This window comes from Diadema antillarum, unplaced genomic scaffold (assembly GCF_040938485.1).
Source record: "Diadema antillarum isolate AM-2024a unplaced genomic scaffold, OU_Dant_1.0 seq00000532_RagTag, whole genome shotgun sequence".
Classification (NCBI taxonomy): domain Eukaryota; kingdom Metazoa; phylum Echinodermata; class Echinoidea; order Diadematoida; family Diadematidae; genus Diadema; species Diadema antillarum.
Genome location: NW_027271483.1, coordinates 1157686 through 1280196, shown reverse-complemented (window position 1 = coordinate 1280196; position 122511 = coordinate 1157686). Strand labels below are relative to the sequence as shown.

General features: G+C 39.7%; 3 protein-coding genes across 3 annotated transcripts; 2 read left to right on the top strand and 1 right to left on the bottom strand.

Annotated features, from left to right (window-relative positions):
* Window positions 1-1345: 1345 nt before the first annotated feature.
* On the top strand, window positions 1346-16309 carry LOC139734551 (uncharacterized). The gene is made up of 17 exons (XM_071645325.1): window positions 1346-1394; window positions 2032-2128; window positions 2644-2785; window positions 3364-3475; window positions 4066-4154; window positions 4749-4928; window positions 5723-5799; window positions 6426-6555; window positions 7398-7448; window positions 8266-8425; window positions 8951-9127; window positions 9820-9899; window positions 11206-11428; window positions 11915-12011; window positions 12777-12960; window positions 13949-14027; window positions 14793-16309. Exons 1-17 carry the CDS (start codon window positions 1346-1348, stop codon window positions 16307-16309), a joined length of 3444 nt encoding a protein of 1147 aa, XP_071501426.1.
* Window positions 16310-24788: 8479 nt separating this feature from the next.
* On the top strand, window positions 24789-95251 carry LOC139734550 (uncharacterized). Its single transcript, XM_071645324.1, has 44 exons — window positions 24789-25323; window positions 30556-30668; window positions 31673-31740; window positions 32396-32628; window positions 32773-32847; window positions 33496-33732; window positions 34833-35072; window positions 35881-36120; window positions 37044-37280; window positions 37687-37923; window positions 39865-40092; window positions 40748-40984; window positions 41541-41777; window positions 42258-42497; window positions 43971-44207; window positions 45721-45957; window positions 46759-46998; window positions 47997-48233; window positions 49211-49333; window positions 50105-50300; window positions 51815-52092; window positions 52812-52951; window positions 53314-53491; window positions 54071-54306; window positions 56463-56577; window positions 57660-58019; window positions 58818-58946; window positions 59710-59844; window positions 61188-61307; window positions 62074-62421; window positions 63098-63213; window positions 64336-64397; window positions 66057-66235; window positions 66714-66767; window positions 67229-67585; window positions 69590-69706; window positions 69977-70351; window positions 71133-71228; window positions 71811-71918; window positions 72921-73280; window positions 73886-74075; window positions 79102-79361; window positions 80092-80231; window positions 95090-95251. Exons 1-44 carry the CDS (start codon window positions 24789-24791, stop codon window positions 95249-95251), a joined length of 9042 nt encoding a protein of 3013 aa, XP_071501425.1.
* Window positions 95252-108041: 12790 nt separating this feature from the next.
* Window positions 108042-113703, bottom strand: LOC139734549 (uncharacterized). Its single transcript, XM_071645323.1, has 3 exons — window positions 112984-113703; window positions 110434-110484; window positions 108042-108137 (listed from the first exon to the last, which is right to left on the bottom strand). Exons 1-3 carry the CDS (start codon window positions 113701-113703, stop codon window positions 108042-108044), a joined length of 867 nt encoding a protein of 288 aa, XP_071501424.1.
* Window positions 113704-122511: the final 8808 nt, after the last annotated feature.

The following is a 122511-nucleotide window of genomic DNA, read 5'->3' as shown; positions in this document are numbered from 1 at the left end:
GAAATTCAGCAATCTGGTGAAAACTTTGGGCGAAATATTTGGACAGTTTATCATAAAAAGAGCAAGACAATTTTCCACATCACAAAAATTATTGGAGGGGGAGCAAAATGATTTCCGATGTTTTTAATTTTTATTGGTGGTAAGTCTGCTTCCTTCAGCTTGACACTTCAACCTTGAAGATTCTTGGAGAACTTGCCTCACAGTTGAACGGTTCAAGCTGGGCCAGGTATCTTGTAGAACATCACAAGACGACGGAGATGTTCACGTCGCTGTTTTAGTGGCAGCGATGATACATTTGATATATTCCAGTATCGAGATATATAATTATGAAAAGCAAAATATTCGCGTGTTTTGTAGTTTCGTGTGGTTTTTTCCGCTGATTTCTGGTGGTGCGAAATTTTCACACCGCGCGCGACGTACGACAGTGGTTATGAATATTTATGAAATACAGTTGTACGTCAAACGTAACGTACCGGATTCACGCACCAAAAATCCTTCCAAGCGCGCGACGCACGAATTGTGAGATTACTGACATCAGTGACAATTTTTTTTGGGATTGTGACTTTCTTGTGGAACAATATTATTTATTTGAAGCATGCAGTAGGTCATACCAAAATTCGGATAAGAGGAAGTCAGAGGTGCAGACTGTCAGCATACATCAATCGTTCGATGGAATTTTCTTAAGGTAAACAAGATGAGCTTTTTCGAAGAGTTATTTAGATTGGTCCCATTCACTTGAATCTGTGTAATGCAAGTAATTGGGTTGGTTCTTGCTGCAATCCCAATGTGAGATTATCATTTAGGCCTAGACTCTAGACCTAGATCTAAATATTCATGATATGAGATCCAGGCGGCGGCTCGTAGTTCTACTGGAATTACACTTGTGTACAGTGATAGGGCTGTGTATGGTTAAATATCAGTGAATATGACTGGATATTGATGATTATTGTACTCACTACTCGTATTAAAAGTTGTAAACATGGCGAACTTTTATTTATTTTTTTTTTTTTTTGGGGGGGGGGAGGGGGCTTGGGCTTGGCCGTGGGGTATTATTATTACTTTCATATTCTTCTTTTTTTTTTCAAAATCAATTGTCAATAAATTATGCCTTGATTTGTACTCATTTCATTTATCCTTCAGGCTCGGCTCATAGTTAAAAGCCTTGCTTGCAAGTTCAAATCTGAGAGATCATTGTGCATTTTGAAGGATTCCCAGCATACAGTACAGTATGTTCTTTTTTTTTAGACGTCTAACAGTTCGCTTGTAATACAATGTCACAACTGCCAACAGGTGATACTACTGCAGATGGACTGTCTTAGCCCCTGACAGAGAAAACAAAGTCAAGATGGGGACAAACGAGGAATTCACATCGGGGGAGAAAGAGGAGTACACAAGTAGGAAGTAACTGTATTAAATTTTTCCTGCCTTTAAAATGTTGTTTGCTTCATATTGCATTGGTAATTCAGATCAGATCAAAAAGTTTGTCTAATTGGCTTTATGTTTTATACCACCGAGTAATACTTCAATCTGACAGTAGCATGTGCAATGTTTTTTAAATTAAATGCTATTCCCAAACCAGAATGTGAGACCGGGTTGTCATTTTGCTTGACAGAGAAATGAGACAAAGGGAAAGTAAAAGAAAGACAAAAATTTGCAGCTATAACACTGAATTGTACTCCTTGTGTTTTCATCAAATGAGAAATAATGCTGTCATGAATTTACATTCACCAGAGGAGACTCTTGTATCCAGTTATATTCACTTCACTTTCAATCAAGGAACTCATTGAAATAATTTGTCAAAATTTCAGTCAGTTTGACTAAGCATCTCAAAGCTTTAACAAAAATACTAGGGGTCTGTGGCTAATCAGGGTATCTCCCACAGGTGCCTCGAGTATAATCATATCATTCTCTCCTTTACCTTTTTTTACAAGTACTGCATGAGCATTACCTGGGAATTTGATGCCTATTGTTTTTCTTTTTCCAGCCATATATGTCGTGTTCTTATTGTCGTTGGGTTTCCATCCTTTGCAGCCATATTTGAGAGTTACATCAGGGAGCAGCATCGAGGCGATCTAGAAGGCATTCTCCTCAAGGAGGATGACTGTGAGCATTACAGTGTGGAGATAGAGTGAGTAAATCATGACAGAGCTTCATTTAGGATGGTTGAAATACTAGACTGAAAATTCACATGATACCACATCCAAGTCAGACACTTGCATATGATTTAGTTGTGATGTTTCAAGTTCAGACATCTTTCTCAGACATGGATAGGCAGACAATCGGATAACGAGCCGCCATCTTCTTATCCAATTCAGTGGTTCACTGTATCCTGTCATTTTACTGTAATTTTCAGTGATTACCAACCTCACCTTGAAAAAAAAACCACCCATTGGTAGGAGATTGACAGTTCCTAATGAAAACTTGCTCTCCTACAGTGCATGACAAGCTAAGACATATTGATGATATACACATCACAACTGGAATTAATTACTAAGTTGCATAGACTGAGCAATGCAATGAAGAAATCACAGTCCACCGTGCACCACAGATGTTGTACTGCATTGATACTCTTCTGTTAGTCAAATAAAACGGTATTAATCATAATAATGTGGTGGCTGGCCTATCTTCCTTTTTTTTGTATAGTGCGATGACCCTTTTTGAGACCAACATGGAGGTGAGTGACCACATCTTGAGCAGCCCCCTGATGACACTGCCCCTTCTGGACATTGCCTTGTCCAGAGTAGCCATGGAGGTGTACAGGAACCACCCAGACAAGCATAACATGGTAGGAGTCTGTGCATTTGGTTGTCTGTGTCCAGATGTTGGCTTAAGGTTGCATAATCTTGATTCATGCTGAAAAGTAAAAGAAAATAAGAAAGAACAGAAAGCATGACAGAAGCACTTGAAGGTGGTGAATCTTCCTTCCTGCTGGCACAAAGGGATTATCTTAACTTCAAGTTGTGGTTACTCTTTGATATATTTGAGAAGGATTGAAAACTAAAGAAAAGATTCATGATATATCAGATACCATGTAGTAGCTTTTATTCAAGACTGTGTGATGATTTGCAAACAGGCTATAACTGCTTTAGGATTACATCCAACTTCCTGCTAGCATATTAAATGGGAGTAAATCATTGATTTTAAAAGTCTAAAGTCATTACAAAATCATAATCCATCAATATCTCTGCTTTTCCTGTAACTGCAATGAATAGAAAGCTTAAAAGGAGTTTTTTCCTGTTACGTTGTTTCATTCATTTATAGCTCTGATGAAGCACTGTTTTGCCTCTTTATTGAGAGGTATTTTTGTAAAATAGTGTGTACGATGTATCTGATTATGCTTCTTACCGGGTCTGTGGATTACAGAGCATGAAGACAAACATCCATGGCAGACTCATTGGCCTACCAGCCTGCCCGGAGCTGGTGCGTGAGCAGCTTCCTCGGAACACAGACATCGGACGCTTCCTGTCTGTGTCAGGTGGGCATGATGTTCGTCTATCATCCCTTTTTTATCACTTTTTGTCTCTTTTTGGTCCACTAGTGTATAGAGTACTAGTAAAGGCAGGACATTTGTTCTGTAAGTTTTTAGTAGCGTGATCAATGTGAGGTCGTTACCCATTTCATTTTGGCCAGATTTGATGAGAGCCAAACGTCAACACCCCATTCTAGATTTCACTACTTTTGTAACATATGTAGAAAATATGTGACACAATTTGCTCAAAATTAGTTGGCCTAGAAGTTGTGGCAGAGCAATGACTCAGCTTGTTATGAGATAACCCTCCCCCTTCCCTGTACTCTTATGAAGATTAATCACACATTGCTCAAGGATGAACGTTGACAGAAAACTTGACACGTTGGTTTAGAAGTCCACTGTTTTAAAGGTAGCATACAATATGAAGCATTTTCACAGAACTGCATCGGCTGAGGAGAGAAAAAATACAGAAAACTATACGGGTAAAAAAAAATGAGGGGATTGAAAAGAAGAGAGGCAAGCAGAAGACTGCACTGCCATCACGCCAATATCCAAATCTTTAAAGGTTTTGATATGATTAATTTTCCTCTAACCAGGAACAGTGATACGGACCACCCTAGTGAAGATGCTCGAGTTTGAGAAAGACTTCATGTGTTCCAGGTGCAAGCATGTCTTCTCCCAGCAGGTAAGATTGCAGTTCAAGTCTTCATCCTCCCACATGACTGAGGTTATTTTCTTCTTTGTCATGAAAGGGAAACTGCAGTCTGTGTTTATGTTAACTTTAAATAAGAATATCGAAGTCTAACAAATGAAACGTAGCACCTCTTCAAAAAAACGTAAATGAAATGATAACAAAGTTCTCTAAATTTTGTAAGTTTGACCCATATTTTTTTTCCAAAACTATACTTGCAAGCAGGGCTATTTCCTGATGCCCTGTAAGATGCTTTGATATTAGACTTTTAAAGAGTTATTAAAAGGGGATTTTGTTTAATCTAAATTTTGCCTAGATTTTCACTTAGCTGTCATTTTTAGTTTACTGTTTTTATATGAGGTGACATTTATTATTGGTTCTTGTTTTGGTTTTGTTTACAATATTTTTCTTAATCCATCCTTGCCCTATATGCACTACTGATCCTGAGTAAAGTGTCACAGAAGTTTTCATTCTCATGATTCAGTGTTCAACTGTCAGAATGAGTGCCTTATTTATTTAATGATTAACTGTAACATAGCCAATTAAATCACCCTCACATACCTTTTGATTTCTGGCTTTTGCTGACAGGCTAGTGTTGAGAAGTACTACAGCGAGTGCAAACCCGAGCGCTGTCCCAATCCCGAGGGCTGTGGCTCAACAAAGTTTGCCTGCCTCTCTGGAGTGGATGCCAGTGGGGCCCCCTCTAGCTGCAGGGACTACCAGGAGATCAAAATCCAGGAACAGGTTCACAAACTCACCATGGGAACCGTATCCTTGATCCAAAGAAAAATTATTTTGTTACCTGTGTTTGTGAGGATAAGTACACCTTGTATCTTCAAATTTGTGATCGAGAACCACAGTCATGTAATGAAAAGGAAGTATTCTCACTTTTCAGTAGAAATGGTTATGGTGTCTACTTAGGGACAGTATACAAAGCAGTTGTGTTACAGGAGACAATATTTGGGGAAGTTGCCAATTTCATGGATGAACAATTGTCAACTCATGGACTTTGTAAAATATGCCCTGTTTAACAGTAAACTGTGAGCCATGTTTGAATGTATCCACATTTTGCTTGCAGAGGTGAAGCAGCAATAATGCAAAATGAAAGCAAGTTCTTGAGATGAGATGGCAGCTGTTCTGCTGTTCTGCTGTTTCCAGAGCTGTGAATCAGCTGTATCATATACTATATCCCACATCATCTCTTGCTTGAGGAGCTGTTGTGGCTCACTGGTTAATACCACAGACCATCAATCTTGAGGTCCCTGGTTCAAATCCCCTTGCAGCAACATGCTACGCCCCTAGATACGGCTCTTTGTCCTCATTGCCTAGTCCTTTGGGGGAGGGGAGGGATTACCTTGCTCACAAGCATGTGTTACTTCCTTAATGGCCTCATGAAACAAATCATTATTCAAAATTGACTGAAATTGAATTGAGTGTGATATTACAGAACAGAACAGAAGAAGAGCAACTAATCCTGGCTGGATAGGACCCATGTTAATCTCTAGTTGCAATAATTATAGTTTGGCAGCCTTTAATCCTTGACTGTGACCTTTGACCTGTAGATCCCAAGGTCAATGTGGGTCATTCTGGAGGATGACTTGGTGGATTCCTGTAAAGCTGGTGACGACATCACTGTGACGTGAGTTTGAGCACATTTCTCCTATTTGTTTCAATTTATCTTTGCCTTTTGGTGTTGAAAGAAGTCAAGGGAAGAATGCTGTTGTGTGTCAGTGTGTGTTAGGCTGTGTCTGAGTATAATTTATGTTCAATGTATACACATTCATATTCGCTTGTTCATTATCTGCTGTGTGTGGCAGCAATAGATGGTGGAAATGTTGACAACAGTTTTCCTTTTTAACAAAGTTTTCTAAAAATATGCCTTGTCATGATTACATTTATTAATCTTTCTAAAAGTTATATTTGTCTTGTCCAGAGTTTACTGGAAGGATTGTCTTATGAAAAAAAGCAAGATAGCTATTCCCAATGCACTCTAGCAGGTGCACTGCAAAAACTTTTCCTTACATTGGATTCTGTTCAGAGCTAGTGGGCAAAGTTGCAGACACCACAGACCTAGCTTGTCCTAAAATTTAAATTCTTTAATATCATTAATGAAAAACTGATCTGAAATTGAAATGAAACTACAGCCATAGGTGCTTGTTAGGAAAGTATGCTGTCTTCAGGTAGCAAACACTGCACAACTGACTTAACAAATCAGGATTTTGTACATCCCTTGCTACTTCCCTTTTTTTTTTCTTCATACCCCAGAGGGACGGTGATGCGACGCTGGCAGTCGGTCTACGTGGACTCCAAGTGTGAGATTGACATGGCGCTGCGAGCCAATCACATCCAGGTCAAGAATGAACAGAGGGGGGTTCTGACCATCACCGAGGAAATGGTCAGCAAGTCCTTTTGACCCATCAACTTCAGCTTAAATTCAAATTGAGCTATTGACCTGTTGAAGGCCAGTCCCAAGTATACTCATGCAGGTGTCTGTGAAAATGTATGTTAAAGCAAATTTAGGTTGTCTTCAACAGGTTAACGTTCCAAGTTTGATGATTTTGTTTGTTTGTTTGTTTGTTTGCTTGTTTTGATTTATTGCTGTTAATTTCAGTTTGTTCACTTTGAATCCAATACCTGTTGCCTTTTGAAAGCATTTATTGGTGTTTGGCAGAAATTCTACTAGATCTATATACTGTATACGCCATATATTTCGCGAGCCTAAATTTTCGCGAATCAGGAATTCCCCATGATTTCGCTAGTGGTTAAATTCGCAATCGTGGAGTCCTGTACTGAACAGAGAAATGTACACGCATACGTCACATCCACATCGGGATCAGAGTCAATATTTTCGCGTGTTTTTAATTTCGCGAATAGCACCTGACTCGCGAAATTTGCGAAAATAAAAACCTCGCGAAATAATCGGCGTATACAGTATCTGTATCATCACCAGGACAGTATACAGATCTAGTTAAATACATGGATATGTATTTCTTTGGGATAATATGGTGAGCCATGCAACTTCCTTTCTCCTGTTGAATGCACTGCTTTGCAATAAATGAGATTTTTGTTGCATAATCCGCTTTGCTACCCAGCTTCCATGCTTTAGTTGTTGCTGTTGAGCAAGTCGTGGTCAAACATTTTGCTTCTCAAAGACAATTGATGTTTTGGAGGTATGCCTGCAAATTAAGCATTGGCAGTTATCTCATTTGTAGTACCCACTGCTTTCCATCTTTATAGAGACAAGAATTTGAAGCATTCTGGGACAAGCATCGTTTCAAGCCACTGACAGTGAGTGAACTTCATCTACCTTATATAGTATAATAATGGCATTGATCTTCCGCTCTATCATCTACCCAAAAAGCCCGGCCTAGTCAGGGTTAAGAGAGTGTCTGTTACGACACAGAATGTTGTTAGTCCACTCTGTGTATGAATGTTTCCAATGAGTCAAACACCTGTATGACAGTGGTCAGGTTTGTCTTGGGTGCTTGTACAGGGTGAGGTAGGCTTATTTGTATTATTCTTATTCAGTTTGTGTGATTGAGTTTTGCAATTACGCGTAGAGTATGACAGCATATCCACTATATTGTACGTGTACAATTTACCCAGTGTTATCATGTTTGGGATGAATTCACTCTAGACGCATTACTTCTTTATCATTCCTCCCCATTTCCAGCATTTTCACAAATTCATGATTTTTCAAATTCATGAAATTCTTCTGTCGAGATGTTGCAATTCAGTTGCAATTCATGATTTTGTTTTAACCTTCCCTTTATTTGCATACCTATAAATTTTGTTTGATGTACTTTCTAATGATAATATGTATACTTATTTTATATAGAAATTCATATTTATATGATTCTGTTGGCGATGAAAAATGAATGAATGAATGAATGAATGAATGAATGATGAATGAATGAATGAATGAATGAATGAATGAACGAATGAATGATGAATGAATGAATGAATGAATGAATGAATGAATGAATGAATGAATGAATGAATGATGAATAAATGAATGAATGAAAGAAAGAAACAAGCCTAGACGGTACTATGAAACTGTTAAAGATTAGCAATTGAGAGTCCGCTACCGCCTTTTCCTCACCAGGGTCGTAACACCATCCTAGCCAGCCTGTGCCCACAGGTGTATGGACTCTACGTGGTCAAGTTGGCAGTTGCTATGGTGTTGGCAGGGGGCGTGGCCAGGGAGGACCAATCAGGGACCAGGACCAGGGGGGAGTCCCACCTGCTGTTGGTGGGAGACCCAGGTGAGACGACATCATTACTTCCGCCAAAGAGGTTATCGTTACGCTGGCGTTGGTTTGCTTGTCTGTTTGTTTTTCTGTCTGTTTGCAAAATAACTGAAAAATTTGAATGGATTTTGATGAAATTCATGAAAAAAAGTTAGTAATTGAAAAACAAACAAACTTATTGTTAGAGAATCTGGCTGTGCTTTTCTCCTTTTTTTTTTTTTTTTTTTTGCTGAGAACATTGATTATGTTATGCCAATGGACTTGGTTTGGGTTGGACCATGATTACTGGAACATTTTAAAACCTTGTAAGCACAAAAGATCTGATCTGTTTGATAATAAGTGTGTGGGACTTTTGCCATTACTTTTGGTTGGCAGAAAATGACATTTCTGTGATGTAGTTACCGCAGTTTTGGTTGTAAAGCAATTCTCTTGTCTATGCTGTGCCAACAGATAGATTTTATAAACTTGTTTACCGTGTTATAGTTGAGAAAAGCAAGGTTTTATATTTACATGCTTTATTGAAAAAAAAATCAATTATAGGCACAGGGAAGTCCCAATTTCTGAAGTATGCAGCCAAGGTGGTCCCCCGGTCAGTCTTGACCACAGGCATAGGGTCAACCAGCGCTGGCTTGACGGTCACTGCTGTCAGAGACTCCGGAGAGTGGACGTTGGAGGCAGGAGCCTTGGTGCTGGCCGATGGTGGACTGTGCTGCATCGGTCAGTGAGGAAGTGACCAAACCCTATATTGGTCAGAGTGATGGGGGGGGGGGAGGCCATGGGGGTAGAGTTGCTGTAATTATTTTACCATGCTTCAACCAAAGATTACATTATGTATACACACTCTATGGTTAAAATGTCAGCTCAGCAACTACAGGACTGGTACCTTTGCTTTGTGCATGGGAGCATACATTGAAGTTATTCGTGCATGGGTCCCAAGTTTAGCTCAGGCAACCGTTATTGTGAAGCAGCAAAAAAAAAAAATGAACATATTTGAAATGTCCATTTCTCTTTTGTGATGGCATAAAGCATGTTATTCTTTCCATTAGTATAAAAGAGTAATACATATGACACAATAGTAAGTGACAGTGAGATATTTTATCAAATGTCATTTACAAAGCAAAATATGTCACCACATGGGTTATCACTTTAAGCCACAATGAGCACAATATCACTTGAAACCACCACATGTTGTGATCAAGGGCTAAAGCCTTTACTAATTATGTGCAGCCAATTCCCACTGAAATGAAAACCATTTTGCTCTGAAATAAGAAGTAGAATGTTTGATGTGAAATTAATCAGCTGTCCTTTTAATAAATTGTCATTCTCATATTTCAGCTGTGCAGTCATGCAGCTGCACAAACAGTCGTGATTTATTTTGTCAAATATCTTTTCGTTTTCCTTCCCTGCAGATGAGTTTAACAGTATAAGAGAGCATGACAGAGGAAGTATACATGAAGCCATGGAGCAGCAGACAATCAGTGTTGCCAAGGTAACAGCCCATCCCACCCTTTCGGATCCTTCCTCCGTAATAGAATCATTGCCAACCTTCGGAGTCACTCTCTGAAGTTCGACAACACTGTTGTCAATACTGAGCTGTATTGTGGAGGTAAAGTGCTGTGTAGATGATATGCACTTTAAAGGACAAGTTCACCTTCATAAACATAAGGATTGAGAAAATGCAACAATATTAGTAGAATACATCAGTGAAAGTTTCAGGAAAATTGGACAATCGATGCAAAAGTTATGAATTTTTTAAATTTTTGTGTTGGAACCGCTGGATGAGGAGACTACTACAGCTTGTGAGTCATATGCGTACAACAGTATAAAGAAAATATAAAAGAAAATTCAACATATTTTCACTTTTTTCGCATAATAAAAGAGCAATTGACTTGCCTCTTTCTAAAGGCAAGGGGAATAATATTACCCATAACATTTATTGGTAACGAGTCAGGGGAATGTGTACTTTTTTCAAAAGATGAAATTCTCTTTATATTTTCCTTATATTGTTGTACGCATGTGACATCTAAGTTATTCATACACTGCAGTAGTCTTCTCATCCAGCGGGTACTGCAAAAAAAACTTCAAAAATGCATAACTTTTGAACGGATTGTCTGATTTTCCTCAAACTTTCAATGATGTGTTCTACTAATATTGCTACATTCTCTCAATCCTTATGTTTATGAAGGTGAACTTGTCCTTTAATGACATTGGTGCAACAATGAAATGTCAAGGGTCAACCACTCACTGTGAGGAAACCACTTCATTATTACCCTGGAAAACCAGAAACATTTGCAGCATGAAACTTTCGCGAATTGTTGACGATGAAAAAAATTACCAATATACTACATGTGCTAGTCATAAAGGGATTTGTTGAACGCACAGTGCTGGTCGATATAAAACACATAACAAAACTGAATGCGAACTACCAGTACGAATACTTGTATGGTGCACTGCATTGCACTGGTACTGGCATGCAATGCACTGTGTAGACAAAAACTTTTGTGTGCATTTTACTTTCGCGAATCTTGGCTCCTGTCCTCGCAAATTCACAAAGGTTTTATGCATACGAAAATTCCTTGTATTTTAACTCGGTGAAAAGATGATGAATTTGACTACACGTATTTGCAAACCTGGCATATTAAGGTGAATGTTAATGTTAATAAATTTTTCTGTGTTCTCACCCCTTCACCCCCTCAATCCCTCCCTCCAACCCTTTCACCTCCTTCCCCTCTCATGATCACCTCCTCACTCCTCTCAACCATCCACCTCCTCCAACTTGGCCCTCCATGCTAAAGGCTGGTCTCGTGTGCAAGCTCAACACCCGCACCACCATCCTGGCAGCCACCAATCCCAAGGGCAAGTACGACCCCGACCAGTCCATCAGCGTCAACATCGCCCTCGCCAGTCCGCTCCTGAGCCGCTTCGACATCGTCCTGGTGCTGCTGGATTCGCAGAATGAGGAGTGGGACCGCGTCGTGTCTTCCTACATCTTGGAAGGGTGCGCCCCAGGACCACAGGGTACAAAGCTGCACCTCTCTTTATCTCACTCTGTTGTTGCTGTTGTTTTTTTTTGTGTGTGTGGTTTCCTTGGTTTTATATGTCATTTTGTTCTGTAGAAGGGGTGTAAGAGGTTATGGGGTTGGGATTTGGAGGGAAATGTTAACTAAAGAGGCTGTAGAGTGTAGCACTTTTAAAAGCCAGAAAGACGTAATGATGCAATCTGCAATAATTGATGGTTGAAGCATACACCAGTGGCCAAGTATGCATGGCTCACATATTGTATTTGATGGCACCAGAATACCAGAGAGCTGTTTAGTGCAAAAAAGACTGTATGTGATGTGCCCCTCAGAATGCTAATCATTTAAATGTTTTGAATGTCTCCAGTGTGTATTGGTTTCTCACCTTCACTGCATCAAACCACAACAATAACAAAAACCGTATGTATCACAAAGTTTACAAAGTAATGTCTTTTTGGGCGTGGCTTTCTTCCCTTCACTGCATCAGGAGCCCCGCCCGATGAGCTGTGGAGCATCGAGAAGATGCAGACTTACCTGAGCATCATCAAGACCATCGACCCCGTCATGACCCCCCAGGCCAACATGTGAGTGAAGCCCTGGCTCTTGTGGTGTCATTTTGTTACTCAGACTCTCTCTGCATGTGCACTTTGAAAACACACTTCACCACATTTGCTGCAAGACATGGCAGAACAGCTGATGAATTCTTTACCCGTTGAGGACGAGGCCCCGATAATACTCGGGCAGGTGTCTATGGGAAATGCGTTTTGTGGCAAAATCAAATTGTCCTCAACGGGTTAATTAGGCCCACCCCCCCCCCCCCCATATCCCCTCTGTGTCTAAGACCTGTCTGCTCTTTATCTATTACATTTTGTTTTCTGTGAGCTTTCCAGCCATCTTTAAACTGCCACAGGAGAGCAAGGGTTAACTTGTAGATGCCATCCTTATACTTGGACTCTGATACGCTTTGTTGTGTTCCATTTCGATATCGGATAGTAATAATAACAATAGTAATGACAGTATTCTACTTAACTTTTATTTGGCACATTCTAATCTGAAAGACACTCTGTGCATTTAACAAATCTACCTAACCATCAGGAAAAAAAAAACTCTGAAAGAATTTTCACATTGCAAATTTACAAAATGAGCTCATTGGTGTAGACTCCCACGTGTGTTGTGTTTATATGCATGACTTTACACATGAATCTAAAAACCTATTTACGTGTGAAAGTCTCAATGAATTATGAATGCAAATGTTAACTGTATTTATATTGCATCTTGTAATAATTCAATCAGATACCATATTGCCACAACATTCACATTCCATAATCCTTTACTGATGCGTCCAATAGGGTTCTGAGCCGGTACTACCAGGCCCAGCGGCGGGCGGACCTGAGGAACGCGGCCCGGACCACGATCCGCCTGCTGGAGAGCTTGGTGCGGCTGGCCCAGGCCCATGCCCGCCTTATGTGCCAGTCGGAGGTCAGAGTTCAGGACGCCGTGGTGGCGGTCAGTGTCGTGGAGTCCTCCATGCAGGTGAGTTGCTAGGAGACAGAAAGATGGAAGAATTATCTCGTCTGCCAGCCTTTTCCTCTTGCTCTTGATTACACCATTAACCTGTTGAGGATGAGTGGCGAGTATACTCGGGCAGGCGTCTATGGGAAATGCGTGTTGCAGCAAAATCAGTCCATCCTCAACGGGTTAAATAAAGACTTCATCCTGATATTATGTTGGTTTTTATGAATAGAGAAAAAATCATAGAATAAGATCTGTGAAATTTGGGGGGAAAAAATCAGAAACACAAAGAAAGTGAAATTTTACACAAAGTATCACTATTATGACATCTTTTCAAAAGAGGAATCTGCCCAACAATGTTAAGAACGGTAATATTTATCATTGTTATAATTATGATTGCTGTCATCATAATCACCGTCATTTTCAGCGTTGTAATTGTCACCATCATCATCACCATCATCAAGCAAATCTTCAGATAATCCCATTCAACTGGCCCATCTGTTGTATAGCACCCAGCATTGCCATGAATCAATCTTACGACAGGGTCAAGAGGAACGTAATATTTGGTGAAACAGTTTCTCTGAGGGTGCATGCATTTGGATGCTTGAACCTGAAATCTTGATTATTTCAATCCAGCATATTAGTAGGAGAACTATCACATTTTTGGCAGTGTATATATATTAAAAAAAAAAAAACAGAGTAAAGGGTAGCTTCATGTTTCATGTCAGGACAGCCTTTTGAGGTTCTGTGGAATGGTCAGTATGCAATTATCTAGATTTATATTAGAAAAAGAAAATAATCTTTGTATACCAATCTCTAAGATATTTACCAAAGACTTTACTGATGCCTGTTTGTAGTACCTATAAATGTAGTCTCCAGATGAAAATGTAGATAAATCTAGAAACTTTCCATTGCATTGATATATTTCAAGTTTGATATCCTTCTAATGCTCCTCTGAATTGTCTGTGATAACGATGCATCCTGGCCGTGGCCTTTGACCCATTTGTAGGGGGCAGCTCTGCTTGGAGGGGTCAACGCACTTCACACCTCCTTCCCCGAGGATCCAGAGGATGAGTACAAAAAGCAAGGTGAGTGGGAAAGGAAATGAAACCTTTGACCTGTAGATCAAAGAGATTAGCTATGTTCTTGTGTGTTGTCAGTGGTCAAAAGGTTCGGCAGTTGACACAATGATACTGACATTTGTGGGGTTTTTTTTCTACATAGCTATTAAATACAAGTGTGGAAAAGAAGGTGGTGTGGCAATGTTTTACATATTATCTATCTTTTGGTTTATCATTGTCATGTCTACACATTAAGAGGAAAGTTATTCACAAATTAAAATATTGTGGAGAAAAGTAAAATGCTTTCGAATGCATTAACAAATAGAGCATTATTGTGTTGGAAGTGCTGTCATATCAAAGTTATACTGGCTACCAGGACCAATCAAGAAGAGTTGAATCGGACATTACAATCTACATTGTCCACACATCAATATTCTAACAAATTTCAATATCTTTTTTTTCATGTGTAGAGGTTGGATTCATTGGTGACATATGTGGCATGTGCTATTTTGAACAAGTCTGATTGTGTGTAGGGCTGGAAGATACAGTGCATTTCTGTTTAAATGAACAGATTTTGCAATATTTAGGATACAACAAAGTAAGGTCCCAAAATTATCATCTATAGATCTTTATTCATCATTTGTTTGGCTGTGACAAAATTTTGATACAAATGAAAAAAAGTTGCCGCTCCAAAGGACTTTGTCATTACAGAAGTCGCCTGTAGTAAGGACAAAAAGAAGAGTACACACACAAACAAACAGCTTTGGTATTCATCTCTTCATCTTTCTCCAGCATCCCTCATCCTGAGTCATCTCGGGCTGGAGCATCTTCTCCTGGAGGAGCAGGATCACCTGGATCACCTTGCCAAGGAGCGGCAGTCTTCTGAAGAGGAGGAGGAGCGGAGGAGGAGGGGCGAGGATCCTGCCGACCAGACGATGGACCCTTTCGACGACACGCAGGGACCCGCAAACGACGGACCGCGGGCAGTCAATCCCAGGAGTTCCCCAGATGATGATGGATGTTTGATGGTGGTGCCGGATTCACAAGTCAGCCTAGAGGAATGCGGAGACCATACCCCAGAGGAGCACTTGGGGAAGTCTGATCAGGTCGCAGTGAATGAAGGAACGGTTGAAAGAGAAGACTCTGAGCATGATTTGGGAGGGGCAGAGAATGAAACAGGGTTTGGAGATGGATTGCAGGGTGACTGCAGCTATCCCAAGCAGCACAGAACAGTCAATAATACTCTTGCAGCAGTGGTAGGAAATCATTGTAAAACCAATAAGCAGCAAACATCCATTAATGCAGCAAATAGGAATGCTGTACAAACTGATGATGAAGATGATGATGGGGATGTTGTCATGGCATCCGTATCCAGTCAGGGAAGCAGTGTTGGTAGTAGGAATCATACAGCACGCAAACCAAGCCCACAGGTTGTGAAAGATGTAGCACAGACTGAGATGAAAAACTCAGGAAATGGAAGGAAATCTAATGCAGTGAACAAGATAAATGGCAAGATGGTATCTTCTATGCCAAATGGAGATGAAGGACAAGATTGTAGAAGCATAGGCAAGGACAAACTATTAGAAAGCAGGAACTTGGAAGGTGAAACTGATGTGTCTCAGCAGAAGGAGAACCCAGGAGAAAGTGGGAGGAGTTCATCACTACTGGAGAGCTTTCGCAAGCAGTGTGGCAGGTTTGGTTGGAAGCGCCAGGCAGGTGGAAAAAAGCTACCTTCGAAATTCTCAGCAAGCGACTCAGATGGTGCCGAAAATGCACCTCTTCTGGGAGGAGCAAACCGAGTGCCTGAAGAACCCCGAACACTGGATGTAGAGGGCAAGAGTGGGCGTAAACGAACCCTAGAAAAGCCAGGTCAGGACACCACCTTTTCCAGAAAGAAGCAGAAAGTGGCATCATCCAAAGACAAAGATGAGGTCACGCCTCGGAGATCGTCATCAACGTCATCATCATCATCGTTGTCATCTTCGTCCACATCTTCCTCATCGCTGTCTGGTGGTAGAAGACCCGCCCTGTCAACACTGAAGAAGCTCCAAGGTTTCACATTTTCTCCGCCCCCTCCCAAAGAGAACGATGGCCCGCCCCTTACAAATGGGGCTGCAAACAAAGTCAGCACCTCTCCAGCTGTGTCCCATGCGAAGCATGCAACATCAAAAGCAAGAGAAATGCCAGTGAGTGGAGCCAAAGCATCCAAGACGAATCCTAAAGCTGTCAAGGACGATTTTGATGGTTCCATCTTTACCACTGGCGATGACCTAGATGAGCTAGACTTTGATCTTGATGGATCACTGTGAGACAGAAACCGAAAGATATGTTTAAGAAAGAAAAATACATTTTGTATCATCAAAGAAAGCTTGAACCCTTTCTGTGGCAGGGTCTTTGGACATTGTGTACAATGCTACTGGGGGTTTCTGTGCCAACCAGCACTCAAAGTACACAAAATGGTTAAAGGGTTTCAACCCCTTTGTTATGAGTAAGTACACTGTGGTCTCACATCCCATACAATTTTATCACAGGTGACAGTACAGTGGAAACTCGTTATAACAAGGTCCTCGGGACCAGGACATTTTGTTTGTTATATCTGATATTTTGTTATATCAGTAGCAAATAAACATTACAAAACAAAGCAGATTGATGTCATTGGGACTGTAAAAAACAGTTTGTTGCATAAGTATCAGGTATTTCGTTAGATTAGATCTCCCTTTAACAAGTTTCCTCTGTATTAAACAAGATGGCGCTTGTCCAATCTTCAGTTAAACTGACTTTAAAGGGGCATTCCAGACAATATATAGAACTTTACATCAGGTAGAACATAAATCAATAGTGCCATTAACAGATTGTGAAACGTATTGGAGTCTTTGCGCAGGTAAACCAATGCTCTGAAAAACCAAAACATAATACATGTACACTGGACATGCATGTTGACATACAAGATTCATACATTCCAGTAATGTCGCAGAGTAATTTTATTACCATACCACTTGCTTCACAATTTATGCATGCTTTCTTCTTTTTATTTGTTCTGCTTCTTTTAGCACCCAGTCATGCATTCTTATGTGAAGTTGCTATCTCATCATCTGTGTTCACTGTGATTTCTTTAATGAATTTTGAGAACATTCTTTCTTATCCACCATCCCAATCAGTATGAATTTTGAAAATTTGTACCCATTATAACCAATTGATAGCTGTTCAAATGCAAAAGTGTAACAATCATCTGGATGTCTCCTTTAAGTTAATTGAGTAAATTTTCTGAAGTACAGTGGACTTCCATTATAACGAAGTCCTCGGGACCGGCAGTTTTCTTTCGTTATATATCGAAATTTCGTTATAACCGAACAAATAAACAGTAGAAATTCATAGAGTAGATAACGTTGCGGCCAGAATTTTTACTTTGTTGTAACCGGAATTTCATTATAACCGTGCTCGCTATAATGGGAGTGCACTGTACAGGACAGCTAAAGGACAGAAGGACAGTGTTCATGAAGCTCATTGTTGACACATGAGGTGCAAGAATCTTTTTTTTTTTAATGTATCAGAAGTGCAGTACATTTAGAAGTGGCATGGCTATACTTTACTATGAGACCTTTACAATTTGAAAATGTACAGGCAAAGTGACTGTTATGACGAAGTTGCTGGTTTTGCCAATTTTGCCTTTTTATGACCAATACCTTGTAAATGTAAAAAAATAAATAAAAAATGAAAGACCAGCTAAATACAGAAATGGAAAATTGGGATTACACATGTACTGATATCACCTCATCAAAAGTGGTACCGTGTAAACAAGTTCATTATAATTTGCTTTCCTAGTAACCATAGTGAAATGTCATAATATTAAGCAGGTCATATTTACCAAAATCCTGTTACAAAAAGGACATGTTGTTGGTCCAAACATTATGTATTTGTAGGTTTATTTGTTTGTTTGTTTGTTTGTATGTCTGTCTGTTTGTGTTTGATGTGTGTGTGTGTGTTTTTTAACTCAGAAATGAGAGGAAACCTAATATGACTGGTTTATTTTCATGGCCCCCAAGGTCATTGTAATACTGGGGTTACACTGTATTAATTACTGTAAAACATGATATATTCGCGGCATGAAATTTTCACGAATTGGAGCTGACAGCCCTTTTCGTGGCAAGAAATTTTCGCGAATTGCCACTGGTGTTCAATGCATGTAGTGTAGACAAAAACTTTCGCGTGCATTTTAATTTCGCGAATTTTGGCGCTCGCGAAATTCGCGAAATTAAAATGCACGCGAAAATTTCTCGTTTTACAGTAATCGTCATGTCAACCCAGTGTATCTACTGCTCAGTTACCTTGTAGTAAAGTCATAGTTTCTATCAGGTGGATATCGAGTGTCAGTTTTGTCAAATTTAGAAATAACCATGTGTAAACTACTGGTAAAGGTAAGCTTTTTGTACAGTGCAGCGTGTAGTATTTGCAGCATGTGTAGTATAAGTGTTAGCAGCCATTCATCATAAGGATGTAATATGCTGCATTCATATCAGTGCTTGTGCAATACCAAATCTACTCTAAATTCAAAGTTAGTAAAGTTTTGCATAAAACAGGAAGGAAATGGCTGTCTCTTGTGCTTTCTTGACTCCTATGTGTGGTCATGCATGTGTGTTTGTAGTGTGTGTTCATGCTTGTAATTGTTCATGAAGTGTGAGGCTGAAAATTGCATATTTTTACAAGTTAGCCTTTATTCTAATTAAAATGCATTGTATATAAAATGTTGTTTGATTTCTATCGATCTGAATGGATGTCTGTTAATCTTTTTAAACCATAGATGGAAACATGCTTTTATAGGCCTACATAACTTGAACCAAAATATAATCCCTCTTAATTGCAGCTAGGTGCATAGATACTGCTGCATGTATTGTTTGATCTTCATGGGGGCTTCTGATAGAAATTAAAAAAAAAAAATGTAATACGTTGTATATGTGTACCCCAGAGATGAAAGGAGCTCTAGTAATACAAATACATGTATACTGTAGTGCAGTATAGAATTATTGAAAAAGGTCATTGAAAGGAGAGACCAGGGAATGAATCTGCTGTTAATGTTATGGGCAATGATGGTAGTAATAGTGAGCGTTAAATCTGCGACGCGACCGCAAAAACGACGCTAAAAATGGGCCGGAAAAAAAAAATGTGTTCGCACATGCGCGAGACAGCTACACGTACAATGTATTTCCAGCATTGTCTAACCCCGGAGTATGCTTCGTCTTAAATAGTGTTCGCGTCGCAGATTTAAAGCTCACTAATTATTAAACAGTATAGGAGGGGAAGGGTGGAGACGAGAAGGAGATTTCGGAAAGGAAGAGAAAGAGAGAACTTTTTGAGAAATTCAACAGAGGTACTGTCAGCGGGTTAACATTTTGCCTTTCCGATGTAAAACTGAAATTACATTATTGTACTGTCTTTAGGGCTTTTTACACTTGTGTTTCTTAACCCCGGACTTTCTCTGACCCAGGACTATCGTTAGTCCCGTACCATTTTTTCAGCTTTTTACACTCGCCAATTAGTCCCGTACTATCTCTTGTCCGGGGCTAAGGAGAAAACTGACCTTTTTACACTCGTATTTCTTAGCCCCGGACTTTCCAAACCACATGAATATTCATAATTACGCTGTATACTGTACACGTACACGCACGCACCGGCAGCACTTGATTACCTCGTTTCTGATTGGTCAGTGAGGGTCGGACTTCGTCTCCGTCGCTTAGCCCAGGATTATTTTTTCGTTCTGTTTACACTCACTTGCTTGGCACCGCAATTGCGGTGCTAACCCCTGCTATTTTGCAGGGCCAGATAGTACCGTACTATCGGTGGGGCTAGCCCACTTTGGCAAAAACGAGTGTAAACAGAAAGTGGGCTAAGGATAGTCCCGTACCAACGGTGGGGCTAAGGCCCCCCTTAGCCCCACCGTTGGTCCGGGGCTAAGCAAAAATTTACAAGTGTAAAAAGCCCTTTTCACAGTAGAAGGACGACTCGTGTCAGTTCAAAGAAACATCATTAATTCCAATGTACGCAAGTTTTGAAATACATTGTACACGTAAATTCTTGATGGTAATCATGCTCGATCCATCATCTTAACTCGGGCAGCTGGGGACTATAGATACTTCGAGGATTCTTTCACACTTTGAGTCATAATTGTCCCAATTAAAAAGAGATCGTGCCTCTGATTGACCTCAATTGTTGGGACCACGTCTTCAACAAGGAATGCGTCGATATTTCACGTCTTACATCGTTGGCAGTGACAATTAATGATGAGACTTTACCAAACTGAGCGTAACCAGTCCACCATGACTGACTGACGGACGTCTTGGAAGTAAATTCAGAAGTGTGTCAAACAAGTCTCAAGTCTCTGTCCCTTTTTGTATCCGATTACGTAACATTGTATCTCAGCCCTCTTGGAGCGCTTGCGCGCTCCGGTGCACACGGCGTATTCGGCATAATGGGCCCAGCCCCCACTTCTATTATTGTTTACGGGCGTCGTATGTCCCTATTGTTCTGGAGCGATGTCTGTCTTACCCTTTCCCAAAGAAGCCTACATGCTCGAAGAATGATTAACAGGGTGCGATTATCGGGTGAGGAGGAAGTAAAAGCAGAGAGACTTCTGTATTTGCTGTCCTCGGCTCCACATACACTCTCTCTTCCGCCAAATATTTGCTTACATGAAGAAACCATGAAAGGGTGTATCTTCTTTGGACCGGCGGCGTGACGAACATAAATTGTGAAGAGAGTTGGACGCCAGGTATATATTCCAATGGCTAAACAGGTGAGAGCAAAACGGACATTACCTTTGCATGTGATGGTATTTCTTTTGTTGTCCTTGTTCAAGTAGCCTTGTGTCCTTCAAAGCCGAATATTCCTACATGCAGGCGAACTTGTGTATACGTCATGTACGTGTTGCATGATGATGTCGATACACATCACTATATAATTATCATGAGGTTGAACTATACCATAAAATACAACAGGGTGCATCAAGTTAAAATTCAGTTGCATGTTGTTTCATCAATTATTTACCTTGTCTGGATAATCATCTGCTCAATGATGGATCAAGTTGATATATTTTTATCTGGAGAAAAGAGTTTTCCTTGTCTCATTGTTCTTACGCAATAAAGATTTAATAACTGTTTAAAATATGTATTATTCTGCATTTATGTTTTTAAATGTTTCCATTTCTGTAATTTTGAAAACGTTTTGAGTCTCATGGTCCGTAGAAAGAGGGCACATGTATTAAACTTTAATTTTATCGTACTGTATAATGAATACACTTTATTGAAATAATATTGACGTGTTGTAGGCCTATGAATAACCGTGTACAGCACAATTGTAAGGGTAGAATCTATACTGTATAGACGAGGGCTGAAATACATAGCGAAGACGAAGAAGGAGAAATATAATTCATAATAATGATAATGATAATAATAATAATAATAATAATAATAATAATAATAATGATAATCATCATTATCATTATTTTATTATTATTGTTATTATTATTATTATTATTATCATTATTATTATTATTATTATCATCATCATTATCATTATTATTATTAGAAGAAGAAAAAGAAGAAGAAGAAGAATTAACGGACTCCCAAGATATGAGAAGATTTTTTTTTTGTTAAAGTGTTTCGCTGTTAAAGCGATTTGAAGGGAAAAAAAAACGGATATCGAGTAAACTAAAACATTGTCCAGTAAGCCTCATTTTAAACATACATTTGTACCTCGGATGTGGGCGTAAAGTTAAACACAACTTATTTGCCCTTAAAAGATTTTTGTTTATGATATTTTGATTAGCATCATTAGCATAATCTGGTTTAAAGATTCCTCCACGTGTCGTTAGCATGTAGCAAGTCCTTGGACAGATGCTATCACCTACAGTCCAACAATCAGATTTGGAACTGTAGGCCAATATAAAACTATTAACATCTTTTCGGAGTCGTCTTTTGAAATGTAAGGGAGACCAGGTCTAGTTCTTACACTGGTTAAGTTGTTGCATGAGCATTTTCTCAAAATCTGAACAAGAGACGGCGTTATAAGCTATAGCACATCAAGACATGATATATCCAACAGTGCGTGCGAAATCTGGTCATGCCCGATTATCCGTTTAAAAAAAAGCTTTTCAACCTCTCTGGGGTAATCTTGAAATATTCGTGTTTACAAACAAACAAACAAACAACAACAACATTCATTTTCTTTTAATGATTTTGCACTAACTTTGCAAGTGGTGGGGTATATTATGGGCTGGGGGGGGGGGGACATAAGGAAATCTTCACACGCTTTCAATGCAGGGAAGAGTAAACTTGTATACCCGCTTTGTTCATGATCGATGTTGTTAATGTGATCCACTCCATTTTCATCCATGTTTTAATATGTAGCATCCCATCAGAGTAAATACAAAATGCACAAGTTTGTAGCTACAGTCAGACAGACGCACACCCACAGACAGACAGACAGACAACACACACACACACATATATATATATATATATATATATACATATATATGTAGTATATGATATTATATATATATATATATATATATATATATATATATATATATATATATCAGATCTGCTTTTACCTGATTTATGCATAGTACTGTACTCTCTAAAGTGTGACAAAATACTTCATGTGCTGTCATAACTTCACCCAAACAGCGGGGGAGGTTGTTACAGATTCTTATGTTTATTGATTCCGTAAATACATTCTTTAAAGTGTTTGCTTGCTTGCTTCCTTACGGCTCTTTACAGTGTTTGCTTGGCTGCCAATTAGTGTATAATGAGTATTAACTCATCCGAATCGGTGGGAAAGTAAGTTTAGGGCCTCCTCTTTCCAATCAATATACAGGATGCAACTTAGTATCTCAAAAGAAAAACGAAAAAAAAAATACAAAGTAAAAAATAAAAATATAAAATAAAAAGTTTCTTTTTTGGTTTGTTTAATAGACCTCGAAATGCACACATTGAAACAACTACGCATGCTCTCCATTAATCTACATGAATTCATGCGATGGTTCTACATTACAAAAGACGAACTAAATAGATTGGTGTCGATATTCATCGTCCCGCATTGTTAGTGTAGGAGTATCAACTCATCCGAATCGGTGGGCAAATATTCCGAAAAGACGATGTTCTTGAATACGCCCCACACATTCGCTACATTATTGATATGATCCTCCGGACCGATCCAACCATTTGAAGACTAAACAAAAGTAACGTGGAATTTGATTGAACAGAATAACATTTCTTCATGCGTCCTTTGCCTGCCAAATATTGGTATCGTTATTCAGAAATGTATAATATGCGATTTATTGTAATACATACACTGAAACCTTGTGCATTTTAAAGGAGATTATACATGTTATACAGCATTAATTCCTTTCAATGTATTTCAAGCAACAGATTAATACCTTTCATTGATTATAACTCTCCCACAAGTGCTATCGGTCGCCTTTTTTTTTTCAATAAAATGCGTTTTATTTATTCTATTTATTACATTTTACCTTTACCAAAGGTATCATGATTACTCAGATATATATATATGTATATATATATTATATATGTATATATATATATATATATATATATATATATATATATATATATAATATAATATAAGTATGCGAATTGTAAAAATACACCGAAGCCGTTGTACCTCTTAAGGAATTAAAGATTATACAGCATTAATTCCTTTCAATTTATTTCAAGCAACAGATTAACACCTTTCGCTGATGATAACTTTTACACAAGTGCTTTCAGTCACCCTCCTTTTTTAATAAACAGTGTGGTGTTGTTGTTGTTTTTCTCTAGTGAAGGAAGAGTTTTATACCACAATTGTAAAGTGACTGGCTAGAACCATAGTTCCATGTCTGATTATGTGCTTATGTGACGTAATGATTTTGTGGTCAGCCGATGGTTTACTTTCCCGCGGAATGTGACCTCGTGGAATCTGTGTTGATTTGGAATAATCTTTTGTATGCGCGTGTGTGTGAGTAATGTACGCTATAGATTGCTGTAAAAGGCGAAAGAGGGATTTGTCCTAGAAGTACGTACATGGGTAGAATACCGTATTATTCAGTCCAAGAAACAAAAACACAGACATAACAACAACAACAACAAGGAGAACAACACTAAACAAAACCAGGTATAAGTAGCCTACATTATGTGTTAAGACGTCACAAAGACAGTCAACGTAACCACGAACTGGTGAGAGGATTAGAATCGGGTATGGAATACTAGTAGAATACAATGGACGATTTTTCGAATTCAAATAATACGGATAGTCCTTTTTCCTATTTACTGTGCTGACATTAACACTCCCTATGCTGTCTGCTAACAAGTAAGTGTGTATACTGCATGAGCTCCGTTTGTTTTTACGGGTTTTCGATACCGTTGTTATGACATGCCATCAGCAGAGTGTTTTTAGTGAATTTTGTATGTTATTGAGAACAGAGTATATGGGAATTTATCAAGGAAAGAAGATATAGGCCTAATGTGATAGGGATACTAGCTGGTGTGGTAATGGTGCACATGGTTGTCGCGATATAGCATTAACACTAAATCAGATGTGGTTGTATAATTTTTGGTGGCTGAAGTAGTAGCATAGGCCTAGTAATGCAGCAATAGTATAATGGCAGAAGTAAAATAAGTAGTAGTTGTGTCAATAGAAGTAGAAAATATAGTAGTACGTAGTGTATATAAATGTGACGCTTGTATTCTCTGTTCATGTAACAATCTGTCTCTGTGTATTATATTTTCTCAGAATATGCTACATTATTACGGAGACCCCACATCTGGTGGACCCGTCTTCTCCGTTCACAATGGATTTCATGCCACATCATTTTACCCCACTTCGCAGCGAGAGACGCGCAGGGCTCGCGAATTCGACGATCCGGTGTACCGTGCCAATTGGGAATTCGACAGGAAGAAAAATCGACATAGCAATAAGCAGCACGTAGTGAGGGCGGACCCCGCCGAACTGTTTGACAGACGCGGCGCCCGCGAAGGAGGGGATTGGAACGCACGCCATCAGTCACGGACGGCCGCGGCGCCAAAGAAGCGCCGGGCGCAGAGCGACGCACTGCCGGACGCGCCAGGCGGACCCCGAGCGGGCGTCGACGCCACCGACATGGGGCTCACGAGGAAAAAGGACCCCGTCCTAGACAGAAAATATAAAATCAAAGAGGATAAGGAAGAGAATAGGACTCGGAAATTGGCAATAAATGCAATTATAGCCCTGGTGGTTCTCTCATTATTGCTCATTATTGGAACGGGTATCTACCTCATTCTCATCTTCTTTGGTAAGTTGCTCTCTCTTTTCATCTCGGCATAAGGTAAAATAGCTCATTCGCATAAATTCAGCTTCACACATTCTTAAAATATTCTTTAACCAATACTGTTCACGACAAGAGAAGGCTAGAATACAGAGGATTTAAACAAACAAATAAATAAACAAACAAACAAACAAACAAACTTCTGTTCATCTGCCTCACATCGCTGGAAAACTTTAGTATGAAGTTAGTTTCTCTTGTTCGTTTGTTCATCACTATGTGATAATCATGTAACAAACCCAATTATTCATTTAAGATGCACTGAAGAAAGTTTGTGCACTACTTAATATCCTTTTGAACAATGTTGTTAACACAAAGCATGCAATCTCTCCCATAATTTATGAGTTGTACATATTTAAGTGATATATCGAGATGACGCAATTTGGTTTGCATAATTCATTACTTTGCTCTATTTTTATTCTTAACCCGTTGCCACTGAAATAAGGAATTATATCCTGTTGATGTAAATGTTACGTGAGGCCTCAGTTAAGTGTGACATGTATTATGATGCGTATATCAATATTAACCGTTCTTCGGTCGGAAAAAGTAATGTCACTATCTGTTCAACTGTAAGTTATACTATACCACTCCTTCAAGACGTGAATTCGATATCTCTGACAATTTCTTAGTAGTTCTTCTTTTCTCTGATAGCTAATGTAACGCATGTGGAGGTCGTCCAAATTCAGATAATTCTAAAGAACAAAACAAAACGAAACAAAACATAACAAAACAAAGCACACATACCCATGTGCCCTGCACTAAAGTATTAATCTGTACGAAAAGCAATTTATGCACTCTATATGTCAGTGTATGTGGAAAATCTTTTGCAATAATAATCGTGGGCAGCTAGGCGCAATAATATGAATTGAATTAGTAAAGCTACAGTATGATGGATCTTACTCTCAAGAGTAAAACTCTACATCATGAATCATCAGAATTGTAGAGAAAACTCGCATATCTCTGTATGGAATCAAAACATACAGCAGGACATATTCTAGAAAACTAGCAAGAGAGAAAAGGCGAATTTACTGAAGTGCACAAACAACAGGTTATTCAAATATTTATTATAGTTGAGGCTAGGATATTTCTGTCAATTTTCTTCAAAGCTTGTCTGTGTCTGTGTGTGCAATGTGTGTATTTATTTGAGTTCTATACATCTTTGTATACGTTTGCTCTCAAACATTTTATCAAAAGCCCTTTTGTGGTCATGATCCATACGCACACGGGTTTTATATTCCACTTCTGGAAGTAAGAAAATCTGAGGTTGGATGGTTCGTAGACTGGAAGCGACGATTTGTAAGATTTGTAAGATTTGTAAGATTTTATTGACTCTATCGACCCCCTCTCGGGGTATGAGAGTACAAACATATTTACAATATATGAATACAAAAATATAAGTGATAATGTACAGAATAACGTACATGTACATGTGAAAATAACAGATATAAATAAATATGCTTACAAAACAAGGCGTAAAGGACGTTTAACTACGCTACCACTACGTGTACAAACATTCACATCTACTTTACTTTCTACAAAACTACTGTCTTTCTTCTTTGGTATTGAAGAGAACTATTATCAGGTGTGTTTTTTTTAATCGTTGTTAACATGGGGTGCCTAGTATCCTCTTCTTGCAGGAACAGATAAAAAATGATTACTAAAATGAGCACTGCTGACGTAGGTTTTGAATTAAAACGCAAACAGCTCAATCGTATGGCCATTATTTTTGCCTTGTCTTGTTCACGCTGGACTTACCACACATATGATACACACAAACACATACACAATCATATACGCATTCCTGAAGAACTTGCAGAAACTGGACGTACTTACGGAATGCGGAATGTCCAAACCATAACAATGACGTCAGAGTTTCGGGGTCGAACAATTACTATTCAGGTCTCATCAAATGCGACCATCGGGTTACACCCAGACCTTCTACAAAACCTCGCTTTAAATGTTCGTCCTTTTGCCTCCGTGGTGTGTGATTTATGCACAATGGAAAGATACAGGAAAAAAAAAAAAAAACGTGGTCCGCTTTGTGCTTCACACAAAGTGGATCAAGCATGTCTGAAGAATTATGTTACTTGATAGCATAGTACGCCATCTTCAACAGAAACAATAAAGCTTTGAATGTTGTGGATCTGGAAAGAGACTATTTATGTGCGCATTTTACAGAGAAATGCATTGTGCCTTTTTCCCTATTATTGCGCTACATTTCATGGTTTGACGAACGATGTAGGCCTACATTTACAGAGAGGTTGAGGTTGAACTTTGTCTTACTAGTCAAACAAATTTAAATCAGAGCTGTTTTTGAACTTGCATTGTGATGTCGGTGAAAGTGTGGATCAAAGTTTTATTTTAATGATTTTAGGCCCTATACTTGGATCGCGTTAAGAAAAAAATATGTATAACCTGCGAGTCTCCCAATTACCTGATGACGAGTGGTAAGATCTACTGATAAAGTGAAACATGAATCATATAGATGTAATAATAACCGTTTAGGTACGTCATTTATGTTGTGCATAACTCTCTAACCCATGGAGAGCCAATGCTAGGTTTTGTATTCAGCATTTATTTTCGAAACGATCACCAAAATATCTATCGATCTGTTCTTTAACTAAAATTAGTCTGTTCAGCATCTTGACTCGATTCTGACATTCTTCGCGTTAGATCTTCGACAGTCGAAAAAAACGTGCGCTATCTTAGCATGCTGTATTTGATTTGTTGTTACGCTTTACATCCCAGTGATCCAATTACTTTCCCAACAAATTTCTTCGTTTACGTGTGACAATTGACAGCAATGTCTGTGACTCTAGGCCTGTTAAAAATCCGAAGTAATTTACTATACAGATGTAGCTTCGCGGCTGTCTATATTCCCACTTCCGAAGGCTACTTTAATAGTTTAAGGCTTAACCCTATCCTGGCCAGAAGCAATGTTGCAGTGTACTGTATTAGTGGACTCTAAGACTCATTGGTCGTGTTAAGGTTAATCAGATGATTAGAGAGTGTACCAGAGCGACAAATATACCGCTATCCCTCGATTCACTTGAGCACACACCACCAGGAAAGAAGGCGTTCGCTCATCGCAGTTTAAAGAGACACTTATACAATTTGGTCATGAGCTAACAGCAACCTGTTGCTGGTTATGAAATAGATGGAGGTGTTGTATAACAAGCCCTGGTGCGTATGTGTGTGCGTGTGTGTGTGTGGGGGGGGGGGGGGGGGTGGGGTTTCATTAGCTTGAATATAGGTACATGTACATTCAGGTGTTATTCGCAGCGATAACTACAAAGACTAATTTCACAAATAATATTTGAAAATCATATGGACACAGAGCATTGGAGCGGGTTTAGAACATAGGCAAAATAAATGATACCTATTATTTGTTTGTTTGTTTTTTGTTGTTTGTTTGTTTGTTTGTTTGTTTGCTTGCTTGTTTGAAAGGTGGAGGTTTATGGATATGAGGTTTAATGTAAGAACTTTAAACAGACCTCTTGCATGTTAGATTCCATCACTTATATCACTTGTATTCATTGATGCATGTTTTCCTTCTCCTTCATCTCACCCAGGACCATTTGCTGCCACAATCATACAATCGACAACTGGTATGTGTTTTACATTTTAATCCATCATGTCGCCTTTCTTTGAATATTTGTCCTGTACATCAATTTTTGTAAGGTAAATTTGACATAAAGAAAATAAAAGTTAAGTTTATAACATTAAAAAGTATGTTTGTATAAACACGTTTAGTTTGAGAAGATATTTGATTTTTGGCAACATCTCTGTCCCGCTGCGAAGGGCTCGTTTGCATTGGTGTTCGCAAAGCTTATACAAACACTCATTGATTGTCACTATTGAAGTTGATAACTTAATTGAGTGATATTACGTGACAAAGAATTATGTTGTTGATGTTGATTGTTTCATCTGCAGTTGTAATGCTATAGATTGCGAGGTAATAATGAGGATCGAAGTACGTATATCTTATATGTATTTGCATACAAGAATATAATTTTGTACGTACATACAGCGAGGTACGTGCTATCAACAAAGTCACGAAATGTATAGATACATAAAAACTTACCCAGATATACTGGGCGACTACATTGTATTGTTATGTCACAGTGTTGCACGACATAATGATTGCCTTTTGGTCTGTTTATTCAAAACAGTGCAACCGACGAACCAGGCGACTTTGGGAGCCAGCGCAATAGTGATTGGTGAGCGACAATGACGCGGCATGTTATTGTCAATGATTTAACTGTAGTGATGCATCAGCATTTCACTTTACCACTTTCCGTTTAATTCAACAATTACCAATAAATAAATGGCCTATAGAATGCACTGTGTCGAGTGTTGATCGTTGTATTCAATTTGGCGGCCTTCCTCTCGACATCGCGAAAACTGGTCCATGTAACTTGAATGAAAATGAGGATGAAAATCATTGATTCTGATGGTAGAATATATTCTGTTATAAATTTGATATTCATTAGTGTTCCTGACAAAATGGTAATGGCTTTGATTTGAAATTTGAAGTTACATTTGTGTGTGTGTGTGTGTGCGTGCGTTTTTTTATTTACCCACCCTGTATGATAAAAAGCCATTAAGTTTTCAAATGTTCAGTGATTAATCTCGCAACGTAGATTGTCGAAATACATATTTTCATACCGTTGAATTAGTAATGATCAATAAATGATATAATCATGTGATACATATCATTGCAGTTTTGATTCAACTATGAAAACAGAGTGCTAAATTGTTCTGATTTCAGATTCACACCTCTAAAGCTATGTTGTGAATTCAAAGTTTCGCACGTCGTTGGGCCCGTATAAAAGTAAAAATAACCAGAAGAAAATTATATCTGCAATAGAAATACTTATTTGGGGGAGATGCATGTACCTGATATACCTGTCAAGAAAATGGAGCATTCCGTGCCTTACATAATGTTAAATGCTTCTAGTATTGTGTGCAGCGAAATGAGTATGCTCTGGTGATTGAGAACACATAGAACAATATATATATATATATATATATATATATATATATATATATATATATATAAATATATATATATGTATATATATATATATTACTTTCGTGACCTTATATAAGGAAAGAAATCATGCATAAGGCAAGAAGAATTCCTTTAGAATGTTATTGACTGGAAGATTTTTTTTTTAAATCGTCATTTCTGCTCCACAGTTGGTGTAGAGTTGGATGCCGTTGTGCGTCTTTCCAATAGAGCGTTTATTCCTGCATACAATAACGACCTTTCGCCGCAGTATATGGAACTATCACAAAATTTTACAAATACGGTAAGTTGGTGTTCACAATTTTTGTGTCTTTTCTTGATTACGATCAAAGTTGTAATTTGGCAGTGGCTTGCAGCTATGATAACTATAAACACGATAAATGCCATTACATGACTGGTCGGATTTGCCGTTTGTCCATGATGAAACCATTAATGAAAACGTCGGGAACCATTTTTTTTCAAAAAAACAAAACCAAAAGGTCTTCAGCGCAAATCAAAGCCTTACCGCGCTAACACTTCAAGAGGGGGCGGGGGGGGGGGGGGGCAAAGTGGTGACAACTTATGTATTCCTTTATGGTTCAAAAAAGTGGGGAGGGGGACCTGAGCCCCACCGACCCTCTTTTGTATGTGTGGATTTGTGTGTGAATGAATAATCTAAATGCTAAATTTGCGAAAATCACCAGTATTTTCAGTTTGCATCAAGCAAATTATCGATCTTTTGATCTCATTGTCACACCTCCATTCCACCCACCCCTTTGTCATTCAATTTGAGTTGCAGCAGGAACGCAATTATATATGTCGTGAATATAAATGCTGCTTCAGGTCTTAGAGTATTCGGAAGCCATTTAGAATAATACAGAGTGAATATACATTGTACAATTAAATCATTTATGAAATTCGTAGTAATGTGAAGTTATTCATACAAGTCAGATTTTTTTTTTTTGCAGCCTTTTCACTTTTGCAATCGAGGCTGACTTGGATATATTCACCAACATCTTTAAACACACTGGTATTTGAAAGCTTGTGACATAAAGCGGAGTCCTTCCAAAAAATAAAAATGATTTCTGTTGCGGTTTAATTGATTTTTTTCCTCAGTGCCATTGAACTAGAGAAATTATAGAGAACTCCACATGTTGCTTCATCGATAATTGTTCTCAATTTGAAATTATTATTGATTTCTAAACAGTGAAATGTATCTCTTAATTCATGTTTCTCTTATTTGCTTTCAAAGGAGATTAGAATGTAAAAAAGTTATATATCATTTGTTCTCTCTCACTTTTCGTTCAGATGGATGCTGTGTTTTACAATAGCGATCTTCGCGATGTCTACAACGGAACTCTCGTTAATGGTTTCAGGTACAAACTACTTTGATTGATTAAACTTAAACTACTCACTGTGCATACGATATAAAGGAGGAATTCACCTCTAAACGCAACCCTGGTCTATTGATTCACTGAATGGAGAAATAGTAGTGGAGTACTAGTACATACTTGAGTATTGGCGAAAGTTTGAGGAGAATTGGACAGAATTTACAAGTTGTGAATGTTTAAAGTTCGGATGAAATCCATCATGTGCCGTCGTTGCCGGATAAAAAGGTTATATCATTTCATGATGTCACAGTAGAAAGCGAAACGATACAAAAGAATATTAAGACAATTCCAACTATTCTCACTATTCTAGCAAAATTTAAAAGCACCTGACATACCTACGTCAGAAAGCTGGGCGAGTAATACTACCCTTGTCAGTCAGTAAACATGACCAGCAACCTTCCATGGCGACGGTGCAGTTTTTATAATAGGTACAAACATAGAGAGAAAGAAACATATATATATATATATATATATCATAGATAGGAAGATGTATAGAAAGAAATATATGTAGATATATAGATAGATAAATAGATCTAGAGAAATAAATAGGTAGATAGATAATGAGATAGAGAGGGAGATATGTAGGCCTGCTGGTAATAGATATATAATACATAATCGACCAATAAACACATACTTTCAGAGCCGGCAGTGTCATCGTCAACTTCACCATCACGCTGATATCAGTGCCCACGCCACCAACCCCCAGCCCGGGAGCAACGGAGGCGATGACGACGGTCGGTTCGGCTGCAGACCGAATCAGGCAGGTGCAGGGCCAGGTGGAGATCGCCATCAAGGATATCATCCGCGTGGCCGACGATAACGGTGACCTCGACGATCTCGGCCTGGAGTCGACGACTTTGGAAGTCACTGATGGTGAATCTTGAGAGATCCGATATTTTCAATTCTCCCTTTATGATATTGCATTATGATTAAAAGATTGAATTAAGCAGAACGACATGTACATTTAGAGTATAGAGTTTATCTGATTTTTTTTTTCGTTCCTCTGATATTCTTTAGTTGGTGTGGATGTAACTGTTCTCACGACAACCTCCGCTCCTGCAACAACGTTACCGCAATCTACGACGCCACCGGGTAAGTAAAAGGTTAACATGGAGAGTGCCCTATGAGTGCATCTTTGTATCCGCCTAAAATCTTCAATAGAGGTTGTATTTGTATACTTGCGTATTTCTACTGTAAGAGTGCGTACATGTGGGTGTGGTGGTACTTTCACACTGTTTAACGTTGGCGTTGTCTGACATTCGACGGCGACGGCCATTTATCTTTCGACGAATCAGAGAGCGCCTTTGGAAAACTCACCGTGCCATGGCTCAGTGAAATTGCACGAGCCATTTGCAGTGTAATATCTCTGTGGATATAAAGTCCACGATCTCTCAATACTGAAGTTACGCTTCTGGTCCGCTGGTAGCCTCGTTGATCTCTTTCATGTCACGGAAGCTTAATCCTTTTTCCTGCTTCAAATGATGTTCAGTAGTCGAAAATTTCACCTTTTTTATGTGCATGGGAAATATTGCTCCAAACAATTACATATTGTATAGGCCTAGGTCCAATATGATATGCAAAAGTGTAAGTGTAAATGAAATGCGCCATGGTGGAAATCTACAACTTTATACCATTTTCGCTTGAGTCTTGGTGCAGGCTACAATCGACAAAGGAAGGGTATTAGTAATCTCCAACGAATTACTTCTAAGTATAATCGACCATCTCATTTCTGTCGCCAAGACACTGAACTTCCCACCATCACATGTCCGGATGATGTTACCGTGGAGACGGAGCCCGGCGAGGCTTTCGGGATCGCATCTTGGAATAACCCCACGGCCACGGACAATTCTGCACAGGTCACCGTCGAGACGGACTTTCTGCCCGGCGAGCTGCCCATCGGCACTCGGACAATCACCGCCACGGCCACCGATGCCGCGGGAAACACTGCTCAGTGTACCTTCTCGGTTACTGTTGTTGGTAAGTCGATTTTTCGCCATCGAGTATGGCAACACTAAAGGCATAGTTTTCCTTGTGTCGCGGTCATTAATACAGTTAGATGAATAGAGGTGTGACCCGTTAAAACTTTCCATGGTGACTATGGTAGACGGAGAATTCGACAGCAAAACCACGTGGCATAGTCTTTGTTAAAGACTGATAGGTGATAATAATAATAATAATAATAATAATAATAATAATAATAATAATAACAATAATAATAATGATAATAATAATAATAATGATGATGATAATAATAATAATTCACAACATTTATATAGCGCGTTATTACATAACATGTCTCTAAGCGCTATAGCATGGAAAAGGATAGGTGAGTTATGGGGAGAAAATGGGTATTCTTCTGCCATGAATCAGTTCAGAAAATAACTGATATAGAGATAGAGGGAGAGAAAGTAGGAGCAATCCCTGCTAGAATGAACACAGTGTCACATAGTTTGAAACACGATGTTAAACATAGTGTGAACACAGTTTGAACACAGTGTGTGTTTTTTTTTCATACCGCTAAATTCGACCTTTTAAACATTTTGTATGCACATTTTGAACTATAAATTCACAGCGGGAAACAGAACATTACTATGTGAACTCTCTGTGAAAAAAAAAATCACACCACAGTCTGAAATCATCTTCACATTGTTAAATTCGAGCGTTTTCACAAAGTCAACTATATGAACACATTGTGAACACACTGTGGGATACTGTGTTCTCTTAACTTTGCAGAATGGATGGGAGGATGCATCATCTTGGTAATCACTTCTGTTTGGTGTCACTTGTATGGGAAAAGAGGAAGCAATGATCAGCTTATAATCTGGAAATCATGAAAACAACTGCATTTACTTAGACTTATAAACAAAGGAACAAACCAACCGGCGGGGGGGGGGGGGGGTTATGTAGCTGATGTTAGGAAAACAATGATGCTGATGACCTTATGAATGAGTTAATTGGGCTGATCAAAAAGAGAAATGGAAGCTGAATAAATAAACAACAGCAAAATGAAGCCATGTTGGATCCCTGAAGGAACATTCCTAATATTTCATTCCGCCCTCGACCTTTATCAAAACTAGATGCCGAACCTCCGACGGCGATCTGCCCGAATGACGTCACATCAGGTACCGATGCCGGCAAGGACTTCGCTACCGTCTCCTGGACGAATCCGCAGGGCAGCGACAACTCGGGCTCCGTTGAGAGCATCTCCACGGACACGGCGGAGGGGCAGTTTGCCATCGGCAGTCACGTGATCACCGTGACAGTCGTGGACAGTGCGGGTCTTGAGGGGCAATGCACTTTTACTGTTACAGTGCAAGGTAAGGCAGTCTCATAACCCCGTTCCACAGTATTTTTTTTTTCTCATTGGACACTCGTGGGAAGCAAAGATTGTTGCTTCCGGCCACCCACCGAACTGTATCGGATCGCAGTCTGATGAATCCGATTTGGTTGGTCGACTATCAGGTGAGTGCCAGACATCTTGCCTCATCGGATCACTGCCCGACATGTCTGACACTGACCTGATAGTCGACTTACACAAGTCGGATCCATCGGACCTCGATCCGATACACCTCGGTGGGTGGTCGGAAGCAATAAACTTTGCTTTCGATGAGTAAACCGATTAGAGAAAATGTTTTTCTTTTTAACCATACGAAAATACATACTGAAACTTAATCGTGCTGCGAGGAGCCGTTTCGGCTTAAGCTTTCCAAGGTGCCGCTGTTTGTCCTGGTTTAAGGTAGGTTTATAAAAAAGCGCTTATTAACCAAGTACCTGTAATAATTGTCGAAGTTATTTGATCTCCGATTTTGAATTCAGTCAGGATTTTGTGACCTTCTTAACACTATATCTTCTATCATCAAATCCAATGCGTCGTTCAATAACTTGCATTTTTATGCCATATCATACCCGTTGTTTCTTTTCCATTGTAATCTATACATCGTATTGATTGTTATGCATTCTAATGAAAAGAAGTAAAAGTGAACTGGTAATATAACCAAAGAGCACCCGTGTTGTGTTTTTGTGAGTTTCTTTATCAATGTTTGGTAGCGAGCGTTTATCGGGGAAATAAGGCAAAAGAAAAAGTGTAGCAAATCTAAGATTGCCAACAACTCTCATCTGACATAGACGACGAAGCTCCGGTCTTGACGTGTCCGGACACCATCCAAGCGGACACGGATGCCGACGCCCCGACGTCGATCGTGACGTGGACGGTAACCGTGGACGATAACTCCGGCGAGACTCCGACCGTGACCTCCTTGCCTCCGTCGGGCGGAAGCTTCGCCATCGGCTCACACACCGTGTTCGCTAGTGCCACGGACTCCAGCGGGAACACGGGCCAATGCACTTTCAATGTTGAAGTTTCAGGTATGTAACATGGGATTAATTACGTCCGACTGTGATATTTTTTAATGTACACTAGACTGTAGCTCCACCAACTCATCCGTTGCATTGTTCCCAATACCTTTCATCCCCCCCCCCCCCCAAAAAAAAACTACCTTGCCCTTCTCCAGTGGTATATGATATTTTACGGAAAATCGAGTGATGATGTATTTAACACACTGTATCTGAAATGATGTGGTCAGGTATTGTCAGCCTCTGTCATAACGTGTGCCATGGAGTATTTTCGGCCTACGAATGTTTCTCATTATGCTAACTATTCCTACATGTGAAAGAAAAAAAAAGATATTATTCTGAGGGTTGAAGGTTCAGGTGCGAGTTTCTTCACTTTGTCTCCCTTTACAAATTATATTTGTTAAGATCGCAACTGCTGATCTGAAATTCCGAAATTTGACGGAATTTTTCGGAGCTTGGGTATTTGTTCCATGTTCATTGTGTCACTGCTGGCAACCAGGGACAGCCTGGTGGTAGTGTCGCTGCCCGGAAAGCAGTAGATGACAGGTTCAAGTACCACTGGTTCCTTTTTTCCGACATGTTTGTTAAATTACAGATCAGCAGTTGCGATCTTATCAAATTCAATTTGTAGAGGGAGACAAAGTGAAGAAACTCGTACCTATTCCTATATGACTTGCAATATGCTCTTTGTTTCCTGACCGAAACGTTGTCTACTGTGATTGATAATCAATCACTAGTGACTAAATAAATACGGAGCTGATTTGCTGTAACCTCATTATTTGCAAATGACGTAACTCACATTTTCGATGGCAGCGAGCGAATTGTTTGTTTGTTTGTTTGACGATCAAGTATTTATTTATGATGAGCCAGGAAGTTTTTTTCGGCAGTAATGTGATGTCGCCATGTTGTTACCTTGCTTGCTTCACCCATCACAGACGCACAGGCTCCTACCCTCTCCTGTCCGTCGGACATCACACAGCCGGCAGACCAGGGGGCAGTGACCACCACTGTCACCTGGTCCATTACGGCCACCGACAACTCCGGGGAATCCCCAACCATCACGTCATCCCACCAGCCCGGCCTCTACAGTCTGGGAAACATCAGCGTGGTCGCCACGGCAACGGACTCTGCTGGCAATGTGGCAACTTGCACTTTCGGCCTTCAGGTGACAGGTTAGTTTGCCTATACACACACAGGGTTGAATGTATGTATGATTGTGCTATCGTTTCACACTAAACACGCTGAAAAAAAAAGCTTTTTAACTTGTATCACAAAACCAACGACACTGACAAGCCCCCGCCACTGAGTACGTTGATATCGTTAACTTATCAATATATGATTCTCTAAGCTTTGTTAATAATTTAAAACTAGTTCATAGGACGGAATTACTTTTAGAAACCACTTCTTTAGTTTTCGTAAACTCCCTTGTGAGTGCATTCGTCATCACAAGATATTCATCAAGATATGGAATAAAAACACATTTTCCTTCTTCCACATGGACAGAATGGGATTGGCCTTTTACTAGTACTCAAAAGGAAATTGTGTTTTAATGATGAATGATAATGGAATCTTTGACAGACGAAGAAGCACCAACCATCACTTGCCCCGATGACATAGTGACAGAGGCAGACGCTGGTCAGCCGTCCACCATCGTCTCCTGGCTGGGACCGTTCGGCCAGGACAACTCCGGCCAAGTGACTGTCTCTTCGGACAACTCTCCCGGCCTGATGACCATCGGTGTCGTAACGGTCACTGGCACGGCGGTGGACGGGTCGGGCAACACTGCGCAGTGCTCGTTTACCATCACGGTTCAAGGTGAGATTAATGGGGGTTCTCACAAAACAAAACAGATGACATGACTAGTGTAAGCACTTAAATCTGTGTCTGTCTTGTTGATCTTGCTCATCATAGTATAATTAGGCACGACTGTCGAATGGAAAGATCGTGGCATAATGTATAAGATTATGATTTTCAAAAAAAGTTCTTGGGTTGGACTCTTGCGGAGTGCATTCGGCCTTGGGCAAGATGCACCCCTACCCTTCTGCAGATAAGTATTGGGTACGTGACGAAAAGCTTTTTAACCCTATTTTAACTGGGGGGGGGGTCAAATTGACCCCCCCCCTCGACATTTCGCGCCACGATTCCGCGACGCGAAAAGATGGCGCCGCGTCATTTCGTGACTATCTTCATTGAAGTCTCCCGCATATTTTGAGACCCAATTTGCGACGTCCGGGTACATCGTTCCGAAGTTAAGTAATAATTTGCATATGCATGTCAACCCAAAAACAGCTTAAATTCACGATATCGTGTGCAAATCCAATGCAAATTGTGGTGTGTTTTTTTTTTTTTTTGGTTAAATTAATATAAATTAGATTATTTTCACTTTTAATCATCAAAATTAATCAATTCTAATGTAGATCAGCTTGAAAAAGTGCCTGCAACAAAATTTGATCCAAAAAACAATGAAAAACAAAAGGTAAAAAAACGATAAAATACATAAGACATTTAAAAAACAATAAAAAACAAAGGAAATTGATTTTGATTGTGCTACATTTTTGCAAGGAAATTGTTTGATGTGTCTTAAGGAATTCTCAAACAAAAATTTAGCAATCCTTTAGTCTTTTTAATGGAGTTACAAGTGAAAATACAAATTTCCTGCATTAATTTACATAATGAATATACTAAAAATAGAAAATCAATATTTTTCTATTGTATGACCATTTAATATTATATTAAAGAGCACATTCATTCGTCAATGGGTCTTACTGGCTAATCAATTTGATTTGTGTTTTATATTTATTAGATTATATATGCTACAGAGTAAAAAGGTAACAGAGTATAAAGTACACGGCGTATAAAAGGTGACAGATATAGACAGGTAACAGATTATAGACAGGTATAATGCTATATGCAGGGCTTGAGCTTAATTAAAGTTGATTATGCTGGGGTTTTTTATGTTAGGATGGGGGTGGGGAGGGCGTTTTTGATTTGTTCGTGTGTAATTGTATAATAAGTAGTTTTATGCAGTAAATGATTTGTAAATGTAACTGGACCCTCCTGAAAAACAGTAAGCCATGATGGCAATATTTACTGAGTGAGGCTTATCCAGCCGCTTTCAACATTGTATTATTTTTATATTTGTATATGTTTGATTGATTGTGACGGGAATAAATAAACAAACAAACAGTCTTGTAGTTGACATCCGGTTCTATGTTCAGGCAAAATTTCGCGGCAATCGCGCAATCGTCGGCCGAGATCTGAAGAGGGGTCAAATTGACCCCCCCCCCCCCCGTAAAAACTTGGTCTCAAATAGCCCAGTTAAAAAAGGGTTAAGGTAGGGCCTTTTAGTAATAGCAACACTGAAGAGACTACATTAGTCAACAGGACCTTATTTTACTTTGACATTTTATGTCATAATGATAATGATGATGGTGAAAATCATATGTGGACGATGAACTATCATTATGATCAATGCAATCAGCATTATCACGATCATTATCACGATCGTCATTACATGCAAAATCTGTAAAGATCTTTGCCTACAAAATAGAATCGATGCGTTGCTTGCATATTTAACCCTTAACGTTTCTGCATTAATTTCTGGTTTGCTGGTCACAAACTATGGTCCTGTGTAGCCATTTGATTTCCATTAGACAAATATGAAAGTGTGTGTGGGGAGGGGAGATACGTGTGTGTAGGTATTTGAAGTTATAACATCTCACCCCAGAATGTTGACATTGGTACTCTCTTACACAGACTTGGAGGATCCAGAACTCCAGTGCCCGGATGACGTCACAGCAGTCTTGTCTTCAGACCCTGTTACCTGGGACGACCCACAAGCCACGGACAATTCGGGGTCCATTGATAGTCTCATCACCAGTCCCTCTGCTTCTGACCTGACCCTGGGAACTAACACCGTCACCGTAGTCGCCACGGATCCCTCGGGGAACTCGGCCGAGTGTCGCTTTAACGTGACATTGACAGGTTTGTGGCTAGGTTGCAATTGCTGAATCGATTAGTGTTATCAACATGTTGGCAATGCCCCGATTATCCAAGGAAGAAAATAATTACTATATCAACAGCCTTGTGTAAAGGAAGTAAGGCAAAATGTCAGTTTGATGTACTGATAGCAGAGAACATGAGAATGGTTAAACTACATACATTTTATCATGTGATTTAAATTCAAAAGGGAAAGACCATTCAACATACGACGTTATGTTATACTCATATAATCGGATCTAAGCAAGGATATATTCATGGTGAAGTATGATTATGAATCATAATGTGGCATGCACCGACAGGACAATACAGAACAGACCATACTCGAACGCACGGGACTTCGAGAGTCAAATTGGCCACTGTTTCTCGCTAAATTGTTGTAATCACCTCTCGTCTTCCGGACGGACACGTTTTCATGTACTCCTTTTGTTTTTGATATTCAATACACGTATATAGCTAGCGTCTTTAACAACATCACAGAACCTCGAGTTAATGTCAAATACAGTGGTGCAACATGCACAGATGTGTCTGCCCTTAAATGATATATGGATGATATTATTTCTTGCATGCGAACGTTTGTCGTTTTGATATGGATGCTTGACGCTTTCATGCCGGGTTTGTTCTGATTTTTTTTTTTCAGACGGAGAGGCTCCGAGTATCCAATGCCCCGAAAACGTGACGGTCACTGTTGCCGATGGTCAATCCACTGCCCCTGTAACATGGTCAGAGCCAGCAGCCACGGATAATTCCGGCCAAGTGACCATCTCCACTGACCTGCCACCTGGCACGTATCCGATCGGCCAGCAGACGGTCACCGCCACGGCCACGGACACGGAGGGTAACCAGGCAACGTGCACTTTTGAGGTCACAGTCATCGGTAAGTGTAAAATGTGTGCAATGCCGCCAGACAAAATAGTATGGTCAATTCATGCAGATGTTTTTGATTCATTACTCGGTTGTTGTGTTGGTGATTTTTTTTTCTACTACTTGTGATGACTTTCCATTGCCTCACTAACAGACTAATACGGTTGTACATGAGAGATAAAATGAGAACGAAACCCAAAGCGTAATTATGTGGATTGATAGAATGCAGCAATATTCGTAGAACACATAAGCAAAGTTTGAGGAAAATCTGACAATCCGCTTACAAGTAAGAATTACCGGTAACATTTAGTAGTAAAAGGTCGAGGGAATGTGTACCATTCAGTTAAAAAAAAACCCCGGAGAGAATAAAACCATAATGTGTCACTTACAGCTGACAACCTCATCATAGACTAAAGGCACCACAAGGAAATTAACGTCAACCAGAGGCACAATACTATACGCGTTAACTCCCAATGTATACTTCCTAGTCAGAACGAACGGTGACTTATGTCATACGGCTTAAAGGTGTGTACTTTGAGAGATTCCTGACTATGTTTACCTATTTTCAGATGCCGAGCTGCCAGTCATTACGTGCCCCGAGGACGTAGTCGTAACGGTCAGCGAAGGGCAGTCGTCGGCCAGTGCGTCGTGGACAGAGCCGACGGCGAGTGACAATTCTGGCCAAGTCACCGTCACCTCTGACATCTCACCCGGCGACTTCCCCATTGGTCAGCAAGTGGTCACCTATACTGCCGTTGATCCTTCGGGCAATATGGCGACGTGCTCCTTCGACGTCACAATACAGGGTGAGATTTGATTGGCTCTTCCCAACTTTTTTTTTTTGGATGGAATTCTTTATTCAAGATTGATCGGACAATAATTCATCTGTGCCTATAGCTTGCTTTACTTTTTGTGGCACTACATTTGTAATCCGTCAACATGATTCTTGCCTATTGTCGAATGTTTGATGTGCGAGCAGGTAAGATGTCGCCTCTCAGCAGTGAGAAATGACATCAAACCATTTAGGAAGCATTACTCGTTGCCATGGAGACTAGTCATGATTCCGTTGTCCAAATATTCAAGGTATTTTGAACACTCCATTTCAGAGTTAAGAGTGATTTATAGTAGGGAATGCATGATACAATGTCTCCTACTCAGATATATCATATAGGTTACGGAAAGCGTCGTTGATGATTTTAACCTGTGACCTCAATACGGCATTATCATGTACATCATACATACACGTAATATGCGTTTCTTGATTTACAATGTGATGAAACTCACAGACCTGGAGCCACCTTCTTTAGTGTGTCCACCAAACATCACTATCTCGGTCAGCTCTGACCAGTCCTCTGCAATGGTCACCTGGGATGACCCGACGGCCACAGACAACTCGGGAACGGTCAGCCAAGTGACCACAGACGAGCAGCCAGGCCTGTATGAGATTGGTCTTCACGTTGTCGTGGTAACCGCCGTAGATCCATCAGGAAACACTGCTACTTGCTCCTTTTTCATCGCTGTCGAAGGTGAGGAGAGTATATTGAGAATAAAAGAATAAATAAGCAAATGAATACATAGATAGATAGATAGATAGATATATAGATAGCGAGATAGATGAATAAATAAATAAACTTAATAAATTTTTTTTCAAATGATAGAATTTATTGATTTCTCGAAGCAACATAATTTTACAGAGGATAAATGATTTACAAAGTTATTACTTCAACACAAAAACATTTCTTTGATACAAACAATTTAAACACATATCTGTGTTTTTTATAATTTTTTTCAAATATTTAAATATCTTCTTACTAAAAAACATACTATAAAGGGTCGTACATGCGAGAATGCGAAAATAGGATAAAATAACTTTTGGCAGTCCGAAAGCCCGCCCAGGCCCGCCCGACATGGCGACGACGAGTGCACATTGAATAACTTCCACAGGACCATTGCAATTGACTACACACAGCCCCGACGCCGTACACAAGTGTAACACTTGAGCACAGCGACAGGGCCGCGCACAGCCACATTGCAATGTACAGCTAATAAAAGGAAATTCGTAAATACTAATAGGCCCCATGGACAGAAAATCTAGAAATTAGCAAACAACATTCACCCGCCGTCCCCACGCTCAGGCAGGCCCCCAGCGGACTTCCGGCAAGCCATTGGAACGCCAAGGATGCACCCTGCCCGAAAGTATGTACAGTGTATACATTTACATTACACACGCCACACCCAGGTAGGCTCCTAGAAAGCCACCGGGTTGCCACGAACATACCCTGCCCGAAAGCATGCATAAATTAACTTTTGAAAAAAAAAAAAAAAAAAAAAACTTAATAAATGAAATAAATGAATATTAAAGTACATACATGAATAAATTCTAAACAAAAACCTAAATGAATAAATAGATAAATTGGTTCATAAATGTGTAGATAAATAAATATATGTATATTCATGAAAATTGTTTTTTTCTATTAGGTTTTGCGTAACCACAATTGAGCACACATTTGTATTTAAAGCTCTAGCAAGAGTTTAGAAAGCTTGTCTAAGGCAAAAACGAAAAGTGTCGCGGGAAAAAAAAAAGAAAGATGCAAAAGTGAGAGGTAAACGCACGGAATTTTCTGCCAACTAATGCGGTAATTTGTGAAAACAGGTACCGGCACGGAGAGACAAAATATCAAATCACATGAAATCTATTAAAAAGACATTCTTGTAAAATTGTATAGTATCGTGACATCCAAGATAGAAAAACATACACAGCAATGGTAGTCAACCTTCAACAGCACACACGCGTGCCTAATTTACATATATAGTTTGGGGCAAAAAACAAACAAACAATCATTAACAACTCGAGATGTACGATCCAAATTTTCTTGCTTTCATATTCTCAAGCCCATGAATCCCATTGATTAGCGGTTATAGTTAGATGTTTACAGGGTAGATGAATGTGTATGATGTGTGTGCTTTTTCTTCATCATGGCTCGATCAATTTTTCACAGATTCTGGCCTACCTATGGTAACTTGCCCGGACGATATCGTCGTCGCGGTTGCAACGGGAGAATCAACGGCCGAGGTCACCTGGACGGACCCCTCGGCGACGGACAATTCCGGCCAGGCGACCGTCACGACTGACCGCTCACCGGGCACGTACGGCATCGGTCAGGTGACGGTGACCGCTACTGCCACGGACAGTGCAGGCAATCAGGGTACCTGTACATTCACCATTACAGTACAAGGTAAGACTTTAACTGATAGACAAATTTATTGCCCTACATCGACGTAGATAAGCACTGAGAATTGATCAGTGTTTTAGTAGTAGCCATGACAAAACATAATTATCATGGGCATACATACTGCGAGTAAGACTTGGGGAAAACTTTCGCTGTATGTGGGAGGGAAGTGCATGTGCAAGGTCAGATGCTACTGTGTAGTGTGTGTCGAGATTTTCTGTAGAAGTGCAATTGACATCAGACAAGCACAGAAATGAACATGAAGTGGGAGGTCCTGCTTCTAAATTTTACACGTGACCCTTAAATAGTCCAAAAGGAGCTGGATACCAATAGACCGCACAAAAGTGCTCATTTCAACTCTCTTTCCTACACATGCTCTGATTTTCTACTTTTTTTTCAAAGACACCTTTCACAGAGTGATAACAGGTTGAACACAACGTACATTTAAATATCAGCGCCAAGTGCGATCATGGTGATTTATGATCACAGGGCCTGGCGCAGGCGCCGGAGGTGAGGAGTGGGTTGGGGCGTGGTTAGGCATCCTTGATTCCCCATATAAAGGAAAAATATATTGAGCCCTTTGGTCGCCCCCCCCCCAACAACTCCCCTATACAAAACCTTTTCACATTTCTTTGCTGATCATAGGAGTGTAAGTAAAGAATTACATTTATGGTGGCAAAATGGTAAGTGATGTCCCGAACGGGTGCGATACTAACAGCTATTCAAATTACATGAGTAACGAAATGATTATCTGTTTTACAGATCAAGTTCAAGTTCATATTTATTCGTTTTCCACAATATACAAACATAAATCTCACTTTCTTAAGTGACAAAAACAATGCATACAATTGCACAGAGAAAACAATAATAGGAAAAAAAAACTAACAGTGGCGATACATTGCAATAGTTGCTAAGATAACGAAAGTGAAATAGTTTTCAATATATGCACTGTGTGAAAAAAAACGGATAACAAAGCAATGATCATGATAAAATAATTTCACAGATAGCGAAGCAATGATTATATCTCCTTTACAGATAACGAAGCAATAGTCTTATTTCTTTCACAGATAAGGAAGCAATAATTATATATCTCTTACAGATAACGAAGCAATGATTTGAAGAGTTTGTTCGCAAAAACCGATAAGTCCATATTTGCCAAATGGAGGTATTTGTGATTAAAGGTCAAGAAAAATAAAGAGAATAATAAGAAAATTGTAGCTTCTTTTGACCATAACTTCAAAAATGTACCTTTATATCTAGTGACAAATATATCGCTTAAAAGGTATTATTTTGTACTCTATGACAGAGACCGTACTTCAAAATCATCAAAAATGGACTTATCGGTTTTTGCGGACAAACTCTTCATTTTACCTCCTTTACAAATAACGAAGCAATAGTCACATTTCTTTCACAGATAAAGAAGCAGTAATTATATCTCTCTTACAGATAATGAAGCAGTGATTATATATCTTTTACAGATTTTACAGATAACGAAGCAATAATTATATCTCCTTTACAGATAACGAAGCACCCACTATATTCTGCCCGGACGATATCAACGTTGTTGTTGCGACCGGCGCGTCGACGGCGAACGTTTCCTGGTCCGAACCGACCGCCACGGACAATTCGGGCGAAGTGTCTGTCACCACTGACCTTTCACCCGGAACTTATTCCATCAGCCACCAGACTGTAACCGCCACGGCAACGGACTCCTCCGGGAACCAAGTTACTTGCAGCTTCGATGTAGCTGTTATAGGTGCGATAATCATTATTTTTAACAAGCTTTCTGTCGCTTGAGCACAGTTATCTATAGGCCTATATTTTTCATATACATATACATACCATGGGACTCAAGATAAGGTGTGACCTAATGGCCCGAGGTTAGTAAAAATTATGTCGGGCTACCTAATTTTGAAAAACGCTATCTTATCGTAGCCCGTGGGGCACTTAGGAGTCAACATAGATTGCTATGTTTCCGTTTGTTTCGGGGCTCCAAAGTTCTACATTTAAAGACTAAGTGGCCCCAACGGGCCACCAGCGACCAGATAAAAGAAAAGATAGTCTTGAGCCCAATTTTGTGTTTGTATTTTTTTTTTTAACAGACATGATAACTTTTTACATACACAATTGGTATAATGATAAACACCTGCTGTGTATACATGTTTGAAATTGAAGAATTAACTAATCAGAAAATAGAATTGATTTGAAGGAAAAAAAAAAGAAGCCCGGTCTCTGAATACAATTTTATTATTCGATAATGTATAAAGATATATTACACAAACTAACTAAACTAACATTACTCTCACACAATATGAAAATAGTTGAAAATAACTTTTTAAGTGAATTGTGTAAACATGTATGTATTGACAGTGATTGATGTATTGACGTCATAGAGGAGTATTGTCATGGCAAAGTTTGCGTAAAAGTGCCATTCGTCAGCGCACCGGGGTTCTATTGCGAGTATTTCACGTAGACAACATGCTCTGTACAACACTTTAATAAGTATCCCACTGTTGTCAAGACAATTAACATGAATTAATTCCACCTGTTCTCACAGATATGGAGCCGCCGGTGGTCAGATGTCCAGCAAACAGCACACGCGAACTCGGCCCCGGCGCCAGTGACGTCACAGTATCCTGGAGTGACCCCGTTGCCACGGACAACTCGGGGTCAATCTTCCAGATCAGCACCGACCCTGTATCCAATGTATTCACGGTGGGAACTCACACGGTCACAGTGACGGCCTACGATCCGTCCGGCAATCCATCCTCGTGTGTTTTCTACGTCACAGTCTATGGTGAGTTCACTCACACCCACCTCCTTTAAGTGCTGCTACTGATGTACGTGAGATGATCATGATAATGATTATGACAGTAACCATAGTGATGATGATAACAATGATGACAAATATAAAAGTTTGATTGAAAAAAATTGATAAAAAAAATTGTACGCGTTATATTCCTTAAAAATCAAAAGTAATGGTTATTATGTTCACTATTATTCATTAAAAGAGGCCCACACTCTACAAGCATTGTCTTTTAGTGGGTCCCTCCGTTTTTTTCACACAGTGCATATTGACAATTAGCCTATTTCACTTTCGTTACCCCAGCAACTATTGCAATGTATCGCTACTGTAAGTTTTCAGTTATTGTTGTTTTCTCTGTACAATTTGACATGCATTGTCTCTGTCACTCAAGAAAGTGCTATGAGATTTACGTTTATATATTGTTTTATTGTGGAAAAACGAAATAGAATTTGAACTTGAATTGAAAATTATTATCTTATCAATTACTGTCATCACTACTGCCAATATTGTTTTTAGTATTATCATCTTCACTGTAGGCATCATTATTTCTTATTGTAATATTGATATATATCACTTCAATTTAGTGTTTTCATTATTGTCTTCGTTACCATCGATACTATGATTTGGTAGCACTATTCTTCATGCGGCCGTTAGAGAGGATAACTATAGTTACATTCAGACGGCAAGCCCTAACCTCGAGGTTAAGCTCTTGCCCCCTAACTTCGATGTGTGTCCATACGACGAAGCTCAACCTCGAGGTTAGGAAACCTCGAGGTTAAACTCCTGCCCCTTTGAGTGCGTTGATTTTTGTGTCCACACGGTGGATCTAACTACGAGTGGGGTTAGTCGCTCTTAACATTGAGCTAACCTCGAGGTTAGCTAACTACGAGTGCGTCTACACGGTCCCTAACTACAAGCTTAACGAAACCTCGAGGTTAAGGCTTGTCGTCTGAACGTAACTAATGAAATTGTCCATCTCGTTCTCATAGCTGCCACGCCTCCCGAGGTCACGTGTCCAGACGTCATACTGCGGCAGTTGGAGGAGGGGAGAATTGTTGTCATGGTGACGTGGAGCGTGACAGCCTATGACAACCTTGACGGTCCGGTGGCGGTGTCGTCATCACTACATCAGGGGAATTTCCCGGTGGGGACGTACCTGGTCGTTCACACAGCGGTAGACGCGGCCGGCAATGTCGGCCAGTGTAGCACAACTATCATTGTCATCGGTTAGTACTTTACACGTGTACGTGTCTGTGTGAACCTTGGGTTATCATAGAGTGTCGAGCGAATGAGATGTAAAGGCATCTTAACCCTAATCCCACCGGGTTTTTTTGAGGGACTTGGAACCACGGGGGGGGGGGGGGGGGGGGGGCGTTTTGGGCCCCCTTCAGATCTGGGTCGTGGATCGCGCGATCCTCGTGAAAATTTGCACTGAGATAGAGGTCAATGTAATCTACAAAACTGTACAGTTAGATTTTTCAAATATTGATTAATGTTTTTTATATCAATTGATTTATGCTAATTTATGCAAAAAGATATATATATATTTTTGCTTATAAATAGAAAATAAAGCCCCAAGACTTTTAATTTGTGGTGAGCATACTCTTTTTAATTTTCTCAACAATAATATTGAATCAAAAATTCGGCTTCATAATTGTTTCTTATGTATTTATTATGTCTTTATTGTTTATTGGATTTCTTATCTATTTTTTGTTTTTTCCGTCAAAATTTGTAGCAGAAACTTTTTAAAGCATAATCAGGCTAAAATAAATCATTGCCAGCTGTTGAAAGTAAAAATATTTATTTTTATATGAATTCATTGCAAAAAAAAAACAAAACAATTTACATTGGATTTGTACACAAAGTCATGTTTTTGAGCAATTTATGTATATATGTATATATATATATATATATATATATATATATATATATATATATTACCGTCTTTTGCACATTCTGTAAAGGAGATATTGTCTGCTAATATATCCTGTGCTGAAATTTAAAAGCATATCAGTGGTGGCGTTGCCAGGCCCAGAATGTGTTTGTTAAAAAACAGGGTATTGCATAATAACACAAAGCAGAAAACATTTATACTACATCATTATGATTCCCTGGTTTCTTGTAAGCCTTTATACATTTTTATTTAGCATACGTCACGTGATCAAATCATTTGATTGTTCACACTGATGGTCTCTTTCCCCAGAAAACTGTGGATCGCTGTACTTTGCCTGTGACCAGGGCGTGTGTCTGCCCAACGAGTGGCTCTGTGACGGCGTACCGGACTGCACGGACGGGACGGACGAGGGGAACTGTACCAGCACTCCAGGTAAACGTGTTCAACCTTGCCTAGTCCTAGACAGTTGCACAGAGCTCGGTGCTTGATATGTTAATTAATATAGTCCCGTTTACAGCTGGTGGAAGATGTACGTCAGTGGCAGCGTGGTTGCATGGTGAATGTGGTTCCATGACAGTTGCCCCTGCGACAGTTGCTCCCATGAAATATCTACACGCTATTAAAAGACAAACATATACATTTTACCCACAAACAAAACCCTAACCCCACATCAAACTAAACCTAAAACCCTATCACAACCCTAACCCTAAGTCCTTGGAGAAAATTAGATCGGAGCAATTATCGCAGGAGCAGATGTCGTGTCACCTTTGTATGTATAATTAAAACGCTTGTGATAAAACATCAGTTCAATTTTCATTTCAAACTCCAGCGGCTAAATCTATGGCATAAATGATGAAATAAGGGATGCAACATCATCTTACGAACATGTCCGTTGGTTGGTGTGATTTCTTTTTACATGGAGAAAATGCAGTGTCTTTGTTCTTGAGGCGTATCATTAAGATCTGGCATGGAATCTCTTTAAGACTTCAAAAAGTACACGTCCCATCCATCAGTACTGTACCTCTCATGGCGTAACTTGCTTCTCCAGTCTGGATGTGAGATTTGAAATTATAATCAATTTGTATGATCACGAGAGGTTGTTAAGGGAGACGAACAACAAAATTTGTAAATGATCATGTAACCTGCACTGCATAAGATATGAGTATGATCTTTGATCTATCAATCCCAATTTTACACCAACAGCGGAGATAAATCCAGCCTCTTGTGGACTCACCCCTGCCATCACTCCGCGGATCGTGGGCGGGACCAGTGCGCTGACGGGGGCGTGGCCGTGGAGTGCCTCCCTATCTCTGCGGGTGTTCACCCTTCCCTTCTACCACTCCTGTGGGGCCTCTCTCATTTCCAGCCGCTGGGCCATCACGGCTGCCCACTGCCTCCGGTAAGGATTCTATCTAGACTGTGTGATTAACATCGTTGAGATGGACAGGCAGAGTTTCTTTAACATTACTAGATTACACTGTGGCATAGTGGATAAGACTCCCGACTCCCGATCGGAGGACCCGAGTTCGAATCCCGCCTAGTGCTTACGTCCTTGGACAAGATGTTTTTACCCACTATGTCCCTCTCGACCCAGGTGTATAAATGAGTACCTGGCAATGCTAGGGTGATAATAACAACAGTGGCAGCACTGAAGAGGCTACCCTGGGTAAATAAGACCTTATTTTATTATTATTATTATTATTATTATTATTATTATTATCATTATTGTTATTATTATTATTTATTTATTTATTATTATTATTATTATTATTATTATTATTATTATTATTATTTATTTATTTATTATTATTATTATTATTATTATTATTATTATTATTATTATCATCATCATCATTGTTATCATTATTATCCTTACAGTTATCCATTGTCTCTGAATAAGGCTCATGGAATGTTTACTCAAACTTCTGGATTATCAAATAAATTTCCCTTACATCGCTAACTAACTATCTTTCGTGTTTATGTAAATATTGAGGGGTGTAATAAGATGTAGAAATATCATATGTATAAGTGGTCAGCGTAAAAGCGAATGGTCAAAAAATGATGAGTGTTGGAAACAAAGGTCTTTACCTGATATATGTGGTTTTACAGCTGTGGGGAATAAGTTGGTTCAGTTTATTACACAAATGATTCAGAAGTTTATGCAAACGATGGAAAGACCTTTTCCCCATGGTTCTCTTGAACATCTTATCATGTTGAGTCAAGTAGCTTCTTATTCTCCCCTTAATATATCACTTACTACCGTTCAATGACTAATACTTGTTGGGCGACCAATATACAGATGATGCACAGGACAGAGTGGATCGGTGAGATTTGGATGCGCGAGTTTAACTTTGGAACTCTTTAAACCCATCCGCTGCGTTCGTTGGTTTTAGACTGCTCCAAAGTTAAACGAGAGCATCCAATTCTCATTGATTCACGAAATTGGACTGTGCATCATTTGTGCTATAAAATGGGCCCGTAAATTCTTGAAATTCAACCATTTTCCCAATTATGCCTCCAGTACACATACATCACTATACAAGACTTGAGCCATGGCCATGCATTCGGATTTTACCGGACGCATAGCTCAGAGTGGATCAGTAAAAATCATGACAATGCATGACAATTGACCAATCAGATTGCGGAGATTCTTAAGCCCAGTTTATAATGGCTATTCCTTGCTCAAGAAGAGATACTCCAGTATGAATTAAACACAAGTGTCTTTCATGGCGTGATGTCATAGCCATTCATTGCCTTGGAAACTGGTTCTAAACAATCTCACTTGACCATGTGTGCACCTGGTTCCAAGCCAAACTATGACAAAAAAAAAAGTTTGACGTTATCACTTAGGTACTGTGTTGTATTGTTGACAATACCCTAAACATTTCCGGGCACGTTCCATTGTCTGTGCAGACCAACGGCCGTAGGTCTCATAGCAGACCGACTCGTCCTCGGTGATAACCAACTGAACGGTCAGTCCCCCACGCGTCTCTCCGTCGACATCGAGAGCGTCTACGTCCACCCCGGCGCCAACTCCTTCACGCTGGACTTCGACTTGGCCCTCCTGCGGCTGGCCGAGCCCGTGGAATTCAACGACTTCGTCCGTCCGGTCTGCTTGGAAACCACGCGGGAGGAACTGAATGTCTACGACGAATGTGTCGCCGTGGGGTGGGGCCGAACGGGGACAAATGGTGAGTGCTGTTACCCCCTTTAGCTAGAAACCGGAACTATTTGATGCCCCCTTCTTCCGTTATGGAGCCCCATTAAGTGTTTCACATGGATTATTAACTCCGTGGACAATGCACGTATTCTATTTATATCAATTTATATTATTCATTCCTTTTTTTTATTTATTTAGTTCTTTTTGTATTATTGTTATTAAAATGCGGTAACGAAAGTTTCGATAAACCTTATCATCATCATTCGCCTTTCCCTAAATACCGGAATACTTGGATGCACGAATCTTATCATGGAGGGAAAAATATTGATGAACCATGTGTTTGTTTGTTTGTTCTTGGTTTTTTTTTTCTTACTGGAATGTCGTAAAAGGGAGGAGATAAGACAAGGTTAACGTAAAATGACTCGGTGATATTGATCCAGATAAAGATTAACCTTCGCTTTAGCGGGATAAAATGGATCAGTTTATCTATATTCACCGAAGGTATATCAATATTCCGTTTGGTGAGTATGTACATTAATCGTGTTATGCTGTGCATTGCATATGTTCGAGTACACCGTGAGGATTATCAAAAGAACATCTTGCCGAAATGGCCGATATTTGTAAACGTTTGATTTATAACTTTCTGGTGGGCAAATTCTTTCCTTGTAAACGGAAATATATGTTACTGTGACAAATGAACTACGATGCTAACACTGGCCTTGGTCTTCTTTCCCTTTTCTGCTCACACAGATGCAATATCTAATGATTTACTGGAGGCGACCTTTAACCTGACCGGCGTTGCCGATTGCAGGGAAGCCATCGGGGATCCTCTTGTCACGGACAACCAGATCTGTGCTTGGTACCAGGATGGGGGCGTCTCCATATGTGGGGTAAGCTCTAAGTATCGTGCAGAAGAGTCGCGCAGTGGATATGTAGAATGAATTCCAAGCGCTTCAAAAATTAGGTAAGATGAAATGAAATGACATGATCTATATATCTATGTCTCTATCTATATATCCATTAATCCATAATCCATCTATTTTATATATCTGTCAATCATATCATATCTTTGTTTCATTCTTCGTGTCTGTCTGTCTATGATAAATCTGTCTCTTGATGCATTGGATGTCTATAACTATACTCATAGAAGAGGATGTCCACAATGCAGTCGATATTGTGTGACATGTGCACGGTACTTCATTGACAGATGAGGTTTACAGACATAAGAGCGTACCTCCAATTTTACTCGCAGGGGGACTCGGGAAGCTCGCTGGTGTGCAAGGAGTACAGTGGGGCGTGGCGCATGGTGGGTGTTACCAGTGGCAACCTGGGCTGCGCTGATGCCAACAATCCCTCCGTCAACAACTACCCCAACATCTTCGCTCGCGTCTCCGTCTTCAAAGATTGGATCAACTCCGTCATTAGTGGAGGTGTGCTTTGCTTTGTATTGTTTTAGATTTACATTATGGTGTTTGGGTCCTTCTTTATGATTTTTTTTTAAAGGAATGAAACCGACATACCACCTGGTTCCGTGTAGTGGTGAAGTCTATACTCTCTTTATCTTTGTTCATCTTGATGTGGTCCGTGCTAATATATTTTCTTAAAATATCAAATGATATTAGTCTTTCCGTCTTTCGAGCGTAAGCCTTCAAATCGGTGCGTTCTTGGACTTAACCTGTAGCAAGCGTAGTTCTACAGTGCATAAGATTTATTGCCACTAAGTACACGCAGCCGATTACCAATTATCTTCTACCTCCAATTATTTGACCTACCAATAGGAAACCAACAGCAAAGTTTTCCTGTAGGTACATTGTCTATGTAATTACATCTGCTAATAGCCTGAAAGAATAATCCTTTGGAGGATTCTCTTGAATCATTAATTACCGGTGATTGTGATTTCTGCGATGGTGTGACGAGGTCATTTCACGCCACTCCATGTATTCTGCAAAGTTGTGACTGCATTGAAATAATATACAGCTATACCTTGTATTTTCCATGATTTCACGTAGACCCAGAGTACTCCTGCGAGCCCATCGAACTCACCCCTTGTGCCGGTGTCCTCCCTTACTCCGAGACCTACGTCACCTCCCAGATGCCCTCCTACGAGCTCTTCACCAGCACCCTTGAAAGGATAGGCAACACAACCTGCCACGCCCTTCTGCAACAGGTGGTCTGCGCGGCCATCCTGAAGGAATGCCTGCCGGGAGAAGAGGGGAGACTCCCCTGTCTGCAGCCGTGCCAGGAGGTATGGATTGGGTCATGGAAAGAGTGTTTGGGTGTTTAGAGAGAAGGCTGATTGTTAGTGAACCAATTTATTGTTGATGTCCAGGTTCGGGGTGTGGTCCTGAGAGGAGGGTAGACTCCCCTGTCGACAGCCGTGCCAGGAGGTATGGATTGAGCCGTGGAAAGAGTGTTTGGTGTTTAGGGAGAAGGCCAAATGTTAATGGGTCAATTGTTGGATGTCCAGGTTCGGGGGTGAAGGGGAATTACTTCAGGGCTTGGGTGTGGTCCGGAGAAGAGGGGAGACTGCCCTGTCAACAGCCGTGCCAAGAGGTATGGATTGGGCCATGGATGGAGTGTTTGGTGTTCAGGGAGAAGGCCAAATGTTAATGGGTCAATTGTTGGATGTCCAGGTTCGGGGGTGAAGGGGAATTACTTAAGGGCTTGGGTGTGGTCCTGAGAGGAGGGTAGACTCCCCTGTCAACAGCCGTGCCAAGAGGTATGGATAGTACCATGGAAAGAGTGTTTAGTCCTTAGGGAGAAAGCCAATTGTTGATGAACCAATTTGTTGTTGATGTCCAGGTTCGGGAATTAAGGGGAATTGTTTGAGGGCTTGGGTGTGGTCCTGAGAGGAGGGTAGACTTTCCTGCCGACGTATTCTGTACAAAGGATGTATGGGGGGGGGGGCGGGGGGCATGGAAGAGTGTTGAAGATGTAGTGTTTTGAGGATTAAGGTTATACATTGAGGGTGAAGTATTTTGGAAGCAATATAATGATAGCGGCTACTTATATACGGCACAGGTCTATCTCTCGGTACTCTTGGCGCTTCAATAAAATGCATATACATACATGAGAGAGCAGGGAAGAAAAATAAAACAAACAAATATGTGAGTTAAGAAAAGGTCTCGGAGGAAAACTTTAAAGATATACCAAGTCGTGGGCAGGAACAAATATCATAACAGAAGTCTTTGAAAGTGTAAGAGATCATATAACAAATAATATCTGCTTGGCCCGATCTAATTACCCTAATTCTTTCATTCTGAACAAACGAAAGATCAGTTATTATAAACTATGCACATTCTGTAATGGGAGTGTGACCATGTGTGGGTGTAGTGTGCGTGTGCGTGGTGTGTGTGTGTGTGTGTGTGTGTGCGTGTGTGCGTGTGTGCGTGCGTGCGTGCGTTTGTGTGCGTAATATCCGTAATATCAAACGAAATTGTACTTGCAGCAAACGTTGCACGCGACGACCGACATGTTCACATCTACTGTAGATGTAGTACCTGTTAAAGATTGGCGAGCTTTAGATCTGCGACGCGAACGCTAAGACGACGGTTGCGTTAGCGTTCTCCTCTATCCCTTCATGCGTTGTGCTGCAAAGTAGCTTTAAATAGATTTCGTGAAGACGCCAACCAGCCTATAAAAAGTAAAATAGCGCCCCCATTCGTCGTTTGTGGGGTGTGAAATTTCTCCTATTCAAAACAGCTAGCTGACTGTTACAATAGCATTGAGTAGCTCTCTGCGTCATGAAAATGAGCGGTCGCTAAAATAGCGCAGAATTGTCGTGAAATCTCAAACGACGCGAGATCGATTTGAATAAGCTGTCTTGCGCATGCAAAGAACAGTTTTCTTTTTTATTTCCTCTTAACGTTCGTGTCGCAGGTCTAAAGCTCCCTATTAAATCAGTTGTCTAAATATCGTTGCAAATCCCTTAGTGTATTCTACATATCAAGTACAACAGAAAACACTATCTTTTATAGAATTGGCTAATCAAAGCAGGCCTACCATGAGAAATGTTACGTTCAACCTCAGCATTGCTTTCGCAATCTACACTATTTTGTGCAGTAGGCACCCTACCTAGTTTGGCTCCCGGCCCCTCAATGAAATCACAATTATTTCCATACGCGAAATTCTCGGTCCTCTCTCTTACTCCTCATTGCGTAAAATTCGAAAGTCTATTTTATTGATTTCGATTGCATTGATATCTAGTTCTTTTTTTCTTGTCGTTTACCTTATTTGTTGTTTTTACAGTCATCCCCCATGAGAGAACGTGACAAATTGTTCTGCCCAAGAGCGAAAATAAGACCACAATTTCCCGCAATCATGAAATCATGTTCATCCAGTCGATAACTTGTATTCAACTCACCAGCATAATGTTGATACTATGTTTTGTTGCTGTTACAGGTGAAAACTGCTTGTGCTGACGAACTTAGTATCTATGGGAGTTTCCTTGATACAGTCTTGCCGTGTGAAACTTACCCGACTGGTCCCGACAATGAAACCCTTCTGTGTGAAAGAGGTACGTACATTGCATGACAGAACGAATTTAAGAGAGAATCATAGTTTTTGTTTATTTCTGTTGGCGTTTTCTTACTCAACTTGGTCTTTATCAGGCACCGAATGTGTATGCTTGTGTGTGTGGGTGGGTGTCATTTGCAAACTTTCTGACAATTACTACAAGTATCAATACTATTGTTACCATCATTTTATCATCGTAATTAGCATCATTTGTTTCCAATCATTTGCTGGCATCTATTTCAGTGAATACATAGTAGCATCTAAAATGTAAACATAAAGAAGATAAGGTTTCTCTTTAGAGAATATTTTGAATGTAAAATCATTGCTTAATCCGTAAGATTAACAGCCGCTATCAGCATGGTTGTCAGTGTTGCAATTTGATATTGTCATTTGGCTTTTAATTTAACTTGATTTGGAGTTTTGTTATAGTCTATTATTTGCCGTCGTGTCTCATTGCGTTCACCCCATTTTATCACGACGTGCAACATTCCTCATAATGCTGCGTTTACACCATGTTCCCCGGCAACCACGGTATAGCCACGTTTCAGACCACCGTGGACTTGAAACAACGCGGTGAGACGGGATAGGCAAACGTGACAGGCCGTGATTGCCGTGGATGCCTTGTCAGATTTTTAAACGGTCAAAAAAAAAATGCCACTGCAATCCCGGTGCTAATGAGGAATCTTGTATGCAGTGATAAAACAACAACAAAACGGGGCTGCACGTAGTAAGCCGTAACAAACTTAGCGGCTGTCCGTAGCGGGACGAGACTGAAAATACTGATAGTCTAGCCTGACCAGACGCCCTGAGAACAGCGTCTGATGGCTTTATGTTTACCAGGGCCAGGACTGGAACGAATAAGACTAGAATGCGAGGAGGGAATATGCAGAGGAATATCTCATCTACCCACGGCGCACTACGATTCGGGTAAATGGAGCTGCCGTAGCAGCCGGGAACATGGTGTAAACGCAGCTTTAAACATATCTATTATTTATAAATCATTCCTTGAACACCGAAATGTATTTTGCTGTCATGGCCTATGAATAGTATCAATGTTTATTGCCTAATCTTTGCTTGACACAGGAAGGGATTATTCTTGCGGCGAAGTCAATCTTGTCGTTAGTTCTGGCAGCCAAGTTGTCTTATCCAACCCGGTCTTTCCCGATTACGGCGTGGACACCCACGGCTGCACCTGGTTCGTGTCCGCTGCCGACCCCGCCGCCACCCTCGTCGTCAAATTCCGCGTCCTGAGCGTCGATGCCGTTGTCGGCACGCTCTTGATCGGAGCCGGCCACGACAGCACGAACCGGTCCACGCTCCTCCGCGAGGTGCGGACTGACCCCTCGGCCATAGAGACGGGGCAGCGTCTGATCTGGCTATCGTACGCCTCGCTTCTCGCCAGCCGGGGCTGGGAGCTGGAGCTGTGGGCCGTTGGCAGTAGCGGTAAATAAGAGCTCGTCAGTGACTAGGTTAAAGTAATGTGCTAGGAATCAAATATTTGCTGTTCGTAATATACTGATAAATTTGGAAGCAATATGGCTGGATACACATCAGTGTTTTCATGTAAATTGTGGAAAATCACAAAGTACCCATTTGTCATGTATTTCATTTCCCTTTGATACCTTTTTAAAGGTATTAAAAGGAAACCTAACCCGCTATACAAATATTTGACATGTAAATTGATCGACTACAGAGTGATTATGATAATACCTGCACAATGTCTACATCAATGTCAAGCAAATTACACACACGTAGCCGCGCCTGCTCTTTATTGCTTTTGCATTTACTCTTCAACGCAAAACTAATGGAAGTGAAATGATACTTACTTCTTTTTTTTTTTTGAAAAATGTCCAGTCTAGTAAAGCAATTTTTAAACCCTCTACGTAGTATCCATCTTCCATTCATCCATCTATTCAATCTATCCGGACATCAGTTTATCTGTTTATACATCTGTTATTTGTCTATATGTATCCATATTTTTATCTATCTATATCCTATCTGTCTGTCCCTCTCTCGCTCTGTCCATTCATCTATAAATCTAACTATCAATCAATCAATCAATCAATCAATCAATCAATCAATCAATAAGTCCATCTATCTCTCCACATATATTTCTCTATCTACCTCCATATATCCATCTGTCTATCAATCTATCTTTCTATATATCTATCTAGTAATCTATTAAATCTATCCAAATGTCAATCTATGTATTCATGTATCTCTCCACTCTTTTCTTATCAGGTTCTTCAGAATTCTGCTCCGAAAGTGACTCAGTATCTTGTTCCTCTGGTTTGACGTGTGTTCCCTCTGATTGGGTCTGTGATGGCATAGCTGACTGCCAGGATTCTGCCGATGAATCCTCGTGTACAGGTGGGTCAAACTACAATGAACTGTGTTTGGGTTATTTTTTATGTGAGTCAGGACAACTTCACCGGGTTGGACGACCCTGGATCTTCGCGATGAATAAATGAAGCGGGATCTTTTCGTAATCTATAATTTCAAGTCGATGTCCAGCACTGTCCAGAGGCTTTTTTTTAACAGAGCGATGTCGGATATCATGACACGCGGATCATTTTTAGGTCTTAAAAATCAGCAGTTTTTGTTTGCTGCGCACAACAGTATAACCGTATAGCCAGTAGAATTGAGCAGACATCATAGGAGAAATAAATGCGTTGGTAAACGATGGTTAATTGTTCATGGGTAGAATATCTATGGGGTTCATTCCTGAATGCATGTAAGGGTCCTCAAGCTACCATTAGTGGGATTTACACGTAGGCAGATTAACGGGATGCAAATCTCGAGGATTGGATCGAGATCGTTATCACGCGATTTTGTCTGTTTTCTCTTCGTTTGAACGCTTGTAAAAAAGTCTCGAGATAATTATGATGGATCACTATCGTTCTTCTGCCATTTTGTCTGTTTTTTGTTTGTGTGAACGCTTGCTAAAAAAAAAAAGAATTGTCCCGATATGATCATGATGGATCACGATTGTTATCCCGCTATTTTTTCTGTTTTATATCCGTGTGAACGCTGGTAAGAAACCTCGAGATATGTACGTGTGAATGCGGCCTAATGACGGCCTCGGCAAATTTCGCTCCTGACCTAACCAGCACGCATTCATTCATCTCCCCAGTGCCACTGGACTGCAGAGATGGCTACGCCAGCTGCCAGGCTGTCGCGACCTGCATCCCGTTGCCATGGCAATGTGATGGCATCCCAGACTGCAGCGACCAGACAGACGAGCTGGAAATGTACTGCAATCCAACAGGTGGGTTCACGGCGGCTGGTCCTGATTAAATGCTTGACCCTCCGTAAACAGACACCTCGGAAGGAATGAACAGAGTTCACTCCTGAGGACGGACAGTCAAGCTGTCCGGAACGTCGAGCCTTTTCTCGTCCCTCTCATTGTATTCTCTTCTGGTTCACAGTCCTTTTCAGGACTCGCACATTTCAAGAAAGAATACCTCTACTCTAGCTCACTCTCCATCTCACTTCTCCTTTCTCACCTCTCCCTCTTCAATTATCTACTATCTCCTCTTCCAACAATCCTTTTCAGGACTTACCACATGGTGAACCGTAAACCCAATCTTCGTTATCAACACCACGATGCAAACCTCCATCTTCAAAGATCATCTAAACAGAGTTTGTTAGAATCTCCATCGAATGATCGAGATTTTGGCAAATATTCAATGCAATGTACAGCTCTTCAGAGCTGCTCTTCAGAGCTTGCCCTGAAATTAAGCACATTGATCACAAATATTTGTCACTAATTTTAAGCTTTAAACTTAAACTACAACGACAATAACTTGCGATCGTGTTTGGCAATGATATGGTTATCACACGTATATGGTGTAGTGAGCAAAAAAAAAATGTCTATGTTGGTTTTGCTTCTTTGACTTTGTCAGAGGGACGACTAAAACAGACCGAAATTGACGCAGATGCTTGGCAAAACATGCATGACTGTATCTAAGTTCAGACACTGTTGTGCATATCTCACATACTTTACCTGACTTCGAAATGGCGCGAAAACTTGAGATTCACACATTTACACATCTTTTGCATGACATCCATCATTTCATAGTGCAGTCACTTTTGTATATCAAATTCCGACTTTAATTCCGATGTTTTTATATCACAGTTTGGGATGACGGATGTATTTCTTCACGCTGTGTTGAGAATCACAGGTTGTAAGCCAATTATCAATAAAACACTCATACAGTCAGTTGTGTGCCCGCTTAGATTATGTACAGGTATACACTGTGGTATTATGCCAGATATATTCTGATGCATCTAAAATACACGAGAACAGTAAGTATAATTGGTGGAGACGCGGTGGCATGATGGATAAGACTCCCGACTCCCAATCGGAGGACTGAGTTCGATTACCGCCCCGTGCTTACGTCCTTGGACAAGATATTTTTACCCACAATGTCCCTCTCGACTCAGGTGTATGAATTGGTACCTGGCCACGCTATGGTAATAATAACGGCAGGGCCCTCTTGTAGAGCAGTAGCAAAGCTGAAGAGGCGACCCTGGATAAAGAAGACACTATTATTATCAATAGTCACTCTTATCTTTCTCTATATGTCTGACACTGCACGCAACAATTAGTTGAGTGTAGCAGCAACTTCACCTGTGCCTCTGAAACTCAGTGTGTGTCCCAGAGTGTGGTATGCGACTTCTTTCCGGACTGCGACGATGGTAGCGACGAGACCTCCTGTAACTACACAAGTAAGACTTTTCAATTCGATCCCGATTTCGGCAGCGAAAAAAAAATGTTTCATTCTTATCTTACAATAAGGAGATTCAGAAATCTACCAACGTTTAGTAGTTTGCTGGTTAACTTTCGTCCACTTGGCCTGAAGAAGTCGACAGGAGTGGACGAAATCTAGCCACCAAACTTCTCAAGTTTTCTGCATCATGTTTCATTCTTATTTTCATTGATATTGGCAGAAGTCAGTGATTAGAATATGACATACATAACATGGAAAATAATGTGCTAGTATACGTGTGAGGAACATGCACCATTTCCCCTTTTATATAGCCATCACTCTCTGGATGTATATTCACAACTTTGAATTCAATTGAATGTAAAAGAGCACGGTTTTGTATCATTATGATTCGTGTCTATGTCAGTACAATTTGAATGTGTGAAGAGATGTTCATATCTGACCAAAGTGATAACTCAAAGGAAAGATATTCCGTATGTCTGTATAAGCGACAGTTTACTACAATCACTGCACGCCATTAGCTTGACATCGGATTTTGAAAATCGAAAGTGGGGGAAGAAGAAAGACGGAGTACATGCATCTTAGATGACAGTGAGTAGTGGCAGCTAGCATTGTGCTGTAGCAAGTTAGTCATGGATCCGAGCGATATTGCATGAAAATGAAAAAAAAAAAACCTTTGAATATTCTCCTTGAAGGCTTACAAGCCGACAATTTTGTTAGTCATTAATCTCATCATAAATCAATACGGCGACTTCTCTGATTTGCAGCATTTGAGGAGGCTTTCCTTGAGGCCGGTACACCCCGTCTGATATTTTCGCCTGGTTTCCCGGCGCCCTATCCCACCGACCTGGAGTACGTCTGGCGGGCCACGGCCCCGCCGGCCCACACGATCCTTCTCATCTTCATCGTGTTCGACACGGAGGCGGGAATCGATATCCTTGAGTTGTGGGACGGAGAGCGTAACATCGGCACGAGCACGCTCCTGCTGGAGTGGTCGGGGAGCGACTTGCCAGAGAACGTCACGACCTCCACCAACGACTTGTGGATCTACTTCAACTCCAGTGCCTCCATTACCGGGGATGGCTTCCTAGTAGAACTGCATGCCCTGGCTCCTTGTAAATAAATACGTTTTCTCATTTCAAGTTCAAGTTCAAGTTCATATTTATTCGTTTTTCCACAGTATACAAACATAAATCTCACTTTCTTAAGTGACAAAAACAATGCATACAATTGTACAGAGAAGACAACAATAATAGGGAAAAAATTAACAGTAGCGATACATTGCAATAGTTGCTAAGATAACGAAAATGAAATAGTTTTCAATACATTATGCACTGTGTGAAAAAAACGGAGAGATATTTGAAAATTGAACAAGCAAACAAATCAGCATAAATTATATACCTCGAGTTAACACCATACCAGTTTAGTTCGGAAAGAGCTGCTTCAGGGATTATCTCGTCAAGCTCAAGCGGATACCTAGCCTTTTTTGTCATATGCCTGAAGTGGAGTTAATTATTTCATCAACATTCGTTCCCCCCCCCCCCCAACAAAACTGATAACAAAACTGATAACTTTATTATTACGACCCGCGCAGGTCTTTCAATTCTCAATGTTGGCCACCTTTTGTCGAGTCAATTATTATCATTATTATTATTATTATTATTATTATCATTATTATTATTATTATTACTATTGTCATTGTTATTATTATTATTATCATCATCATCATCATCATCATCATCATCATAACTATTATTATTATTATCATTGTCTCCTTGCCGACCCAAATAGCTGCCGATCCTTTTGTAGCTGTGGGATCGTTTTCCATAGCAGGGACTTTTACCCGAGACCTCGAGGACTCCACGTCTTCTGCCTACCAGACCCTGGCCAGGGGGCTTCTTGATGGGGTAACCACGTGACTACCTTGTCTCTCCCGTTTTCTATTTGTGTTTTGTGTTGTTGTTGTTGTTGCTGTTATTATTATTATTATTATTATTATTATTATTATTATTATTATTATTATTATTATTATTATTATTATTATTTAGTTTCTTTCGAAGTGTGTGCATCAGAAGCAATACGATTCGAAGGGAACTTACACCCGTCAGCCTAATTTAGATTCTGGACTCCTTTGTATGATATCTCTATTCGAGCTGCTTAACCTACATGTTTCAAATCAAGTGAACGCGCGATCCCGTATCACGCCATCACTCGACTTGACTCGTACAGGTTTAGCAGCTCGAATGAGGATATCATCAAAAGAGTCTAGAATCTGGACTACCATCGGCCTGTGACTGCTTGATATTCAATGACTAACCAGAATGTGAAACCCTGAAATAGTCAACCCCTTGTGTGCTTTGCGCGCCTATTGGTACAGAAAATCCCGTAGCATTGTACACACTGTCCAAAAGTCCCCAGCACATAAAGGATTAAAACAAATGACACTTTCAAATGAATTAAAATATCGAGTTTCTGTCAACATTGCAAATTTGCTCTTTCTCTTTTCTCACGAAATTCTCCATTCCTGTACCTTCATGGACATCGGCCTTAGAACTGATAAGATTTGGAATTATCCCTTTCTCAGTCTCAATTGTGACGTTTAAAACAAAACGATGTCCATGAAGAAGTCGTCATGAAGCATATGATAAAGGAGACGAACCTAAAGTGTTTTTGCTTTCTCATAATACCACAATATATAAGTATATGACAACTGTGTAGAAAGCGATTTCGTCAACTTATTTCTCTTTATGTTATTCATTCAGAAATTCAATAAAATCAAATCATAATCATTTAACTGGTCTGTTTTAATTTCACTCTTTGTTTGATATATTATCGTAGTACCATGTGTCATTCTCACATTTCTTTTCATTGAAAATGTATAGTATTATTTTGGTCACGAAGGCTTGCCACATGTAGCAGAATACATACAGATCACATCACAACACAGGATGCTCTCATGAATCTTGTTTGTCTAGTTTTATTCACTTTTGTGTTGTTTTTGTTGTTGTTGTTCTATTCTTATCTCATAGTTTGACAGTGGCCTTGCTGCTTTGGGCAGCGCCTATCTTGGGACTACCGTAAATGGCTTCAGGTTAGACGAAACTTGATCTTTTCCCAAGGAATTGTCAGAAATAGATGTCTGCATATAGAAAGGATGTGGTGATGAATGCTTTCGCTGCCTTTTTATTTCGTTTAATTTGTTGAGGCATCGGCGTTCTTCGGCGCAGATTTTTGTTCTGCTTTTTTTTTTCCAAACTGATCATTATTGACCAGAATTTCGTTACGCTTTTCTCAGTCACCTTCGACTAAAAATGGATGCCTCAGAGGTTGTCTCATTCAGATGCCTTAGTAGGCTTCCCCTTGCGAGGTATCAAATTTTGTCTGAGTGGCTTGGGGAGGATATTGGGCAAATGTACCGAATAAATAGCTTGGAAAATTCCATATGTGTCCCTGGGATCATAAACGATTGCAAAAATGGTATAATGATTTGTTGTGCAACGTTTTCTCTATCAGAATTATACACGTAGAAATTTTCACAATAAACAAAATATAACGTAAAAGATACAGCAATAGATACAGCAAAAATATCAAAGTAAGTTCTGATTCACCAAGGTAGCAGTCAACATGCAAACAGTAAACCTAAGTCAAGATTCAGTGATTTAATTTTTGTTTCTTAATTAAAAAAGAAAACAAGATATAGGCCCTGTTTTGTGAAGAGTTAAAGGTCCTGTTTACCTTTGGGAGCAGTGATTTAAAAAATGTTCAAGATGATGATGATGATAATGATGATGAAAGAGCATTTATATAGCGCCATTTATCTGTAGAAACATTCAAAGGCGCCCAGCTCCCACAAGATATCACATTTGATGCATATGTGTAGGTCAGTTGTATCACAAAACACCCTACAATAAAGAATTTTGCAATAGAAACTAAAATATGAGGAGATATCACTATTTTTTTTTTCAATAAACCGTAACTGTAGACGGTTTAGTCTGGAAACATTTTTATTATAACCATTGTTCACATTCTGTGTATTGACATTCAGTCATTGATATTGATTATACTAATTCAATTTTTTACATTGGTTGTTTCTATCCCTAACTCACATTTTAGACCTATTTTCAAGCATTAATGCTTGGTTTTTATTTCATCTGCAGACGATAAATTAAACCTTTAAATTGATTATATAGTTGGTTTCTATCATAAGTCTATGGTAGCCTGTGTGGTAAGGGAATTTACAATCGATTATATCTTTTGATAAAACGGGGCCACAGCCATACAAAATCCATGTTGTAGATGTTCACTACTTGACGGGGTCTCAGCTTGTGTTCGTTTTTACACCATGCATGTCTATGGTGCAGTTTCCCGCTATCACCACTTCATCTCGTTCGCGTTTTTTTTTTTCTCATAGTGAAGTTATCCTGAAACCTGATTTGTCTTCAAAATGTAGGTGATAGGTGAAAATGTGTAAGTTGAGTTTGACGTTAATCCAACTTTTCGGGATCTTTCCTTCAGCATTCTAGTATAATCCTTTACAAGCTGACTGACAATGACTGAGGTTACATTGATATCTATTAATTCCCCAAATTCCTTGACCTCTTTCGTTAAAACAAAAAGATACTTCTGAAATACCATCTTGAGTTTACCTGTGATACAACGTTTTATCTTGCTCTGCTGCTGTAATTCTCAACGAGGTATAAACTGGGGTCACAATCATTATCTATTCTTCCTTATTGGTTTTCTCCCGTAGGAATGGCAGCATCGACGCCGATTTCAGTGTCTTCCTCGGGAGCCTCCTGGCGGCCAATGACAGCTCAGATCCGCTGGAGACGACAAGGGACATGGTGACCAGCGCCATAGATACGGCCATTCAGGACGGCTCCTTCGCCGGCGTGCCGGTCATACCCGGGTCTACCACTGTGAAAGACGGTGAGGAACTATACGCGTTTTTTTTTTTCTATAAAGACCTATGTATTTAATCAAGAAGTTTACGATGATTGTCAATTAAAGTATTCATTGGTATTTACTCCTCTTCCACAGCAGTAAAGGCCTGTTTCCACCGAGCACGGTAACGACAGTGATTCGGTTTTTTGTTTGTTTGTTTGTTTTTTTGTTTGTTTGTTTGTTTGTTTGTTTGTTTGTTTGTTTGTTTGTTTTTTGCTATGGTGGGCCAAAAGGAACCATGTCTGATTCTGTTACAATATCACTTCCTCGCTAATAATTTTGTTACAAAAATAATCTTCTTCTGTGATTTTGTTACTCTTGATTGTTTGTACCGAATTACTGCTTTTTAACATAACCAGACATGGCTGTTGATACAAAATACACCTCTGCGTTATATGGTCTATATGGAACTGATGTCTAATAATAGCCACTTTTTTCATTCTTTAATTTCTGGTCATTCCAGTTTCTGGAGGAGATATGTTAACCACCAAACCTCCCGCTACCACAAATCCACCAGGTGAGAACAACTGCATTTCATTCTACTAGGACTTCAACATTTTATTAATTGACGTTGTCATCATTACTGTATTTGCAAATACATGAATTGGTAATCATGCATTAGGCATTATAGGTAACGATAGTCACGTGCACCATGATGATTGCTAATTCTGACGTACAAAATACCTGCAATCATGTTTTGAACAGAACCGTTGATAGAAACTTTGTACTTGAGATCTTGGGCCTTTTCCTGTGAGATGGAGGAGTTTCAAAAGGTTCAAAAGTTGAAAGTTCATACTATATAGATTTCGTACATTTAATGATTTACATTGATACTGGTCGGTGATTGGTCATTATGCAATCACGTGACTAATGCGCGCTTCGAGGAATGTAATCTTTTGGAGAAACCTGAAGTACCGCGGGGACGTCAAGTGTAATAATGCACCTCTAAAAAGGCAATATATGTTTGATATTTTACAGATGTCGCAGCAGATATCATGCTGACACCAAATGCCCCATATGTACTCACTTCACCCAACTACACCACGTCACCTGTCTACGCGACGGACCTCAGTATCCGGTGGACAGTTTCGGCACCGGTCGGTTACCGGATCATGGTGCAAACCCTCAACTTCAGCACCGAAGACTTTTACGACTACCTGCGGTTCGGCGAGGGGACTTCCCTCATCACGGAGAGCCTCGTTGCTGCGTTTACCGGAAGTTTTGACCCGCCCGACCTACTCTTACCGGGCCGGTACATGTGGGTGTGGTTCTTCAGCGATTACTCCGTCACGGACCGGGGTTTTAGCATACAGCTTTCAGCCGTACAGGTTGAAGGTAAAAATAATTCATGTCACTGTAAATATGTGGAGAGTTAAATTGTGAAACGAGCTAACTCCGTTCTTGCTAAATTGAGGTATTTGCGATTATAGCAACTATAAAAACAAACAAAAATGATAAGAAAAACGGGATATTCTTAATCATACATTCAAGAATATTCACTGATATGTTACCAGTAAGGAAGCATTGGAAAAGTTTTAATTCGATTTATCTGATGATTGACTTACTTTGAAATGCTTTAAAATGGCACTTGGCCGATTTTTCGATTAAACACTTCATGTTCTCTCTTTTCTTTCTTCCCTAACACAGATAATGGTCTGTTCCTATTCATTCGCAACATCAGTCTTAACTGCTTACATATTTATGAATATTCAGCATACACGTTTTGGGGCTAGTATTCATCTGTACTCTTTCTCAGGAATTTGTTGTGTATGTTGTTTTTCAGCAATGCAAATACTTATCGCCTACGTTTCAAAGCAACGAAAGTATAATGCCTTGCACACGTATTAATTTGAATAGCCCACAAAAGAAAACTTTGTGGAGGACACTCCATGTTCATCCTGTTAATTTATGTTTTCATTTATTCATTCATTCGTTCATTCATATGTCTGTTTATCCATCTTACATATTTATTTATTCATTTGATTATTCATACATTTATTTATTCATTATACCCCCGCCAAACGAAGTTTGAAGGGGGTATATAGGAATCAGCGGACGGTCGGGCGGTCGGTCCGTTGCAAATCTTGCGTCGCGAACTACTTCCTCAGTTTTCAACCGATTCCCATAAAACTTGGCACAGATGTGTGCCTTGGGTTGTAGATGTGCAAGACGTATTTTTTGACAGTACCAAAAAGTACGTTGCCATGGTAACGGCATATTATGGGCAAAAATGGGTACAAATCTTGCGTCGCGAACTCCTCCCACAGTTTTTGATCAAATTTTTTGAAATTAGGTACAGATGTTCATCTGAATATGTTAATGTGCAAGACACATATTTCCGCAGTGGCAAAAAGTGCGTTGCCATGGTAACGGCATGTTATTGGTAAAATATAGGGCAAAATGCTTCATGGCAAAACTGCTTCATCAGTGTTCTTCCAATTCTCATGGAATTCATATTGAATGTTTGTCTTAGGATATAGGTCAGCATGACACATTTCTTGACAGTGACAAAAAGTATGTTGCCATGGTAACAGCTCACATATTATGAGCCAAAATGATGGAAAATTTTGTGTTGCAAACTACTTCCTCAGTTTATGCCCAATTTCCATGAAACTTGGTACAGATGTGTGCCTTTGGTTGTAGATGTGCAAGACGCATTTTTTGACAGTACCCGAAAGTACGTTGCCATGGTAACGGCATATTAATGGCAGAAGATCAAGGAAAGATCTTGCGGATTTAACTACTTCCTCAGTTTTTTGACCAAAGCTTATGAAATGTGGCACACACCTTGATCTTGGTGGGAAGATGTGGAAGACATATTTTTCGGACGTGTCGGAAGCTGCGTTGCCATGGTAACGGCATATAAATGGCAGAAGATCAAGGAAAGATCTTGCGGATTGAACTACTTCCTCTGTATTCGACTGAAGCTCATGAAATGTGGCACACACATTGGTCTTGGTGGGAAGATGTGCAAGACATATTTTTTGGACGTGTCGGAAGCTGCGTTGCCATGGTAACGGCATATTAATGGCGGAAGATCAAAGAAAGATCTTGTGGATTGAACTACTTCCTCAGTTTTTGACAAAAGCTTATGAAATGTGGCACACACAATAGTCTTGGTGGGAAGATGTGCAAGACATATTTTTCGGACGTGTCGGAAGCTGCGTTGCCATGGTAACGGCATTTAAATGGCAGAAGATCAAGGAAAGATCATTCCTTGGGTAAGACTGTCGTCACGGGGCGGGGGTATTAATCACCTTCAGTGATATTTCTAGTTTATTTAGTCATTCATTCATTTAGTTAATCATTTACTTATATTTTTTCCCTGTCATATTTCAGATGGTGAGTGTGGTTCCGATTTCACGTCCTGCTATACTACAGATGTCTGCTACTCCAGCCAGGGTTTGTGTGATGGGAATGGGACGTGTTACCATGGAGACGATGAAATCAATTGCGGTAAGTCCCAAGATATGTTTCCCATTACCTTTAATCACCAACGCCTGTGGGCTAACATGTTTTTGTAGCACATGAACAAATGTCTTTGGTTTACTGTGTGTTGTGCATCAGTGTGTTGAATGTTGGACATAATCTATTCCTTTCACTGCTTAGGGAGTGGAATTATTATTATCCTACTCACAAATATGCATGTCTCATCCCGAGTGTAATCCTACCCTGAATAGGACAATAGCTGTCATATGTGTGTGATTGTCAATTGAATTCGAGCAGATTCTAGTTGCCCTCCGACTGAGGCAATGATCATCAGCGCCGAATCGCCGCTGAACATCACGTCGGACAACTATCCAGATGGCTACGATGACCGCATCCACTGCGTGTGGATCCTGCAGGCTGAGCCGTCGCACTCGCTCGTCATCGACATCGTCGACTTCGACCTCGAGTCCGGGTACGACTTCCTCTACGTGGGTTCCGGCAGCAACCGGTTGCAGACCGACTGCGCGGACGATTGCCTGTACGTTGAGTTGAGTGGAACGTTGACGCCGACCCGCTACTATTTGGGCGAGGCGGCCTGGTTAGATTTCCAGACCGATTTCTCCGTTTCTTCGTCTGGCTTTGTCCTAACAGTGAGGGCGCTCCCCTTTAATGGTAAGTTAAATAAGACACATTTTAACTAAATATTATTTATGATTTGTCAGACTGGGTAACATTTAGTAAAAAAAAAAGAAAGGAAGAAAACGTATGTATGCATAATGTCCCAATTCCTGTGTAAATCTATACCAAATTGGACAAAATAGTATATCATTTACTAAGGTTTGCGACTTATGTTGCTACATCTTAGTCACTCATAGCAGGCCATATCAATACGCAAAATTTAATTTATATTGTGTCATGCCAGGACACTGTGGAGTGCTTGATACATTTGATGACACACTGTCGCGCTTGGATCACCGACAAACCCATCTTCACACCTTGGTGTCTGAACAGATTTGATGATTTGTTTTTTTCAAAAATCGGCGTTTTCACTCAGTCAAGCGTTTAAAATATAACATATTCAAATACTGTAGGTCGATAACAAGCCCTGTAGCAACGTTCTACAGAAAATCTAAAAGGTTTTGTGTTGACAACCTTCATAGAATTTGAAAATTTGACAGGATAAACCTACGCTGTATATCACACAACGTATATAGTTCTCATCCTAACTACCGTTCCCCGCTTTCATAATGATGTAGCTGTAAGCAACAGGTCGCATGAATAGGAATGGAAGCAAACTTGTAGATCAAGGGTATTATATTTGTATCGGATTTTAATCTGTTTGTTTGTTTTGTTGTTTGTTTCTTTGTTTGCTTGTTTGTTTGTTTTGTTCGTTCGTTTGCTTGCTTGTCCTGAGCCAGATCGAATTTTTAAAACACGCTCTTTTCCTGCTCAGACACCGTGCCATGTGGTGCAGACCAGAGGGTGCCGGTCGAAAGCGAGTGTGACGGGGTGATCGACTGTTTCGACAACTCGGACGAGACCGGCTGTGGTGAGTTTATCATCTCCTAGAGTTAAAGACTTACTCGAGTCTTTAATAACCATGCAGAATGAAACATTTAGTGTGCTATAATCGATGCAGAAGACGCATCTATCGATTCTGAGTAACACTAGATAGCCAAAAAAAGATTTAGAAATAATAGTGTATGTTGCAACTGATTGACACATTGCCCTATCTATACATCGACGTAAATAAGCACTGAATTGATCAGTGTTTTAGTTGTAGCCATGATAAAAATCATGGGCATAGGAGGTCGTAGGTTCGAATCCTGATGGAGTATGTACGCCCATGTTTTTTATCATGGCTACTACTAAAACACATGGCTACTAAAAACACAATTCAGTGCGTATTAACGTTGATGTAAGGCAATTTGTCAATCAGTCGCGATGAAAACATCTCGACGGAAGAATGTCATGAATTTGGATAGTGTATGTGTAGTGCGACACGAGGTAGGCTGGATGTATTTTAGGACTATTATCATTTGCACTAACAAGCAGGTTTACGAAGTAATTACCATTATAATAATAATGATCCTTGTTTGCATTACATGAACTTTTTGCGCCAATCACCCAGTTTGCACGAGGAACCAGTTCCAGTGCACCAACGGTATCTGCGTCTCGAGCTCTGCCCGCTGCGACGGCGTCATGGACTGCGAGGATTTCTCCGACGAAGATGACTGCCGTAAGTTGCGTTTATAGTCTCCCTCTCTCTTCCCCCTTCTCTCTCCCTCTCTTTCATCCCCCTCCCCTCTCTCTTTCTCTCTCCAGGGCCGGCTTGGTCATTAAAGTATGTGTGTGTGGGGAGGGGGGAGGGAGGGGGGAAACAGTTGTATATTTCTGGTGCCACTTACGGGTTTCATCAGCAGACAAGAACAAAAACAAAAAAATGGGCCTACAGCACAATTTTTTGGTGCAACTTCTTGGTTTTATCAGTTACCCACGCTTTTCTCAGCGCAATTTTCTGGTACAACTTCCGTTATGAATAGACTGACAAGCAAAAATATGTAAACCCCCCCCCCCCCAAAAAAAAAAAGGCTTTACCACATTTTCCAGGGGAAAAAATGGGGGAGGGGCCCATGTGGTAAGACCTTATGTATTCCTTTGTATTATGACGGTTCGAGTGTACAATTAGTGTCAGGCTTACAAGACATCTTAGTGTCAGAGGTAAAACTACCAGGTTTAAGAAGTAAATATGCCAGAAGTGAATGTGAGTTTTCTGCCATCGCACCAAATTCGATTTAAGAATACAAATGAAGTAAATGTCAGAGCTCAAGTTCTTCAAAGTCCTAATAAGAATGGAATTTTGTTTTAGCTTGTTGAGACGTTGGAAACAATAATATGATACAGGATGATATTTGTGTTCGGTTTTCAATGACTTATTAGCTCTTGAAAAACACCTGATATCTTTACCTCTTGGGAAATACAATATCTCTAAAGATTAAAGGTACGATATTCAAATGTAAGCAACGCAGGGTAGCTTGATCCTCGTTTGAGCTGCAAAGTGGGATTTCTGTTTTTGTTGTACACAACCTGGGTTCTTAGAGGTGTATAATAATTGTGACGTTTGTACTCTAATGTGGCGAAGAGAAGATCTAACTAACAGTCATCGTGGTTATGGCGGTTTTCCAATTTCATGTTTTGTTACGATACACCACAACTTTATCTTCTGCTGAATTCCCTGCAGCGCAATGCCGACCGATTCCCGAGAACACGTGTCAAGAGTTGCTGAGCTACGGCAGGACCTACTATCCGAACCTCGCGGCATCCGACGAGGACCAGGCCCTGGCGACTTACGGCGCAGTCGCCAACGCGTCCGCCGCCTGCCACGAGTGGGCCGATCGCTTCTTCTGCGCCGTTTACTTCCCACAGTGCTTCCACAACGGACCCACGCAGCGGCCCTGCCGCCGCGCCTGCGAGGAGATTAGAGAAGCGTGCTCCGGCGTCCTCGCGAGCTCCGAGGAAACCGAGTGGGATATCTCGTGTGATCAGTTCTCGAACGAGCAGCCGATAGGAGATGAGCTCTTCTGCCGGGGACCCGAAGGAGGTGAGACGGGCGGCTGCGGCCGTGGTGTCATGATAGTTAGTGTCATGTAACGAGTAGTTTGCAGGCACCAACTGGGCCCCGTTTCATAAAACTTGTTATCAATAACAAGTTATGATAGCTGTTATAAGCTACTGAAATTCTTGCATCTGATTGGCTGACAGCAAATTTGACATAGAAATGTGGTAGTTGCTATTGATAACAAGCTTTATGAAACCGGACCCTGGTCTAGTGTAGAGTGTGCTTTTACGAAGTAAAGTGTATCCATAACATCATTTCCCTAATTTCAACAGTTATATAGTTGTTAGAGCTCGACTCTAATATTTGATTTTGCTATTTCAGCTAATCACCAATCAGCTTAGATGTACACTATAGTTGGGCAAGACAGACAAACATATTTATTCATTAGGAATAGGTGATACATATCATTTCCTTAATTTCAACAGTTAGGTGTTAGTGCCCGACTCTGAACTATAATTTTTAATGATGCCATTTCAGCTAATCATCAATCAGCCTAGATGTACACTAAGATTATGCGAGACAGACAAACGCACTTATTCATTAGAAATACGTGAGATATAATATATATATATATTTCCTCACCACAGACATTACCAACTCGTCCATCTGCGGCACGCGACCCGTTTTCACCCAGCGACAAGACAGAATTGTTGGTGGGGTGGACTCTAACTTGGGCGAGTGGCCTTGGATCGGTTCGCTGCGGCGTGGCACCGCCATCCACCAGTGTGGCGCATCTCTAATTAATGAAGAATGGGCCATCACCGCCGCCCACTGTGTGTAAGTACATCCAGCATCTTCCAGTATCCAGCATCTTCCAGCATCTTCCAGCAATATCCCTTAATTTTTCTGTAGTAAATAAAATCAGAGGACGTGGTTTTTGGAAATTTAATACATCTCTTTTACAAGATGAAACATATGTTGAACAGATTCGTAATTGTATTAAAGAAACTAAAACTTTATATTTTGAAATTTTAGACCCAAATACTTTTTGGGATTTTTTGAAATGTCAAATGAGATCTTTGACTCTTAGATACTCTATTCAGAAAGCAAAACAGAATAAGAAATATGAAAATGATTGCTTGAGAAAATAGGTAATTTAGAATCTGATTATGTTCTTAATCCTTGTGATTCTCTGGCCCAACAGATAAAATGTTACAGAGATGATTTAAATGTTTTGTATGAAAAGAAAACTCAGGGTGTCATTATTAGATCCAGAGCAAACTGGGTCGAGAATGGTGAAAAGAACACTCGATATTTTTTGAATTTGGAGAAAAGGAATCAGAGACAAAAACTTATTACCAAACTTTACAATGATAATGGTGAACTTGTTTCATCGACAAAAGATATTTTAAACACTGTCAAAGATTATTATAAGTTGATTTACACGTCGTGTAATCCTCCTACTGTAGAGTTTGAACATTTGTTACCTAGAGACACTCAGGAAATTAAATTGTCTGAAAATTTAAAAGAAAAATGTGAAGGTTTGATCACACTCAATGAATGTCTACACAGTCTTAAAACTATGAAGAATAATAAAACTCCAGGAACTGACGGCTTCCCGTGTGAATTTTACAAATTCTTTTTTACAGATCTTGGAGAAATGTTACTTAATAGTTTCAATTTCTCTTTTACTTCAGGCAAATTATCCCTGGACCAAAGGAGAGCAATCATTAATCTTATTCCAAAAAAAAATCAGGATTTACTTTTTTTGAAGAATTGGCGGCCCATATCTATTCTGAATACTGATTACAAGCTTTTGGCAAAATGTCTTGCCCAAAGGTTAAAGAAAGTGTTGTCTGATATAATAAGTTGTGATCAAACCGGTTTTATGAAGGGGCGATTCATTGGTGAAAATATTAGACTGGCATTAGACATGATTGACTGTGAAGCTACTGGTTTTATGCTGTTAGCAGATATAGAAAAGGCATTCGATAAACTGGAATGGTCATATATGTTTCAAGCCTTAAGATACTTTAACTTTGGAGATGATTTGATCTCCTGGGTGCAAATTTTGTATACTGATATTCATTCTTGTGTTTTAAATAATGGTCATGCCTCTGAGTTCTTTAATCTTACGCGAGGTGTGCGCCAAGGATGCCCCCTTAGCCCGTTACTGTTTATAATCTGCAATGAAATAATGAGTATATGGATTAAAAGAGACGATAACGTTAAAGGGATCATAATCAATGATGTTGAAATAAAGATAAGTATGTATGCTGATGATACAACATTTTATGTTCAAGACACAAACTCTCTTGCCAGAATTATGTATATTATAAATCAACTGAAAATATATTCTGGCTTGTGTATTAACCGCAACAAATCAGATGTTATTGCTTTAGGATATTACAAAGCCCATCCTCCAGATGTATCCTTTTTGGGTTTCACATATTCACCAGGGCCTTATCGCCTTTTGGGTATACGTTTTACTACAAACCCAAATGACTTATTTGAACTCAATTTTAAGCCTAAAATGGAATTACTGAAAAGAATTTTTAGAGTTTGGGCTCCTAGAAATTTAACCCCAATAGGTAAGATTACTCTTGTTAAATCTCTCGGTATATCTCAATTAGTATTTTTATTCTCTGTTCTTCCAAAGCCTCCAGATGATTTCATAAAAGAAATTGAGTCTGTTATATATTCATTTATATGGAGCAAGAAGCCAGATAAGATCAAACGTAAAATTATTATTGGAGATTATAGTGAGGGAGGACTACGAATGATACACATTCAGTCAATGATTGTTGGTCTTAAAACCGCATGGGTAAAACGCTTTTTAAACCCTGATAGTAGGGGTAGCTGGAAATGCTTTTTTGACTTGTCAATGAAAGATCTCGGTGGAGACTTATTTTGGATTTGTAATCTTGATTGCAAGGATATGATTAATCAGGTCGGAAATATATTCATACGAGAAATTCTTGTCTGCTGGAGTAATTTAGTTTTTTCTCAGAACCCTCCTGACAGATATATTCATAATCAGGTTATATGGAATAATTCTTGCATTAGAATTAATGGAAAAGTTGTTATTAAGCATAATTGGATAAATAAAGGTATTACGAGAATTTATCATATTTTGAATGAACAGGGTAATTTTCTTTCATTTTCACAATTTAGAAATAAATATGAAATTCAATGCAATTTTTTGGATTTTTTTTCCATCATATCTGCAATTCCTCTTAACTGGAAAAATCTTGTTAAAAAACCTCAAACTCAAGATAAAAATTATCAAGAAGAACTGATTCTTGAAATTAAGAAAGCTCCTAAAGTATGTAGATTTATTCATAGAAAATGCGTAGATAATTTTCGTGAAGTTCCAAAATCACAAGAAAAATGGAATTCAATTTTGATAGAACCAGTCACTGACTGGGAAAAAATCTATCTCATTCCTTTTAAAAGTTCATTGTCGACAAAATTGCGTTATTTTCAGTTCAAGATTCTACACAACATCCTCGGGGTGAATAAACTGCTAAAACGAATTGGTTTGTCAGATTCTGATTTATGTACCTTTTGTTTAGATACAACCGAGACAATTACACATTTGTTCTGGGAGTGCCCTTATACTCAACGTTTTTTGAGAGAGTTCCAAAGACAAGTTTTGAAAGATGAAGTTATTCTCACATTTAACGATTTCATATTTGGAATCTTAAATGGTCCTTTCACTACATTGAATTCTGTTTTTTTATATGCCAAATATTACATATTCGCCACAAGATGTAAGAACGGTACATTATCTTTGGCGTTATTTCAAAAAGCTTTGAAACATTATTGTGAAATTGAAGAAATTATATATCTAAAACAAGGTAAAATCACTGTGTTTTTAGATAAATGGAGACATGTTCAACTTATTTGAACTGTCTGATGTTGTTTCGTTACAGTGTATTTCATGTTTCTTGATGATTCAAGGATGGGGCTGATGCAACACTTTCATTTGGTTCGTAGTCAAATATATGGAGGTATTTTCTCTCGGAAACTGGTAACATTCGATTTTGTTTGTAGAAAATAATTCCATACTTGGAATCAACCTTGCATACATTTAGTTGTTGCAACGTCAGGTGGATATTGACGTGTTTACGGGTTGCCTGGAGCAACCTTTGCCGGGGAGGTATGCATGAAAATAGTTTAAAGGTCTATGTACCCGCGAGTTTCTTTTAACGTTGTTATGATGTAATTTTATTTATGCATGCTTTCGGGCAGGGTATGGCAACCCGGTGGCTTTCTAGGAGCCTACCTGGGTGTGGCGTGTGTAATGTAAATGTATACACTGTACATACTTTCGGGCAGGGTGCATCCTTGGCGTTCCAATGGCTTGCCGGAAGTCCGCTGGGGGCCTGCCAGAGCGTGGGGACGGCGGGTGAATTTTGTATGCTAATTTCTAGATTTTCTGTCCATGGGGCCTATTAGTATTTACGAATTTCCTTTTATTAGCTGTACATTGCAACGTGGCTGTGCGTGGCCCTGTCGCTGTGCTCAAGTGTTACACTTGTGTACGGCGGCGGGGCTGTGTGTAGTCAATTGCAATGGTCCTGTGGAAGTTATTCAATGTGCACTCGTCGTCGCCATGTCGGGCGGGCCTGGGCGGGCTTTCGGACTGCCAAAAGTTATTTTATCCTATTTTCGCATTCTCGCATGTACGACCCTTTATAGTATGTTTTTAGTAAGAAGATATTTAAATATTTGAAAAAAAAGTATAAAAACACAGATATGTGTTTAAATTGTTTGTATCAAAGAAATGTTTTTGTGTTGAAGTAATAACTTTGTAATTCATTTATCCTCTGTAAAATTATGTTGCTTCGAGAAATCAATAAATTCTATCATTTGAAAAAAAAAAAAATCTTCCAGTAGGAGGGCATTTCATGAAGCGTTTTGTCAGATAATTGTTGTGACAAAATGTTATAAGCTAGTGAAATCCTTGCATCTAATTGGCTGACAGCAAGTTTGTCCGACAAATTTGACGGACAAAACGCTTCATGAAATGCTCCCTGCGTGTTGGCAAATATCTATATTTCGCGCGATAAAAGAGGAAAGGTTTTCCGTCTATTCACAAATGGCAAGCACTTCAAAATTCAGTGATTTAGATAGTGTGTTACGACATTATCGTTTCGTAAAGATGAAAGAACATTCATGTACTTGACTGCGCTCATAAACTCTACGACCTGTAAAGAGATGTCTAACCCCCCAAAAACTTGTGGCGATTCATGTGAGCATACTTTGTGCGTAAAAAATGGTTGTTTATACCAAGGAGGGATAACTCTTTGCTTATCCCCCTTCCCCGTCACATGATACTGTATTGAGCACCATCTTCCCTCCGTTGGGGACTGCTGCATTTGGACTAAAAATTGTCATGATGTCATGACAGATCATTACCCTCTAGTTATACGAAATACTGCCCGGTCAACTTGAACAACCGGGCAACAAAGCAACACACCCACTCCCACTGGTGTAGCTGGTTTTGCTCACATCGATGTTCCCTCAACTTGTTGGCTAAATTATTCTTTAGCGCTTGAATCCATTATTATCATCATCAGCACTCAGCTAGGGACGGCTCAAGTGTTTCTTGAAAACCGGAATGGCAAAATTTGTAAAGTTCCAGGTGCTTCAAAAGAAGGGATATTTGTCCAGTCTTAGCAAGCCGGGCTGACTTCTCAATGTGAAATAGGATGAGAGGGTTCTGCTGTAGACCATTTATGTTGCTTGACTTGTAGAGGCTCTGAGTCATAATAACTTAAATGTCGTGCTGAAACCATTTTGATTAATTCTGCGACGGCCGCATAATAGCTTACTTGCACTTCCCATACCTTACCAGTGGAGCCTTTAACACGTTGACGGTAGGAGACATCGAAATCTCCATAGAGACCGCGTACCACCACGTGACATCAATTGAGATCATCTCGCATCCCGACTTCACCAACGTTGCCGGGGGCGACGACATCGCTCTCCTCCGACTTATCGACCCCGTGCCGGAGTTCGACGACTACGTGAGACCCATCTGCCTGGCGACGATCGGTGATGAGATCGAGAACTACAAGACCTGCTACGTGGCTGGTTGGGGTGCAGTGATAGAAGGTGGGTAGGAGAAAGCGGCTGGTGGGGGTGGTGGTGATGGGTGCACGGGTTGGGGTCGGGGGAGTTCTGGTGGGGCGTTGAGTGGTAGTTCACCTGTACAATATTTCCCCGTGTATGGATGAAATAGAGTAGAAAAGAGGTCGGCATGAACGAAAATCTCCGGACTCATCATGTATTCTCGTAATTCCACATTTTTAAAAAACTTGAATGTGGCTTCATAATTTTTATCTTCAAGAAAATCAGCAGTTCTCATGTCATGAGGATTCGAAACAAATGTATCATAATACATGATGCGAACTTCTGTCAATTTGAAAAAAAACCCCAACAACATGTAATTAAATGAAGAAATTATGATTCATGAGTCAACATATTCCGTTATCTCGTGCTGTTTTACTGAAATTGTGCATTGCCGGACGCGGTGATATCAGAGATCTTGTTTACAGTTTAGTCAATGAACTGCCTCTTTTGAAAAGAAGAACAGTGTGCCAAACACGGCGAGTTTGAGGATGGGTATACAAGTGGTAGGATTTTGTTCTTGTTCTTGTTGACTGTTGTCCTTGTTCATTTCCAATCATTTTGTCATAAGGAGGTTTGTTTACATGATTATGGCATGTTTTGTCAGCCTGAGAAAATGGATGTAAAGGGAAAACTGGAGCATATAACATCAATGATTATCGTGCGGTGCCATGACCGGCTTTTTTGTTTTATTCTTTTGGTCATGCTCTTATAGGAGGCGGTACTGTGGACGCTCTCCAACAAGCCGTGGTTGGGTTGATCCCCGATAGCGACTGCGCCATCGCTTACCCAGAGTTCCGGGCAGACTCCATGATATGTGCCGGCTACCAGGCTGGAGGAGTCGATACTTGCAGTGTGAGTCATTTTTTTTTCTTTATTTACCCTTTCTTTGCCAATGAGTCCAATTTGTACAAATTTCACACATATATCAATGGACAGGAAAATTATATGGCATGCACAGGGTTAATTTGTTTAGTTGCGTGTGTTTTTTTTTTTTTGTGTGTGTGCATGATTTTAATCTATGGGCGAGTTTCTCAATAGTGTGTAGAATCTCTCTTTTCTCTCTATAGCTCTTTTCGTCTGCACGTGTTATATGTTTGTCAGCAGCAGATTATAGTCTGTCAAGGTGTATTACTGTGTGCAGCCAAGTCGTCTTGAATATGTTCCCTTCTCCCAGTCTTTGCCTGTCTGTCTGTCTGTCTGTCTGTGTATCTCTCCGTCTTATATTATCACTTAGGCCATACACAATGCCGGTTCTCTTCACTTATTCATCACTCTCAGTATATGTTCATCTAGCCTGATTTCATTATCTCCCTATCTTTCTCGTGCTATCTTTTCATCTTCAAGGTAACAAGATAGGATACCTCAAACAAAAGTTGATTATATGTATATATATGGGCCGTGACGCGAGAAAAGGGCCCTTAGGCCGTAAAATACCGAAATTGAGTTTTCACCGCCACATTGAAGAGCGAGTTCTGACGTATCTAAATATGCAATCCGTTTTCTGAAATTCCAATCCTAAGTGCCCTAATTATGAAATTTAAAAAAGCATGTTTTGCCCAAATCCTGCCACTTTTTAACGCGTTTATGCATGCGCGCGCGTAAGTCATTGGACGGGGAACACTGTGCCCCTTTAACAGCTCATAGTCCCACAGTTTGGGTCCGTTACTCATCAAAGTTGGAATCTTTCCCCCAAGTCTTGTCATGGATGATATGATGTAAAACTTAAGTATTCTTATGAAATCATCGTTGCCATGACAACCACAAAAATAAGAGTTGCATTTCAAATTCTAAACGAATTTGGGCTTTCAGTATAAAACACGCGTAGAGAAACATGTCGTTGGATATGGTAACAGAATGTATCCGATTGAGAAGTGGACGTGTGCGTGTGTGTGTACTTGTGTGTTACTTACGTGTATGTACAATGAAGATTTGTGTGTCTGTCTGTTTGTGTTTGAGTGTGTGTAGGCTTGTGTGTGAGTGAGACAGGAAGATGATAAGAGACCATGTTTTTGTCGTGAGTGTCTAATGTAAACTATACAGTCATGCAAGTTTAACGCTTGTGTTGGATTGTATGTTAAGCCATCATTGTGTTCTCTAGCCTGTGAAAGTGGGTGTGTGTATGTATGTGTGTACTTCTGTGTGAACTTGCGCGTATGTATATTGTATGTTTATGTGTCTGTCTGTCTGTGTTTGAGTGTGTGTATGTGTGTGCTGAGACAGGAAGAGGATAAGGGACCATGTTGTTTGTCTTGCATGTTTGAACACATGTAAATAACGTTTGAATGTGTTTGAATGTATATCAAGCCATTATTGTGTTCCTCTGCATGTGAAAAGGTCTATAAACAAGCTTTATATTCTAAAAAGTTGCATGCATGAGTGTTTGGCTAGGTGTGTGATATAGCTGTAATACGAACAGGGCCATGGTTAAAAATGAATGCAGCAATATTTGTGCAGGCCTAACGGAACATCCCGGCACTGTTACACATACAAGATATAATGTGTTTTTGCAAAATATGCAATCTAAATGTAGCAAATGTGCGGATTTTATACTTGCAATATAGGATGGAATTAAACCTATTTTAACCCTTCTTTTACAATTACATTACAAAATTAAACTAGAATTATGTCACTGGGGTAAGAGTACTCCAATTATACATTCATTCATTCATTCAACATAGGCCTACATGTGCAAAAACACACACGCATACACACCTATGTACAAAGAAGTACCGGTACACAGCATGCACTATGCAAACAAAACTGTAACATACATATTCACACATACTTCCAAGACAGTATCAAAATGAACATGAAAAAGAATACATAAAGAATTGTAGGCACATGCTCCATATGGAATTTGTTGGAGTAAAGAGTTATTGCACTTGCAACACTTTAATCTCTTCTCCTACCACTTAATGGATCTCAACTCCATCAAAGACAATGCATGATGCAGTGTAGATAATTCAATTCAATTCCTTTTTCTTCATATTTCTTTTTCCAACAAAACACAACACAGAATAAATCAGGAACTATATCATTAACGTATACATTCGACTTCGCAGAGGATAAATGATACAGATAAAGATATATGCATGCATACTGGCAAAAAAAAAATACAGTTATGTTTCAACTGAGAAAAAAAAAGAATTGAGAGGTCCACTAAAAAGCAAGCTTGTGTATTGTGAACCACTCAAAGAAAAATGTTATGAAATACTTATTTGCAAATAAGGGACACGACGTGACAGAATAGATGGAAAGAATGGAAGAAAGAAAAAAGAGAATGTCTCCACACTGAACAATTTACATGGAACTCCAGAAAGATGGATGCAACTTCCACCAAGAGCAGATACAGAATGAAGTAGTCTAAAAGTAAAATTCAATAGATAAAGTAATGGAATTCAACTATGTACCCTAATTGTCTTGTATAATTGTACTAAAAACTATGTGTCGATATACTGTTTTGTCATATTCAAATGACTGTAAATGACATGTACATACTCATATCTGATGTAACGGAATTAAGCAGAAATAAATCAAATCAAATCAAATCAAATTGTTCCCATTGCTATATGAAAACTGAGGTAATGTTAACATCTGTTCCCTGAAAAATGAAAAAAACAAACAAACATATAACTCTTAATCATGTCATGTTGCCATACCCCCTAAGAAAGAGTAAAACATCTACTCACGAAAAAGATCCAGTGATTCTCAAGTGGAAAGTTTTAAGTGAGATTTCTGTTGGTTTCCATGCTTCCCATACCCTGATGAAATTACAGTAATCACGTTACATTAATATCAGCCCAAGCTCAGCTACAAGTGAAGAATAGTAAGTCATCATATGTATCCTTTTTTCCCCCTGATATTAGACACAGAAAAACAGAAAAGAAGAAACATGTATGTCAACTGCTTCAGGATGAGGCTAGCTACATACAAGTTTTTCTCTCTTGGGCTCACTAAAAAGACTGAATTTCACATTGATATCGACCACAGTCTACTAATACATGAGCTAATTAAATCACAATATCATTTGCACATTATTGGTAAGCTGACAGCAAAACAGTGGAAGTGAAGAGGAAACTTCTATGCTTATAACTTTTTTGAACAAGTCAACTGTGAATACTTGCAATTGCATAGTGCCATTTATAAACACATGTCAACAAAAGACAATACATAAAGGATATTGTAACTACTGGAAGAAAACCTAAGAATGTTAAGTTATCTGAAGATGCATTTGAAATTGTTACCCGTAAATTCATAGCAGAGTACTGATATGCCATGAGTATTGATAGTTTTCCACAGCTAGCAGTGTCTTGAGGGCATGATAATCACACCTGCCTTCTCGCCAACGACATTCATTATAGGGTGGAATTTTTTTTTGGCTAAACCAGCTGTACTCAAGTACATTTGTAGATTATGATAATGTGCAGTATATACTCAGTATGCTGCATACATGCATGGGGCAAAACATATTGTCATCCATGATCCAAGATTCCAAACCAAAGGGCAATACCAGTATCTGCTCTAAGAGTGAAATACAGTAGGAAACATAAAGTGGAGAAGTATGCCAATAAGTTGAGGATGACACTTCATAGCTCTATCACGAGGCCTCAGTCTCTCGGACTGGGGGCAAGTGACATCTTGGAAGAGGAAAGGTCTGATGTGCTTGAAGATATTCATAGCGCTCTGTCGAGTGTTGATCCAGTAGATATCAGCCTGGATGGGTAACTGCTTGTTTTGAGGAACCATTCCAACTGTCTTGAGTAAACCCAATTATAGTTTTTCTTCTTTTTTTCGTTATCCCAGAGGTGTTCCCTCACACAAACAATCAGCCTTGCTGAACATGGTAGAAGTGAAAGTACGAAAACTTTCTGATTTCAGACAGCTCCCTGTAAACGGGACAGGTACGCTTTCCAGTCTTACAATTGCCAACCCCACCAGAATCGTGAAGGAAGATGACTTGTCCACGACTTTTGAAACTGTTGAAAACTCCTCAAGGCTGTCACAGTCAGACCTGAAAATTATGAATATTTTGAATGTTAATATTATTCTATTTCTTTGAAGGTTTAAGGTCATACTCAATATTAGAGTGTCATTGCAGAAGAAAATGAACCATGCAGGTTACAGAAATGGAATAATTATTAAAACAGATTAAATTAGATTTGAAATGTAAACTCAAGGAATTAAGTTTAGTTCTATACCTCATCAGCCAGTGCAAGATGCATCTTAATACAAAGCATATTATGCAATTACCAAAAATACGTTATGACTGTATGATTATGTCTTCTGACTTGGTTCACAGATCCAGGTATTCATAGTAAATGAAAAGGATAGGCCATAATAAATTATCTTTTTTTTTTTTAATTCAAATTATAGTTATAGTTCTACTTTACAGTCATAAGATTGTTACTAAACTCAACATTCGATACTATTAATGCAATTAGCTGATGCACAGCACAATACAAACCTGCAATTAGCTGTTTGCTCCTGCCAAATTCTTTATCTACCAGACACCAAGTACGTCTCCTCTCCATCTGATGGTTCTGTTCCAGTTCTGTGTGCAGCCCAGGGTTGTCTGCTTGTTCAGGAATAATAGCACAGCCAAGTTTTTATTCTGCCCTGAAATATGAGAACAAATGCTTAGTCTGATTAATGTGGGTTTGAAAGGTGGACTGTACAGTGGGATTTTTCAAATCAAAATAGTAGTATAGATGCCAACTTTGTGGACTGTTGTTGTCTTCTCCCAGTGATGTATTACAACAATTATTTATTTCAATTGGAAAGAAAGAAAAAGAAGAAATGAATACCGGTACTACATCCAATGATCAGAGATGACAGGTGAAAGAACCTTCACAGTCACTAAATCATTAGAGTCTACATGACATCTGGAGAATAATCTCCCCTTGACATTTAGACAGTGAGTACCTACCCATAAACTCCTATAACAATTAATGCTCTGAAGTATATGTTGACAATGAACACTTATTATGAATAGGCCTAATTCTACAGTACCAGAATAACCAATGTAATGCCATGGTAATAGTGTGTCGATGAGATGTCTTTGTAACCAAAGTTTAGCACTTAGAGTCTTTTGTGGAAAATATGAGAGAACTGATTTTGTCTTTTGGGCTTGCCCTATGATACTTCAGCCTCATAAAGGTTCCTACTGGTTAGTACGCTGTCGCTAAGATGATACATGTATAGAACAACCCGGTATTTAATAATTATCAAGACTATTAATAGGTATTAAGACCTAGTTTGATTTACCAATGTAGAATTCAGTTATGCAGTATAACTGTCAAGGAACAAATGTAGTTGTAGAACTATCTTGCTGACAATGACATTACACAAATGTCACAATCTCAAGTAGGCCCAATCTTGTTTGCCTTTGGGTGCAGAAACCTAACGTTACACTTGAACAAGTCAGACAAATAAGCTGAACCACATGCATGATGCAGTTTTACGTTGTTGCCTGAACTAAAAAATAAAGCACTCCGAAATTATCCTCACCGCTAAAACACAGGATTGCTAAGGACAGTGTGAATACTGGCAGTAGCTTATGTTGACATTTTATATGAAAGGAGCGTTAAGATAAATGTAACAATGTCATACATCTACGCATCGTCAGACACAATGTAGGCTTATTAAACACGTTACTAACACTACTACGGAAACGTTTGATAGCGTCAGCAGATCGCCAACAAAAAATTGAAAGATTGGGACTGCGCTGAGCACAGGCCTGACCGAGCACGAAATTCAAACATTTTTTTCCATTAATTTAACATCAAATTCAGTGTATGTTCTTACCATTTCATCATTGGGGATCCAATATGTTGATGTTCACCTTGAGTTAGATAATCAAAATACTGCAGGCGCCGTAGAAAAAGACGTTGTGGACGGGTTGATAAGGTTGATTCGAGCTGACTCCACGTGAAGCAAAAGGTGAACATGTAACAACGAGCTGAAATCTTTTGGATTGCGCGTATTAGTGGGGGGCCTTGCATGTGTTATTTTTGATTTTCAGTTCAAGTTGATGTAAAAGTTTAATTTTTGGTACCATTGTAAAGGTAATTGTCTATAGATCAATATTGGTTCGAGTGTCAAGCACACAAGTAAGAAATACTCAAAATGGCCGCCAAAATCCAAGATGGCCGCCAACTTCTAGACTTTTGTCAAAAAATTGGATAAAACTCTCCATTTGAAGTGATTTAAGTGCTGAACCTGATATTTTCAAGGGTAATGAGATTATTGGACACATTTAGAAATAAAAACAATTAATGCCTTTTGCTTAATTTGCATAAATTTACATAAATTCCATTTTCAAAGCTTTTTTCCTTAAAAAAATACAATTATTTAGAGACAAAATGTATATAAACAAGGCAAGTGCCAAATTGTGTCTCGCCCATTCGCGTACAAGGAATTAATATTTTTTATAACTCCCAGAAGTTAATTGACCTACTTATGACCTTTGACCTTGTGGTGACCTTCAACACCCCAAGGGACATTTACCATCCACGTTTGGTCACAAACGAACAAAGGGATCAAAAGTAATGAGCCATAATCGAAACATGCCATAAAAACATAACATTGGACCCTCAAAATTTGTTGACCCCTTTCTGTGACCTTTGACCTTGTGATGACCTTTAACTCCCCAAGGGACATGTACCATCCAAGTTTGGTCACAAACGGACATAGGGATCAAAAGTTATGAGCCACAATCAAAATGCGCCCTAAAAACATAACATTGGGCCCTAAAATTTTGTTGACCCCTGTCTGTGACCTTTGACCTTGTGACGACCTTCACCTCTCCAAGGGACATCTTCCATCCAAGTTTGGTCACAAACGGACCAAGGGATCAAAAGTTGTGAGCCATAAACGAAATGCGCCCTAAAAACTTAACATTGGGCCCTAAAAGTTTGTTGACCCATCTGTGACCTTTGACCTTGTGGTTACCTTCAATTTCCCAAGAGACATCTACCATCACCCAAGTTTGATTGCCATTGTAGCAACATGTGCTGAGTTATGTGTGATAAGAGAGTCTTGCAAGTAAACTTTAACGTATGACCTAAAATGACCTTTGACCTTATCATGTGACCTCTTACGGCACCATAACATGAAGGTACCCCCAGTGCATCCATCACCCAAATTTGATTGCCATTGTAGCAACATGTGTCGAGTTATGTATGATAAGAGAGTCTTGCAAGTAAACTTTAACGTATGACCTCAAATGACCTTTAACCTTATCCTGTGACCTCCAATGGCACCATAACATGAAGGTACCCCCAGTGCATCCATCACCCAAATTTGATTGCCATTGTAGCAACATGTGTCGAGTTATGTGTGATAAGAGAGTCTTGCAAGTAAACTTTAACGTATGACCTCAAATGACCTTTAACCTTATCCTGTGACCTCCAATGGCACCATAACATAAAGGTACCCCCAGTGCATCTATGACCCAAGTTAGGTTGTAATCCAAGCAACTTATGTGAAGTTATTTGTCAAAAGAGAGTCTTGCAGGTAAACTTTAACATAGAAAAGAGAGTCTTGCATATCTGTACTCTTTAATATATGACCTCAAATGACCTTTGACGTCATCACATGACCTCCGACAACACCATAACATGAAGATACCCCTAGTGCTTCTATCACTGAAGTTTGGCTGCCATTGCTGTAACAGTTGCCAAGTTATGCATCATAAGAGAGTCTTGCAGGTAAACTTTAACATTTGTGACGGACGACGGACGGACGACATTTGGATCCCTTAGTCTCGCCTTCACCTCCGGTGGGCGAGACAAAAAGGAAATAATCACAAGGAAATGATAATAAGGAAAGAATTACAGCGAAATCTTCCAGAAATGTCCTAAAATATATTTTCAACACATCCGATGAATAGGGGGTCAATAGCTCCATGTTTTACAGAGGCATTATACTCCAAAGAAAGGTCTTGGAACTGCTAGCGCACCCACGTGACTATTGTGATAAAGTATACCTGCTTTCACCTATCTGAGACAACAAGTTGTACAAATCCTGATGTGACGGATATGATGACTGAAACATTAGAACAATATGTGATCAAGAAAACTGTCAACCATACACGCCTAGAGGAAAGAATACCAGAACACATCCCTAGTTTGACAGAGGAAAGACCTAGTTTAAATCGTTTGTTAAAAGATGCTAAAAAGGTCATATCAGATGCAACTCGAACACCATGTGGATGAGGCAGTACGGATATTATTAATGGCAGCATTTATTCTCAATAAAGCTGTTTGGGATGAAGAAACCGCATTCAGGTTTGATGATTTTTTTTCCCCAAAAGGTTCCAAAGAACATCTGTATTTCTTCCGTCAACTCCTCTCAAAACCCAAATCAATGCCATAAAGAGAATTCCTGAAGATACTCTGTGAGTCAGAAAGCCATGCTAAATATGACTTCTCTTTCTGCGAATCTGAATTGTGAGCTGCCTCTTCCAGTGTTTTTGTTCCTCAGATTGCTTTCCCAAACAAGGAGGAAGATGCTGGACTGTAGAACCAAGGAAGTTCAAGAGCATGGTGTTCCAACTGGCTTGAATTATATAATGAGCTGTCAGTTTTCAATAGATGGACAATCAAATCATCAAAGACCTGAAATTTCACCTAATGATAAAACATAATCATACAACTAAAGTCAATCCTGTCCAGAAATATGTGAAAAAGTGTAAATCAGAGCTATATCATGCGAAATGTTTGAAGCTGTGTCCTCCGGGAGAGCAGATTTTATCATTTTCTGCTTCATTCCGTGGTACAATGATCAAGTATAGTTCCTTATAGATTATCATTTAAGCTTAGTGGCAAGTCCAGTCGAGTAATTTTGATTCTTATTTCGTCAATTCTTTCACAAACATTGTTTCAAAGAAAATAAGACAATGTGGCTCCATTCTCTCGAACCTCCTTGGTGGAACTACTTAACAAGTATAGTCTCAGCGTGTCACACAATAAAGTCCTTAGCACTGAATCTAGATTTACAGAGGCTGTCGTTGGCTGTTGCAGATTAAACAAGGAACAAAACTTGTATAGACTGTGCTACAAATTGCATCAAGACATTTTCACAGTTTCAGTCCTGGATAACCTGGATCACAGTCCCACACCACGTACTGCAATAAAGCTCATCCTTCCAGGGAACTGGCGTCTTAATATTTCAGTTTAACTCATCACAAAAGCCTGGGTTGGACAGAGAATGCTTACGAATCAACTCATAGAAAGCAGGAACATGCAGCAGTGAACCCATCCTTCCTCGTTCGTACATGTTTGCACCACCAGTGGGCCAAAATTTTGTCACCCAACCTCCCATGAAAGATGCGCAACCGTTTGCAGTAGTAACGAATTTGCTTGATGAGGAGAAACAGCACGAACAGGCATGGATGACTGCATTTCTATGACATCCTAAGATAAAGAAATACACACTCCAGCGTCATAGTCTTCCTACCATGCAGCTCAACACTGTTGGACAACCAGGGACCCCCCCCCCCCAAAAAAAAAGCAAAACATTGAAGCCTCCTTGCCACTTTACCATGAAAAGGCCGCCTCTCTATGAATGATTTCACATGGAGTGAAACGGGTGAAAGAGAAAACTGCGCACCCCGACTTACACCAAGTCCCTGTGTTGGTAGTTGACCAAGCACTGTACGACCTTGCATAAAAAGGCAGCTGACCTTTCCTACTATACTATCGCGGAGGGGATGGGGAAGAGTTTTTCATTATGAATCTTCCCCACACACACCTACATTGTCATCCAAAAGGTAGCTCAACTCTTGTACCAAGTCAGATTTGTTGGCATAGAAGATTCAAAAGATAGTGCCATTCATGTCAGCAGGGAACCACTCGCACCAGATTGTTACGACATCATTATCATCGACGGTGTAGCACTGATACGCTCACTTCCTGGTATAACTGTCCGAGGCAACAACTTTACATCAGATTTAAACAAGATGTTGTGCCCAGGTATTTGCCACAACTTGAAGTGATTGTCAAGATTAGAGATTGTCTGGGACCAGTATCAAGCAAAGGAGGGACAAGAGAATAACTTGGAAAGGGCACATGACGAGTATCTGGGTCCGCAATAATTCCGGGAAATTGTCATGTCAAAAGTTTCTAGCAAATGATAGCAACAAGGAGGATCTTTATTCTCATTCTTGTCCAGGAAGATCATAGGAGAGCATTTTGCAGATGACAGAGTGTCTATGTCATGTCAGGCAATCAAGTGCTCCATGCTGGAAACGGTTCACCGATAGATCAGTGCAAATTGACACACGTCGTAGTACATCTGCCCAATGCTCTCTATTCTTCATCACTTGGAATGATGTATACTGGAGACACTAATGCTGTCGCAATCCTTCTAAGTGATTTCCATAACATCAACGCTCTAGTCGAAACCGACTAAAGAAATCTGGATCTCCTTCAAAATGAGAAATACAACTAAATGATCTCCCTGAACAGTATAGCCACAAACCTGGGTGCGACAGTGTGCATGCCATGACCCTTTTCCACGCATAAACTGGATCAGATAGTACTTCTTCCTTCAAGTTCAAGGGTAAGCGATCCCTCTGCATGTTGATGCATGAAATGCCGTTCCCATGGGACAATTTGCAAGTATTGTTGACAATCCTTTACTTTACTGAATCACGTGAAGACAATGATGTTGACCTCGTCCAAGTAAAGTTGTTCTCACAGAAGACTATGGACGTGGAGAGAATTCCTCCATCCAGAGATGCTTTGTATCCACATCTAAGAGAATTATTTTTCAATCGAATGCCTGGGTAACAGCCAACATGTCTATCCTTTCTCCTGTCGTAGGTGAGGGGTTATAGACTTGTAGGTTGATATCTAAGCTGCAGATCCAGTTCAGGGTAGCATCGCGTACTTGCTTGAATAAGTTCTTTGAGCCCTGCTGGGAACTTCGGCAGGTGGCAGTCTTCCACAATGTGGCGCAGAGTTTGGAAAGGATGGCCGCAGTCACACGCTGGGCTAGCCAAGAACCCCATTTGTGTAGACGGTGACATATGTCCTTGCATGGAGGTTTCAGATGAGGTTTAGGGTGAGCCACTGTTTCTGAGGGAGGTTGGAAGCCCTCTGGCTTTAAAGTCAGGTCAGTGATGGTGTTGCACGTGACTTGAGTTGTGTTCGAGACAGCATCAGACCAGCATCTGCGCCATTCACTTTTGGAGTCAATGTGTTCCAGCGTGATGGAAGGAACATCTAGACTGGCTGCGGTATTTCAGGCGCATTGGTGGCAAGTTGTTCAGGTCGTCGTGGATTTGGAGGTCAGGGTCAGCATTGATGGCATTGGCGACACTTACCATCCTTTCCATCCTGCGTAGGAAGGGGGGAGTGATGTGTGCCAAAACAGGCAGCCAGTGAAGAGGGTAGACTTGAGTGCACTCATTTCGTGTGGCAGCTTTTGGCCAACGAAGACGAGCAGTACTCTGCAGTTGAGTAGGGGAGGGCCAGTGTTGCAGTACGGAGAGTACTGGCTTTTGAACCCCAAGTGTTGCCTGCGAGTTTCCTGATGATGTTGACCCGTGATTTCAACTTGTCTGCAACTCTCTTTAGGTGTTCTCGATAAGTGAGGTCCTTTGGAAACCCCTTATGCTTCCAGGCTTGCCACAGAAGGCAACCTTCAGCTTAGCTTTGGCAAGATGGTTATGGAAAGCAGTAATGGTAGTCTTTGAAGGGTTGGCGCGAAGTCTCTAGAAGGTGAAGTACTCCTCCATTGTCTTCAGATCTTGGGTTAGGACTTGGCTGATGTCATCCAAGGACCTTCCTTGAGATGTAAGGGCGAGGTCACCTGCATAAGCAAATTTCCTGGATGAAGTGGTGGGCATGTCACTCATGTATATGTTGAAAAGGAATGGAACCAACACAGAACCAAGGGGGGGGGGGGGGCATCATTGAGAGTCCTAACAGAGCTGGTCTGTTTACCCAGAGTGACCCTGAATTTTAGACCAAAGACAAGCAGCGCAGAGTAGTCTGGCAATTCAGGATTTGAGAAAATATCAAAAGGACACCTCGTCTCCACACTGTGCCGTATGCTGATGAAAGGTCTATGAGCGCTAGGCCAGTTTTCTAGCGTCGTTGGAAGCCAGCCTTAATGTTAGTGATGCCTGCCAACAACCTGGCCAATGAACCATGGATGGAAAAAAGAAGACGGCAAGCTGCTTCCCATTTGGACCATGCTACTCCTTGCTAAGGATGTTTTTCACCTGGATGCGAAGTGCACCTGCCCAAATGCCTGCTCTCAGTGCAAATGTGTTAAGACAAAGCTGAAGTGCACGTGTCAGATTGTGTTTACATGCCAGAAGTTGCTAGACTAGAACATTTTTCAATAGTTACGTTCAGACGGCAGGCCCTAACCTCGAGGTTAGGAAACCTCGAGGTTTCGCTCTTGCCCCCTAACTACGACGTGTGTCCACACGACGAATCTCAACCTCGAGGTTAAGCTTCTGCCCCCCGTAACTACGAGTGGGTCCCACTCGATGTTAAAACCACAAAACCGGAAGTTTCAGCCCACACTGCTAACAAGGCGTCTATTTATTCTTTAGTCCAACCCTGTCGGACTCGCTTACAGGTACTCTTTTTCTCTGTCATGGTATGCAGAGATATCACTGCACTGATGACTTTGTGCCTTTATGAAGATATTCGTCGAAAATTTTTTTTTAGCGTCGGAGAAGAATATAGAATACTGTAGCGAGTTCGACGTGTTCAGTTTCAGAGATCAAGCGCATGGGAAGAAAAGATGATGTTGTTGTGTCGTGCGTCATAGGTTTTTCACGTGTAGTGTATTTGTGGTGTACGTTTGGGAGGTTGACCCGGAAGCAGAGGGAAATTGTGGGGGCTGGAGTTTACGGCGAGGTCACTCTTAACTTCGAGTTCGTTGTTTTTTGTGTCCACACGGTGCTTAACTACGAGTGGGGACCCCCCGCGGCTCGTGGTTAGAGCGCTAACCATAAGATTTCTCGTGGCTCGAAACATCGAGCAAACCTCGAGGTTTGCTAACTACGAGTGCGTCTTCACGGTCCCTAACTACAAGCTCTAACCTCGAAGTTTCCTAACTTCGAGGTTAAGGGCTCCCGTCTGAACGTAACTGATGCGACCACAAAAATATGTATATTTGGATAATTTGTCAACCATTCTGTTACTTTAATGCATTGTGGACGGATTTCTTAGAGCAACTGTTTATGTAATAATGAAAGAAGATATGCTCCCATGATGTCTATTTGTTTAGCAGTCAATTCCTCATACAAGTAAATAAAATTGGTGGAGAGACTGATATTACCAATAGCATAAGTATGAATCTTATGAGGCATGATGCGGAAAAAAAGGAAACTTGAAAGTGGCAGCCATCTTGGATTTGGTTGATATTTTGAATTGAATGCATGCACCAATTGTGTTGGTTTTTTTTTTATTTGATTCCCCACACATGCAATCATAGGTATAGAGACCAAAATCTCCATTCTAGACTCAATAGTACAAAAGTTACGAGTCACATTGCAAATAAGCTTGAAAATGGCAGCCATCTTCGATTTTGGCGACCATTTTGAATTGGAGATGTGCTCTAATTGTGGTCGTTTTATTTTCATTAAATTGATAATGCATGCAATCATAAGTATAGAGTCCAAAATGTAAATTCTACATGTAGACTTAATAGTACAAGAGTTACGAGTCAGAAAGCAAATAAGCTTGAAATGGCAGCCATCTTGGATTTTGGCGGCCATTTTGAATAGAGGATGTGCTCTAATTGTGATCATGTTATTTCTATTCAATTCCTGACACGTGCAATAATAGGCATAGCGACCAAAATCTGAAGTCTAGACTCAATAGTACAAGAGTTATGAGTCGCTATGCACAATAGCTTGAAAATGGCAGCCATCTTAGATTTTGGCAGCCATTTTGAATAGAAGATGTGCTCTGATTTTGCGTTAATTCTATTCATATTCAACTCCTCACACGTGTAGTCAAAGGTGTAGAGACAAATATCTCCATTCCAGACTCAATAGTACAGGTGTTACGAGTCACAACGCAAAATAGCTTGAAAATGGCAGCCATCTTGGATTTTTGCGGCCATTTTGACTAGAAGATGTGCTATTATTGTGTTCATTTTATTTTTATTCAATTCCTCACATGTGTAATCATAGGTATAGAGACCAAAATCTCCACTCTGCACTCAATACTACAAGAGTTACGAGTCATACTGCAAATAAGCTTGAAAACGGCAGCCATCTTGGATTTTGGCGGCCATTTTGAATTGAAGATGTGCTCTAAATGTGTTCATTTTACTCGTATTCAATTCCTGACATGTGCAATCATAGGTATAGAGAGCAAAATCTTCATTCTAGACTCAATAGAACAAGAGTTACGAGTCATAATGCGAAAAAACCTTGAAATTGGCGGCCATTTTGGATTTTGGCGGCCATTTTGAATTTTTTTATGATACATGCTTGACACTCGAACCAAAATTGTTCTACAGATCATAACCTTCAATTTGGTACCAAAATTGAAACTTTTACATGAATTTGAAATGACTGAGTGCCAGGGCACCCCACTATATTGCTTTGTCAAACTTCCGCGCCGTTTTCTGGCGTTTGTGCGCATCAGAGCTAAGGGCCCTTTTCTCGCGTCACGGCCCATATATATATATCTTTTTCTCTTTGTAAATACATGTCTTTTCTCTTTCTCTTACAGGGTGACAGCGGAGGACCACTGATGTGTGAGGGTACAGACGGCAGGTGGCATCTAGTCGGGATCACCAGCTACGGCAACGGCTGCGCCCGTCCCAGCTTCCCTGGAGTCTATACCCGAGTGTCTCCCTTCATCGATTGGATCAACTCCCACATCCAGATTTGAGAGGGTCCTCCTCGGCTGTGACTGCTACCAGAGCTGGTGGCCGGGTCCCACCGCCTCGAATACTAGCATCTGCTTATCAAAATTGGAGACGTTTTACAATCAAGGGAAACTCTTTTTTTTTTGTTTTCTTTAACAATTTTCTTCCCTGGCGCAAGATATCGTCCAGTCTGAGCTTATTTTGTTTTGTTTTTTGATAGAAAATCATCCAAGTGTCAACTCATGACAATAAAGTTAGCATGGAGTGGAGAGGAGAGGAAGAGAGTAGCAGATACAAACAAGTTTTTTTTTTTTTGATATGCATTTATAATTATTATATCGTCTGCTCGTCAGAGAGGCATTATTGAACCCGTTGAGGTTGATTTTGGCACACTTCACTTTTCACTGAAATCATTCTAATCCCCACATCATAAAATGGAGCTTTCTCACAGAGAAGTACTTTGAGTAGGTTCTATGTCATATTTCGTCACTCTTTTTTTTTTTTTTTGCATCTCAGCGAGATTTTTTGCTGCAATATGTGTTATATGTTTTATATGTGTTATATGTTTTATTAACTTTCTATGTTATTTATCACATTTTCCATTGCTCTCATTACAAAGCTCTTCTCTCTCCGGTGCGTGTCTTTATGAGTATGAGCCTACTTCAGCCGAGGAAAACCGCATATCTCGTGAATACTCGTGCATTATATATGACTATAATCATAATTACATGTATGTATATAATATACGTATATACATTTATGTTTAAAAAACCAAAACAAAACACGATACTCATCGGCTAATATAATTTTTCTAAATGACAAGCTTTATTCTTTCGTATCCAACAGAGCTTCTAAACAGTACGATCATGTGCAAAATATTAAGAGAATGAATTATTACATAAATTTGTGTGATATCGTGTAAATCAAAATCCTCTACGAACAAATGACGAATTTATGTTAGAATACTGGAGAAGACGAGATGAAACTGTGAAGTAAAATTCCATGTTATATCCACCTTTACTTGTAAAATTGTCTTTCTGGGAATTTTTCTTAAAGTTTCCTCTCTGAAAGTATTCTACAGTTATTTCTTAATTCTAATTTAGTCTTGTCTGTCGCATGTTAGTAAGATGATATACTGCAAAGTGTTTTAAAGCTGTTTTATTTTCGTACTATGATGCTCTTATATATAGACAAATGAATGTATGGAAACGATCACCCAAGTAATAGTAATTCAGTGATAGAAAACCAACAACTCTGCACAATGATGCGTTCATATCAGGTCCTTGTTGCAGAATAGAGAATATTGATACTAAGTTGCATGAGAGACAAGACTAGTTTTAATCTATTTTTCTATTTACAGCACAAATTGAACCTGGAGCTTACCCATTGTGCCTGATGTTTTGTAAATATACTTATATATCCATGTATATATGCACGTATAACTTATATATTTTTTAGTAATGTGAACGCTGCACTTATATTTTTTTATAATTTGCATTTACACCATGCTATTCATTATTTAAGTCGAAATGACGTAAAAAACAATTTTACATCGACATCGTATGTTCTGTCATTGAAGCTGCATAACTGCATACAGGACCACCGTACAGCGAGGCAATCAGATTATGATACAAGCCATTTTGTTTCGGAAAGTGATTAAATAGGCACCTTAGTGTTTTCTTCGTTGATAGAGCCTTTCAATATCTCATTGTTGTTTTCGAATTGAAGCATCATATTCCCTTGTATATAAAATTAGAAAAAAAATACTTACCTTGCTCCGAGCAGAATACCAAGAGGATTAAAATGGTTATGAAGACATTCACTTGCCACAAATATGATTTACTTTTAGAGTTCCAAACTTTGTTTTTTCTAATTGTAAAAAAAAAAAAAAAAACATTATGTCTCAGGTACCCTCATCCAACATCTGTTGATTTCAACTGCATCGCGTAAAGAAGTTTGACATGAAAGAAAGATATTATTCAGAGGGGGGGGGGGGGGGAGGTTCAGATGCAAAGTGAAGAAACTTGCATCTGAAGTTTGACATGAATGTAAAATGTATTTACTCTTCAAGTGAAGCAAAAATTCATCGTAACTCAAGTAGTAACCAAGAGTGGCGTTCTAAGACAGACTCGTAACTTCCCACGAAGGTGGTCCTGAGCTATCTGAGGATGATGTATGGCGTTATGTGAAGATCACTCGCCGCAGTGTTCTTCATCTTTACCTGAAAGTTGTTCTAAAATCTCTTTTGAGGTGATGTTTCATCCAATGGATGTATTTTCGGGTGCACGTCACGAGAACGGCACCCATGATTTATCCAGCTCATGAGTCATACATTCCAAGAGTTCTACAGCCAACGAGTCATACAGCCCATGAGTTCGACACTAAGGAAACAAGGCCCACGAGACCGACATATTCAGCCCGTGCTGTAATGTCGAACTCGTGGGCTGTTTTTACCCAGTGTCGAACTCATGGCCCTTATTTGCCTAGTATCGAAGTCATGGGCTGTATAACTCATGGACCTTATTCTTGTTCAATGTCAAACTCGTGGGCCGTATGACTCTTGGGTCTCGGTCTCTTGGGATGACCCCGTCTATTCAGCCACACATGTGATAACATCACCCATTATGACGAAATGTCTCAGACATGTCAATCAAAACTTGTGACCGATGCGACACTTAAATTAACATTGTGGTGCCTCGAATTACTTTCAGAAAAAATGTGGAACTTTACTGATGGAATCGAATATTGATGTTCAAATGTATGAAGAAACAAAATAAAACTCATGAGCGTATCAAAAGTAAGTCTGCTTCGATGTGTGACATCTTTACTGTGTCAATACCACCAGCTACTACAAGCAGCTTGGGAAAATAACTTCTTCGGCGATCGCCTAGCCTTTTGCAAAGGCAGCTCGCTATAATTTCAGCACACGCGCACAGAGAGCAATGAACTCGCACACACAGCGCGCGACCGGGGCGAGCTGCGTGCTCCCATCACTGAACTTGACGTTACGACTGACGTTACGCGCAGTTCAGTGGCTCCGATCCAAAGAGGTTCTATAGAACCTCTTTGCTCCGATCCGATCTCTGTGTGCGTGCGAGTCAACTGCTCGCTGTACGCGAGTCCATTATACAAGCTGCCTTTGCAAAAGGCTACCGATCGCCATGTTTTGGAGCTTTTCATGGAGAACTTGAAAGAGCTTATTATGAGTAGTGAGAAAAATCTCTTTGTGGAATACACAGTGCCATTACAACGGCACCCTCTTATAGTGCTCCTTTTAAATGTGCATCGTTTTAAGTACAGCGAGCATGCGTTAAATATGTAAAGTGTGGCGATTGTATATCACCAGATTTTGTGCAATGAAGGGGAGACAAAGTAGGTTAGAAATTTCGCATTTTGAGGTCATTAACGAACAAACAGATAAATGTATTCAGTTTTTTTTTCCTGTGAGAATGTCGTAGACCCTCTATTAATTCAAAACAGTAAAAACTTTGCAACAACTGATTGACAAATTGCCCTACATCGACGTAAATAATTGGTTAATCAGTTGCAATGAAAACATCTCGACGGAAGAATTTCATGAATTTGAGTAAAAACTTTGTCAGTCAAGCAAACATGATTAACATGATTATTACGGAATTTAATAAACATAAAATTTTCTAACAACTTCCAGTGCTGTTGGAATAAGTTGTGACACCAGACGGGGTACTTTGTTACAATTTAGAAAGTATTCATAAAAACCCTAATCCGGTATAGGCAGATCTGATAGTGAATATTATGTAAATGAATATTGTGTACTTGTCTGTGTGTGCATATTCGTGCGTCGTATGTGTATGTGTATGTGTATGTGTATGTGTATGTGTATGTGTATGTGTATGTGTATGTGTATGTGTATGTGTATGTGTATGTGTATGTGTATGTGTATGTGTATGTGTATGTGTATGTGTATGTGTCAGAGTAAGTTAGTGTATGTTTGTCTGTCTGATATTGTGCGTGCACGCTTATTCATTCTATATTTACTCGTACTCTGACAGGATGCTGTACATTAAAGGCAGACAATGATATAACGTACAATCACATTAACAATATCGACAATGAATGAACTGGATAGATTAAGTTTATTCTTAAGTACAACGCAAGGTTACTTCTCATCGAAGTAAATGAAATTCAGCACCGAATAGCAATACATATAATTGATAAATCATAACTATATATAATTATGTAATTAATCAAACAACAACATTTTTTTTTCACGTGGCTTAATGCTCAAATGCAGTCACTGATTTAATTGATTAAAGAGTGTAGGTTTTAACATCTGAATATGCTGTATCATTTGATGTCTGAAAAAAACCCCGACATAAGATACGAAAAACCACATGGCAATAAACAGTATGTATAGATCTATACAAAAACATAATTATATTTAAAATTATATCCCTCATGTAAAGCTTCTTGCCATAGGATTGTACAGAGCACGAACATGGTGTAGTTTTACTAGCTAGCTACGAGCAGCTGGATGCGGTGCAATATGGTTAATAGCCAGCGTGATATAGTACTTTTGGGAATCCACGATTTGCACCCAATCGTGATCGTGTGATCGATATCTATATTTCTCACTTAAGAATGTACGCAGTGCGCGTAGTAGCGATACTTTTGAGCGACAGTCCTGTGCGTGGCTTGTAGCTAGCGCTAAGAGCTAGCTAGAGAGAGCGCGGAGCGCGCGGTGTGCGACAGCATTACAGAAATCTGTGGTGCGATGGCGTGGGTGTGTGTAACGTTAGTGGACGTGTGATCAATGCATTCAGCCCAATTGACAAAGTGACTGCTTCAAGTAACGAAAGAATGATCGCAGGAGGACACCATATCAGGTACGAATTATACCGATTTTGAAGATGATCTGGGTAACCAAGCCGCTTTACGCCTACTTCTGAAATCTTACGTAGTCCTGGACCTCCTCCATCTTTCGGAGTTATGCACGCTGTAATGTAGCTCGTGTGTAGGAATCAACAACAGCGCAGCGGTGTCGTTCGGTACGTACTCATACGCGCTGCACGCACTGCTGCTGCACTGCTACGGCCTAACGTTAGATTTATCGTTCACGAAACCTGCACACTTTTCCAAAAGGGAGCCGTCATTACTCTAGTAAAATGCTCGAGAGGGATATAAAACAAATATCGACTGCTTTCTTTCGGGCCATGGTAAAACTATTTGACCTCGGTGATGTCTCAACAGTGCCATGTCCCTCGACTTCGTCTCGGGACATAGCACTGTTGAGACATCACCTCGGTGCAAATAGTTTTACCATCTCCCTCTGCAGCAGTCGATATTTGTATATTAATTGGGTAAAGTTGTCACACCTCAATAATGTTCAACAGACGTGGCAAGTTGTTGACCCAGTATTTCAATAACTTTAGTGTGCTCAATAAACTCTCAAACATCAGACGGTGCAACTCTCACCAAAAATGTCGAAGACACACTTTTCACCCACATACCGACCATTAAGTGGAGATGAATGATTTTGATGAAAATAAAAGCATATCGATTATTTTACAATTTTGCTCAGAGAAGTGAAAAGGGTTTTTTTTTTTTTTTTTTTGGTGGGGGGGGGGGGGGGTGGGGGTTAACCAAACTTTTCCAAAGGATGTTCAGGGGACCGTTTCATGAAACTTTTTGTCAGTGATTTACACTGACAACTGTTAAAAGCTACTGAAATCCTTGCGTCTGATTGGCTGATAGCAAATTTGTCGGTGAAAACCTCCGACGAACTCGTTGATGAAACGCCCCCCAGGTATGACTAATTTCGCACGCAGGGATCGTTTGAGATATATCATTTTGATGTGACATAGCTTTAAACGCCGTCTCTTGTTTAGATTTTGAGAAAATGATGATCTTGTAACAACTTAACCAGTGTAAGAACTAGACCAGGGCCCCATTTCATAAAAAGTTGACATGATAGCAACTCTTGCTGAAATGGCAATTGCCATAGTAACGAAAAGAATCAAGCTTCCTGATTGGCTGTTGCTATGGGAAGTTGCCATTCCAGCAAGAGTTGTCATCCTTACATCTTTTATGAAACGGGGCCCTGGTCTCCCCTACTCAATGCCCGGCTCCCCTTTTCTCGACGACCATCCCACACAATTTATTCGCTACACTCGAATTACATAAGTCCTTCTTTACTACCTTTGCCATTAGTTAAATATAAACATTTTGTGTTATGCCGTAAACAATGAATCAATCCAGACCAAGCCTGATTAGGCCACCAAGAATCGATTTTTATGTAATTTTGACATGCTTGTACTTTTCCATACTCTGAGCTTGGCACCAATAGATAATGTCCTAACTTTTTATCTAAAAAAAATACAAATTTGGAAGAAAGGGTTCCGTTTTGATACATTTCACCTTGTGTTCGTGTGTGTGTTTGTTTGTTTGCTTTCATTTCCGAAACAATGAAATCATATACAAAATACATAGTGTTGAATATGACATAATTGAAACATGAGTCAAGGTTGAAGTATCAAACACAATGAAAACAAGTTGACATGTGACAATGATGATAACATGTAACAGTGGCTAGCCAATTTCAGATCTATCAACATGATAGATCAGTTCTTCCATGGGGTCCAAGATTTATAAACCTATACATGTATAATAACCAATATGTCCTTAAGTCATATCAAACATAATATTTGCAATCATAAGCAGTCTCTCAAAGAACCCCCTCCCCTTTCCCCTTCTCCTCCCCTCGTACTCATCTTAAACCTCTGATAATATATGGTAATATACAGGTAAATATATACAAGAAAAACATACATTCATCAATTCATTTTGAATAATTCGTGTGTGTGTGTGTGTGTGTGTGTGTGTGTATACTTTTGTTGGAAATAAGGAATTGTTCTTTTTCGCGCTAATAATACAAACATAACGATTTAACATTTGATTTGTAGTTTATTCCAGTCACCATTCACATAATATATTTCACATCTGTGCCATCGAACAAAGAGGTAAATTTGGAAATCGATTTACCCCTAATTTACTAACAGATGGAGTCCTAGTTGCTAGCAGTCCTAGAAATAAATTTAAAATTTCTCCGTATCAAGACCATCTAAGACGTTGAAACTGCCATTTATACGATCATGATGTATACTACCATCACTTGAAATAGTCATTAAGATGTCAAGTATTGAATTCCAAGAATATAACTTTGTTCAAGATCTTCTTGCAGCAGTGTCCTACAGGGGGAATTTTCCACTGTGCTGGTATGACTATACCGACATCAAATCGAAGCAATATTACATACAAACGCATGTGATACGCATCTGTGATTAGAGTTTACCCAAAATGCGAACTTCATGAGAAGTTTTGAGATATGATACTAATCTATAGGTCGATGAACTTGCTCTACAACGTGATCTACCTGACAGGTAATGTACGAAGGTTTTCGTTTTGCATTTATTTTTTCGCTTTAAAATCCAAGGTAGCATATTCAAAACAGACACCAAATTCAGTGCATATTACGTGGTCGAGAATCACTAAAGAAAAGTAGGTTTGAGAAGGGCGCCGCTGGCGATGAAAAGTAGTCAGATTAATTCTCTCTCAATGCTATTCAGTAACGCCTCTTCGGATTCGTCGTACGTGACAGTCTTCGAGGATGGATGTCCCTCAGATGACCCCGGAAGTAGCATACTGGACGGGAGGAAGAATGGAGGTCAACAAGCCTGAGAAAGCTATACAGTACACTGCAGGACAATTTGGGTCAGTCATATACAATACTAGTATGTGTGTGTGTGTGTGTGTGTGTGTGCGTGTGTGTGTGTGTGTGTGTGTGTGCAGGGGCGGATCTAGCTTTTTTTCCAAGGGGGGGGGGGGTTTGAGGGGCTGAGCTGGGTATTGCGAGGGAGCGTAGCGACCAAGCCCAAGCGAGCGAAGCGAGCGAGGGGGGGGGGGGGAGGGTGTGTAGGGAGATTTTTCATTTTTAGGGTTGCCAGCTTGCGATTTTAAGCATACTTACATGCTCTATATTTTATCTTTTTTGCCGACCCTGGCTCCGCGGTCCCTGGGTTTGTGATGTCCACAAGGCGATGCATCGTCCACAAGGCGATGTCTGTGAGCCGCGTGGAGCGGCGTGGCGTCGCGCCGATTTTTTTTTTTTTTTTTTTAGCTATTTGAACCCCGTAAGTGATGTTTTCCTGGCATCTACTAACGTAATTGAGCACATAAAAAGCAGTCCATGATATTACGTCTTATTAGAATAAGATCAAATAACAGTTTAAAACAGGCGCGCCGGAAGCAGTTTTGGATTGGGGGGGGGGGGGGGGGCAAACATTGGAGGGGGCTCAAGATTAGACCATGCATATGTTACACAATACACACACACACACACACACACACACACACACATACACGCACACGCACACACATCTATTATATAATATATATATATGTAACGTGGCGTACGGTGGGTCGAAACATGGGGGGAACCATAAAGTAATTTTGACGGTCTGTATGCTTGTGCGTGTGTGCGTGAGCAATAATGGGACTACAATACATTACGGAATGTGATACATTCAACAACGCAGTCATTGAGGAACATTGCAAGTTTTCCTTACATGGATTATGGAATGACGGTGTGAAACGATCGACAAATTATATACTGTCAGCAACATAAGGTGAATGGCATAACAATAAAATGCGAGCGAGCGAAGCGAGCGAGCTTGAAAATTTTGATATTCTGCAGTTCCAAAACTGGAGTTTTGTAGCTATATATTTCGTTTTTGGAAATAAATGGGAGCGCATCGGGCGCAACTGCTGGGCAATTATTGGCAGCAACATTAGGAGAATGGCATAACGATTCAATGCGAGCGAGCGAAGCGAGCAAGCTTGAAAATTTTGACATTCTACAGTCCCAAAAAGGGGTTTGTAGCTACAGTATATCTTTCACTTTGGAAATTAATGGGGCGGCGCATCGGGCGCAACTGCTGGCAATTACTGGCAGCAACATTAGGAGAATGGCATAACGATTCAATGCGAGCGAGCAAAGCGAGCGAGCTTGAGAATTTTGACATTTTACAGTCCAAAAACTCCCGTTTGTAGCTATATCTTTCGCTTTGGAAATTAAGGGGGGGGCATCGGGAGCAACTGCTGGCAATTACTGGCAGTAACGTTAGGAGAGTGGCATAACGATTCAATGCGAGCGAGCGAAGCGAGCGAGCTTGAAAATGTTGACATGTTACAGTCCAAAAACTCCCGTTTGTAGCTATATCTTTCGCTTTGGAAATTAAGGGGGGGGGGGGCATCGGGCGCAACTGCTGGCAATTACTGGCAGCAACGTTAGGAGAGTGGCATAACGATTCAATGCGAGCGAGCTTGAAAATTTTGACATGTTACAGTCCAAAAACTCCCGTTTGTAACTATACCTTTCGCTTTGGAAATTAAGGGGGGCATCGGGCGCAACTGCTGGCAATTACTGGCAGCAACATTAGGAGAGTGGCATAACGATTCAATGCGAGCGAGCGAAGCGAGCGAGCTTGAAAATTTTGACATTTTACAGTCCCAAAACTCCCGTTTGTAGCTATATTTTATCTTTCGCTTTGGAAATTAAGGGGTGGGGGCATCGGGCGCAACTACTGGCAATTACTGTCAGCAACATTAGGAGAATGGCATAACGATTCAATGCGAGCGAGCTTGAAAATTTTGACATTCTAGAGTCCAACAACTGCCGTCGTAGCTATGTTTTTCGCTTTAGAAATTAAGGGGGAGGCGCACCGGGCTCAACTGCTGGATGCGAGCGAGCGAAGCGAGCGAGCTTGAAAATTTTGACATTTTACAGTCCAAAAGCTGCCGTTTGTAGCCATATTTTTTCCCTTTTATTCATATATATATACATATTTATTTTTATCATTATTATTATTTTTTTTTTTTTTTTTTGGGGGGGGGGGGCTTTTTGGGGGGGGGGGCAAAAATGCGTTTTGCCCCCCCCCCCACTTCCGGCGCCTATGGTTTAAAACACAGTTATATCCAGAGTTATTATGTGTTTGGTTATCAATTACCAGATGAGTTGAATATTATCATATCTTCACACAGTATTTGCACTTGAATTGTTTTCTCTCTAGTGTGCGTTCTTTCTTTTTGGTCTAACTCTAACAACATGAGATACAAATGAAAAGTAACTGGGAAAGATACGTGATAAAAAGGTAGATTTAAGACAGTGTAACATATGTTGAATTGTATACACAACTCTTAAATTAAAGTATGTTGTAGTAGTATGTTGATTATACTGGAGTTCAGGCCAATGAAGTAGAAATGAAAATTATGTAGAACTAAATGTTGCTTATTCAGCCAATTGAAGGTTGTGCATAAAATTTGAGACTCAAATAAACAAACTTTTCACAGGTGCCACTTGTTATGCTACAATCATACAATTTATTTCGATCTTCGATCTTCACATAAAATCAAGTAAACTATATGCAAGGATTCTACTGTGAAAAAATTGTGGTCAGATGTGAACTCATTAGGTAAGAATTATCATCAGTATACTTGCGACAGTTGTGTACGTTTTTATGGGATCTCTTTGTGTCATTGAATGACACTTACTCAATGTTGTTGGTACACTGTTGGTCACAAAGGTGGAATTTTTTTGTTAGTTTAAATCCTTCCACTTAAATCATTGTAATTTGAATACTTTCAGAGCATTAAAGATGATATTTGGACACAATGTTATTTAATAGTTTTTTGGGGGACGTGAATTTCCATGATTAATCACAAAGTTGATGAGCCGGTTGATGAGCAAGGGTCCCGGGAACATACGCTTGTCGATAGGCGATAGCGCTAGGCCGGCGTGTATGTAATGTGCAATACGTACACTGCATCAATACAATACGCGCGCGCACTGCATGCATCCGATGCAATACCGCGCACCGTCATCAGTGCTACATGCTTGCACCGCGCACTGCATCATAAATGGGTCTAGATACGTGATGGCGTTTTTCTGTGCGCATCACAGTGATGTGCATAGAAAAATTAACACATGTTCACTTGGTAGTGGGGGGGGGGGGGGGGGGTTAAAACCTATTGCCCGAGGCTGAGCCTGAGACAGAGTGCTACAGGAACATATTGTATGCGTCTGGACATTATGGTGGCGTTTTCCTATGCACATTATATTTTTTTCTTGGCAGCCCAAGGGGGGGGGGGGGGGGGTTTAAACCCCCTAAACCCCCCCCCCCCCGTAGATCCGCCACTGATGTGTGTGTAAGTGTGTGTACAATCCGCACTGTAATTCCAGAATGTATAATTATCAATTCAATATCATCTCAATCAAGTTATCATTTCTTTTAACATTAAATAATTATGTATCAATCATTTTTTTTTATGAGAGAAAAATAATCTTTCGAACCAAGTCCTCCTTAGATGTTCCTGTCACTGTACCGTACATACCAGTGTCTATTCCCTCCTTTTATGTCCGTTCTTCTGCATTCTTACCGGAATAATCATCATGATCATGTACACAATTCCTGCAATATATTCAATCCAGGTTGTTTTTTATCATTACTCTTACATCATGGAATCCAGTTTTGCTTGTGTCTTGGTGTATTATTGGGGACAGTATCATACTTGAACTTTGCAATAAAAATGTTAAAGGGATGGTATAGTGTTGGTTGAGGTGAGGATTTAGCTTTTAACTGTTTGCAAGATACTTAGATTCACTTTATAAAATGGAAAAGAAAAGCATACAATTCTAAGAGGAATTCAAAGCTTATTCAATGAAAATCGGTTTTAAAAGGGCTGAGATATAAAAAAAACAACAAAGTAAAACAAAACATTCCTATAATAAAAGGTGGGTCCCACCTATATTAGGATTGCTTTGATTTGGATATCTCAAATCAAAGCAAAGGGTTTGAAATTGATGCAGCCGTTTCAAACACAATGTTCATCAAATAATCTTTGAATTCGTCTTAGAATATATGTTCTCTCGTATTTCATAAGAGGTTGCCATTTCAAACCCAATTTTCATCAAATAAGATTTGAATTCGTCTTAGAATATGTGCTCTCTCATATATTTCATAATGGGTCTCGCATTATCTCAAAAGTCAAAGATAATCATTTAAAAAAAAACCTAGGAAAACTTAAAGGACAAGTCCACCTTCGTGTACATGTGGATTGAGTGAAATTAACAATATTAGTAGAACATATCAGTGAAAGTTCGTGGAAAATCGGACAATCCGTTCAAAAGTTATTAATTTTTAAGCATCTGCACAGTCACTGCTTGATGAGAAGACTACTACAGTGTATGATGTCACATGCGTACAACTATATAAGGAAAATAAAAAGAGAATTTCACAAAACTTTACTTTTTGAATAAAGTGCACATTTCTTCAACTTGTATACTGACATATGTTAGAGGTAATATTATTCCCCTGCTTTCTGAAAGAGAGAAGTCGAGTGTTCTTTTCTTATGCGAGAAAAGTGAAAATGTGTTGAATTTTCTTTATTCTTTCTTTATATCGTTGTACACATGTGACATCACAAGCTATAGTAGTCTTCTCATCCAGCCGTGACTGAGCAGAAACTTAAAAAAATCATAACTTTTGAACGGATTGTCCGATTTTCCTCAAACTCTCACTGATGTGTTCTACTAATATTGCTGCATTCACAAAACCCACATGTCTATGAAGGTGAACTTGTCCTTGAAGCCCTATCTCAATCAAAAATTTGAGTGCCATGATTATCGGTCCATAGGTCTGTCTGTGAAATTTGTGTCCACATTTGAGTCATTAGTACAGAAAGGGTTAAAGGATTGACTGTGATGTTTTACCTATTTTCCTACTCCTTTCGCTTCGTCACCTCCTCCTCCTTCACAGCCGAGGAATAATTCTTGTATGTTGCCTGTTTGTAGATATCCAGACTCTCCGTTTTACTCTGCATTGGATGGGGTGCATGGTGGTGGTGGTGGTGGTGTTGGGAGGGGGGGGGGGGTGCAATTTTAGGCGGACAAAACAAAAATATTTTGGTTACCCAAAGTAAACAGGGAAACTTGAGTGCAATTCCGCAGATACCAAGGAAAATGTGGCGTGTGATATTGACACGTGAATGAGTAAAATGTGACAATGTACCTAATAACCTGTGCGGCTTGTACAATGTATAATAGATATTGATATGGTTGCATGCATATGATATCACATATAATATTATATGGTTTACACATATTCATTCATTTATGTATATGAAGAGTTCCTTTCGAAAAGACGCGATATCAATTTTCATAAGATTAGACTTTTTGAGAGAACAGCATTCATCTTTTTGTTGTCCCATTGCAGTAAACTATTCAAAGTCTTAATTGAATTTCTTGTGAGAAAATAGAAAAATCAGGTGATGAAAAAGGTTTCATTTCTAAGCATGTTATTCTTTAGAAAGACGGAGGAAGTAGGAGAAATATCGTAGAAAAAAACGAATCATCTAAAAAAAAAAACTAGACAAAATCACATAAGCTAGTTACTGAAGCAATAATTACGTGTTGCACATCAGTGATATATATATATATATATATATATATATATATATATATATATTCCTATATTAAGGTGCTAAATCCACATAATCCAAAAGAATATGTATTCTTAAAGATGAATAATGCATACACGTAGATTCGTCTAGGGCACATTTTCTTTATGCTTAATGGGTACTGGAGGCTTTTCCACCCAATTTCGTCAGATTCGCATTCAAATCAATGAAAAGACGTTCAAATTCAAGCGATTTTGGTCACTGCTCTACTCTCACCAACTCATGGTTCATATCAACTCTTTGAGTATTCAATTTCGTTTATGTCACTCTCTATTTCATTCAATTCAGAAAGAAATTCATTCACTTTGACGACTCGCGCCAGCTGGGTATAGACATTCAATTTTGTCCCAAGTTCTGATTTCAATTTCATTTTAGAAACACAACTTCGAACGTTCGAATTCAATGAAAATAAACAAGCTACTATGCATTTCTACGCGTCCTTTTTCCCACTATTATAGACAGGATTATTTGATTTCATTATCATTTCAAAGATTCATCTCATCAGTTAATTTCAATTGTATTGTATTCATTTCTTTTCTGTCGACATTTCTTCCACTTTCAATTTGTCCCCTGACAGAGTGGATGTAAGATTTAGGGAGTGACGATATCTCAGATTTTCTTTTATGTCCACATCAAAATTTACATTCCTATACCTTCCCCGTGTCAATATCATAGGATCCCACAATCAGCTCAGCTGTAGACATTTTCGTCCAGGAATATCGCCAATATTGTAGTCTTGCTGATTGTCAAATGCAAAATCCATAATTCTATCCGAATTCGTGATATTCACGTATACTTTGGTCTAGCAGCCGCGAAGTCGCGTATAAATAATAAAAATTATGTACATGTATGAGTATAAAAGTGGAGATAAACAATAGAACGAGCTAATTCATATAACTAGTATGAGACAAAAGTCCCATGTTAAGGTGCATAAAGTTTGCATATTCAAACAGATGAGTAACTATACAAAGAACATAAGCAACAGCGCAAAACACTGCCCATCGTGTTGTAAATATTTGCCACGTTCTTCACGGAGGTGCTGATGTGGATTTGATTGCGTTGCGCATGCATTTTTCATTTAAACGCCCTTTTCTTTTGTTTAATTTTATTTGAGAAACTCATGAAATTTCATGCTGAATGGACTTGTTACCTTTTGAATGTTGATTCCGGTGGTCATTCAAATTCACTCGAACCTGAATGATCGCATCTTTACAAATCGAATGCAAATCTGACGAAATTGGGCGGGAATACCTTTATTATTGGACATAAAGTCGTCGCATGAAAACATTAAAGAAGCATGTGAATAAAGATCAAGGTGGTGTTTTTTTTTTCTTTATTGATATAAGGCCTTTTGGACAGAAACTCTTCATATATTATATACACATATATATTTGTTGTTGATGAAGTACCGCACGGAAATAAAAATCGTGCGAACAATCAAGCATGCTTCATCGAGGCTGTTCTCGTGGCTGTTTAAGTGACACAAAAGGGGGCGAGAAAATCATGCAATTTTCCCCGAGTAGGAGATGATTTAACCCTCTGCCTCCCACATCATATACCTGCCCGTAAGTTTGTGTGTGAAATATGGGCACATTTTGACTCATTGGCAAAGAAAGGGTAAAAATCGATCGTGTTTCACCTTTCACCATCTCACCTTGGCCACATTGACAGCCCTGAATTTGACCACGTCAAAGTCGCCCCTGTTCTGTGAGTGCGAATGAACAAACGAGACAGGACGATGGAAGTGAAATGAATTCCGTGTTCCTCACTAACAGAGTGACTGGAAGTGATTGGGGGAAGTGAAGGGGAAACGCACAATATAACACACGTATCCAAAGCAAGCATTTAAGAGGAGATGCCAGGCAGAAATTTCGGTGGAATGAATCTGAACTATCTGATCGAACATTTGCACTTTAATATGTATAAGGTACGCTGTATAATACTGAGTATACGTCCGACCCTATGATGAGAAAGAACAATTGCGTGATGAATAAAGCATTTAACTCAATGAATTTTCGCCTTTCTGCTGTATAGGCACAACTGAGCTTTTTCAGTAGTTCTGTTGTAGCTGAAACAGGTTTCCAAACACACCAAATGTACCAACGAAGGGCGGCATGCGTGCACGTTTTCGACTTTTCTGCACTTGATACCGCCGCAAGATGGTTTTCGTGCAGCTATTAAAGCCTCACATCATTGTTGTTGTCATATCACGATTTCAACCATGTCCACTTTAACGGACATTCTGATTGCGGGCTTCTGACCGGTCACTCTGTTCTGCCTCAGTGATGTGCCATCAGTGGGTGGTAGAGACAAAAACGAGCAAACAAACAAACATGTATACTACCAAGACATGTGTGGATGAGGCAGCGAACGGCACATAGTGCTAGGTGTCATTCCGTGACATTTATTTTGCTCCTTTGACAATAATGGGAGCAATTATTGCTCCCATGAAGTAGGGCCGATCTGCACTCCAAGCCAAACTAAAATTCTACCCACAAACATTGCCTTAATCCTAATCCTGAAATCAAATTTAACCTCAAACCCTGAATCACGTCCCTATAACGCCATTAGCCTATAAAGTCCTTTAAGACCGGAATAATTGTTGGAGAAGCTAACGTCGAGTCACCATCATGTCTTAGTTGGCTCTGATAAATGATATGAAATGGGATGACAGATATGTATACATTCAACATGGGACCTAAATTGAGAAATGCATTGCAGTTAAGCTACGAACGGTGACATAGTGTATACATTGGGCCCTACCAAGACTAGGAACAACCACATGCGCTCTTTGGAAAAGTACTTTACGTAATCACGTTGAGTAGTCTCCCTTCAACCTGTCCATAAATGGTCCCTAATTTTCTTTCCATCTCTTTCTTTCTTTAATGATAGTACTAAATAAGAGTAATCATTGGTATCAGATTGATTGATGTGATAATCCGAGAAGACTTTAGAACGACGAAAACATGTTCTCTTTACATTTTCTTCAACAAACAGAAAGGGTGAATTAAATGGTGACGGAGATGATCATATGATCAACGCTATCATTTGGATGATGTGTAGTTGCCACGATTATCACTATTTGCTTAAACATAATATTATCATGAAACTCCACAAAATGTTATATTTCCTGTTCAATATTCTTCGAATATTCTGTTTATCTGGTTTGATTCTAATAAAGTGAGCGTTATAGATGTAGTGTCAGTTAGAAAAAGCAAGTATACATGTGGAGTGAAAATAGTTTTTCCTGTTCTCATTACGTGTTGGTTCGGCCACGCTTGTTGACAAAAGCCAGCATATTAACAAATATATTCCCAAGTTATACCCCGACATCATCTAGCTTTGTATTTCGTGCTGAAACGAGCTGGTATTCCAGCAACCAAATTCAAAAGAAAGGCAACAACAGCCGAACTTCCTATGACTGACCCCTCACGTTGCTTATCGTCCGCTGTTCGCTGTTTGTGGTTTGTGTCTTTTCTTTATCATAGAGACATTAGTGTAGTCATGGCAACAACAGACGAAGGAAGACATACAATATCACAAGCAAGGGCATTTCAGCTCGTGCACTTCGAGCTGGTGTTATACAAATCACACACTGTGCATCCACTGTTTATGAGGATGATATAAGAATCAAAATGGTGGACGTAAGCATGCCTGTTACGTATCCCATAGAACATTTTGTATTATAGAACTGATTCACAGAATCACGACATAGAGATGATGTGAGAATCTGATCTACTTTTTCATTATATGATTTTCTTTTCATCCTTTATATCACACCTTTGGACTAACATCCTGCTCAATGCACACACACACACACACACACACACACACACACACACACACACACACGACACACACACACACACACAGAGGTATATGATTGTGCACATATATTGTTTTTAGTTTCACTCAAATTCGGAGCAGGAGTATTTTCCGATATCAACGAAATATAAGGCAGTGTCAAGAAAAACCTGCGAGGTTCTTGTTTTTTAGGCGAAATGTCTTACCGATCGCGAGAAAATCGATCAGAGCAAATAACTGACACTTCTTCGTTAATAAAAAAAAGAACAATAGAATGGAATATTTTGTTGGATTTGAACCTGCGCATTCATTTTGTACATAGCTGACAAAACAATGATATTACGAAGAAAAAGAATATATACATGTATATACATACAAATATAAAATGAAACAAAAATACCTGATCATCGTCATATTCCAGGTCGCATACTGTCATGGTTGAAGGATTACTTGAGGTCTTGTCTTCACCCTGCCTGCCATATGCAGTCTTTTGTGATCGCTTACCCGTCTCAGATTCTGTCTTCACCTCTTGTTCCTTCGTCATTTTCTGCAGAAGTTCCTTCTCTTGCCGAATTAAGTCCTCGGGTCGGACCCACTTGCTAGGACCTGGTATCATATCTGGGTTATTAACGGGAGGCTGGTAATCGAGAGGGAGAGGTTTTAGCTGGTTGTGCCTTTCCAGGACGGCTATCTCCGCGTTGCGCAGCACGCCCGAGGCAGGTTTGGTCATGGCGTAGTAGTGACCAATCAGGACCTGGTCCAGCTCGGTCCTGAGGTTGTCCAGTTCGTCGGACACGCTTTTAGAGCTGTTCTGCGAAGACACGGAACTCAGCGGAGGACTGGCGGCATCTCGGTTGGTCAACATCGGGTCTTCCTCTGACGTGGCCGGCTGCACCGTGATAGACTGTACGTTGGGCGGGAACATGGATGTGGTGGGAAAGATGGCGGTGCTCGGTGTGGTTGGAGTGGAATCGGGGCGACCGCTTCCCCGATGCATGGGGGACTTGGAGGAGATTCTCTGAGCACGTCCAATATTACGATTATCGAAAACGGTGGTGTTCTTGTCGTTCTTGACGTTTATTAGCGTAGATCTGCTTCCCTTTGATGCACCAGAGCCCATTTTTGGGTCGACGGAACACTCAGTGAAAGATAATTGCACTATTTGCAGTGTATTTCAGAGGCACATCCAACATGAAGTAAACTCTTTGAGGAAGCCATATGTTTGAATTCAATATCCCATGTAATATGGCTGCCTCAATGTAGCCTTATTACAAGCAATCGCTGTAATTTTCCCCTCAGATACAAAAAAACAATGTGAAGTAATGAAGAAAGTGGCTATTTTCAACCACACCGCTACAGCAGAGAGAGAGAGAGAGAGAGATAAAGATACAACGAGCTAACAATCTTAGATAAGAGTTCTGCATCTGGGCGCGAAGTGTACCCCCCCCCCCCCGACCTTCCCTTCCACATCACAATCGAGGAGTCTGTAACCAAGCAAGATGTTCCATAAACATAACTCGGACAAGTTAACAATGAGCCATTGTGACGTAGAGCGTCTCCCTTCTCACCATGTGCGCAATAAAATAGAGCGCGCCCAAGGATTGTTACGAGTACTTTAGTAATGTACTTACGCCCAAATTTAAAGAGAGGAAACATAGGCCTATTACGTCATCATTCTTAGTTAGATTTGATTTTGAATTATCATCAAGGCTTATTGCTTGTTTACATTATAAATATTCCTGTAAATAAGTTTGAATTCTACAAAATACTTTAAACCGATTACTGTATTTCCAATACCTTATAAAGCGTGATGTTATTCGCGGCGGTTCAACTTTTATGTGGGGCAATACAAGCACCACGATTTTCACGTTACATGTATTATGGCTTTGATTAACTGAACTGGATTTATTAACAATACGACAAAAATCAGATGTAGGTGTATCGTTGAACCGAATAAAACGCGTAAAACAAAAACATAAATCACAGACTGCTATGGAGTTAAAAGGTGAATAAAACATGGTAAAGAAAGAAGACAGTACATAATTGATGTCTTTTACAATCACCTACAATTTGGATTAAAAAGTAAGAGAAATTATCTTACAGAAACTGACAATCGTTCTTAACAACAACTTTACTGGCCATGGAAAATCACACACACACACACACACACACACACACACACATAATGGTATTATCAATATTGATGTATCATTGTGCCTTTTTGTTGTTGTTGTTGTTGTTGTTAACCAACACAGATTGTCTGGCAGCTTCCAATACGTTCAAACAATAATCAAAATCACTGTTTAATTCGAATCTTTGATTTCTGAATAAAACCAATGCAACATTTTACAACTTGTTTTAATATATGCTTATTATTTGTCATATGCAACCAAAAAGAAAAAAAGACATTAATCGGAATCTGTCAAAAAGTCATTATTTTAAAATGAAATACCGAGCCATTCAGACTCACCAACTGTCTTCCTATCGTAAGTTACCCATGCATAACCAGGAGATACTGACCAAGTCCAATTACTCTATACAGGGTGAGTAAATAAACGCAACAACAAGAAAAAAGTTTACTCCGTAGAAATGCCATTCATTAAAATAAAAAAACAGCGTGAACGAAAGGTCATTATGAATATTTTGATATATATATATATATATATATATATATATATATATACATTTGCTAATCTCCAATTATTATTTAGCATTCCTGTGTGGCGCCTCCTGGCGCCAAAGTATTTAATGTTTGTGTCATGTCTGAATAAAATAATAGTGATATTAATGCAGTATGATATTTGCAGATCCAAAACCGTCGCTAAAAAAAGGTTCATCATGCCACACATATCGAAACGCACACACAGTCGCACTCAGACAGTCACACACATATACACACACATACACACACACACACACACACACTTTTTTGTTTTTGTCAATCTTTTATTTTTCTTTCTTTTTCATATGAACAATAATATACAAATTAGTTACTCGCAAAACAATACAAAGTTGATTATGACAACATAATTTCCACATTGTCAATTTTACGAATGAAAGAAAAAAATTTGAATATTAAAAAAGGATAAAGAAAAGGCAAACACATCAAACAGAAGGGAACACGGCATCCTTCCCAAGGCACAAAACACACACACACACACACACACACACACACACACATAAACTCACATTGTGGGAGAACCCCGCATACAGCGCATGCGTACACAAGCAACACGCCTCCACACGTGAACAACAAAAACAAACGTACTATTGCTTCACTTCTGTAAATTTATTGCTGTTTGGATGTGTAGACCTCCATACAGAGTTTGTAAGTGCTTCACTTCTTATATTTCAAGGTTAGACATGCATGCGATAAATGATATCTAAACAAACAGAACTTGATTTTGACTTCCTGACTCAGCTTCTGAAGTCCTCAACTTCTTCATAACTTGGTTACCTCTGTTCTCTAACAGTATTCTATATTTTCTCCGAGTAAACACAATTAACGAACGATATTCAGGTTTTCTCTACTTGTACTCTAAAGCTCAATTACTTTAACGGAATCGCATAGTTTTGGTTTCTAACATTTTTGGGTGAGGTGATAAGAAACATCTAATTAAATGAAAGATTGTGTAATTCTAAGAGGAATTTAACGTTTGTTTGATGAAAATTGGGTTTGAAATAGCTGAGATATCCGAAACAGAGCAATCCTAATAAAAGGTGGGACCCATCTTTTATTATACGATCGCTTTGTTTTAATTTGTTTTTTTATATCTGAGCAATTCCAAAACCGATTTTCATTTAATAAACTCTGAATTCCTCTTTAAATGGCATGCTTGATAGCTCGCAAAAAATTAAAATCCCAACCATCATCTCCACCAATACTTTACCATCCCTTTGAATTAATACCGTGATATGAATTACTTAATACATTCATTGACAAATGAATTGCTATCGACAAAAAAAAATAAGTAAAATAAATGACAAAAATCACAGGAAATCCATATTTGTGGTGCATGTACATCGATGTGTAAGAGTTAGTAGCCACCTTGGGATTCTGTGCATATTCATCAAGACAAGTTGATATTCAAATTATTTTATATTACAACAGGCGACATGGAATTGCAATAAAATATCTAAACTCTCTGAATTGCTTTAACAAAGAGAGTGGGCTCAGGGCTATTGCAATAAATAATTTTTTCCAAATTGTTGCATTCTTGATTTGTATAGGAAAGCCTTTCACATAGGAAATAGATATCCAACGCTATACGTATATAAGCGCCAACACAAAGAACACACAAGAGATGGACATTGCAAAGAAGTATCACATATTCGACTACTGATCATGCAGGCCATATCTTGCGCTACACTCTCATTAAGGTTTTCGTTAAAACCGATGCTGGAAACAAGAAGAACAATAACTCCACAACACTGCAGTAAGGAGGATATCTTTTATTCAGTAGCAGTACATCCTAGTGATATCAATGCTTCAAATATTAAAATGTTTTCCGTGCGAGAGTACTATATACGGTTGGTGCGGCAGACAATCAACAGTTTTACGAGCAGAGTAGATAACCAATGCTGAGTAAATATATAAGAAGAACACGCATCCACAGCAAGGAAGCACAAAGGCTATTCGACGATTAACTTATCATGTGGGCCATATTTTGTCCACACTCTCAGCCTAAGAGTTCATTAACCGCTTCTGGTAACACCAAGGAGGTTTTATACATGGAGTTCCAACTGGCTGTAATTATTCAAACAGTATTGTCAGATTTCTATTGATGTACAAAAGAATTCAACAGGTGCACTTGTGCCTTTGATGATCGATGTTCCTTGCCGCCGTCTTGCTGAGCATTCTGAAGATTAATTTTGAACGTTATCATAATGTTGGCCATATTTTGCTTCTCTATTTATTAAATGAAATTAGATATCAATTAATGATAAAGCATGTAAAACAAAAAGCAATTCCGTCCAGAAATTTGCGCAAAAGAAGTGTTAATCAGAGCTGTATCATGTGAAAATGTTTAAAACTGTACCATCCTGGAAAGCTGGTTTTATCACTTTTCCGCTTAGTTTCCACAAATGAAACTGATATGTAATAATCTTCAAGTATAATTCTTTATTAATAGATATATCAGATTAGTGACCGGGTACGACCAGTCGAGTATTTTTCGTCTTTATTTCAGCATTTTTTGCTCAATTTCTATTTGCGCATCCTCATGTCTGTACCACCTACCTATTATAAGAAGGAATCGCGAAAAGTAATTACCATCACAAAGAAATATCTTCCTTTGAAAGTGGCTGGTGATTATACAATGAGACACGAGTCAATTGGCTTCCTATCTGCGCGGCAGATCCTGTTTGGCACATGCTTCAAATATTTTTGAGCGGCGGCTTCGAAAATCTAGCAAAGGAAATAAGACGGTTGTAACCCCATTCTCTAGAACCTCCTTGGTAACACCTAATAATATGTGTTACAACACTTTACATAGTAAGAGGATATCTTGTATTCAGTTGCAATAAGCCATCATAATGGTACAAGCTTCAAATATTTTTTCCACTAGAGTACAAGGTGCGTCATACAACCAACCGTTTTACGAGCAGGACCGCGTTTCAAGAAACTCGCCTTTAAATACATTCAAGCAACTTACGTATGCCTAACCTCGTAGATCCTATATTTTCCCTTGGTTAAAAGACGTGCAATTCTTCTTCTTTTCTATTTCTTCTTTTTCTTCTTCTTCTTCTTCATCTTCTTCCTCCTCCTCCTCCTCTTCTTCTTCTTCTTCTTCTTCTTTTTCTTCTTCTACATTGTCACCGTCATCATCATTCTATGCTGCGTAGAAACTCACGCAAGACTTTGTGGTTTGACTTTAAAATCAAACGTAGGCCTTTCCACCACACTACTTGCATTTAAAACAGCAAAGGGTAAAGGTCACACAATCACGTGCCAGTCTGCAATCTGATACAATCGAGGAGACTGTAAACAAGTAATAATCAATGTGCAATAAACAATATTCGGATGATTTGACAATAGGCGATTGTGACGTGTGGACACGGATTGTTACGAGTTTAGAAGGAGGTTACACAGTACGTCATGAATGCGTCATCATTATTAATCATTTTGAATTGTTATTAATTGTACTCATCTTGTATGTATTGTAAACATTCTTGTAAATAAGGAACGATTCTATAGAATAACTTAGACTGATTACTAGCATTGTATTCCCAATATCATTAGGGCATTCCCATTACTAGTACGCTGTAAGGGTAACCTAGGAATCATGAAAACTGTCTTAACTATCTAAATTGTGTAAAAAAAAAAGTAAAAAAATGGACCCAGCAATAGTGGAAGAAGAAATTTCATCAGTGATTGCTTTGTGTATTTGTATCGGAAAGTCTTTCACGTCGGTAATGCTGCTGCTGCTTTATTACCATAGTCCTCATAGAACCGTCCGGCATTCTCCTGTGTGCATTTGCTCTTGCCACGGTCATTCTTCCATTCGTCCACTTCCTGATGTTAGACACACTCAATCCATCTCGTTTTCCTACGTCCTGGCCTGGCCTTCCCTTCTACACTTCTCTTTCCATTGTCATCTGGACAAGGCTGGAGTGGATAAGCCCTATGTAACATTATACGAAGAACAGACAATACAATAATGGGTATTCAAACATTTATCATGTCGTGGGCGCCTTTTTCTGTTACACTCTTCATTACTTCCATTAACCGCTGCCGGAAATACCCCACAGAATGTCACAACACGACAGTAAGGAGGACATCTTTTATCAAGTAGAAATGAAATGAAAAAAAAAAAACCACCAAACAAACTGAAATATTAAAATGTTTTCCTCTGAGAGTACTAGGTGCGCTAGATAATCAACCGTTTTACGAGCAGGGCCCAGTGGCAAGAACGGGGTATGTCACTGAGCGGCGAACGTTTGTTACGGCACATTTTGGTAAATTGCACGTTTTGGTAAATTACCAAAATGACATAGTGCAGTTACCAAAATGTGCAGGACATTGACGGCACATTTTGGTAACTTTCTACTCCTCCACAATCATGACAAAAACAAATTGTAAGTGGAGTTTTTTTTTTTTCCGCCCCACCGAATGAGTTCGGCAGCCTAAAGGGCAAGCCACGCGGGCTTGTTGCGAGTAAGGTTTTACCAGCACGCTGGAAAATTATCTCGCCTGTAGTTGCCCGGAAGTCACGCAAGTCCGATTTACCCGCAGCCAAGTTTTGAACAGCACCTCGCAGGCAACTCCCACGTAGGTACTTCGCAGTCCCCGTATGCGGTCAGCGCGGCCAAGATAATGACATTCTGTCATTTCTGTTGGACTTCTACCATTCCTTCAGATGAATTTCTGAGTTGTCAGCCCCCACGCGCCTGGCACGCAGGTCACACAGAATACCCGCAAGAAGAACATAAGTAGCACGCATCCAGCAAGTAAGACACATGCACAACTCGCCCAAATCCTTGTCCGTCCTCAGAAATTGTCCGGTCTGCTGGAAAATCCTCACACACAACAAGCCCGCGTATAGCTTGCCCGGAAAGGGGTGACAAGGCCTTAACATGGTTTCCGGGTAAAACGGATTTGCGTGCGCACCTCCGGGCGACTACGGGTGAGATACGTGCGAGGTACTGTTACGTGCAGGTCATCTGTGGGGACCTCCGGGTAGTAAAAATTGTTCTTCGCAAGTTGCACGCAAGGCTTGCTCACACTTTTCTGGTCAAGCTACGCGGGCTTGCTGCGAGTAGGGATTTTACAGCACGCAGTAAAATTTTCTGTGGGCGGACAAGAATGTTTACGAGTTTCGCACTTGTGTCTTATTTGCTAGACGCGTGGTACTTACCTTCTACTTGCGTGTATTCCGTTTGACCTGCGTGAGAACTTTGAAACCGATCCGTTTTCTGTTACGAGCGACTTACGGGTACTGCGATGTATCTGCGTTGGAGTTGTCTGCAAGGTGTTGCCGGCAAGGGTCTCCTACTGGTGTTCTGCGTGTACCCCCGCAACTCACTCGGAACATATTTTGAACATGCTCAAGGCCTCTTCATAACGTATCTTGAGAAGTTTGACTTGCGGGGTAGCAAATTTGCTACCCGGAGCTCTCCGCAGATGGTCCGCACCTGACGGTACCTAGCGCGTATCTCGCCTGTATTTGCCCGGAGGTGCACACGCAAGTCCGATTTACCCGCCGCTAAGTTTACACCATGACCAAAACTTTTTCCGGGTGAGTGGTGGGAATTACCCGCAGAGGTACACGCAGAACGCCAGTAGGAGGCCCTTAGCGGCAGGGCATCTCCCACGCATGTATTTCGCAGTCCCCGAATGTGGCCAAATTATTGACATTCTGTGGTATTTCTGCCATTCCTTCAGAGGAATTCCTTTACTGAGTTGTCAGCCCCACGCACCTGGCGCGCAGGTCACACAGCATACCCGCACGAAAAGCAATCGCAGTAGTTTACTCGAGTCTTCAGCTCGGGTGAGCTAAATACACTTTTTGTAAGTGTCTTGCCTGTCTTTACTGCATGACCATATCACCTTAAATCCTTGAACGTATTATAAATCTCAAGCCCATCCATGAGTTTTTAGTTCAGTTACCAAAATGTGCAGATTGTCCAAAATGTGCAGGCAAATCCACTTTTAACTGCACATTTTGGTAACAGTTGATCCCGTCAGGTATAGGTGCACTATCGGCACATTTTGGTAAATTACGAAAATGTGCAGTTACCAAAATGTGCCGTGTCATAGTGACGGCACATTTTGGTAACTTGCACATTTTGGTAATTTACCAAAATGTGCCGATTTACCAAAATGTGCCGTAACAACGTTTCCGAACGTAGCGAATTATAGGGATTTCGCCAGGGTTAGTAAAAGGTTGCAAAAGGTTCGTTAACAGTTGTAAGAAAGTTCGCAAACGGTTTTTACTGTCGCAAGCAGTTTTTCTTGTTGCAAAGAAATTTTGAACATGTTCAAAATTTCTATTTGATTTGACTTATAATTTCAACAAATGTGTCCTTCTCATCCACTAGTGTTGTAAAGAGAAACAAGTTAGTGCTTCTAAGCATAGATTCATATTCGAATTCCAGAAGAGATTTCTTGACCCCTTTCTCCCTATTGTTTTTCCCCGAGTATGGCTATCTTGAAAATCGCTTCTATGGAGGTTTGGCGCTTTTCATATAATATTTGCGGAGGGCATCTTGATGACTACAAAACAACAACAACAATGCTATCATTTTAGCAATTCCTTTCCCTCTATCTCTCTCTCTCTCTCTCTCTTTCTTTGGTCAATATGAGCTTGAAAGCGTATTGTGATGATTATATTGCAAATGATAATAATACATTAAAGCGCATAATAAGCACATGCTTCTCTATGAGCTGTACAATTCGGATACAAAAGACAAACAAATGACTAACAAGTATAACAATCAACATAATAAATACAATAATTAACAAAAGGGGTAATGAGTATTTATCTTAATGAAGGAAGTCAGAAAAGGTGGGTTTTAAGAATGGATTTGAAATTTGCTAAATTGGGTGCACGTCGAATGTTTTGTGGGAGATTGTTCCAGAGATTAGGTCCAGCAACTGCAAAAGATCTGCCCACGTAATATGATGTATTGGTTCTGTGTTTGTGAAGAAGCGCTTGGGTGCCTCTTCTTCTTCATCTCTCTGTCTGTTCTTTCCTGTTCTATTCTCTGCAAGACAGCGACTTAGTGTTTTGATTTGTCTGGGTGTTAGTCTAGGGCTATAGTTAGGTTTTTATTTGTAGTTTGTGTAATTCATTTTGTAAATTTAATTTCGTGTATAAAGTAGAAGATCAATGATAATATATATATATATATATATATATATATATATATATATATATACATATATATTGTTTTACTATGTTTAGGGGGAGGGGAATGCACCCTACAA

Bases quoted from the DNA above. Each gene is read 5' to 3' on its own strand.
- LOC139734549 (XM_071645323.1), bottom strand. From the start codon at position 113,703: ATGGGCTCTGGTGCATCAAAGGGAAGCAGATCTACGCTAATAAACGTC. The intron at 110,485-112,983 runs GTATTTTTGTTT...TCGCACTCACAG, and splicing joins TGGAATATGACGATGATCAG to AACAGGGGCGACTTTGACGT. The intron at 108,138-110,433 runs GTGAGATGGTGA...CATCCAATGCAG, and splicing joins GGGCTGTCAATGTGGCCAAG to AGTAAAACGGAGAGTCTGGA.
- LOC139734550 (XM_071645324.1), top strand. From the start codon at position 24,789: ATGCTACATTATTACGGAGACCCCACATCTGGTGGACCCGTCTTCTCC. The intron at 25,324-30,555 runs GTAAGTTGCTCT...TCTGCTCCACAG, and splicing joins CCTCATTCTCATCTTCTTTG to TTGGTGTAGAGTTGGATGCC. The intron at 74,076-79,101 runs GTAAGTACATCC...ATACCTTACCAG, and splicing joins ATCACCGCCGCCCACTGTGT to TGGAGCCTTTAACACGTTGA.
- LOC139734551 (XM_071645325.1), top strand. From the start codon at position 1,346: ATGGGGACAAACGAGGAATTCACATCGGGGGAGAAAGAGGAGTACACA. The intron at 4,929-5,722 runs GTATCCTTGATC...TTTGACCTGTAG, and splicing joins ACAAACTCACCATGGGAACC to ATCCCAAGGTCAATGTGGGT. The intron at 12,012-12,776 runs GTGAGTGAAGCC...TGCGTCCAATAG, and splicing joins ATGACCCCCCAGGCCAACAT to GGTTCTGAGCCGGTACTACC.